We start from the raw sequence: 144,179 nt of genomic DNA, 5'->3' as shown, positions 1-144,179 counted from the left end.
GACCAGAAGGTCTTAATAGATATATTTCAGAACATTTCATCTTAAAGCCACAGAAAGCACGTTCTTCTCAAGTGCACATGGAACATTCCCCAAAATAGTTCACATACTGGGTCACAAATCAGCCCTCAAGTACAAAATGTTGGAGACCATGCCATGCATATAGTTTTAGGCCACAGCACTATGAAACGGGAAGGCAGCCACAAGAAAACATTTGGGAAGGCCATAAGTACATGAAGGTCAAAGAACACCCTACCAGAGAATGAATGGGTTAGCCAGGAGATTAAAGAAATTTTTTTTAAGAATACATGGAAGAAAATGAAAATGAAATCATGACACCCCAAAACCTTTGATATGGAGGGAAAGAAGTCTTAAGAAGGAAGTATATTGCAGTACAGGCCTACAGCAAGAAGCAAGAAAAGTCTCAAATACACAACTTAGTGTTACACCTAAAGAATCTGGAAAAAGAACAGCAAATAAAGCCTAAGTCCAGCAGGAGAAAAGAAATCATAAAGATGAGAGTAGAGGTCAATGATATAGAAATGAAAACAAAATACACACAATAGAATGGATTCACAAAGCTAAGAGCAGATTCTTCAAAAGAATTAATAAAAGTGAAAAATCCCTAGCCAGACACAGCAAAAAGAAAAGAGAGATGACTCAAAGAGATGAAGTCATGAATGTATACAGGAGGGATCACAACCAACACCAGAGAAATTCAAATAATTATAAGAGAATACTATGAAACATTACGTGCTGACCAGCTGGGCAATCTGGAAGAGATGGGCAAATTCCTAGAAACTTAAAATCTACCAAAATGGAAACACGATGAAACAGAAAAAAATAGAATGGACCCCTACGCAAAGAAATTGAATCAGTAATCAAAAATCTCCCAACAAGGGCTCCTGGGTGGCTCAGTGGGTTGAGCCACTGCCTTCAGCTCAGGTCATGATCTCAGGGTCCTGGGATCGAGTCCCGCATCGGGCTCTCTGCTCGGCAGGGAGCCTGCTTCCCTCTCTCCCTCTCTCTCTGCCTGCCTCTCTGTCTACTGTGCTCTCTCTCTGTCAAATAAATAAATAAAATCTTTAAAAAAAAAAAAATCTCCCAACAAACGAAAGTCCTGAAAAAGATGGCTATCCAGCGAAATTCTACCAGGCATTTAAAGACTTAAGCATTTCAAACTGCTCTAAACAATGGAAATGGAAGGAAACCTTCCAAAAGCCATTCTATGAAGCCAGCATTACCTTGATTCCCAAACCAGACAAAGACCCCATTAAAAAGCAAAATTATTAGGCCAATATCCCTGATGAACATGGGTGTAAAATTCTCAATAAAATAATAGTAAGTCAGTACACTGAAGAATTATTCACCATGATCAAGTGGGATTTATTCCTGGGCTGCAGAGGTGGTTTAATATTCTCAAATCAATGTGATACACAATATTAATAAAAGAAAGGAAAAGTACCATATGATCCCATCAACAGATGCAGAAAAAGAATGTGACAAATACAGCATCCTTTTCTGATAAAAGCCCTCAACAAAGTAGGAACAGATGGATACAGCTCAATGTCATAAAAGCCATATATGAAAGAACCACAGCTAATATCATCCTCAAGGTGGAAAACCTGAGAGGCTTTCCCTTACAGTCAAGAACAAGTCAAGGATACCCACTCTCACCACTGGTATTTAACACAGACTGGAAGTTTTATCCTCAGCAATCAGACATCAAAAAAGAAAAAAAATAGTATCCAAATTGACAAGAAAGAAATCAAATTTTCACTTCTTGGAGACGACATGATACTCTACGTAGAAATCCTGAAAGACTTACCCCCCAAAATTGCTAGAACTCATACATGAATTCTGCAAAGTCATAGGATATAAAATCGAGGTGCAGAAATCGGTTGCATTTCCATACACCAATGATGAAGCAGCAGAAAAAGAAATCAAGGAATTGATCCCATTTGCAATTGCACTAAAAACACTAAGATACCTAGGAATATATCTACTTAAAGAAGTAAAAGACACACACTCTGAAAACTAAAAGACTAAAACTAAAAAATGAAAGAAATTGAAGAGGACACAAAACAATGGAAGCACATTCCATGCTTATGGATTGGAGTAATAAATGTTGTTGCAATGTCTCTACTACCCAAAGCAATCTACACATTTAATACAATCCCCATCAAAGTAACACTCGCATGTTTCACAGAGCTAGAACAAACAATTCTAAATTTGTATGGAACCACAGAAGACCTTGAATAGCCAAAGCAATTCTGAAAACAAAACAAAACGAAAAAACAAACTAGAGGCATCACAATTCCAGACTTGGAGCTGTATTATAAAGCTGTGATCATCAAGACAGCAGGGTACTGGCACAAAAACAGACACAGAGATCAGTAGAACAGAATAGAGAACCCAGAAATGGACCCTATGAACTCTATGGTCAACTAATCTTCGACAAAGCAGGAAAGACTACCCAGCGCAAAAAGGACAATCTCTTCAGCAAATGGTGTTGGGAAAATTGGACAGCCACATGCAGAAGAATGAAACTGGGCCATTTCCTCACACCATGCATGAAAAGGGACCCAAATGGATGAAAGACCCTAAATGTGAGACAGTAATCCATCAAAATCCTTGAGGAGAACACAGGCAGCAATCTCTTTGACGTCAGCTGCAGCAATTTTTTGCTAGACACATCTCCAAAGGCAAGGGAAACCAAAGCAAAAGTGAATGATTGGGACTTCATCAGGATAAAAAGCTTTTGCACAGCAGAGGAAACAATTAACACAACTAAAAGGCAGTCTACGGAATGGAAGAATATACTTGCAAATGACTTATCATTATAGGGCAACTATCCAGAACCTATGAAAAACTTATCAAATTCAACACCTAGAAACCAAATAACCCAGTCAAGAAATGGGCAGAAGACATGAACACACATTTCTTGGACAGACATGTAATCCAAAGAAGACACAGAAATGGCTAACAGACATGTGAAAAAATAAATGCTCAACATCACTTGGCATCAGGGAAATACAAATCAAACCTACAATGAGATGCTACCACACAGCATTTAGAATGGCTAAAATCAACAACTCGGGAAACAACAGAGGTTGGTGAGGCTGCAGAGTAAGGGGAACTCTTTTACTATGTTGGTGGGAATGCAAACTGCTACAGCCACCCTAGAGAAGGCATGAAATTTCCCCTGAATTCTAAAAATAGAACTACAGTATGTTGTATGACCCAGAAACTGTACTACTAATATTTATTCAAAGGATACAAAAATACAGATTCGAAGAGATACATGCATGCCAACATGAATAGCCACATCATGAATAACAGCCAAACAATGGAGATCCCAAGTGTTCATCAAGTGATGAATGAATAAAGAATATTTGGGATATATATCATGCTACTAAATCGTATCAAAAAATGAAATCCTGCCCTATGAAACAACATGGATGGAGCTAAACTGTATTATGTGAAATGAAATAAGCTAGAGAAATACAAATATTTTATCAATGATTAATTCAATGTAAAAAGACTAAAAATCCCAATCAAGAAACATAGAATGTATAACAGAAGCAAGACCCATCTAAATGTCGCCTACCAGAGAATCCCTTCAGACCTAAAAATAAAAGCAGATGGGATAGCAGTAATGGGATATAAAAGCATTTATCATGCAAATGGAAGTGGAAAGAAAGTTGGAGTTGCAATACTTTTATGAGACAAAATGGACTGAATTCTGGGGAAGATGGCAGAGTAGCAGGACCCTAAAATCACCTCAGATACAACTAGATAACACTCAAACCAGAGTAAGTAACCCAGAAATGGACCTTAAGATTTTTCCAACAAAACTATACAATTAAATATAGAGAAACGGTCACATCAAAGATGGTAGGAAAGACAAGGACTTTGTAGAAATCCAAACCCCCTAGTTCTGACCACCAGAGGGTGGGAGCCACAGGCACAGAGAAGGGCCAGACACAGACTACTACACCTGGGAGCCTATAAAGGGTAGAGAAATCCTCAAAGCCTATGGCTTTGAAAATTGGATGGGATGAAATTTGTGAATGTAAGCAACCAGCAGACTTAAAGTTTGGAACTTTAAAAATCAGTAGGCTCCAGCTCTGAGAGAGCACAGAAGGTGAAAAGAAGCAGAGACCTGTCCTTAAAGAGAAAGCACAGCAAACACTCTGCAGAAGCTCGGAAGAAGCAGGCTGAAAGTTGCTTGGGGATTAAACAAAGGAGGCATAGTTACTGAACTCAGAGTTTGTTAAGGGACTTGGCCAGGAACATAGGAGCTGGCAGGTGCCATTTCCCTCCACTGCCCCTCTTTATAAACACACAATTACCTGCAAGACCCAGCACAATGCCAACAATCACTAACTTGCTTAAACCATGGCCCATCCCTACACCTACCAGAGCTGCTTCTGTCCAAGTGCTGTGACTATCCTCCCCCATAAGACCCTCACAATCCTTGACAACAATGGTGTCTCCCCACCACCTGCAGAACTTGCATGCATCTCGTCAAAACTGCACACCGACCCCCTTGTGCTGTGCAGAATGTCACCACCCAGATTCAGTCTCTGTGGTGGCTGTGCATCACCTTCAGAGGAGGACCAGCACCACCAAGTTAAAAGTATATGTTCTTCCCAGTATTTTCAAGAGCAAGAGAGATAACTGACCTTCCTAATTCAGAGAAATACACTCTGAGGGGCGCCTGGGTGGCTCAGTGGGTTAAAGCCTCTGCCTTCAGCTCAGGTCATGATCCCAGGGTCCTGGGATTGAGCCCCACATCAGGATCTCTGCTCTGCAGGGAGCCTGCTTCCTCCTCTCTCTTTCTCTGCCCCCTTGTGATCTCTGCCTGTCAAATAAATAAACAAAATTTTAGAAATACACTCTGAGAAGTAGGCACAATGAGGAGAGAGGAGGAATATGTCCTAAATGAAAGAAGAGGACAAAGCCACAGCAAGAGACCTAGGCAAAAGGAATATAAGAGACATGCCTGACAGAAAATTTAAGGCAACTATTGTAAAGATATCTACTGGGGAAATGAAAAGAGGGGAGGACATTGAGACTCTTAATAAAGAGATAGTAGAGAAATAACCACAGATGTGGAACACAATAAAAAAAATTATGAATACACTAGATAGAATAACTAATACGATGGAAGAAGCACAGGGACAAATTAATGAGCTGGAAAACAGGAATGGAAACTAATCAAGCTGAACAAATGAGAGAAAAAAGAAGTATGCGAAAATGAGAACTTAGGGAATTCAGCGACTCCCTCCGGTGCAATAACACCCACATTGTAGGGATCCCAGAAAGTGAAGAGGAAGAAAACAGGGCATAAAATCTATTTGAGCAAATAAGAGAACACTTACCTAATCTACAGAAGGAAACATATCCACATCCAGAAGGCATAGAGATCCCCTCCTACAAAATCAACCTAAGGAGGTCCATGTCAAGACACATAGTAATTGAAATGGTAAAAAGTATTGATAAGAAAAATCTTTTAAAGAAGCAAGAGAAAAGAAGACACTTAACATGCAAGGAAAAGCCCATAAGGCTATCAGCTGTGTCTTCAGCCGATACTGTGCAGACAGAAGAAAGTGGCATGATATATTCCAAGTGCCTCATGAGAAAAATATGCAGCAAAGAATAATTTATCCAGCAAGGCTATCATTAAGAAAAGAAGGAGAGAAAAATAGTTTCTGAATCACACAAACTAAAGGAGTTCATGACCACTAAGCTAACTCTACAAAAATACGAAAGGGGACACTTTGAGTGGGGGGAAAAAGAGATCATTAGTGAGAGTATGAAAATAATGAATCAAGGAAACAGTAAAAATAAGTATTCCCGTAAAAATCAGTCAAGGGATTCATAAAATAAAAGGGTGTAAAATGTGAAAACATATACCCTAATACATGAGGAGGGCTCAACAATGAGTTTGAGCTTAAGCAACATTCGACCTAACATAGACCGAAAATGCTATGTATAAACCAAAGTGACTAACACACATGCAAAAGATAAAGGGAAAGAAATCCAAGTACATCACTGAAGAAAACCAGCAAACTGTGAGAGAGAGCAAGGGAAGAAAGGATCAGAGAAAATCTATATGCTGAGTGAAATAAGTCAAGCAGAAAGAGTCAATTATCATATGGTTTCACTTATTTGTGGAGCATAACAAATAACATGGAGGACATGGGGAGATGGAGTGGAGAAGGGAGTTGAGGGAAATTGGAAGGGGAGGTGAACCATGAAAGACTATGGACTCTGAAAAACCACCTGAGGGTTTTGAAGGGGCGGGGGGTGGGAGGTTGGGAGAACAAGGTGGTGGGTATTAGGGAGGGCACAGATTGCATGGAGCACTAGGTGTGGTGCAAAAACAATGAATACTGTTATGCTGAAAAGAAATAAAAAATTTTTAAAAAGATACAAAAAAAACACAAAAATCTATGAAACAAGTAACAAAACATCAAAAAATACATATCTCATGATAATTAGTTTGAATGTAAGTGGACTAAATGCTCCAAGCAAAGACAAAGCTTGACAGAGTTTATATATATATTCATTTCAGACCTAAAGACACCTGCAGATGCAAATTAAGAGATGGAGAAACCATTAATCATGCAAATAATTGTCAAAAGAAGTCTGAGTAGCCATACATATATCAGACAAAATGGACTTTTCTAAAATTTAAATTTAACTAGCAAACATATGTTACATCATTAGTTTCAAAAGCAGTGTTCAATAATTCGTTGGTTGTGAATAACACCCAATGCTCATCACATCACGTGCCCTCCTTAATACCTATCACCAATACCAATTACCCCATCCCCCCACCCACCTCCCCTCCAGCAACCCTCAGTTTGTTTCCCATAGTTAGAGCCTCTCATGGGGGGAGGAGCAAGATGGCAGAGGAGAAGTAGAATCTAAATTTCATCTGGTCCAAAGAATTTAGCTAAATAGTTATCAAACCATTCTGAGTACCTACAAAGTCAACAGATCAAAGAGAAGGATAGCATCAGTTCTCTGAACAGAAGAGCTACAGCTTTCTGGAAGGTAGGCCATGCAGAGAAGTGAATCCAAGGTGATCTATGGAACAAGAGACCGCGGGGGGAGGGGCTGGTTCCCAGCAAGCGGTAGAGCAGTTTGGCAATTGTGGACATTGCTGCTATGAACATTGGGGTACATATGGCCCTCCTTTTCACTACATCTGTATCTTTGGGGTAAATACCCAGTAGTGCAATTACTGGGTCACACAGGTGGCTCTCTTTTTAATTTTTTGAGGAATCTCCACACTGTTTTCCAAAGTGGCTGCACCAACTTACATTCCTTCCAACAGAGTAAGAGGTTTCCCCTTTCTCCACATCCTCTCCAACATTTGTTGTTTCTTGCCTTCTTAATTTTGGCCAGTCTAAGTGGTGTAAGGTGGTATCTCAAAGTGGTTTTGACTTGGATTTCCCTGATGGCTAATGATGATGAACATTTTTTCATGTGTGTGTTAGCCATTTGTATGTCTTCATTGGACAAGCATCTGTTCATTTCTTCTGCCCAGGTTTTGACTTGATTATCTGATTTTTGGCAGTGCTGAGTTTGAGACATTATAGATCTTAGATATCAGCCCTTGGCCTATAGTGTCATTCGCAAATATCTTCTTCCATTCCATGGGTTGCCTCTTGGGTGGACTGTTTCCTTTGTTCTGCAGAAGCTTTTTATCTTGATGAAGTCCCCAAAGTTCATTTCTCTTTTGTTTCCCTTGCCTGTGGAGATGTGTCTTTAAAGATGTTGCTGTGGCCTATGTTGAAGAGGTTACTGTCTATGTTGTCCTCTAGGATTTTGATGGGCTCCTGTCTCACATTAAGGTCTTTCATCCATTTAGAGTTTATCTTTGTGTATGGTGTAGGAGAATGGTCGATTTTCATTCCTCCATATATAGCTGCCCAATTTTTCCAGCACCATTTGTTGAAGAGACTGTCTTTTTTCCACTCGATATTTTTTCCTGGTTGGTCAAAGATCATTTGACCGTAGAGTTGAGGGTCCATATCTGAGCTCTCTATTCTGTTTCATTGGTTTATGTGTCTGTTTTTGTGCAAGTATCATGCTGTGTTGTGATAGTTCTTGAAATCCAGCAACATGATGCCCCAGCCTTGTTTTCCTTTTTCAACATTTCCTTGGCAATTCGGGGTTCTTCTGGTTCCAGGCATATTTTAGGATGGTTTGTTCCAGCACTTTGAAAAATGCTGTTGTTATTTTAATTGGGGTGACATTGAAAGTAGAGATTGCTCTGGGCAGCCTAGACATTTTAACAATGTTTATTCTTCTGATCCATGAGCATGGAATATTTTTCCATCTTTTTGTGCTTTCTTCAGTTTCTTTCATGAGTGTTTATAGTTCCTAGATCCTTTACCCCTCTGGTTAGGTTTATTCAAAGGAATCATGGCTTTTGGTGCTATTGTAAATGGAATTGGTTTTCTAATTTCCCTTTCTACAGTTACATTGTTAGTGTATAAGAAAGCAACTGATTTTTGCATAGATTGTTGTATCCTGCCACATTACTGAATTGCTCTATGAGTTCTATTAATTTGGGGATCTTGGGTTTTCCACATAAAGTATCTTATGGGTTTTGGGGCTAAATCAAGCAGGAAAAGATAGTTAATAAAAATTAAAGCAGAGATCTAGAATCCAGAAAAATTTTAGAGCAAATCAGTGAAACTAGAACATGGTTCTTTGAGAGAATTAATAAGATCGATAAACCTCTAGCCAGATTTATCCAAAAGAATAGCTGTGTGATCACCAACACAGCACGGAACTGGCATAAAAACAGACACATAGATCAATGCAACAGAATAGATAGCCCAGATATGAACTCTCAACTTTATAGTCAACTAATATTTGACAAAGCTGGAAAAAATATTTAATGGAAAAAGACAGTGTCTTCAATAAATGGTGCTGGGAAAATTGGACAGCTGTACTCAGAAGAATGAAACCAGACCATTCCCTTACACCATACACAGAGATAAGCTCAAAATGGATAAAAGACCTCAATAAGACAGGAATCCATCAAAATCCTAGAGGAGAATGTAGGCAATAACCTCTTCAACATAGGCCACAGCAATTTCTTCTAAAACAAGTCTCCAAAGGAAAGGGAAACAAAAGCAAAAATGAAATTTGGGGACTTATCAAGATAAAAGTCTTCTGCACAGCAAATGAAACAGTCAACAAAACTAAGAGACATCCCACAGAATGGGAGAAAATATCTGCAAAGGACACTCTAGACAAATGCTGATATCCAAGATCTGTAAAAAACTTTTCAAACTCAGCATCCGAAAAACAAATCATCAAGTCAAAAAATGGGCAGAAGATGTGCACCTGAATGTCTATAGGAGCAATGTCCACAATAGCCAAACTATGTAAAGAGCCTATATGTCATATATATATATATATATATATATATATAGTATTCACATATATATATGAATACTATGCAGCCATCAAAAAATGAAATTTTGCCATTTGCAATGATGTGAATGGAACTAAAGAGTATTACGCTAACTGAAATAAGTCAGTCAGAGAAAGACAATTATCATATGATCTGTGTGATATTTGTGAAGCAGCATGGGGCATCATGGGGAGAAGGGAGGGAAAAATAAATCAAGATGGGACCGGGGAGGGAGACAAACCATAAGAGACTCTTAATCTCAGGAAACAAACAGGGTTGCTGGAGGGGAGGGGAGGGGAGGTGAGAGGGATAGGGTGGCTGGGTTATGGGCATTGGAGAGGGTATGTGCTATGGTAAGGGCTGTGAATTGTGTAAGATTGATGATTCACAGACCTGTACCCCTGAAATAAATAATGCATTATGTTAATTTTTAAAAGTTTAAAGAAATGGGTAGAAGACATGAAGAGATACTTCTCAAAAGAAGTCTACCAAACATTTAAAGAAGAAATCATACCTATTCTCCTGAAGCTGTTCTGAAAAATAGAAATGGAAGGACAACTTCCTAACTGGTTCAATGAGGCTAGCAATACTCTAATCCCAAAACCAAAGACCCTGTCAAAAAGAAAAATTACAGACCAATATCCCTGATGAACATAAATGCCAAAATAGTCACCAAGATCCTAGCCAATAGAATCCAACAGTACGTGAAAAGGGTTATTCACCATGACCAGGTGTGATTTATTCCTGGGATGCAAGAGTGTTTCATCATTTGCAAATCAGTCAATGTGATAGAACGCATTAATTAAAGAAAAGTCAAGAACCATATGATCCTCTCAATAGATACCTAGGAATAAATAAACCTAACCAAGGAGGTAAAGAATCTATACTCTAGCAACTATAGAACACTTATGAAAGAAATCAAAGAAGACACAAAAAGATGGGAAAATATTCCACGCTGGTGGATTGGAAGAATAAACACTGTGAAATGTTTATGTTGCCTAGAGCAATTTACACTTTCAACACAGTCCCTGTCAAAATACCATCAACATTTTTCACAGAGCAGGAACAAATAATTCTCAAATTTATATAGAACCAGAAAAGAACTCAAATCCACAGGGCATTGTTGAAAAAGAAAACCAAAGCTGGGGGCATCACAATGCCTGACTTCAAGCTATATTACTAAGCTGTGATCATCAAGACAACATAGTATGGGCACAAAAACAGACACATAGATCAATGGAACAGAAAAGAGACCCCAGAAATGGACCCTCAACTCTATGGTCAACTAATCTTTGACAGAGTGGGAAAAAAACACCCAATGGAAAAAAGACAGTCTCTTCAATAAATGGTGCTGGAAACATTGGACAGTCAAATGCAGAAGAATAAAACTTGACCATTCTCTTACACCATACACAGAGATAAACTCATAATGGATGAAAGACCTCAATGTGAGACAGAAATCCATCAAAATCCTAGAGAAGAACATAGGCAATGACCTCTTTGACATCAACCACAGTGATTCTTTCAAGACATGTCTCTAAAGGCAAGGGAAACAAAAGCAAAAATGAACTTTTGAGACTTCATCAAGATACAAAGCTTCTGCACAGCAAAGGAAGGGGTCAGCAAAACTAAGAGGCAACCCATGGAATGAGACAAGATATTTGCAAATGACATTACAGATAAAGGGCTGGTATCCAAGATCTATAAAGAATTCACTCAACACCCCAAAACAAATAATCCAGTCAAAAAATGGGCAGAAGACATGAATAAACACTTTTCCAAAGAAAGCATACAGATGGCTAACAGACACATCACTAGCCATCAGGGAAATTCAAATCAAAAACACAATGAGATACACTACCTTACTTTTGGCTAGTTGAACATAATAAAAATAAATAGAGGTTAAAAATTAATTTTGCTATATATTTTTTTTAGATTTTATTTATTTATTTGACAGAGAGATCACAAGTGGGCAGAGAGGCAGGCAGAGAGAGAGGAGGAAGCAGGCTCCCTGCTGAGCAGAGAGCCTGATGTGGGGCTTGATCCCAGGGCCCTGGGATCATGACCTGAGCTGAAGGCAGAGGCTTTAACCCACTGAGCCACCCAGGCGCCCCTGCTATATAATTTTTTTAAAGGAGAGTTATATCACCTTACACCAATTAGAATGCAAAAATTAACAAGACAGGTGACAAAATGTTTGGTGAGGATGTGGAAAAAGAGCACCCTCTTCTACTGTTGGTGGGAATGAAAGCTGGTACAGCCACTCTGGAAAACAGTATAGAGGCTTCCCAAGAAGTTAAAAATAGAGTTACCCTATGACGCAGCAATTGCACTACTAGGTATTTACCCCAAAGATACAGTTGTAGTGAAAAGAAGGGGCACATATGCCCCAGTGTTCACAGCAGCAACATCCCCTTTCAATCTGGAGATGTCTTTTTATTCAAAATGAGTCTCTTATAGACTGCATATGGATGGTTCTTGCTTTTTATCCAATCTGATACTCTGGGTCTTTTGATTGGAACATTCAGCCCCTTTACATTTGGAGTAACAATATGAATTTAGCGCTATTGTATTGCCTGTAAAGTCCCTGTTTCTGTAGATGTCTCTGTTTCTTTCTGGTGTATGTTACTCTTGGGATCTCTCTTCACTTACTGTATCCCCCTTAATATTTATGGCAGGGTTGGCTTAGTGGTCACATATTCTTTCAGGTTTTGTCTGTCCTGGAAGCTTTTTATCTCTCCTTCATTCTGAATGACAATCTTGCTGGATAGCGTATTCTTGGCTGCATGTTCTTCTCATTTAGTATCCTGAATATATTTCTCCAGCCCTTTCTGGGGTGCTGGGTTTCTGTGGATAGGTCTGATATTATTCTGACATTCCTCACTTGATATATAGGGAACCTCCTCTTCCCAGCTTCTCTCAGGATAATTTCTTGGCTCTAAGATTTGCAAGCTTCATTACTATATGTCCGGGGTGTTGATCTATTTTTATTGATTTGGGTAAGGGGTCTTCTCTGCCTCTTGAACATGAATATTTGTTTCCTCCCCCAGATTAGGGAAGTTCTCAGCCATGATTTGCTCTAATATACTTTCTAACCCTCTTTTTCTTTCCACCACCTCTTGGATCCCCATGATCTGACATTTGTTCTTTTCAATGTATCATTAAATACTCGAAACCTTTCTTCATGGGTTATTAGTTGTCTTTCTCTCTTTTCCTCAGCTTCCTTCCTTTCCATAAAACTGTCCTCTAAGTCACTAATTCTCTCTTCTGCTTCACTAACCCTTGCTGTTAGAGCATCTAATTTAGACTGCATCTCATACATAGCATTTTAAAGTTTGGCCCAATTAGATATCATTTCCACCCTTAAAGATTCTGTATTGTCATGTAGCTTTTTTCAAGCCTCGCTATTAACTTTTAACTGCTGTCCTGAATTCTATCTCTGACATCTTGCTTATATCCACATTATTAGCTCTGTGGCAGATAACATTGCCCCTGCTTCCTTTCTTTGTTGTGACTTCCTCCTTCTAGTCATTCTGTCCAAGGAATTATGGGTGAGCAAAGGGGCACCTGGGTGGCTCAGTGGGTTAAAACCTCTGCCTTCAGCTCAGGTCATGCTCCCAGGGTCCTGGGATCGAGCCCCACATCGGGCTCTCTGCTCAGCGGGGAGCCTGCTTCCTCCTCTCTCTCTGCCTGCTTCTCTGCCTATTTGTGATCTCCGTCTGTCAAATAAATAAATAAAATCTTTTAAAAATTTTTTTTAAATTAAAAAAAAACAGTAAAAAAGATTGGTGGGGGGAGAGAGACTAAAATCTCACAAGGTAGACAAAGCAGGGTGATCTACTTGTACCTGACTGAATTTAGGTATGGGTTTTAGAAGACATTATAAAGTAAATAAATATAAATATAAATATATATACTTTAAAATTATATATATACACACATATATATGTACATACATATATATGTGTGTATATACATATATATGTGTGTGTGTGTGTATATATATATATTTATAAAAAATATAAAGGGCACCTGGGTGGCTCAGTTAAGCAGTTGCCTTTGTCTCGGGTCATGATATCAGGGTCCAGGGATGGCTCCCTGCTCAGCAGGGTGTCTGCTTCTCCCTCTGCCTCTGCTGCTTGTACTCTCTCTCTCTCTCTCTCTGTGCCAAATAAATAAATAAAATCGTTTAAATAAATAAAAATAAAATAAATTTATATATATATAATAAAATTGAATGCAGTGGGAAAAAAAGGACGATGAGACATAAATCTATAAAATGTAGATGTGAAGAAAGGTTAAAAAGTGACTTAAAAACATGAATTTGTCAAATAAGAATCTCGTTGCAACAAGAGAAAGCTTAAGACAAAAAAGGAAATGTAAGATTTTCCACTGAAGGAAAATGAGTCATGAGGAAACACCTGGAGCCCAATAGAATTTTAGAGTCCTGGAGTTTTAGATTCCTGTGGGATCTCTAAGCTTGTCATTCACCTGTTCTTTCAGTCCAGTCTTGTTGGGGCGGAGCCTGCTGTTCTGCTTCTCAGGTTTCTTTGCCTGCCAAAGTTGCACCACCCTTTGTCATGGAGATGGGCTCAAGGTGAGCTTGTATGTGGCCTTTGCATGTCTTCAGAGGGTCAGGGCAAAATGGCCATGCCAGGATTTCTGGCCCAGAGCCACAAGATCACCATACCCCTTTTTCAATAAACCCTCCAGGTCAAACCGTCTCCACTTCTGTGTGCACTAAACCCGCAATTCACCCGCATGGCAGTTCTCCTGAGGGGAGTCTCCATAGCTTATGAGCGACACTTCACTTTGTGTCTTTGTGACTATGAGCAACTGTGGACTTGTGCATGCATCCTACTTTGTTGCTCCCGGGTCAAACTGGGTGCCATCCCACCATCTTTTCTGGGGCCACTCCCACCCCGAGAGCTGTTGCACAGTTGTGTGCACTGCTGTTTCATCTCTCGCAAGGGATGTTAAGTGGCCCAAACATTCTAGTCCTCTTCAGGGTTCTCAGGCAAAGTGCTGTCTCCCTACCAGCCCAGCTGGTGGTTTATGGCAACCAAAGCTGAGAGTCCTTTCTGGGCTCGCTGACTTTAACAAGTTTCCCTGCTCCACTGCTTAGGCTCTCTATAGGATTAGACATCCTATTCTTTCTGTGTTACTTGGGATCCTGAGTCCGTAATGACCCACCTAGAATTCTGCCCTTTTCATCCTCTGTGCCCCTTTCAGAAAGGGGTGTCTCTCACTGAAGCAGATTTCTAAAGGTTCCAACTTTGCAGTTCAGTGTTCTATGACTTTCCATAGCCAGCTAATGGTGGCTCCCTCCCCTCTCTGTTTATCTTTTGACATTTCCCCAGAGATTCATGATTCTGCACCTCCTATCTTGCAAAAAGCCCTCATTTTTCTGCTTGTAGAGTTCCAGATAAATTTTCCACATCAAGGCTGAATTCATCCATGTTCAGAAAGGTTTGATAGATACCCAGCTAAATTTGAGGGACCAGATAAAAGGAAATCCTCTATTCTGCCACCATCTTGCCTCCCCCCACAACCTATGTTTCTACCCTTATAGGTTAAGGACCTGTTGTTCCGAACTGCTCTCAGGATCTTCTGTTTTTCTCTGAAAGTTGCAAGCTTCACTAATATGTTGGGATGCTGATTTATTTTTATTAATTTTGAGAGAGGTTCATTGTGCATCTTGAACTCCTATTTCTTTTCCCAAATTAGGGAAGTTCTCAGCTATAATTTGTTCAAATAAACTTTCTATCCCCCCCCCTTTCCTGATCTTCTAGGATCCTTATTATTCTAATATTATTGCACTTCATGGTATTAGTGATTTCTTGAAGTGTCTCCTCATGATCCAGTAGTTGTTTTTCTTTCTCTCAACTTCCCTATTTTCCATCATTTTGCTTTCTGTATCACTGACTCTTTTGTCCTAGCAGATAGGGCCTCCAATTTGCTTACTACATCTAAGTAATGGGATTTTAATTTCAGCCTGATTAAATTTTAGTTCTTTCACTTCTACAGTAAGGGATTCTCTAGAGTCTTCTATGTTTTTTTTTCAAGTGCAACTAGTATCTTTATAATTGTTTTGAATTCTACTTCTAACATCTTACTTATATCCATATTGATTACATCCTTGGCAGAGAGTACTACCTCCAATTATTTCTTCTGTTGTGAATTTCTCCTTCTAGTCATTGTGTCCAGAAAAGAGAGAAAGAAAAAAGCAAAAAGGGATAATAGCAATAACAACAACAACAACAACAATTTCACAACATAATTCTGGTGCATGTTTTATACACTCTGCTACTGTGTTTCGGCTGCTCTTTCCCACTTGTCCTTAATCTACACATTTCCTCCTTGCTTGTATGGGGAATATTTGGGCCTTAAGTAGGTGTGCTTTGATTTGTGAAGTTAAGCCCAAAGCTGATGTTTTAAATCTTTCTTTAATCAGTAGACTTGGTAGATGTGAGGGCCTGTACGCTATTCTGAGGGAGAGCCCTGCTGGGCTCTTTCACAGCTGGCTTTTCCTTGTAAAGATGCTCCTGCTAGATTGGGGGGTGGGGTTTAGGGTAGGGGACTCTAGCCTCCACTGGAGGCACAGTGCTTTTCTCTGGAGTCAGACTGTGCTAGTGGGTGGGAGGAGGATGGGAAGGTGGAGGAGGTAGAATATGGCATCACCTTGCCCTCTTGTCCCTGGCAAGCTGCTGGCAGCTGCTGCTCAGAAGGCCCTCTTAGAAAAACAAACAGTCCCCTGAGATCCAGGCTCACATCAGTTCCCTACTCTAACCCCTCTGTGCCTAGGTTGTCACCACGCCCAGAGCCATAGATTTCCTGCATTTTATCTCTGGACAGTGATTGGGATTCAAAACTCCCAAGTTTTAAAGGGCCTGGTGAGGTGGGTGCTCACTCCTGTCCCCTGGCAGAGAGGTTTAGGGAGCCTTGGGGTATGCTCACCACTGTCCCATCCCCAAAAGACTATTGCACAGTGTGCACACAGAAGCTAGAGTTTATTGTAACACTCTGTGAAATGGAGCCAGGTTATCAGTCATCTGAACTAAACTCAGTCTCCTACTCTCCTTTGTCCCAGAAAAACTTTTGCAGAGGCTTGGTTATATTGTGGCAGACAGCAAAAAGAGGTTTCCAGGTTATCTGAAATATGTTCCAGTATCTATACTCTACTCATTTAAGCCCCAGAAATGCAGCTGCTCAGTGTGCATACAGAGGTTTAAGCCTACTGTGGCTCACAGGAAAAAACAGCAGCCACGTTATCTGCAATCTCCTCCCGTCTATACACTCTGCTCAGTTCAGCCCCAGAAAAGTGGCTGCTTGGCACAAGTACAGAGGTTTAAGCCCATTATAGCAGACAGCAAAAAGTTTAGGTGTTTTTGCCCTCTTTCCACCCCTCTGACACTGCTGCTGGGTTCCACTCAATGACTCCCCAGCTGACCTTTTGTCTTTAGAGAAGCTAAATACACTCTTCCAAATACCCTCCAGGAAGGGGAGTAATCTCACCCTGAGGGACCCAGGGGATCTCCTCACTGCAACCTGCTGGGTTCTTTCCAACTTTATCCCTCTTCCTGACTTTGCTTTGCGAGCCAGTCTCCTTCCCCTTCCTAGACACATAGCTTCCCAATCTCCTAATCCAGGGCTCTGAAACTCTCCTCTGCTAAATTCTTTTGCTCAAACTGTGCAGATTGATTCCTTACTCCTCTGATCCTCTTCCTAGTTGTTCAAAATAGTTGAATATTGATCTAGTTGTATTCAAAGAATGTGGCAAGTTCAGGGTCCCCCTAATACTCTGCCATGTTAACTTGTCCCCCATTTTGAGTTTTTTTGTATGTGTGTATGGTGTAAGAAAGTGGTCCGGTTTCATTTTTCTGCATATTGTTTAGTCTTTCAGTTTTATTTTTTTCAGGAATTTTCTTTTTTTTTCTTTTTTATTCCTTAACTTTTATTTTTACATATACATATTTTCTTAATTTTTAGTTTCCTTTCATTGTATTTTATTTTTGTATATATATTTCTTTCTTTCCTATTTTTGGATTTAGTTTCCTTTAACAAGCAGACCACAATAAACCCAGGATCTAGTTTTTTTGTTTTGTTTCTTCTTTGATTTTTTAATTTTCTTTTGTTTTTGTTTTCTTCTGGTTTGTTTTCTTTTTCTGTTTTTTGCTGTTATTATTCTCTTTGTTCTCTTCTTCTCTTTCTTCTGTTCTTTCCCGGACAGAATGAGGAAACAGAGAAATTCACACCAAAAGAAAGAACAGGAGCTAGTACTTACTGACAGTGATTTAATCAACATGGATATAACTAAGATATCTGAACTAGAATTTAATGATTATAAAGATACTAGTTGGACTTGAAAAAAGCATAGAAGACACTAAAGAATCCCTCATATAGAGATAAAAGAACTAAAATCTAAGCAGGCCAAAATTTAAGGCTATTACTGAGATGCAGTCCCAAATGGAGGCTCTAAAAGTGTGGATAAACAAGGTAGAAGAGAGTAATTGATACAGAAAATGATGGGAAATTTTTTAGAAAGCTGAAAAGAAGGGAGAATGACAGCTACTGGATCAGGAAGGGAAACTTTGAGAACTCAGTGATTCCATAAAGCAAAATAATATTCAAATAAGAGGGGTCCCAGAAGATGGGGGGACAGAAGGTTTATTTGAAAAAATTATAAAGATTTTTATTTATTTATTTATTTATTTGAGAGAGAGAGAGAGAACATGAGAGGAGAGAGGTCAGCGGGAGAAGCAGACTCCCTGCTGAGAGGGGAGCCTGATATGGGACTCGATCCCAGGACTCCAGAATCACGACCTGAGCCAAAGGCAGTCACCTAACCAACTGAGCTATCCAGGCGCCCCTATTTGAACAAATTATAGCTGAGAACATCCCTAATCTGGAAAGGAAGCAGGCATTCAAGTCCAGGAAGCAAGAGAACCCCCTTCAAAATCAATAAAAATCAGTCAACACCTCAACTTATAATAGTGAAACTTGCAAATATCAGAGACAAACAGAAAATCCTGAGAGGGGCTCAGGACCATAGGTCCTTAACCTACAAGGGTAGAAACATAAGCCTGGCAGCAAACCTGCCCACAGAGACCTGGAAGGCCAGAAAGGACTGGCATGATATATTCAACATGTTAAAAGGGAAATATATGTAGCCACGAATACTTTTTTCAGCAAGGCTGTCATTCAGAAAATAAGGAGAGATAGTCTCCAAGACAAACAAAAACAAAAGGAATTTGTGAACACTAAACCAGCCCTGCAAGAAATATTTAAGGGGATCCCTTGAACCAAGAGAGAGCCCAAAAGTAACAAAGAATGGAGAGAAGCTACAGGAACAGAGACTTTACAGGCAATAAAATGACACTAAGTTCATATCATTCAATAATTACTCTGAATGTAAATGGACTAAATGCTCAATTGAATGATACAGAGTATCAGAATGGATAAAAACAAAACAAGACCCATTGAAATGCTGCTTACAAGAGACTCACATGTGGAATTTAAGAAACAAATAGATAAACATAGGGGAAGGAAGGAAAAACAAAATAAGATGAAAATACAGAGGGAGGAATACCATAAGAGACACTGAACTCTAAGAAACAAACTAGGATTGCCGGAGGGTAGGTGGGTGGAGGAAAGAGGTAGTTGGGTGATGGGCATTAAGTAGGACACCTGATGTAATGTAATGTAATGAGCACTGGTGTTATATGCAAATGATGAATCACTAAATTCTACACTGATAACTAATAATACAGTATATGTTAACTAAATTAAATTTAAAAGAATTTTAAAAATACTGTTATGCTGAAAATAAAATAAATTTTTAAAAAAAGAATTTAAAAAATAAAATAATGTTTAAAACCACAATGGGATTTCTCCTCTCATCTATCAGAATGGCTAAAATTAACAACTTAGGAAGCAGCAGATGTTGGTGAGGGCAGAGAAATGGGAACCCTCTTACAGTGTTGGTGGGAACGGAAACTGGTATAGCCACTCCAGAAAATAGTGTAGACGTTCCTCAAAAAGTTAAAAGTAGAACTATCTTATGACACAGCAATTGCACTACAAGATATCTATCCAAAAGATATAAACATAGTGAATCGAAGAGGGCACATGCACCCCAATGTTTATAGCAGCAATGTCCACAATAGCCAAAATTTGGAAAGAGGCGAGATGTCCAACAACAGATGAATGGATAAAGAATATGTGGTGTAGATATACAACTGAATATTATTCAGCCATCAAAAAGAATGAAGTCTTGCTATTTGCAATGACATGGATGGACTAGAAGGTATTATGCTAAGCGAAGTAAGAGAAAGACAAATATCATTCAATTTCACTCATATGTGGAATTTAGAAACAAAACAGATGAATATAGGGGAAGAGAAGGAAAAAATAAGATAAAAACAGAAAGGGAGGCAAACCATACAAGACTCTTAACTATAGAGAATGGACAGGGTTGCTGCAGGGGAGGTGGGTGGGAAGATGGTGTAAATGGGTGATGGGAGGGCACTTGTTTTGATGAGCACTGGGTATAATATATAAGTGATGAGTCACTAAATTCTATTCCTGAAACTAATACTATACTATATGTTAACTAAATTGAGTTTCAATAAATCTAAGAAGAAAAAAGTTAAAATAAAAATAGCAAACTCTTGGGAAGCCTGGGTAGCTCAGTTGATTAAGCAACTGACTTGATTTCAGCTCAGGGCATGATCTCAGGGACCTGGGATTGAACCTCACATTGGACTCTGCATTCAGCAGGGAGTCTGCTTGAGGACTGTCTCTCTTGCTCTTCCTCTACCCCTCACCCCCGCCATTCTCAATTTCCACTCTCTAAAACTTGAAAAGTTGAACACTATATCAAAAACTAATGTACTTGGGATGCCTGGGTGGCTCAGTCAGTTAAGCGGCTGCCTTCAGCTCAGGTCTGATCCCAGGGTCCTGGGATCGAGTCCCACATTAGGCTCTTTGCTCAGCAGGGAGCCTGCTTCTCTCTCTGCCTCTGCCTGCCATTCTGCCTGCTTGTGCTCTCTCTAATAAATAAATAAAATCTTTAAAAAAAAAACTAATGTACTCTATGTTAGCTAATTGAACATAATTTTTTAAAAGTTGCATTCTACACACTCACACACCATAAAATGAAAATAAAATATTTATCAGTTAAAAAAAATAAAATGAAGCAAAAAAATCTTTATATAAAAAGGAAAACACAACAAGGACAAAGGACATCACAAGAAATCCACAGAAGAAAAATAAATGGTCAATAAACATGGTGAGAAGTTTAACTGCCTTAATCTATAAAGATCAAATTTAATCCAGATTCTCCAGAACGACAAAAGATAAAACTTGAAATCTGGTGTTACTAACCCTTTGTCAAATATCACTTGCAGGGATAGTATCCAAAATATATAAAGTTGTAAAACTCAATACTCAAAAAACAATCCAGTTTTAAAATGGGTGGAAGACATAAATAGACATTTTCCCAAAGAAGATATACAGATGGCTAACAGACACATGAAAAGATGATCAACATCACTCATCATCAGGGAAACACAAATGAAAATTACAATGAGGTATCACCTCACACTTGTCAGAATGCTAAAACTAACAACATAGGAAATAATATAGTTTGGCAAGGATGTAAGGAAATGGTGAGAATTCAAACTGGTGCAACCACCCTGGAAAGCAATGTGGAGGTTCCTTGAAAGTTTAAAAAAAAAAAAAAAAGTACCTTCAATCCAGCAATTGCACTACTAGGTATTTATGCAAAGGTTACAAAAAAAAAAATCAAAGGGATACATGCACCCCAATGTTATCAACAATATCCAAATTACAGAAAGAGTCCAAATGTCCATCAACTGATGAATGGATAAAGAAGTTTGGGTATTGTATATGGACCACATCTTCCTTATCCATTCATCCATTGAAGGGCATCTTGGTTCTTTCCACAGTTTGGTGACCGTGGCCATTGCTGCTATAAACATTGGGTTACAGGTGGCCCTTCTTTTCACTACATCTGTATCTTTGTGGTAAATACCCAGTAATGCAACTGCAGGGTCATAGGGAAGCTCTATTTTTAATTTCTTGAGGAATCTCCACACTGTTCTCCAAAGTGGCTGCACCAACTTGCATCCCACCAACAGTGTAAGAGGGTTCTCCTTTCTCCACATCCTCTCCAGCACATGTTGTTTCCTGTCTTGCTAATTTTGGACGAATGGATAAGGAAGATGTGGTCCATATACACTATGGAGTATTATGCCTCCATCAGAAAGGATGAATACCCAACTTTTGTAGCAACATGGACAGGACTGGAAGAGATTATGCTGAGTGAAATAAGTCAAGCAGAGAGAGCCAATTATCATATGGTTTCACTTATTTGTGGAGCATAACAAACAATATGGAGGACAAGGGTAGATGGAGAGGAGAAGGGAGTTGAGGGAAATTGGAAGGGGAGGTGAACCATGAGAGACTATGGACACTGAAAAACAACCTGAGGGTTTTGAAGGGGCGGGGAGTGGGAGGTTGGGGGAACCAGGTGGTGGGTATTGGGGAGGGCACGTATTGCATGGAGCACTGGGTGTGGTGCAAAAACAATGAATACTGTTACACTGAAAAGAAATTTAAAAAAAAAAGTTCGGGTATATATAAAGAAAAGATTTTTACTCAGCCATAAAAAAAGAATGAAATCTTGCCATTTGCAACAATGTGGAGGGAGCTACAGAGTATTAAGTAAAATAAGTCAAAGAAAGACAAATATCATATTATTTCACTCATGTGTGGAATTTAAGGGAAAAAAAATAAAACAGATGAACATATGGGAAAAAAGAGGGGCAAACCAGAAAGCAGACTCTTAACTATAAAGAAAAAACCAAGGGTTGTTGGAGGGGAAATGGGGGGGAAGGGGGAGTGGGTTAAATGGATGATTGGCATTAAGGGCGGAACTTGTAATGAGCACTGGGTGTTGAATATAAGTGATGAATCACTCGATCCTACACCTGAAACTAATACCACATTGTATGTTAACTGGAATGTCAATTAAAACTTGGGGGGGGATATCCAGGATCTATAAAGAACTCCTCAAACTCAACACACACAAACAGATAATCATGTCAAAAAATGGGCAGAATACATGAACAGACCCTTCTACAATGAAGACATACAAATGGCTAACAGACACATGAAAAAATGTTCATCATCACTAGCCAACAGGGAGATTCAAATCAAAACCACATTGAGATACCACCAGTTAGAAGGGCCAAAATTAACAAGATAGTAGACAACGTGTGTTGGAGAGGATGTAGACAAAGGGGAACCTTCTTACAATGTTGGTGGGAATGCAAGTCGGTACAGCCACTTTGGAAAACAGTGTGGAGATTCCTTAAGAAATCAAAAATAGAGCTTCCCTATGACCCTGCAATTGCATTACTGGGTATTTACCACAAAGATACAGATGTAGTGAAAAGAAAGGCCATCTGTACCCCAATGTTCATAGCAGCAATGGCCACAGTCGCCAAACTGTGGCAAGAACCAAGATGCCCTTCAACAGATGAATGGATAAGGAAGATGTGGTCCATATACACTATGGAGTATTATGCCTCCATCAGAAAGGATGAATACCCAACTTTTCTATCAACATGGACGGGACTGGAAGAGATTATGCTGGTATACTTATACAAATGTCATATGAAGACATACAGGGAAGAAGATCATGTGAAGACGGAGACAGAGAGTTGACATTAGCTACAGGTCCATGAATTAGCTACAGGTCAAAGCAGTCAAGGACTGCTGATAATCACCAGAAACTAAGAAAGAAGCCTGGAGCAGATTCTCCCTCAGAGACTCCAGAAGGAATCAACCTTGCCAACACCTTACTTTGAACTTCTGGTCTCCTTGAACCATGAGAGAGAAAAATTTGTTGTCTTAAGCCACCCATTTTGTGATAATTTGCTGTGGCAGTGCTAGGAAGCTAATTTACACCTGTTTAATAATGGTTAGCTCTACGGAAGAGATTCTATATATTTCTATATTGCTTGAATATTTTACAGTGAGAATTTGTTATTGCATGGCTATTTTGCCAATAAAAATAAATAACCCACATTTTATGTTGGAATTTTTGACTCTGTCATTTATCAAGTATGAAATCTTGAGTGTATCATTAAACATATGAATGTCTCAACTGTTTCTTTTGTAAAATGGGGATAGTAACATCTACCCTTCTCACCTTCCAGGGTAGTACTGGAGTCCCCATGGACCCTTTTTGTCTCATTGTCCACATACATTTCTCCTCCAAAATGGCTCTAGAGACTTTACCATTTACACTACCATCTCTGTCTCTAATTCATGTTGCCAGGCTCTAGCAGATTCATTTTACCAAAAACACCACTAAACACTCCTTTCCTTTTTGAAACCTTTCAATGTTTCCTCATTACCTATTAAATTGAATCCAAACTTCTTAGTAGTTCAAGACCTACTATATTCTGAGCATCACCTACCACCTAGGCTTATCAATCTCCACTGCTTCCTTGGTAGAGGGAAGCCAGGTTTGTGGATAATCTTTGAACCTTGAGCCTTGCCTTTTTCAGCCATGCCATTGTGTATGCTTACCCATGTACATGAACTATCCTCCATCCTAACCCCCTTTCCAGCTTCATGGATTCTCCCATGGCCCCACAATAGAAGTATTTCACTGTCCTTTAACTCCTGAAGCACAAACCCTCTGTATTTAATGTATATTAATCACCACCCCCCCCCCATTAAACTGCAAACTCCTTTTGAGAAAAAGAACTTTATTCACAGTGGTGCCTAGCACGCTATTTTAAGGAGAGTAGGTGATCAATATGTATTTGTCACATAAATGAATAGCAGTGACAAAACATTTGACTTTTATAGAATTGATATGTGTTCTAAAATAGTTTTAAATTATAAACAAAAATCATATTCTACTAGTACATACCAGTACTGTCACAGTAGCTGTAAAATACTGAAATACCTCCCTAACATTGCCTCTTGCCCCCTGAATGCCTCCCACCGCCATTGTCGGCCTGGTTTCTCTTCCCCTAGGAGCATCTGGACTCCCAAACTACCCTAACTAAAGAATTAATATCTTCCACAGCAAGGAGCACTCTCTTCCCCAGCCATATGGCCAACAGTCTAGAGGTGGAAGTATCTATTCTGACTGATCAAGTCCCCTGCAATACTGTTAAATTACCCCTAATTATAAACAATTTACACAATTTGAAAATGAGGCTTCTTCTCACTGCAAAATTTCATGGAAGAGTCAGCAGATCCAATAGAGAGGAAAATGAAATTCTGTCAGTCTCTGAAGTTTTAGGGTACATCCATTAGGACTCAATCTTCATGTAAACCAGAAGATAAGCGGTTTCTCTCCTAGAAGAAAAAAATGCAACAGCATAACAGAAATGAAACATTCATAGTTAATTGACACATTACTAATTCATGATAGGACAAGCATCAGAAAAGTTTCTGGTTGTTGAATCAAGTCTTCATCTATCCATCACCACAGAGGGGAAAAAATGGGTAACCTGGGAAAATAGCAACTTAGCTTCTATTAGTTGATATCTGTATCAGGGGTTGACAAACTACCAGGCCACAAGCCAGATCTAACCCTGTTTTTGCAAGTAAGTTTAACTAGAACACAGCCACATTCATTCATTCATGCATTGTCTGTGGCTGTTTTTGTGGTACAAGATCAGAGTTGAGTGGTTGCAACAGAGACTATATGGCTCACAAAGCCCAAAATGTTTACTATCTTGTCCTTTACAGAAACAGTTTGCCAAACCCTGATCTAAATAATGAGAGAATCACTGGCAACCAGAAAGGGATAAAGAATGGGCACCAAAAGGAGATGTTCAGAAGAAAGAAAAGACAAAGATAAAAAGTAGAAGATTGTGAGAGGATTTCAAACAAAAATTTCACCTTATTCATTATTTTTCAAGTGATAAGGTCCACTACTACAGCTGAAATCATTTCAAATACCACCTCTGGTATACAATGTCACCCCAAATCCAGAAACTCAATGGAAAAATTTACAAAGTCTCTCTGCTTTAACTTCATCTGGAGGCAGAGGAGTAGGGGACACTAATTTGATCCGGCCCTTGGAATTCAGCTAAAGAGCTATCAAATCATTCTTTTTTTAAAATTTAAATTCAATTAGCAAAGGTATGGTACATCATTGGTTTTTGATAAAATGTTCAGGGATTCATCAGTTCAGTATGACACCCAGTGCTCATCAAATCATTCTGAACACCTGTGAACTCAACTGGAGATCTAAGAAAAGAAGTGCTGCAATTCTACAAATAGAAAAGTCACCACTTTTTTGCAAGGTAGGAGGTGCAGAGAAGTGAATCTGAAGCAATATATGGGAAGATAAACCTCAGGGGAAGGGAGCCTCCATAAGCTGGCTACGAAAAAGTTAAATAAGCAACAGTGTGTAAAATAAGAATTTTTAGAAGTCTGTTCCACTGGGAGATGATGTCCCTGCTGAAAGGTGCTCAGGAGGCAAAGCCAGGCAAAATCCCAGGTCAGACGATATGGTCTCATGATCCCTAGGGTCACTAAAAGAACAGGGAGCCTGAGTGTGGCAGAGTTCCAAGCATTGCAGCAGGGAACCTGGCTTCAAACAGCAAGCCCAGGAGTGGTTCTTCTGCTTGGTGTTGCCATAAACCTTGAACCACTGCATGGCTGGGGGACCATTCTCGAAGCAGGAGCCCAGAAAAAGGCAGAACTGCAGCAAGACCCCCCCTCCCTGTCCTGGGAGGAGCAGCACAGGTGTGTACCACAGGAGTCTGTGAAGTTTGGAGACTCAAAAGGGGGGGGGTCACATGTCTGAGATAAAAATGCTGCATCACAGGCTAGGTGAGCACTGCAGACAGAAACCAGGGAGACACAAGTAATTGCTTTTCCCTGATGGTGCACTGGGGAGTGGGGAGTGCAAGCTTTCAGCTCCAAGGCTGGAGATCAGGCTGCCATAGTTTTCATTGTCATCCCCCCAATTGGCGCTGAAGCCTTCAGGGGAAAAAATCCCACATAGAGCAATCCAGAACTACTTATACTGAGCCTAGCCTCCTTTGCAAGGGGGCGCAATACCACTCAAGCAAAGACACATGAGAATCAGTGCAAAATGTCCCTCCCCCAGAATATCAGCAAGAACATCTGGCTAATACCAACTTTACTTATCATACAGAACTGCAAAACTCCAGTGCTAGGAGAAAACAGTATTTAGAATTCATGGGTTTTTCTCATGATTCTTTAGTTTTTCAGTTTTAAATTTTTTCCTTTTTACCTAATTTCTTATTTTATTAACTCTTTTTCTAGGTCTTTTTTAATTTATATTTTTACAGTTACATCATATATATTTATCATTTTTGATTGCTTTCATTGTATTCAATTTTATTTGTGTATACATATATTTTTTTCTTTCTTTACAATCTTGGGATCTAGTTTCTTCTGACAAACAGACCAAAATACACCCAGGATCTAGTTTATTATTCTGTTCTGTTCACCTTCTGTTTAATTTTATTGTTTCTTTTATTATTTTTATTTTTTATTTTATTTTTTCAGTGTTCCAAGATTCATTATTTATGTACCACACCCAGTGCTCCATGCAATATGTGCCCTCCTTAAGAGAACCCAGATATAGACTCACAACTCTATAGTCAAATAATCTTCAACAAAGCAGAAAAAAATAACCAGTAGAAAAAAAGACAGTCTCTTCAATAAATGGTGCTGGGAAAATCTATAAAGAACTCCTCAAACTCAACACTCAAAAAACAGACAATCACGTCAGAAAATGGGCAGCAGACATGAACAGACACTTCTCCAAAGAAGACATACACATGGTTAACACACACATGAAAAAATGTTTCCTTTTTCTTTTCTCTTTTTTGGTTTCTAATTTCTTCTGATTTGTTTAGTGTATATCTTTCTGGCATCACTGTTGCTATTTTTACCTTTTCTGGTCTCGAATTTCATCTATTCTTCTCTGGACATATGACAATGCAGAAGAACTCAACCAAAAAAAGAGAACAATAGACAGTACTCACTGCCAGGGATTTAATCAATGTGGATATAAGTAAGATGTCAGAACCAGAATCTGATAATAAAACAGAACTAGAATGATAATAAAGATACTATGGGTCTTGAAAAAAGCAAAGAAGACGTCAGAAAATCTCTTTCTGGAGAAACAGAAGAATTAAAATCTAATCAGATTGAAATTTTAAAAAGGTATTACTGAGATGCAATACAAAATGGAGGCTCTAACTGCTAGGATAAATGAGGCAGAAAAGAGAGTCAGTGATATAGAAGACAAAATTATGGAGAATAACAAAGCTGAAAAAGAGAGATAAACAACTATTAGATCACAAGGGAAGAATTCAAGAGATAAGTGACACCACAAGAAAAACAATATTACAATAATTGGGGTCCCAGAGGAAAAAGAGACAGAAAGGGGGCAGAAGGTTTACTTGAGCAAAATATAGAGGATGACTTCCCTAACTTGAAAGGAAACAGGCATTCAAGTCCAGGAGGCACAGAGAATTCCCCTCAAAAATCAATAAAAATAAGTCAACATCTTGATATATAATAATGAAGCTTGCAAATTTCAGAGACAAACAGAAAACACTGAATGCAGCTTAAGACAACAGATGCTTAATCTATAAGGGTAGAAACATAAGGCTGGCAGCAGATCTATCCACAGATCCAGCAGGCCAGAAAGGACTTGAATGATACATTCAACATGCTAAAGGGGGAAAATATGCAGCCAAGAATACTTTATCCAGCGAGTCATTCAGAGTGGAAGAAGTGATAAAGAGTTAGGACAAAAAAAAGAGCCAGGACAAACAGAAACCAAAAGAATCACTAAACCAGCCCTGCAAGAAACATTAAAGGGGATAATTTAAGCAAAGAGAGAGCCCAAAAGTAACATACACCAAAAAGGAAAGATAATCTAGAGAAACAGCAACTTTATAGGTAATACAATGGCACTAACTTCATATCTTTCAATAATTACTCCCAATGTAAATGGACTAAATGCTCCAATCAAAAGACAAAGGGAATCAGAAAGAAAAAAAACACAAGACCCATCAAAATGCTGTCTATAGAAGACAAATTTTAGACCCAAAAACACCTCCAGACTGAAAGTGAGGAAATAGAGGGGCACCAGGGTGGCTCAGTCATTAAGCATCTGCCTTTGGATTAGGTCATGATCCCAGGGTCCTGGGATCGAGCCCTACATCAGTCTCCCTGCTCAGTGGGAAGCCTGCTTCTCCCTCTCCCACTCCCCCAGTTTGTGTTCTTGTTCTCACTCTCTCTCTGTCAAATAAATAAATAAAAATCTTTTTTTTTTAAACTACCATCAGGGAAATTCAAATAAAAACTACACTGAGATACCACCTTACACCAGTTAGGTGTAAAATTAACAAGACAGGAAACAACAAATGTTGGAAAGGATGTAGAGAAAGGGGAACCCTCTTACACTGTTGGTGGGGATGCAAGTTGGTGCAGGCACTTTGGAAAACAGTGTGGAGATTCCTCAAAAAATTAAAAATACATCTGCCCTATGACCCAGCAATTGCACTACTGGGTATTTACCACAAAGATACAGATGTAGTGCCCAATGTTCATAGCAGCAATGGCCACAATTGCCAAACTGTGGAAAGAGCCAAGATGCCCTTCAATGGACAAATGGATAAAGAAGATGTGGCCCATAAATTCAATGGAATATTATGCCTCCATCAAAAAGGATGAATACCCAACTTTTGAATCAACATGGATGGGACTGGAGGAGATTATGTTGAGTGAAATAAGTCAAGCAGAGAAAGTCAATTATATGGTTTCACTTACTTGTGTAACATAAGAAATAACATGGGGGACATTAGGAGAAGGAAGGGAAAAGTGAATTGGGGGAAACTGGAGGGGGAGATGAACCAGGAAAGACTGTGGACTCTGAGAAACAAACTGAGGGTTTTAGAGGGGATGGGGTAAGGGGATGGATGAGCCTGGTGGTAGGTATTAGGAGGGTACGTATTGCATGGAGCACTGGGTGTGGTAAATTAAACAACAAATTTTGGAACACTGAAAAATTAAATAAATTATAAAAAATTTAAAAATTTAAATAAGTGAGGAAGTGGAGAGCCATTTATCATGCTAATGATATAATTAATATATTAATTATAAATATTTATGTAAATATTTATGCCCCAGCTTGGAGCAGCCAATTAATAACAAACATAAAGAAACACAATAATAACAATAATATGGGACTTTAACACCCCACTCACAGTGATGGGCATATCATCTAAGCAAAAGATCAACAAGAAAACAAGGGATTTGGATGACACACTGGAGCAGATGGATGTCACTGATATATAGAGAGCATTCCATCCTCAAGCAACAGAATACACATTCTGGAACATTCTCCAGAAGAGATCACATATTGGTTCACAAATCAGGTTTCAACCAGTACAAAAGACTGGGATTATTCCCTTCATATTTTCAGACCACAGTGCTTTAAAACTTGAACTCCAGAAAATTTGGAAGGAACACACGTACATGGAGGTTAAAAAGTATCCTACTAAAGATTATTAATGGGTCAATCAGAAAATTAAAGAAGAATTTTTAAAAATTCATGGAAACAAATGAAAATGAAAATACAACTGCTCAAATCTTTGGGATGTAGCAAAGACAGTCCTAGAGAAAATTACATAGCAATACAGACCTTTCTCAAGAAACAAGAAAAGTCTCACATATACAGGCTAAATGTACACCTAAAGAAGCTAGAGAAAGAACTGCAAAACAAAGCCTAAAACCAGCTGGAGAAGAGAAATAATAAAGATTAGAGCAGAAATCAATGATACAGAAATTTTTAAAAAAACAACAGTAAAACAGGTAAGTGAAATCAAGAACTGGTTCTTTAAAAGGATTAATAAGATTGACAAACCCATAGCCAGACTTATCAAAAGAGAGAGAGAGAGAATGAAAGAGAGAGGCCCCAAATTAATAAAATCATGAATGAAAGAGGAGAGATCACAACCAACACAAAATAAATACAATTTTAAGAATACAGAGCAATGATATGCCAACAAATTAGGCAATCTGGAAGAAAAGGATGCATTCCTAGAAACATGTAAATTACCAAAACTGAAACAGGAAGAAATAAAAAAACCTGATCGGACCCATAACGAGCAAGGAAACTAATGCAGTAATGAAAAAACTTCCCAAATAACAGAGTCCGGGGCTGGATGGCTTCCCAGGTGAATTCTACCAAACATTTAAAAAGAAGAAATCATTATTCTTCTGTTTCAAAAAATGGAAATGTAGGAAAACTTCCAAACTCACTATAAGAGGCCAGCATTACATTGATCCCCAAACCAAAGACCCCATCAAAAAGGGGAATTACAGACCAATATCCCTGATGAACCTGGATGCAAAAATTCTCACCAAGATACTAGCCAATAGGATCCAACAGTACATTCAAAGGATTATTCACCAGGACCAAGTGGGATTTATTCCTGGGCTGCAAGGGTGGTTCAGTATCTGCGAATCAGTCCATTGATACACCACATTAATAAAAGAAAGGACAAGAATGATATAATTCTCTCAATTGATGCAGAAAACGCATCAGACAAAATACAGTATCATTTCTGTATTAAAATTAAAGCTCTTCACAGTGTAGGGATAGAGAGAACAGACCTCAATATCATAAAAGCCATCTGTATGGCAATTCACAGACCTGTACCCCTGGGGCTAATAATACATTATATGTTTATTAAAATTTTTTAAATTATATAAAAAAAATAAAAGCCATCTGTAAAATACCCACATTGACCATCATCCTTAATGGGGAAAAACTGAGAGCTTTTCCCCCACAGTCAGGAATATGACAGGGATGTCCACTCTCACCACTGTTTTTCAACATAGTACTCAAAGTTCTAGCATCAGGAATCAGACAACAAAAAACAAATAAAAGGCATCCAAAACACCAAAGAAATCAAACTTTCACTCTTCACAGATGGCAGAATACTTTATGTGAAAATCCCCAAAGATTCCACCAAAAAACTGCTAGAACTAATATGGGAATTCAGCAAAGTGGCAGAATAAAAAAAAACAATGCACAAAAGTTCACTGCAATTTTGTACAGTAGTAATGAGGCAGCAGAGAGGGAAGCCAAGGAATCTATCCCATTTCCAACTGCACCAAAACCAGATAACATACCTAGGAATAAACCTAACCAAAGAGGTAAAGGATCTGTACTACAAAAACTATAGAACACTTATGAACGAAATTAAGGAAGAAACAAAGACATAGAAAAATCTTCTGTGCTCACAGACTGGAAAAACAAATACTGTTAAAATGTATATGCTACTCAGAGAAATCCATCCATTCAGTGCAAATCCTATCAAAATGCCACCAGCATTTCTCACAGAGTGGGAACAAATAATCCTAAAATGGGTATGGAACCAGAAAAGACCCTGACTAGCCAGAGGAATGTTGAACAAGAAAACCAAAACTGGTGGCATCACAGGCTGGATTTCAAGCTATCTTACAAAGCTGTAATCAAGACAATATTTTATTGGCACAAAAACAGACATATAGACCAATGGAACAGAATAGAGAACCTAGAAAAGGACCCTTATCTCTATGGTCAACCAATCTTTGACAAAGCAGGAACGAATACCCAATGGAAAAAAAAAAGTCTCTTCCATAAATGGTGCCAGGAACATTGGACAGTCACATGCAGAAGAATGAAACTGGACCATTCTCTTACATCATATGCAAAGATAAACTCAATGTGGGTGGAAGACCTAACGTGAGACAGGAATCCATCAAAATTCTAGAGAGGAACACAGACTGCAACATCTTTGACCTCGGCTGCAGTAACTTCTTGCAGACACGTCCCCAGAGGCAAAGAAAACAAAGGCAAAAATGAACTTCTGGGACTTCTTCAAGATAAAAAGCTTCTGCACAGCAAAGGAAACAGTCAACAAAACAAAGAGGCAACCCATGGAATGGGAGAAGATGTTTGCAAATGACATTACAGATAAAGGGCTAGTATCCAAGATCTGTAAAGAACTTCTCAAACTTAACACCAAAAAAACAAATAATCCAGTCAAAAAATATACAGAAGATATGAACAGACGTTTCTCCAAAGAAGACATACAAATGGCTAACGGACAAATGAAAAACGTTCAACATCACTAGCCATCAGGGAAATTCAAATCAAAACCACACTGAGATAACCATCTTACACCAGTTAGAATGGCAAAAATCAACAAGGCAGGAAACAACAAATATTGGCAAGGATGTGGAGAAGGGGAACTCTCTTACACTGTTGGTGGGAATGCAACCTAGTACAGTAACTCTGGAAAACAGTATGGAGGTCCCTCAAGATGTTAAAAATAGAGCTACCCTCCGACCCAGCAATTGAACTACTAGGTATTTACCCCAAAGATACAGACACCGTGAAAAGAAGGAGCATCTGCACCCCAGTGTTCATAGCAGCAATGTCCACAATATGCAGAAGGAGCTGTGATGCCCTTCAACAGATGAGTGGATAAAGAAGATGTGGTTCACCTCTTACAATATTGGTGGGAATGCAAGTTGGTGCAGCCACTTTAGAAAACAGTGTGGAGATTCCTTAAGAAATTAAATATAGAGCTACCATATGACCCTGCAATTACACTACTGGGTATTTACCACAAAGATACAGATGTAGTGAAAAGAAGGGCCATCTGTACCCCAGTGATCATAGCAGCAATGGCCAGTCACCAAACTGTGGAAAAAAACAAGATGCCCTTCCATGGACAAATGGATAAAGAAGATATGGTCCATATATACTATGGAGTATTATGCCTCCATCAGAAAGGATGAATACCCAACTTTTGTATCAACATAGATGGGACTGGAAGAGATTATGCTAAGTGAGATAAGTCAAGCAGAGAGAGTCAATTATCATATGGTTTCACTTACCTGTGGATCATAGAGAATAACATTAGACCTGTCCACAGAGACCTGGCAAGCCAGAAAGGGCTGGCAAGATATATTCAGGGCACTAAATGAGAAGAACATGCAGCCAAGAACACTTTATCCAGCAAGACTGACATTCAAAATGGATGGAGAGATAAAGAGTTTCCAAGACGGGCAAGGCTTAAAAGACTATGCAACCACCAAGCCGACACTGCAGGAAATATTAAGGGGGGTTCTATAAAAGAGGAAAAACCCTAAGAATAGCATTGAACAGAAATATAGAGACAATCGACAGTAAGAAAGACGTCAAAGATAACATGATGTCAATAAAAACGTATCTCTCAATAATCACTCTCAATGTGAATGGCCTAAATGCGCCCATAAAACGACACAGAGTTGCAGATTGGATAAAAGGCCAGACCCATCCATATGTTGTCTACAAGAGACCCATTTTGAACCTAAAGATACACCCAGACTGAAAGTGAAGGGATGGAGAAGCATCTTTCATGCCAATGGGCCTCAAAAGAAGGCCGGGGTAGCGATTCTCATATCAGATAAATTAGATTTTAAACTAAAGACTGTAGTCAGAGATACAGAAGGACACTACATAATTCTTAAAGGGACTATCCACCAAGATGATCTAACAATTGTAAATATCTACGCCCCCAATATGGGAGCAGCCAATTACATAAGAAAACTATTAATCAAGATAAAGAGTCATATTGATATGAATACATTAATAGTAGGAGATCTTAACACGCCTCTCTCAGAAATAGACAGATCATCGAAGCAGAAAATCAATAAAGAAATAAGAGCATTGAATGACACATTGGACCAGATGGACCTCATAGATATATACAGAACATTCCACCCTAAAACAACAGAATACTCATTCTTCTCAAGTGCACATGGAACCTTCTCCAGAATAGACCACATACTGGGTCACAAATCAGGGCTCAACTGATACCAAAAGACTGAGATTATTCCCTGCATATTCTCAGATCACAATGCTTTGAAACTGGAGCTCAATCACAAGGAAAAGTTCAGAAGGAACTCAAACACCTGGAAGCTAAAGACCACCTTGCTTAAGAATGCTTGGATCAACCAGGAGATCAAAGAAGAACTTAAACAATTTATGGAAACCAATGAGAATGAAGACACTTCACTCCAAAACCTATGGGATACAGCAAAGGTGGTCCTAAGGGGGAAATTCATAGCCATCCAAGCCTCCCTCAAAAACATTGAAAAATCCAGAATACACCAGCTGTCTCTAAACCTTAAAGAACTAGAGAATCAACAACAAATCAAACCAACTCCACACGTAAGAAGGGAAATAATCAAGATTAGAGCAGAGATCAATGAGGTAGAAACCAGAGATACAGTAGAACGTATCAATGAAACTAGAAGCTGGTTTTTTGAAAGAATCAATAAGATCGATAAACCATTGGCCACACTAATCCAAAAGAAAAGAGAGAAAGCCGAAATTAATAAAATTATGAATGAAAAGGGAGAGATCACAACTAACACAAAGGAAGTAGAAACAATCATCAGAAGTTATTATCAACAGTTATATGCCAATAAGCTAAGCAACCTAGATGAAATGGATGCATTCCTGGAAAACTATAAACTCCCAAAATTGAACCAGGAAGAAATTGACAACCTGAATAGACCGATATCTAGTAACGAGATTGAAGCAGTGATCAAAAACCTCCCAAAAAACAAGAGCCCAGGACCCGACGGATTCCCTGGGGAATTCTATCAAACTTTCAAAGAAGAAATAATACCTATTCTCCTGAAGCTGTTTCAAAAAATTGAAGCAGAAGGAAAACTTCCAGACTCTTTTTATGAAGCCAGCATTACCCTGATCCCCAAACCAGGCAAAGACCCTACCAAAAAAGGAGAATTTCAGACCAATATCACTGATGAATATGGATGCTAAGATTCTCAACAAGATCCTAGCAAACAGGATCCAACAGCACATTAAAAAGATTATCCACCATGACCAGGTGGGATTCATCCCTGGGTTACAAGGATGGTTCAACATTCACAAATCAATGTGATAGAACAAATCAATAAGAGAAGAGAGAAGAACCACATGATCCTCTCAATTGATGCAGAAAAAGCTTTTGACAAAATCCAGCATCCGTTCCTGATTAAAACGCTTCAAAGTATAGGGATAGAGGGAACATTCCTGAACTTCATCGAATCTATCTATGAAAAACCCACAGCAAATATCATCCTCAATGGGAAAAAGCTTGCAGCCTTCCCAATGAGAGAATAACATTAGGAGAAGGAAAGGAAAAGTGAATTGGGAGAAATGGGAGAGGGAGATGAACCATGAGAGACTGTGGACTCCGAGAAACAAAGGGTTTTGGAGGGGAGAGGAGTAGGAGGTTTGGAGAGCCTGGTGGTAGGTATTATGGAGGGCACATATTGCATGGAGCACTGGGTGTGGTGCATTAACAATGAATTCTGGAACACTGAAATTAAAAATAAATTAAAAAAAGAATATGTGGTTTATATATACCGTGGAATATTATTCAGCCATCAAAAAGGATGAATACCCACCATTTGTATTGACATGGATGCAACTGGAGGGGATTATGCTAAGTGAAATAAGTCAAGCAAAGAAAGTCAATTATATAATATATAAATAACATAAAATATCATATATATAATATATGAATATATATAACATAAAATATCATATATATTATATATGAATATATATAAATAAATTATATATTATAAAATATTAATATATAAATATATGGTTTGAGTCAGATGTGGAACATATGGACTAGCACTGAGGACCATAGGGAAAGGGAAGGAAAACTGAAGGGGGAGAGATCAGAGAGAGAGACAAACCATTAGAGACTCTGGACTCTGGGAAACAATCTGAGGGTTTCAGAGGGAAGAGGAGTAGGGTATGGGGCAGTTGGGTGATGGATATTAAGGAGGGCACATGTTGTGATGAGCAATGGGTGTTATACGCAACTAGTGAATCACTGAACACTACATCAAAAACTAATGAAGTACTATTTAGTGGTTAACTGAACATAATTTTTAAAAAGATGAAAAATAATAAAACCTTCATCCTGTGGCACCTGGGTGGCTCAGTCAGTTAACCGTCTGCCTTCAGCTCAGGTCATGATCCCAGTGTCCTGGGATCAAGCCCTGCATCAGGCTCCCTGCTCAGTAGAGGGTCTGCTTCTCCCTCTGCCAGCTACTCCCCATGCTTGTGCTCTCTCACTCAAATAAATTTTAAAAATCTTTAAAAAAAAAAAAAACTTAATCCAGCTTTTTTTCTCTAGCTTCCCCTCTGTAGTCATTGATTTTTAAAAATACATTTGTAGCTATTTATTAAATGCAAGCACTATATTGGCCAAAGAAAAAGAGAAGAATGATCCTTAATCCCAAACAGTTCATGGTCTAATATAAAATAAAGTTATACATGCAAACAGTTACAAACAGGGTGGTCCTTGTTATAAAGGACATATGCTAAAAGTGCAGGGCAAGCATATGAGAAAACCCTACAAATCCAGCATCAATCAGTGAATGTTTTACAGAGTAGGAAAAGCCATGAGCAGAGATATTAAAGCATAAGTGGGTATTTGCCCAATAATAAATTAGGAGAGGGCAAAACAGACCAGGAACTGCAAGTGCAAGCCATTGGAGGATATGATGCTGGCGAGCTAGTTGTACTTTAGTATTATTGGCATCTAAATTGTGAAAAATGCATGGTATGGTGAGATGTAATGAGAGATGAGGCTGAACAGTCACTGGGGAGTTATCCAAATACAAGTAGAAGCTAAATCCATAAGTTTCATACAGTAAAAGAACCCTGTGTAAACTCATTTGGTTTCCATCACTCAAACACTTCTCTTACCAGCGGTAGTTATGATTTCCATAAGTACACTGGATGTCTTCCCAGGATACCTAGAAGTACATAAATAGATGAAGTGAAGCATCCAGCTAGCATATGTTAAGCACCCAGAGAGTACGGGGTGCTACAATGTATCCTTCCTCACTCATCCAGACAAACCCACCCCTAAGTACCTCTCAAGGCCTGGATCGTTCAGTGATAGGACACCATGTTTACGAAGGCACTTTTAGTACTCTGTTCCCTCTATTTAAACTTGATTGTGCTTGGTTCTAACTTACATATATCTAATTCTTCTTACTTTGCTTAAGTCTCCCACAAAGCACGAAGACACCAAAAACCTAGACACTGAGCTAAGTGAACTCTCAGAGGGCTACACACCGAATGGGTACTTCATGCAGAAAAGGACTTTAAGCAGAATCAGACCTATAAGTAGAACAAACCGATGGTTGCCAGAGGGGAGGCAGGGATGGGCAAGAGAGGTAAAGGGGAGTGGAAGATACAGGCTTCCAGTTATGGAATGAGTAAGTCACATGAATAAAAGGGACAGTATAGGGCGCCTGTGTTTCTCAGTCAGTTAAGCATTTGACTCTTGATTTCAGCTCATGTCATATTCTCAGGGTCGTGAGTTCAAGCCCCACATAAGGGGTCTGTGCAGAGCCTGCTTGGGATTCTCTCCCTATGCCCCACCCACTTGCTCTCTCTTCCTCTCTCTTTCTCTTCCTCTCTTTTTTCTTAAAAAGAAAAAGGTACAGCATAAGAAATATAGTCAGTGAAACTGTGATAGCATTGTACAGTGACAGATGGTAGCCACAGTTGCAGTGAGCACAGCATAGTGTACAAACTTGTTGAATCACCATATTGTATATCTGGAACTAAGGTAACATTGTGTCACCTGTACTTGAATTTTAAAAAGCTTTTTATAAAGAAAAGGACTGTTTAAAGGCCCTACACAAAGAGAGAACTGGCCCACAATGTGTGTTGAACTGGAGGACCCATCTAGTCCTGTCAAAATTTATTACAGGTGGCTAATTCAGGACAAGAGGAAATTTTGGACAATGTTCTTACCCAAGAAACATTGGAATCGTTGAAGCAGAACCATTTTCCATCCACAGAATTCTGGATATAGGCACAGTAATGACCAAAGTCAGCTGCCCCCACGTGGGCAATCACAGCAAAGAGCTCATACTGTCTTCCAAGCTGGAAGGACATAAGGTACAAAATTATTCACCCATCATGCCTCCTTTTCTAACTGTAGTCTAGAATAAAGAAACATTATTTCATCACATTCCAAGCACTAGTACTTCAAGGGGGCTAGAAAATAGTCTTTGAACTAAAAAATCTCACAATTAATTAAGCCACAATTATAATGCTGTGAACCAAAAAAGGAGAAGAAATAATCATCTGAGAAAAGTTCCCCAGAGAAGACATGCTTGAATTGATCTTGAAGGATAAACAAGACTAGCAGACAAGTTCTAAGTAGGGGGTATACTCAAATAGGCCCCAAAATTCCAAAGACTTGGCAGCACAGCATAACAGAGCATGTTGAGGAAATGGGAGGCATGGAGGGTGCTGGGAAGCAGGATATGTGGTTACAAAGGTCAAGTCAAGAATTAGAACTTTAGGGGCACCTAGGTGGCTCAGTTGGTTAAGTGTCTGTCTTTGGTTTGCGTCATGATCTAGGGGTCCTGGAATCGAGCCCTGTGTCAGGCTCCCTGCTCAGTGGGAAGCCTGCTTCTCTCTCTGCCCCTCTCCCTGCTCGTGCTTTCTCTATCTCGCTCATGTAAATAAATAAAATCTTTTTTTTTAAAGAATTAGAACTTTTTTTTTATACTTTCGAGTTTTTATTTAAATTCCGGTTAGTCACACAGAAAGGATATGGTGAAGGAACAGTAAATAAAGCCTAAGCCAAGCAGGAGAAGAGAAATAATATAGAGCAGAAATCAGTGAAATAGAAACTAGAAGAGCAGAACAGATCAATGAAACTAGAAGCTGATTCTATGAAAGAATTAAGAAAATTGATAAATGTCAGGCCAGACTTAATCTAAAGAAAAGAGAAAGGACACAAATTAATAAAATCATGAATGAAAGGTGAGAAATAATGACCAATACCAAGGAAATAGAGAAAATTATTAGACTTATTATCAGCAGTTATATGCCAACAAACTAGGCAATCTGGAAGGAATGGATGCATTCCTGGAAACTTTTAAACTACCAAGACTGAAACAGGAAGAAATAGACAATCTAAACAGGCCAATAACCAGTAAGAAAATTGAAATAGTAATCAAAAACCTCCCCAAAAGTTAGAGTCCAGAGCCAAATGGATTCCCAGGGGAATTCTACCAAACATTTAAAGAAGAAATTATACCTATTCTAGTGAAGCTGTTCCAAAAAAATAGAAATGGGAGGAAAACTTCCAAACTTCCTCTATGAGGCCTGTATTACCCTGATCCCAAAAACAGACAAAGACCCCATCAAAAAAGAATTATAGACCAATATCCCTGATGAATATGGATGCAAAAATACTCAAGATCTAGCCAATAGGATCCAACAGCACATGAAAAGGATTATTCACCATGATCTGGTGGGATTTATTCCTGGGATGCAAGGGTGGTTCAACATTCACAAATCAATCAATGTGATAGATCATATTAACAAAAGAAGAGACAAAGAGACATATTATCCTCTCGACTGATGCAGAAAATGCATCTCACAAAATACAGCATCTTTTCCCGATGAAACCTCTTAAAAATACAGGGATAGAGGGAACATACCTCAACATCATAAAGCCATCTATGAAAAGCCCACTGCACACATCATTCTCAATGGGGAAAAACCTGAGACCTTTTCCCTTAAGGTCAGAAACACAACAGGGAGGGCCACTGTCACCACTTTTGTTCAACACAGTACTAGAAGTCCTAGCCTCAGCAATCAGACAATAAAAAGAAATAAAAGGCACTCAAATTGGCAAAGAAGTCAAACTCTCTCTCTTCACAGATGACACGATACTTTTTGTGGAAAATCCAAAAGACTCCACCCCTAAATTACTAGAACTAATATAGCAATTGAGCAATGTGGCAGTATACAAACTTATTGCACAGAAATCAATTGCATTTATATACACTAACAAAGTTAATGAACAAAAGAGGAATTAGGGAATTGATTCCATTTAAAATAGCAACCAAAACCATAAGATACCTGGGAATAAATCTAACCAAAGAGGTAAAGGATCTAAATTCTAGAAACTACAGAATACTTATGAAGAAATTGAGGAAGACACAAAAAGTTGGAAAAACAGTCCATGCTCATGGATTAGAAAAATAAACATTGTGAAAAGGTCTGTGCTACCTAGAGCAATCTACATTTCAGGGTATTTCCTATTAAAATACCACTGACATTTTTCACAGAGCAGGAACAAATAATCCTCAAATATGTATGGAACCAGAAAAAAGACACTGAATACCCAGAGGAATGTTGAAAAAGAAAGCCAAAGCTGGTGGCATCACGATGACCGACTTCAAGCTGTCTTACAAAGCTGATATACAAGACAGCATGGTATGGGCACAAAAACAAATACACAGATCAATGGCACAGAATAGAGATCCCAGAAATGGACCTACATTTCTATAGTCAACTAATCTTCAACAAAGCAGGAAAGAATATCCAATGGAAAAAAGACAGTCTCTTCCATAAAAGGTGCTGGGAACATTGGACAGTCACATGCAGAAGAATGAAACTGGACCATTCTCTTACACCATATGCAAAGATGAACTCAAGGTGGAAGGAAGACCTAATTTGAAACAGGAATCCATTAAAATCCTAGAGGAGAACACAGGCAGCAACCTCTTTGACCTTGGCTGCAGCCAACTTCTCCTGCAATTTCTTGCAGACACATCCCCAGAGGCAAGGAAAACAAAGGCAAAAATTAACTTTGGGGACTTCATCAAGATAAAAAGCTTCTGCACGGTAAAGGAAACAGTCAACAAAACTAAGAGGCAATCCAGGAATGAGAGAAGATATTTGAAAATGACATAAATATTTGCAAATAACATAAAGGGCTGGTATCCAAGATCTATAAAGAATTTCTCAAACTCAACACCCAAAAAACAAATAATCCAATCAAAAATAGACAGAAGACATGAACATAACGCTTCTCCAAAGAAGGCATACAAATGGCTAACAGAAACATGAAAAAGTGTTCAACATCACTAGCCATCAGGGAAATACAAATCTAAACTACACTGAGATATCACTTTACACCAGATAGAATGGCAAAAATCAACAAGACAGGAAAAAAGTGTGGGCAAGGATGTGGAGAAAGGGGGACCCTTTTACACTGTTGATGAGAATGCATGCTTAGTACAGCCACTCTGGAAAACAGTATAGAGATTCCTCAAGATGTTAAAAATAGAACTACCCTATGACCCAGCAATTGAACTACTAGGTATTTACCCCAAAGATACAGACATAGTGAAAAGAAGGGGCACATGCACCCCAATGTTCATAGCAGCAATGTCCACAACAGCCAAACTGTGAAAGGAGCTGAGATGCCCTTCAACAGATGAATGGATAAAGATGATGTGTTTCATATATACAATGGAATATTACTCAGCCATTAGAAAGGATGAATACCCCCTATTTGCATCGACATGGATGGAGCTGGAGGGGATTATGTTAAGTGAAATAAGTCAAGCAGAAAAAGAAAATTATCTTATGCTTTCATTCATAAGTGGAACATAAGGAATAGCATGGAGAACCACAGGGGAAGAAAGGGGAAACTGAATGGGAAGAAATCAGAGAGGGAGACAAACCATGAAAGACTCTGGACGCCAGGAACCAAACTGAGATTACAGAAGGGAAGGGCTTGGGGATTGTGTAACCCAGTGATGGGTATTAAGGAGGGAACATATTGCATGGGTCTTGTATGTAAACAATGAATCTTGGAACACTACATCAAAAACTAATTACATACAGTATGGTGGCTAACATAACATAATAAAAATGATAATAAAAAATTTAAAATTTAAAAAAAGGGAAAAAACCACCGTGAGTTTTGACACTGGGAAAAATTAATTTTTTTCAAAAATAATTGGTTCTGAAGTGCCTGGATGGCTCAGTTGGTTGAATGCCTGACTACTGATTTTGGCTCAGGTTATGATCTCAGGGTCTTGAAAGAGTCCCCACGTCCTGCTCTGTGCTCAGCAGGGAGTCTGCTTGAGATTCTCTCTCTTCTTCTTCCCTTCCCTCTGCTCATGCTCTCTCTCTCTCTCTCTTCCTCCCTCAAATAAATAAATAAATAAAATTTTAAAAAGCAAACAAATCTAAATATTGGCTGGGCATCAATGATATTATGAAATTATGAGATGCACTGTTGGTGGGAGTGAAAACTGTTACAGCCACTGTGGAAAACAGTATGGAGATTCCCCCAAAAAGTTAAAAATGGAGCTATTCTACAATCCAAAAGTCACATTACTGGGTATTCACCCAAAAAAATACAAAACACTAATTCAAAGGGGTATATGCCCCCTGATGATTATAGCAATATTATTTACAATAGCCAAGATATAGAAACAGCTCAAGTATCCATCAATTGATGAATGGATAAAGATGTGATATACACACACATACACACACAATGGAATATTATTAAGCCATTAAAAGAATGAAATTTTGCCATTTGCAACAATATGGATAGAGCAAGAGAGTATAATGCTAAGTGAAATAAGTCAGTCAGAGAATGACAAATACCACATGATTTTACTCATATGAAACAAACTGAGGGTTTTAGAGAGGAGGGTGGGTGAGCCTGGTGGTGGGTATTAAGGAGGGCACATGTTGCACGGAGCCCTGGGCGTAGTACATAAACAATGAATTCTGGAACACTAAAAAATAAAAATAAAATAAAATAATAAAAATTATTTCACTCATATGTGGAATTTAAGAAACAAAACAAATGAACAAAGAAAAAAATAGGAGAAAGACAAACCAAGAAATAAACTCTTAACCGTGGAGAACAAACATATGGTTTGGGTAGGTTGGTACGTGGGTAGGTGGGAAACGGTAGAAAGAGGTGATGAGGATTAAGAATACCCTTATCAAAAAAAAATTTTTAAAGAGTACACTTGGGGCTCCTGGGTGGCTCAGTTGGTTAAGTGACTGCCTTCAGCTTGGGTTATGATCCCAAGGTCCTGGGATCGAGTCCCACGTTGGGCTCCCTGTTCAGTGGGAGTCCACTTCTCCCTCTCCCGCTCCCCTGCTTGTGCTCTCTCTCTCTGTCAAATAAATAAATAAAACCTTTAAAAAAAGAGTACACTTATCACCATGAGCACTGAGTAATGTATAGAATTGTTAAATCACTATATATCATACACCTGGATTTTATATATTATATATAATATATATATATTGTGTAATTATATGTATAATATATAATATAATACTGTACAGTAACTATACTGGAATTAAAATTTAAAATGATAAAGAAGAAATTATGAGATAGAATTGGTTACATCTAGAGAAAGAGAGCTTAGTCTTTAGAAAGACATAATGAAATACTTCAAATGAAAGGGCAGAGTCTGGGACTTGCTTCAGAATAATCCAGTAGGGGGTTGGAAAAAGAAGAGGGTGAGGATGTTGGTAAAGCTAGATTGGTCATGGGTTTTGATAATGTTTAAACTGCTTGGTGGACATGGGAATTCACTGTATAATTCTTTGCTATTTTGGTATATATTCAAGATTTTCAATCACAATGTCTTTTTAAGTGGAAAAAATTTGTATTTAAATTCAGTTAGCTGGGGCACCTGGGTGGCTCACTCATTAAGCACTTGCCTTCAGCTCAGGTCATAGTCCCAGGTCCTGGGATTGAGCCCCTCATTGGGCTGCCTGCTCAGCGGGAAGCCTGCTTCTCCCTCTCACACTCTGCCTGCTTATGTTCCCTCTCTTTTTGTGTCTCTCTCTGTCAGATAAATGGACAAAATCTTTTTAAATTAATTAATTAATTCAATTACCCAAGGTGTAATACATCATTAAGTTTTGATAGAACGTTTGATGATTCATTAGTTGAAAATTTTAAGATGTTATTTCATCTGTTTTCTTATTAAATGCCACATACAAGTGAAATCATAAGGCATTGTCTTTCCCTGACTTATTTTGCTTAGCATAATACTCTCTAGTTCCTTCCAGATGACCATAGGGGAAAGGAAAGAAAAATAAAGTAAGATGAAAATAGGGAGCCAACCATAAGAGACACTTAATTCCAGGAAACAAATGGAGGGTTGCTGGAGGGGAGGTGGGTTGAAGGGGTAATTAGGTGGTGGGCATTAAGAAGGGCACTTGATGTAATGCACACTGGGTGTTATTTGCAACTTACCAATTACTAAATTCTACCCCTGAAACTAATAATACAGTATATGTAAAATACATTGTATTTAAATAATTTTTTGGAAAGATATTTCATTATGATATACTTCATAGTATACAAATAGAAATAAGGGGGCGCCTGGGTGGCTCAGTGGGTAAAAGCCTCTGCCTTCAGCTCAGGTCGTGGTCCCAGGGTCCTGGGATCGAGCCCCGCATCTGGCTCTCTGCTCAGCGGGGGGCCTGCTTCCTCCTCTCTCTGTCTGCCTCTCTGCCTAATGATGATCACTGTCAAATAAATAAATAAAATCTTAAAAAAAACACACAAATAGATATAAGGAAAACTCAAAGAACAGAAAATGAGAATCTTATGAAACATATGCACTAAATAGGTAAAGAAACCAGGTTATATAGGAGCTATTATATTATTAGGCCTCAGTTTTTATTTTTTATTTTTTAAATTTAAATTTCTCATTGTGTTCAGTTAGCCAGTATATAATACATCATTAGTTTCTGGTATAGTGAAATTTTTTAAATTTAAATTGATAGATATATCTCTCTCTCTTCCTTATCCATTCATCTGTCAATGGAATCTCGGCTCTTTCCCTAGTTTGGCTATTGTGGACATTGTTGCTATAAACATTGGGGTGCAAATGCCCTTTCAGATCACGATGTTTGTGTTCTTTGGGTAAATACCTAATAGTGCAATTGCTGGGCCGTAGGGTGGCTCTGTTTTTAACTTTTTGGAGAACCTCCATACTGTTTTCCAGAGTGCCTACACCAGCTTGCATTCCCACCAACCCTTCCTCCACATCCTCACTAACATCTGTTGTTTCCAACTTGTTCATTTTAGCCATTCTGACTGGTGTGAGCTGGTATCTCATTGAGGTTTTGATTTGTATTTCCCTGATGCTGAGTGATGTGGAACATTTTTTTCACGTGTCCGTTATAGGCCTCATTTTTAAGATACCATGTTTCTACAGCATGAATAAATAGTAAAGAGCATGAAAAAAACAATCCATATAAGTCATTTTTAAGATACCATGCTTCTATAGCATGAATAGTAAAGAGCATGAAAAAAACAGTCCATATATATACAATATATGTATATATAATTCTATATTGCTACATGTATATGTTGCTACATGTATATGTACATTGCTACATGTATATGTAGCAATATAGAACTTACTAAATGTAACATTTCAAACCTAAAAAAAGATATTTATGTTATATTTTTTCTCAGAATTTCCCAGTAAGTTATTAGCTCAGGAAAGCTGAGTTCAACTTTACTCTGATTAAATTTGGCCCAACAAACTGGATCTTTTGTTACTATCCTCAAAGTAGGTATAAGCTGTTTTAAAAAGAAAGGTTGGTATTATGTTTAGAACCCAAGATCTTGTGTTTACTTATGTATATATGTATTATATACTTCATTTAAGCAGAAGGCCCTGAATTATGGGTTCCTCCCCTTCCTTAGTGCTGTGAGGGATATGAACAAAGTCCAATACTTAGAAATAATCGGGGGGGGGGGGTGGAGATGAACCATGAAAGACTGTGGATTCTGGGAAACAAACTGAGGGTTTTTGAGGGGGTGGGTGAGCCTGGTGGTGGGTATTAAGGAGGACACGTATTGCATGGAGCACTGGATGTGATGCATAAACAATGAATCTTGGAACAATGAAAAAATAAAATACAGTTTAAAAAAAAGAAATAATGTTTCAAGTCTTTTTTATTTAAATTCAATTAATTAACATACATTATTAATTTCAGAGGTAGAGTTCAGTCATTCATCAGTTGTATATAACACCTAGTGCTCATTACATCACATGCCCTCTTTAATGCCCATCACCCTGTCACCTCATCCCCTCACCACCTCCCACCCTCCACGAACCCTCAGTTTATTTCCTGTGGTTAAGAGTCTTTTATGGTTTGTTTCCCTCTGATTATGTCTTGTTTTATTTTTCCCTCCCTTCCCCTATGTTCATCTGTTTTGTTTCTTAACTCCATTGTCTTTCTCTGACTTATTTCACTTAGTATAATACCCTCTAGTTCCATCCATATTGTTGCAAATGGTAAGATTTCCTATTTTTTTAATGGCTGAGTAATACAGCATTGTATATATGTACCACATCTTCTTTATCCACTCATCTGGCACCAGCACCCCACTGCTTATAGCAGAAATGTCCACAATAGCCAAACTAGGGAAAGAACTTGGATGTCCATTGATAGAAGTATTTTGAATCTTATAAGAAAAGCAACCACATACAGCAAATGTTGGTGATAGTAGTATGGTAATAACAAGCCATCATTTTTAAATTTAAGAACACACAGGTTTCCATCATTAAAATACTGTTTTAAAAAAATAAATGTTTCTTGAACATATGAATGTGTTTCTATGAATCACACCAAGCAGCTGCTGGTAAGTTTTCCTCCCTTTGTGTGCCCCAAGCATGTCCAACATAGGCTTTGATTTATGAGATGCTATAATGGCAAAGATGAGATGACCAAAAGTGCTATGTCTGTTGAGTGCGTGACTTTAAGCATCTTAGGGGAAGAGAGGCAAAATCAAGCAGACAAGGGGTCTGAAGAGATGGAGGATGGAAGGGAATTAAGGAGCTTCTCACCTGTTCCTCAGCATTACAGAGGTCTTCTTCAATCACAAGGACCTGACTTAAATCCAAGGTCTGGGGGAAATAGAGTGAGTGGCAAATCTTTTCTGTCTGAGAATTCCTGATGGAGAACCGCAAGAGGTGGATTGTCAAGGTCTGGGGCAAATGGGTCAGCTTCAAGACCTGAAAAAGCAAAATTACTATGGAGATGAAGTCCTAAGGCACTTGAAATGGGTAGATTTAGAGAAATACCAGGGCCGATGGTGTGTTTTTCTTCTCCAAAATGGATCAGAATGATATAATACAGAATTAAGGGCTCCCATCTGCTGAATCTGTTGAGCTCTTCACAGAAATCATGAGCAGCCATAGGGCTCTGCACAAGAACCAGGAACCACAGGAACTAGAGTCTGCTCTAAAGAGCTAGTCTAACTCTGCATGGAAAACTGCCTGCTGCTCTTGGACCTTCTCTTATCTTTTTTTTTTAAGATTTTATTTATTTATTTTGTCAGAGAGAGTGAGTGCGCACAAGCAGGGGGAGCAGCAGGCAAAGAGAGATCTGAGCAGGGGGCATGGCAGGCAAGGGAGAAGATTCCCCTATGAGCAGGAAGCCCAAAGCAGGACTCAATCCCAGGACCCTGGGATCATGACCAGAGCTGAAGGCAGATGCTTAACCAACTGAGCCACCCAGGCATCCCTTCTCTTATCTTTTAAAAGGCTCTGTCCCTCTCAGTAATGGGCCTCTGAAAATTGGGATCCCCAGATCCCAGATACTAGCCAGAATATAGATTCCCTCCCTCAACCAACACATGGTACCCTCTATGAAGTTTCTATCAGGAAATCCATTAAAGGCAACCCCAAACTATGGTAGTATCTGGTTTCAGAGAGTGAGTACCTGTTTCCCACAAGTCTTTTTCCCACATTTCTCACAGAAACATTTGCTTTTGCCTGATAATTCCCTGGGTTGGAAGAAACATCGAAGGGCATCCTCCTGTATCAGAAGATCAAAGAAAAATCGGAGTTAGTATTTACCACCCTACAGATGGGATAAAGTTTTTCTTCTGGTTCTCTCCGTGTCCTCCCCCCTGGCCCAGTGTGGTGCATGTGGCAGGATCTCCAAAAGGACCTAGTGACTGGATTGAAAAATAGGAGGGAGCACTTGATAAGGTAGCAGGGTGAGGAAAGAAAGTAAAAGGAAACAAAATTTTTCTCACCAAATCAAAGGAGAAACAGAACTGTGCAAAGGAAATAGAAATTACTTTTTAAAGGGCAATGGTGGATTAAAGAAGTAAGGGCACACGGGCAGCACCAGGTTTATGGGAACAGAAAATTCACCAAAAGAAATCCTTTACCAGTGTTTTCAGGGGTTTTGAGTCCATATCAAAAAGAGGAAGGGGGAGGGCCAACATGCTACTGTTTCTGCTCCTCTCCACAGTACATTCAAGGCAAACCAAGGACTCCTTCACCCGGATTGTATACAGGGCCTGCAGCCTCTCTACCTGTAAGAGAGAGAAGGTGAAAGGAAAGAAGGGTACAAAGTCATAAACAAAACAAGTCAAGTCAATTTCCAGAAATTGTAGCCATCAGACAGAAGCTCCAAAAATGGTAGTCATTGATGCTCTTTGCTCTTCAAAAAGGCGCAAAATAATAACAGTAATAATTTTATGGAATTGTGATAAGCATCATACGTGGACTTCTCTTTTAATCCTCTCTATACATTATATTGATTGCTAGATGAGCGAAATGAGCAGCATCTTAAACTTCTGAGTTCTCTGGTTCTAGGATCTCACCAGGTCCACATCTGTGATTTGGTCCTTAATTAGGTTCCAGACTGTGAGGTAGAGTTGAGCAGCATCATGCTGGACAAACACTGGACAAAGAGAAAAGTAACAGCCCAATCAGTGAGGTCACCAAGGGACAATTCTCATGCATGCCCTTGTGCCCTAGCTACCTACATGTACATGAACATTCACCATTTTGTCCTCTCCCAGCCCTCAACATCACCACCAACCCCCACTTTAGTTAGGCACTAAAAATGAAAAATAAGCTTGTTTATTTTTTTTAGAAACTCAGTAAATATTCTTTTTTTTTATTTTTTTTAAGATTTTTTATTTTTTTTATTTATTTGACAGACAGAGATCACAATTAGGCAGAGAGGCAGGCAGAGAGAGAGAGAGGAGGAAGCAGGCTCTCTGCTGAGCAGAGAGCCCAATGTAGGGCTCGATTCCAGGACCCTGAGATCATGACCTGAGCTGAAGGCAGAGGCTTTAACCCACTGAGCCACCCAGGTGTCCCCTAATTACTCTTCTTTTTTTTTTTTTAATTTTTTATTTCTTTTCAGCGTAACAGTATTCATTGTTTTTTCACCACACCCAGTGCTCCATGCAATCTGTGCCCTCCCTAATACCCACCACCTGGTTCCCCCAACCTCCCACCCCCCTGTCCCTTCAAAACCCTCAGGTTGTTTTTCAGAGTCCATAGTCTCTCATGGTTCACCTCCCCTTCCAATTTCTCTCAACTCCCTTCTCCTCTCCATCTACCCTTGTCCTCCATATTATTTGTTATGCTCCACAAATAAGTGAAACCATATGATACTCGACTCTATTTTTTATTTTTTAAATTTCTTTTCAGTGTACCAGAATTCATTGGTTATGCACCACACCCAGTGCTCCATGCAATACATGCCCTCCATAATAACCACCACTAGGCTCACTGAACCTCCCACCCCCCACCCCTCCAAAACCCTCAGATTGTTTTTCAGAGTCCATAGTCTCTCATGGTTCGTCTCCCCCTCCAATTTCCCCCAACTCCTTTCTCTCCTCTCCGTCTCCCTATATCCTCCATGTTATTTCTTATGCTCCACAAATAAGTGAAACCATGTGATAATTGACTCTCTCTGCTTGACTTATTTCACTCAGCATAATCTCTTCCAGTCCCGTCCATGTTGATACAAAGGTTGGGTATTCACAACTCCTCTTAAAATTCAAAATCCAGTCCGACTGCATCACAGAAGTTTCCTTTTCTCTGACCACCCATCCACGCCTACTAGCCTCTACCAGGGGACCCAGCCAGATAAAACCAATATTTCATAGTGGATTCTCTCCAATTTCCAAGCCAAGCCAACACCTTATTTGGACTCTAATGACCATTCTTTTCTCTGTACTTCTATTTAATTTCTTTTTCATTCCCCATAAATTGAGCAGTTTCCAAATACTCATATCTGATCCAGGTCTTCCCCAAAGGTACCTGAGAGGACAAGAAAGGAAAGAACTGTCTCAGTGTTAGATGATGCTGGCTAAGAGGAAACAGGAATTAAACAGTAGATTTTCCATATGTTATGTAAGAAGCCTAAAAGACAGATATAAATGAATTTCTATTGTTTAAAAGAAACCTAGGAATACAAAGAACATGAAAAACACACTGAGGACTATTTTACAAAAGAATATATGTCTGCCAACATGCAAAGACACTGCAAGAAAAGGTAGTTATTGTAAATGTATTAAATATTCATATCAGCTATCTCAACACCTTTTTATTTCCTTCATTATACTTATCACAGTTTGTACTTAACATTTTTTATTTCATTTTGTTTTGTTTGACTTTTGTTTTGGCCTGTCTCTTCTCAAGATTATAAGCTCCATGGAAGCGAAGACCCTATCAGTCTTATTCCCTTATCTGCAACACTAGCACAATACCTGGCACATAATAGGTGAACACTATCTATGAGCTGAATTAATTAATTAATCCATATTTTCAGGTAATAACCCCAAAACCTAAAGACAAACAGAGTGGAACTAGGGTTGAACTATGCTGTATCCAGGGAATTCTTTACAGAAGACTGCCTGCCATGAAGCCAACACTGGACATAAAGATAGATTTCCTTGTAATGTGAAGACATTTTGCCTCTTCTGATCATACCAGAGCCAAGAGTCCTGATTTGTCTAAAAAATACAGGGATATCTGTCCAACCCATAATTTAGTTAACACCTGCTATGTAAAAGGCATTGCACATGCTAGAGAAAGTTACTATCCCCAAGAAACCTATATTCTAGTGGAGGACAAGTACCCATAAAGTTATAATTTTAAGAATAAGAAAAATTCCCTAAGGTAATCAAACTGCTATGAAAATTGATATAAAAGTGAGAATACAACTGGAATGATGGAGTGAGGAGCTCTATAAATCTAATCCTCCATAAAAGCAATGAAAATCCTGGCAAAAAAAATTATAAAAATCATTTTTTCAGAACTCTAAATATTACCCAAAGGTTTAAAAAATCTTAGGAATATTTATTCAACAAACACAGCAGAACCTACATAAGAACAGGATTTCAGACTTTTCAACCTGACCTATTCCCATTTCCTTCTTCCCAGCTCTGTAGTAGCTTTGAAAACAAGAAAACCTGCAATCTCAGAGGCTGTGAAAACCAGAAGGTTGCAACCAAGAAAGAGAGTGAGACGGAAGTTCCTCAGAAAGTTCCATACTGAAAGCATTTTTATTATTTGACTTGTCTTGCAGCTTTATGGAAAAGCACCCTATGATGGAGGTTGTTATTATTTGACCTGAATCAGAGCTTAAAATCCTATCCCCAGGATATTTGTCAAAAGAAATCAATGATAGTTAATACTGTGATTACCTAAGCCTGTAATAACAGATGGGGCAAAAAAGAGACCAGCTGAAACTTCAAAGATGGGTCTGAGTACCAAGATGTCCATAGTGGACTTCTAAAATCTCTGACATATTCTTGGTGATCTGGAAGGCCATTTGTAGGCCTTTAAAGAAATCCCTGACCAATCATTAGGTGGCATTAAACTAACCAAACAGAATCTTTAATGCCCCCACACAATAGGAAACAGCCTTTACAGAATTAGTCCAGGAGAGTCATTAAACAAATAGCAACAACAAAACAACAGCAACAACCTCATCGTCAGAGTTTCTGATTTCCACTGTTGCCACATTATATTATCTAAAATGTTTAGTTTTTAACAAAAAAATTACAAGACATACAATGAAACAGAAAAGCATGGTCCACATAAAAGGAAAAAAGGCATTTTCGTTTTTAACAAAAAATTACAAGACATACAATGAAACAGAAAAGTGTGGTACACGTACACACAAATAGCAATCAGTAGAAACCATCACTGAGAAGATCCAGATGTTAGTCTCACTAGACTTTAATTTTTTTAATATTTTATTTATTTATTTACAGAGAGAGAGAGACAGTGAGAGAGGGAACACAGGGGGAGTGGGAAAGGGAGAATCTGGCTCCCCACTGAGCAGGGAGCCTGATGCAGGGCTCTATCCGAGGACCCTGAGATCATGACCTGAGCCCAAAGCAGATGCTTAATGACTGAACCACCCAGGCACTTTAGTCTCACTAGAATGTAGATTAGTTATAATTTGTTCAAAGAACTAAATGAAACAATATCAAAATAACTAAAGTATGAAAGCAATGTCTCACCAAATACAGAATACCAATAAAGAAAAAATTATTTTAAAAATCCAAATAGAAATTCTTGAACTAAAAAATACAGTAACAGAAATGAAGAGTTTTCAAGAGGTGGTCAATAGCAGATTAGAGCTGGCAGAAAAAAAGAATTATCAAACTTGAAAACAGGTAAATGAAGTCATACAGTCTGAGGAATAAAAAGAAAAATGAATGAGGATAAATGTACAGAGCACCCAATGGGCTCAATGATGAATTCTACCAAACATTTATGGAATAAATTATACCAGCTCTCAAAAAAACTCTTCACAAGATAGAAACAGAGGAATTTTTTCTATAAGGTCACCATTCTCCTAATACAACAACCAGACAAAGACATTACAAGAAAGAATACTACAGGTCAATATCTCTCATGAACAAAGATACAAAAATCCACAAGAAAATATTAGCAAATAGAATCCAACAAAATATAAAAATTATATACAACAACCAAGTGAGATTTACCCCAGGTATGCAAGACTAGCTCAACATCTGAAAACTAATTAATATAATCTATCACATCAATATACTAAAAACAAAATTTAAATGATTTTATTAATAGATGCCAAAAAAGCATCTGACAAAATCCAACGTTCATTCATGATAAAAACTCTCAGCCAACTAGAAACTGAGAGGAACTTCCTAAATTTGATAGGGACATCTTCAAAAAACCTACAGCCAACATCACACTTAATGGTGAGAAATTTTTCTGCTAAGATCAGGAAAAAGACAATAGTGTCCCTTATCACCACTCCTTTCAATGTGGAATTGGAAGTCCTAGCTAATGCAGTAAGACAATGAGAGGAAATAAAAGGTATACTGATTGGAAAGAAAAATTAAGAATGTCCTTATTTGCAGGTGACATGATCATCTATGTAGAAAATTCAGAAGAATCAACAAAAAACTCGTGGAACTAAGAGTTGGATACAACTGGAACTAACTTGGATACAAGTTAAATATATAAAGGTAAGGATACAAGGTAAATATATATATCAACAATGAACTGGGGATTTTTTCCTTTTTTTATTATTATGTTCAACTAGCCAACATATAGAACATCATTAGTTTTTTATTAAGGGGAATTTTAAATTAAAAGCATAATATTGTTTACATTAGAAACCATGAAAATGAAATGCCTAGGTATAAATCTAACCAAATATGTACAAGATCTATATGAGAAAAACTATAAACTCTGATGACAGAAATCAGAAGAATTACATAAATGGAGAGATATCCCATGTTCGTGGAAAGGAGGATTCAATATTGTCAAGGTGCCAATTCTTACATCTTGATCTTTAGACTCATTGTAATTTCAGTCAAGATCCCAGCGATTTATTCTGTGGATATTGACAAAGTGATTCTAAAGTCTATTTGGAGATGCAAAGACCCAGAATATCCATATGCAAACAAATGAATCTATACACAGAACTTAAATCCCTTAAGAAAACAAACTCAAAATATGTAATAAACTTAAATGTAAAATGCAAAACTATAGAGGTCCTAAATATAATACAAGAGAAAATCTAGAAGAACTTGTGTTTGGTGATTACTTTTTAATGCAACTCCAATGTACAAGCAACAAAAGGGAGAAGTGGTATACTGATCTCATTAAAAATAAACATTTCTGCTCTGTGAAAGATACTATCAAGAGCATGAGAGGACAAGCCACAGACTGAGAGAAAATATTTCCAAAAGGCGTATCTTACAAAGGACTGTTACCCAAAATACACAATTCTTCAAAGTCGACAATAAGACCAAAAAAAACCTAAATAAAAAATGGATAAGGAACATGAATAGACATCTCATGAAAGACGATATACAAATGGCAAATAAGCACATGAAGTAGTGCATGGCATATGTCAAGGAGAATTAAAAGAAGGCAGGTGATATAATGAACACTGGGTATTATAGTGAATTAATGAATCATTGAATATTATATCAAACCAAATGATGTACTATACTTGGCTAATTGAATTTAAATAAAAAAATAATAAAAAAGAGAAATTGCAAATTAAAATAATGAGATACCTCTACAAACCTATCAGAATGGCCAAAATTTAAAACACCAACATGGTACTAGAAGTCCTTGCCTTGTTTTTCAGACAACAGAAAGAAATAAAAAGCATTCAAATTGGCAAAGAAGAACTAAAGCATATTCATCAGGGATACTGGTCTGAGAATCTCCTTTTCGATGGGGTCTTTGCCTGGGTGGGGATTGGGTAATGCTGGCTTCATAGAAAGAGTCTGGCAGTTTTCCTTCATGAAAAAAATGTTCAACACCATTAGCCATCAGGGAAATTCAAATCAAAACCACACTGAGATACCACCTTACACCAGTTAGAATAGCTGAAATTAACAAGACAAGAAACAACAAGTGCTAGAGAGGATGTGGAGAAAGGGAAACCCTCTTACACTGTTGGTGGGAATGCAAGTTGGTGCAGCCACTTTGGAAAACAGTGTGGAGATTCCTTAAGAAATTAAAAATAGAGCTACCGTACGACCCAGCAATTACACTACTTGGTATTTACCCCAAAGATACAGATGTAGTGAAAAGAAGGGCCATCTGTACCCCAATGTTCATAGCAGCAATGGCCACAATCGCCAAACTGTGGAAAGAGCCAAGATGCCCTTCAACAGATGAGTGGATAAAGAAGATATGGTCCATATATACAAAGGAATATTACGCCTCCATCAGAAAGGATGAATACCCAACTTTTGTGTCAACATGTATGGGACTGGAAGAGATTATGCTGAGTGAAATAAGTCAAGCAGAGAAAGTCAATTATCATATGGTTTCACTTACTTGTGGAGCATAGAGAATAACATGGAGGACATTAGGAGAAGGAAAGGAAAAGTGAACTGGGAGAAATGGAAGGGGGAGACGAACCATGAGAGCACTGTGGATACTGAGAAACAAACTGAGGGTTTTGGAAGGGAGGGGGTGGGGGGATGGGTAAGCCGGGTGGTGGATATTAAAGGAGGCACGTATTGCATGGAGCACTGGGTGTGGGGTATAAACAATGAATCTTGGAACACTGAAAAAGTAAAATAAAATTTTTTAAAAAGTGACAAAATCATAAAATACCTAAGAACAACAACAACAAAAAAAGAAATAAAATGGAGGAGTATAGAGGGAGGGAGGGGAAAATATAACAAGATTAAGTCAGAAAGGGAGATATACCATAAGAGAGTCTTAACTAGAGGAAACACCTGAGGGTTGTTGGAAGAGAAGGGGTGGAAATGTGCAATATAATGAGCATTGGATGTTATACACAACTGATGAGTCTGCTTTTGAAACTAATAATACACTATATGTTAATTAATTGAATGCAAATAAAATTTTTAAAAACAAAGAAATAGTGGCTGAGACTTCCCAAATCTAGGGAGAGATTTAGACATCAAAGTTCATGAAGCTCTTAGGTCCCCAGACACATTCAACTCAAACAGATATTCTCCAAGACACATCAATAGCAAAACTTTTAAAAATCAGTGACAAGCAACTAATGAATCATTGAACACTACGTCAAAAATTAATGATGTACTGGGGTAACTGGGTGGCTGAGTTGGTTAAAGCCTCTGCCTTCGGCTTAGGTCATGATCCCAGGGTCCTGGGATCGAGCCCCGCATTGGGCTCCCAGCTCCGTGGGGAGTCTGCTTCTCCCTCTGACCTTCTCCCCTCTCATGCTGTCTCTCTCTCAAAAATAAATAAAATCTTTTTAAAAAATTAATGATGTACTTACTATATGTTGGCTAATTGAACTTAATAAAAAATCAATGACAAGGATTAAAATCATTATGAGAAAAGGACCTTATCACTTACAAGGGAAGCTCCCATAAGGCTATCATTGGAATTTTTAGCACAAACCTTACATGTCAAGAGACAGTGGAATGACATATTCAAAGTGATAAAAGGAAAACACTGCCAGTCTAGAAAACTTTACTTTAGAAATGAGAGAGAGATAAAGACTTTCCCAAACAAATGCTGAGGGAGTTCATCACCACTACACTTGCCTTACAAGAAATTGCTAAAGGGAGCTCAGTGTAACCCAAAGAAAGGACCCTAACTGTAAAAAGGAAAATGACTGAATCAGTCATTTTGAAACTTCTTACAAAGAAAAGCATAGGTCCAGAATTGGCTTAATTCTACCAAACACCTAAAGAACGAATACCTATCCCTTCACAAATGCTTCCAAAACAAGGAAGAGTAGGGAACAGCAGCTGACTCATTCACTGAGGCACTCCCCCTCCTTCCCCTTCCTAACTTCTTCCCCCTCCCTCTCTTTCAGAGCTGAGAAGGCTATCTTACTTGGAATATTGTACTTCTGGAGACAGTAGGCAAGCTCCATAGGTTGCACTGCTTTCTGCCGGCTGTCCTGCATCTTCTCCAGTAGTAAGAGCAACTGGAAGGGGACACTTCTCCTCTGCTCTTCTGTTCCCCTTGGTATTGTTATCCTGCCAAATAAGAACATCCATGAACCTCCTTATCCCCACAGTTCCCAATGCTAGATGCATACTGGAATCACTTGGGGGAACGTCCAAAACTCTCCATGTCCAGGCCACTTGGAAGACTAACTAAATCAGAACTTTTTTTAGTCAGAATTTCTGATGGTGGGGCCCAGTTATCAGAATTTTTGTTTCCCAGATGATTTAAATATATAAACAAGGTTGAGAGGCACCAAATTAGCTAACTGGCTATGGAGAGTATCTTTTCAAGGGAGGGATAAGACAACTCTTGCCTTACCCCTCTCCCCTCTCTGCCCGATAATCACACTTAAATGAAGGGCAGATGAAGAGAGTCCTGCGTCCACATCAAGGTGGCAATACAGCAAAATGTCCAGGCTGAAGTACTCCAAAGTGAAAAGGTAAATACCCATTTAGGTCCTGGCAATAAAGGACATGAAGGAATGTCAGGTTTTTTTTTTAAATAACTTATTTAATTATAGGCATCTCTCATTGCCCAAGCCAATAGAAGGAGGAACACAACTAGTCCCAGGAACACAACTAGATAACTATCAAGTAGACCTGAAGACAGAACAAACTCCACAACTAAAGGGAAAGAAGAGGCCACATCAAAGAACGTAGAAAGTGCAGAGATGTGGTTTAGGGGAGAAAAAGACTGCAGGTGCTGCAGAGGGAAGGGAGCCATGGTCATGGAGAAGGGGGAGAAAGAGAGGAGTACACAGGAGAACACACAAGGAGAACATTTCCCCAAAGCCATTGGTTTAGAAAATGATAGGTGTAAAATTTCATGAGTTCTTGCAATCAGCATCTGGAACCACAGCCAGAGATCATAGGGCCAGAGTCAAGATCAGAAGGCTTGACTGGGACAGAACCTAGAGGTCACTGTGCTGTTCATGGAGAGAAGGCAGAAAACAACCTGGGGGGCAGACAGCATGGAAACAGGGATTTAAAGCATGCCTGGGGCACACCGTGGGGAGATTATTTGCTCCTCTCAGAGCACATCCCTGAGAGGAAGCATGTACAGGGACATCACTCAGGAAAAAAAGAGCCAGGTGGCACCATTTCCCTCTCCCACCCTTCAGCATGAACACAGAGCCACCTGTGGGAAGCAGGTGTACCAACACTGGCTGCCTAACTTACCTACACCAAGACCCATACCTCTGAGCTCCAGTAAAACAACCCTTCTCAGTCATGCTTCCCTAAGTCCCAGTGTGGTGGACCCCTCCCCCAGAAGACCAGCACAAACCGCTGCCCATAGCACACCTCCCAACCAGAGAGTCCTGCAGGACCTCATTTGTGGAGGAGGTGGTGACAGGTATCGTTTCACAAGCAAACCAGGGCACACCAAGTTAAAACTCACCACCTAGTTAAAATTCAGGCCAGAGATAAAATACTGATCACAGCAGGCAAGGAGAGCTTCTTTATTTTTTTTTTATTTTCAGCATAACAGTATTCATTGTTTTTTCACCACACCCAGTGCTCCATGCAATCTGTGCCCTCCCTAATACCCACCACCTGGTTCCCCCAACCTCCCACCCCCTGCCCCTTCAAAACCCTCAGGTTGTTTTTCAGAGTCTGTAGTCTCTCATGGTTCACCTCCCCTTCCAATTTCCCTCAACTCCCTTCTCCTCTCCATCTACCCTTGTCCTCCATATTATTTGTTATGCTCCACAAATAAGTGAAACCATATGATACTTGACTCTCTCTGTTTGACTTATTTCACTCAGCATAATCTCTTCCAGTCCTGTCCATGTTGCTACAAAAGTTGGGTATTCGTCCTTTCTGATGGAGGCATAATACTCCATAGTGTATATGGACCACATCCTCCTTATCCATTCATCCGTTGAAGGGCATCTTGGTTCTTTCCATAGTTTGGCGACCGTGGCCATTGCTGCTATAAACATTGGGGTACAGATGGCCCTTCTTTTCACTACATCTGTATCTTTGGGGTAAATACCCAGTAGTGCAATTGCAGGGTCATAGGGAAGCTCTAATTTAATTTCCTGAGGAATCTCCACACTGTAAGGAGAGCTTCTTTAAATGACTGGCCTGAAGGATAGGGCAACCAAAGCAACAACAGAGCACATGCAGCACACACAGGAGACACTCCCTGAAACAGCAGGCCCTGGACATTATAGGACCTCTCTTTATTAGGTCATTACTTTCAGGAAGAGGAGACACAACTGACTTTTCTAACACAGAGAAGCAGGCGGAGACTTAGACACAACAGGAAGACACAGGAATTTATCCCAAATGAAAGAACAAGGTAAGGCCATAGCTAGAGATCTGAATGAAACAGATATAAGTAACATGCCTGAGGGAAAACTTAAAGCAATGATCATAAGGATACTCATTGGACTTGAGAAAAGAATGAAAGACATCAGTGAGACCCTTATCACAGAGATAAAAGAGTTAAAGAAAAGAACAGAGATGAAGAGTGCAATAAATGAAATTAGAAACCTGCCGATGCAATGAACAGCAGACTGAAAGAACCAGAGGAATGAATTAATGACTTAGAAAACAAAGTAATAGAAAGCAAGGAAGCTGAACAAAAGAAAGGAAAAAGAATTATGTAACATGAGAATAGACTTACAGAACTCAGGAACTGAGTTATTAAGTGTAATAACATTTGTTTTATAGGAGTCCCAGAAGAAGAGGGAGAACAGGGGACAGAAAATTTATTTAAGAATAAAATAGCTGAGGGGCGCCTGGGTGGCTCAGTGGGTTAAGGCCACTGCCTTCGGCTCAGGTCATGATCCCAGTGCCCTGGGATCAAGCCCCGCATCGGGCTCTCTGCTCAGCAGGGAGCCTGCTTCCTCACTTCTCTCTCTGCCTGCCTTTCTGCCTACTTGTGGTCTCTGTCTGTCAAATAAATACATAAAATCTTTAAAAAAAAAAAGAATAAAATAGCTGAAAGAGTTTCTAGGACAAACAAAAACTAAAAGAATTTGTGAACATTAAACCAGCCCTACAAGAATTATCAAAGGGTATCCCTTAAGTGAACAGAGAGCCCAAAAGTAACAAAAACCAGAAAGGAACAGAGACAATCGACATGAACAGCAACTGTACAGGTAATACAATGGCACTACTTCATATCTTTCAATAATTACTCTGAATATAAATGGACTAAATGCACCAATCAAAATACAGGGTATCAGGAAGGATAAAAACACAAGACCCATCGATAAGCTGCTTACAAGACACTCACTTTAGGCCCAAAGACACCTCCAGATTGAAAGTGAAGGAGTGGAGAACAATCTATCATGCCAATGGACATCTAAACAAAGCTGGAGTAGCCATCCTTGTATCAGATAAACTATATTTTAAATGAAAGACTGTAATAAGAGATGAAGAAAGACAGTCTATCATAATAAAATATCAACCTCAATGGAGAAAACCTGAGAGCTTTTCCCCTAAGGTCATGAACAGGACAGAGACAGAACACTCTCACCACCGCTGTTCAACATAGTACCAGAAGTCCTAGCCTCAGCAATAAGGCAACAAAAAGAAATAAAAGGCATCCAAATAGGAAAAGAAGTCAAACACTCACACTTCACAGATGACATGATACTCTATGTGGAAAACCCAAAAGACTCCAACAAAACACTGCTAGAATGGATACGGGAACTCAGCAAAGTGGCAAGATATAAAATCAATGCACAAAAATCAGTTGCATTTCTATACACTAACAAGGAGGCAGAAGAAAGAGGAATGAAGGAATCAATCACCTTTACAATTGCACCAAAAACCATAAGATACCAAGGAATAAGCCTAACCAAAGAGATGTGCATATGTGTATGATATAATGGAATATTATTTTGCCATAAAAAAGAATGAATTCTTGCCATTTGCAACAACACAGATAGAGGAAACAATAATATGCTAAACGAATATAAGTCAGTCAGAGAAAGACAAATACCATATGATTGCACTAATTTATGGAATTTAAAAAACAAAAAAAATGAGCATGGGGTAAAAAGAAAGAGAGGGGTCAACTAAGAAACAGACTCTTAACTACAGAGAACAAAACGCTGGTTACTAGAAAGGAGGTGGGTAGGGGGATGGGTGAAATATATGACGTGGATTAAGGAGGGCACTTGTGATGGGCACCAAGTGATGTAGGGAAGTGTTGAATCACTATATTGTACCCATGAAACTGATATTACATGGTGTGTTAACTAATTGGCATTTAAATTAAAAACTTTAAAAAATAATCTAGTGGCAAGAAAAAAACTTAATAAAAATAATTTAATCAATTAAGTAAATAAACATTTTTAAAAAGAATGTGCAATGAAGTATGTACATGTATAAATATATATACACACATATATACACTGTGTGTGTGTGTGTGTGTTCTGTTTGAGAGAAATCAATGGAGAGACGCATGGGCCTACTTGTCGATTTATTCCTTCTCTGATATTTCTGATATTGATCTAGCCCCAACACTGTTTTAACCAAATCAGTGGCTGTCAATCCTGGCTGTAGTTTCAAATCACCTGGGGAGTCTTTAAAAGTACCAGTGCCCATATGTGGAATTTAATAAACAAAATAGGGGCATCACATTGCCTGATTTCAAGCTTTATTACAAAGCTGTGATCACCAAGACAGCATGGTACTGGCACAAAACAGATACAGAGACCAATGGAATAGAGTAGAGAGTCTAGATATGGACCTGAAACTCTATGGTCAAATAATCTTTGACAAAGCAGGAAAAAATATCTAGTGGGGGAAAAAAAAGAGAGTCTCTTCAATAAATGGTGCTGGGAAAATTGGACAGCTACGTATAGAAGAATGAAAATCGACCATTCTCTTACACCTTACACAATAATGAAATCGAAATGGATAAAAGACCTCAACATGAGGCAGGATTCTGTCAAAATCCTAGAGGAGAACATAGGCAGTAACCTCTTTGACATCGGACACAGCAACTTTTTTCAAGACACGTCTCCAAAGGCAAAAGAAACAAAAGCGAAAATGAACTTTTGGGACTTAAACAAGATAAAAAGCTTCTGCACAGCAAAGGAAACAGTCAACAAAACAAAGAAGCAACCAATGGAATGGGAGAAGATACTCACAAATGACACTAAAGACAAAGGGCTGATATCCAAGATCTATAAAGAAATTCTCAAACTCAACACCCTAAAAACAGATAAACACATCAAAAAATGGGCAGAAGACATGAACAGACACTTCTCTAAAGAATATATACAAATGGCTAACAGACACATGAAAAAATGTACATCATCATTAGCCATCAGGGAGACTCAAATCAAAACCACATTGAGATACCACCTTACACCAGTTAGAATGGCCAAATTAACAAGACAAGAAACAAGTGTTGGCAAAGATGTGGAGAAAGGGGAACCCTCTTACAGTATTGGTGTGAATGCAAGTTGGTGTAGCCACTATGGAAAACAGTCTGGAGATTCTTTAAGAAAGTAAAAATAGAACTACCCTATGACCCTGCAATTGCACTACTGGGTATTTACCCCAAGATACATATGCAGTGAAAAGAAGGGCCATATGGGGGCACCTGGGTGGCTCAGTGGGTTAAAGCCTCTGCCTTCGGCTCAGGTCATGATCTCAGGGTCCTGGGATCGAGCCCCAAATCGGGCTCTCTGCTCAGCAGGGAGCCTGCTTCCCTTCCTCTCTCTCTGCCTGCCTTTCTGCCTACTTGTGGTCTCTGTCTGTCAAATAAATAAATAAAATCTTTAAAAAAAAAAAAGAAGGGCCATATGTACCCCAATGTTCATAGCAGCAATGGCCACAATCACCAAACTGTAGAAAGAGCCAAGATGCCCTTCAATAGATGAATGGATGAAGATGTGGTTCATATATACAATGTAATATTACACCTCCATCAGAAACAATGAATATTCAACTTTTGTATCAACATGGATGGGACTGGAGGAGATTATGCTGAGTGAAATAAGTCAAGCAGAGAAATCAATTATCACATGGTTTCATGTACTTGTAGAACATAAGGAATAACATGGACAACATTAGGAGAAGAATAGGAAGAGTGAATTGGGGGAAACCGGAGGGGGAGACGAACCAGAAGAGACTGTGGACCCTGGGAAACAAACTGAGGGTTTTGGAAGGGAGGTGGGTAGCAGGATGGGTGAGTCTTCTGGTGGGTTTTAAGGAGGGCAGATATTTCATGAAGCACTGGGTGTGGTGCATAAACAATGAATCTTGGAACACTGAAAAAATAAAATGTAAAAAACAATAATAGGGGCACCTGGGTGGCTCAGTGGGTTAAGCCTCTGCCTTCGGCTCAGGTCATGAGCTCAGGGTCCTGGGATCGAGTCCCACATACGGTTCCCTGCTGAACAGGGAGCCTGCTTCCCCCTCTCCTGCTGCTGCTCCCCTTGCTTGTGCTCTCTCTCCTTCTTTCATTCTCTGTCAAATCAATAAATTCTTTAAAAAAAAAACAATAATAATGGCTAAAGACACATGAAAAAATGTTCATCATCATTAGCCATCAGGGAGATTCAAATCAAAACCACATCGAGATACCACCTTACACCAGTTAGAATGACCAAAATTAACAAGACAGTAAACAACATGTGTTGGAGAGGATGTGGAGAAAGGGGAACCCTCTCACACTGTTGGTGGGAATGCAAGTTGGTGCAGCCACTTTGGAAACCAGTGTGGAGATTCCTTAAGAAATTAAAAATAGAGCTTCCCTATGACCCTGCAAATTGCACTACTGGGTATTTACCCCAAAGATACAGATGTAGTGAAAAGAAGGGCCATCTGTACCCCAATGTTTATAGCAGCAATGGCCACGGTCGCCAAACTATGGAAAGAACCAAGATGCCCTTCAACGGATGAATGGATAAGGAGGATGTGGTCCATATACACTATGGAGTATTATGCCTCCATCAGAAAGGACGAATACCCAACTTTTGTAGCAACATGGACAGGACTGGAAGAGATTATGCTGAGTGAAATAAGTCAAACAGAGAGAGTCAAGTATCATATGGTTTCACTTATTTGTGGAGCATAACAAATAATATAGAGGACAAGGGTAGATGGAGAGGAGAAGGGAGTTGAGGGAAATTGGAAGGGGAGGTGAACCATGAGAGACTACAGACTCTGAAAAACAACCTGAGGGTTTTGAAGGGGCAGGGGGTGGGAGGTTGGGGGAACCAGGTGGTGGGTATTAGGGAGGGCACAGATTGCATGGAGCACTGGGTGTGGTGAAAAAACAATGAATACTGTTACGCTGAAAATAAATTAAAAAAATAATAAGTAAAAAATAAAAAATAAACATGGACGAGACTAGAAGAGATTATGCTGAGTGATATAAGTCAAGCAGATAAAGTCAATTATCATATGGTTTCACTTATTTGTTAAACATAAGGAATAACATGGAGGACATGGGAAGATGGCGAGAAGGGAGTTGGGGGAAATTGGAGGGGGAGATGAACCATGAGAGAACTGTGGACTCTGAGGGTTTTGGAGGGGAGGAGGGTGGGAGATTGCATGAGCCTGGTGGTGGGTATTGTTGAGGGCACATATTGCATGGAGCACTGGGTGTAGTGCATAAACAATGAATTCTGGAACACTGAAAAGAAATTTAAAAAATAATAAGAGTAATTTAAATAAAAAAACAATAATAATAAAAAATAAAAATAAATTAAAAAAATAAAAGAAGCAAAACAGGTGAACATAGGGGGAGGGAAGGAAAAATAAAATAAGACAAAATTGGAGAGGGAGACAAACCATAAGAGACTCTTAACTATAGGAAACAAACAGGGTTGTTGGAGGTGAGGTGGGTGGGGGGATGGGGTAACTGGGTGATGGGCATTAAAGGGGGCACTTGATGAAGTGAGCACTAGGTGTTATATGCAACTGATGAACCACGAAATTTTACCTCTGAAACTAGTAATACACTATATGTTAATTAAATGGATTTTAAATTTAAAAACAAAACAAAAAATTAATTAATTAAAGTAAAAAATAAAAGTATCAGTACCTGAACCCCACCCTAGACCAAACGAAACCAAATATCTGGTGGTGGAAATAGGTATTCATATTTCTTTTTAAACTTCTTAGGTGGTTACAGAGTGTAGACTAGATTGTTTAGAACAAGATCTTTTCTCTGGCAACTATTCAAAGAAGATTTTTTTAAAGTATAAGTCACTGTGAAAAATTGAACATATGAAAATGTAGAATAATATACATGTTAGTCTTACCTCTTCAATATCTTGGTGAAGCCCACATTCATAATTAATACCTGAATCAGGGAGTTAAGACAGCAGGTCTGGCCAATGTTGTGTAAACCAACCAGGCCTATACGGGAAAGAGAAAAAAACATACTGAGGACAAGGGCAAGCTAAGGGACTTAACAAAAATCAGATGGTTTTCTAAGATCTACTAATGTCATGAAATCCTTCAAAATACTCTCAGAGGTACAAACACTTCACAAAAGAGCTTGCAAACAAACTGGAGAGGAAAGATAAAGCATGCGATTCTGAAAAGCAAAATAGCAATAAAACTTTTTTAAAGAAAGTCAAAGTGCCACCTGCGGTGCCTTATTTGGATGTCTGTGGAGCCTTGGAAGCTTGACTACCTTATGTTCTCCTACAAACGGACCTGGAGAGCTTGTTTGGAGGTTCTAGAAGGGGAGCACAGTGACTTGTATACCCTTGACAGAAGAACAGCCCTTCTGTATTGGGGAAAGTTGTCCTCTTTGGACTGAGCATGCAGTTTCAGGAGGGATGCATGTGGAGTGGTGAGGGAGGAAGGGGACACCCGCCTTGACAGCCAGATCAGCCAAATCAACCCTGGCAATCAATGAGGTGACAGATGTCACAGTCAGATCACCCTCACATCCAGCAGTAAAACTTTTAATAATTCATTACGAAAAAAGAGTTGTCACAAGAAACAGTATTATAATTAACTTTCTCTGCTTGACTTATTTCACGCAGCATAATCTTCTCCAGTCCCGTCCATGTTGATAGAAAAGTTGGGCATTCATCCTTTCTGACGGCTGAGTAATATTCCATTGTATATATGGACCACATCTTTATTCATTTGTCTGTTGAAAGGCATCTTAGCTCTTTCCACAGTTTGGTGATTGTGGCCATTGCTACTATAAACATAGGGTACATATGGCCCTTCTTTTCACTGCATCTGTATCTTTGGGGTAAATACCCCATAGTGCAATTGCAGGGTCATAAGGTAGTTCTATTTTTAATTTTTGAGGAATCTCCACACTGTTTTCCAAAGTGGCTACACCAACTTGCATTCCCACCAACAGTGTGGGACATAAGGAATTACATGGACGACATTAGGAGAAGGAAGGGAAAAGTGAATTGGGGGAAATGGGAGGGGGAGACGAACCACGAGAGACTGAGGACTCTGAGAAACAAACTGAGTGTTTTAGAGGGGAGGAGGTGGGGGGATGGGTGAGCCAGGTTGTGGGTATTAAGGAGTTCACGTATTGCATGGAGCACTGGGTGTGGTGCATAAACAATGAATCTTGGAACACTGAAAAAATAAAATAAAATTTAAAAGAAGAAACAGTATTATGCAATGTTAAATGAGTAGTACAAGCAATTGTTATAAGAGCAAAGACAAAGAAAGAAACATTACAGAAAGCATAACTGGGAGCATTTTGAGTTCTTCCCACTCAAGTTGTTCCCTACAGAGTTGAGTCAGAATGGGCATCTATGGAGTTCATAGATAAAAGTAATTTCCTAGCTAATCTATTTCAGACTCCAGTGGAAAGGCTGAAAGAGATCAGGGAGGAAAAAAGCTCTGGGGGAAATTCACTAATCTAAGCTCACTTCCAGAGGCCAGATGCCAAAAGAAACTTATGAAGATGTGAGAAAACCAAAAGACAACATTCTCTGATGTACTAGGAACCAACCTCTCTTTTCCCAACTCAACTTGGACACAGCTAACCGCACAAGGTGAGTAATTTAAGAGGGAGGGAATACCACTAATCTCAGAATTCCTGAGGAAGTAGTTTTGAGTGTGTGATTAAGATGAAAAAAATCCAGGGACAGCAAGTAATCACAGATTTTGGCTCCTGAATCAGCAGAAAGAAGCACCTTGCCTCTAGATATCCTAGTACACAGGTGTAACAGTAAAGGCAAGAACTAATGCTGGCTGCTGTTATATGCCAAGCTATAACTCAAAGCACTTTCCACAGAGTATCTCACTTACCCCTCCCAACAACCCTATGTGCTCAGTACTATGATTATTCCCATTTTACAGATGCAGAAATTGAGGCATAAGAAATCAGGAGTCTTTAACCACAAAGATCTACTACTTCAGAGTATAGTGGGTGAGCAAAGCATTTCTATGCAATCGAAAAGAGAAAAATGTGAGGAATCTAATGACCATGGGGAGAGTCCCAGGCACTGAGGCGCTCCTTTAGCTGCTCCTCCTTCCTCTTCATGTTGTTCTCTTCCTTCTTCTCAATGGGTTCTGCTGAGAAATGCTGAGACTTGGCCAAGATGTACTGGCAAATTTCCTCAGGGACTCCAGCACCTGACTCATTAGCGATCACTCCAAAATCCCCAGGCCACTGGCTGCCCAGCCTGTCTTCAGGACTGCACACTTCCACGAAGAGCTTACATAAGTCAGCTTTGGTGGGAGTTCTGTGAAAACACACCACAAGTAGGTAAGGATAAGGGAAGAGGGAAAGCATATTCACTTGATCAGTTCTAATTCCAAAGAGACAAGTCGGATGTGGATGGAACTCTAGTGTATTATGCTAAGTGAAATAAGTCAGAGAAGGACAAATACCGTATGATCTCACTCATATGTGGAATTTAAGAAAGAAAGTAGATTAACATATGGGAAGGGGGAAAAGAGAAAAAGGAGAGAGGAAAACAAGCCATAAGTGACTCTTAAGGTAAGAGGGTTGATAGAGGGAGGTTTGGGGGAGATGGGCTAGATGGGTGATGGGTGTTAAAGAAGGCACTTATCTGCAACGACATGGATGGAACTAGAGGGTATTATGATAACTAAAATAAGTCAATCAGAGAAAGACAAATACCATATGTTTTCACTTATATGTGGAATTTAAGAAACAAAACAGATGAACATAAGGGAAGGAAAAATAAAATAAGATAGAAACAGAGAGAGAGGGGTGCCTGGGTGGCTCAGTCGGTTGGGCGTCTGCCTTCAGCTCAGGTCATGATCCCAGGGTCCTGAGATCAGACCCCACATCTGGCTTCCTGCTCAGCAAGGAGCCTGCTTCTTCCTCTCCCTCTGCAGCTCCCCGATTGTTCTCTCTCTCTGCCAAATAACTAAATAAAATCTTAAATTTAAAAAAAAAAAACAGAGAGAGAGGCAAACCTTAAGAAACTCTTAGCTATAGGAAAAAAACAAGGTTGCTGGAGGGGAGGTGGGTGGGGTGATGGGGTAACTGGGTGATGGACATTAAGAAGGGCACTTGATGTAATGAGCACTGGGTGTTATACGCAGTATAATCACCACATTCTACCCCTGAACTAATAATACACTATATGTTAGCTAAATGGAATTTAAATTAAAATTTTAGAAAGGGAGGGAGGGAGGGAGAGAGGAAAAAAGGGCTGACTTATGATGAGCACTGGGTTATATGTAAGTGAAGAATCACTGAATTCTACTCCAAAAACCAGTACTGCACTGTCTGGTTTTTTTGAAACAGAGTGAGAGAGATCACAAGAGTGGGGTGAGGGGTAGAAGGAGAAGCACAAGGAGGGAGCCTGATGTGGGGCTCAATGCCAGGACTCTGGGATCATGACCTGAGCTGAAGGCAGACACTTAACCAACTGAGTCACTGAGATGCCCCTACTGCACTGTATGTTAACTAACAAAATTTAAAAAAAAAAAAAACAGACAAGTCTTGGAAAGAAATGTTTGACTTATAAAGTTAAAGTTAAAGGGCTTGAAATGACAACTAGGCTAGACACTCCTTACCTTTGTCTCACATGTTTCCATTTTCTTCCTCTTCAGAACAGACTGCCATATAACTCTTTCCCACAGGTTCTCTACTCTGGCAAATAGCACAACATGCACCAAGGGGATCCAGATCAGAAACCTGGGTGTCTCCTTTCTCCTCACTCCCTGGCCCAAACAATCACTGAGGACTGTCAACTCCACCACCTAAAGGCTGCTCACAAGCACTCTCCTTGCTATCCGTACACTTGACTTCCTGGGAAGCCTGTCCTGACTCCTCACATGAAGCCTACATGTTTTCTGTGTGTCCATACACCTTGTACTCAGAGCTAATCAAATAATTGGTTCACTATAGTCTATTGTGGGGAATAGCTATCTCTCCACTTGTACTGGACAGTGATGCACCACTCACACTCTTTCTGCAGGACCAACATGATTTCTTAGGCTGAGAGGAACACAGCTTGACAGCTCCCCATTCAGTCTCTGTCCAGTAATCTACCCTTGAAAAGAAGTTTACCCCTATACAATGACTGGACAATAGCAGGTATAAAATCTTACCGCCTTGTCTCAAGATGAAATAGCTTTGAAGGGTCAGCCAGCCCCAGAGTTCCCCTTAAGATCAGCTGAGGCCTCTGCTGCAACTATTTGGCAGCCCTTCCCTCTGTCTGTCCCTGCTTTGCTCACATCTCCCAGATGTTGTTCCCAAGGGTACTCCCCAGTAATCTCCTGCATACCCATCTCAGAGTTTCAGCATCTGACCTGAGACCCTAAACTGTGAGCATCTGGAAGGCAGGGAGTGTGTATCTTCACACACTTTGCACTTCCTTTACACTTTGCACAGAGTTTTGTGGGCATTCAGTAAATAACCACTGAATGAATGAATGAAGGAATGAACACATGAAAGAATAAGGACTTGTATGGAACAAAGAAATGTTTTCAAATACTTAAAAGGCTATCATGTGGAAGTGATATAATTAGACTTACTTAGATTTCTTGTCTTTGGGGCATGAGGATGGAGGAGGTCAAACTACCTAAAATGTGAAAATACTAAGAAATAGATTTAATTTCAAAATAAAGAAAGTCAACTCCAGCAGCAGTAATTTGTCAGTAAGCAGAAGCTGGGCTAGCCCTTGAAAGAGAGCGTGCAGACAGGAATTGAAGGGTGCGTGGAGGGTGAGATCTCTTGTTTGCCTTCCAAACCCGAAGCCTGTGATTGTTTCTAGTTATTCATTTTAATTCAAGTGGAAGCATTCAAATATGTCCCACTGCATTATGTATTCTGGAGAATTACCTTGGCAGCTGGAAAGAGAAATCACTGCTGTTCCTAGAGAAAACAGTTCTCTTGTACATATACAAATGCCCACCAAGGAAAGAAATATATGTATTTTTTAAGATTTTCATCATAATTTTTAAGGTTGTTTTTCTCAAATAATGCTAACTTATGAAGAATATTTGTAAAATGTAGAAATACAAAATGAAGAAAACATTAATCACTCATTGTCCCAGGACCTAAGGATAACCACTACTTGGTATGTAACAATCTTTTTTCCTATAAATAAATAAATAAACAAACAAACATTTATGTGTGTGTGTGTGTGTGTGTGTGTGTGTGTGTGTGTTTTGAGAGAGAGAGAGCGGGAGAGGAATAGGAGGGGAGGGAGAGGGAATCCCCAAGCAGGCTCCACAGTTAATGCCAAGTTCCATTCAGGACTCGATCTCACGATCCTGAGATCATGACCTGAGCCAAAATCAAGAACCAAATACTTAACCAACTGAGCCACCCAGATGTCCTCTTTCCTAAATATTTTTGACATGGCTGATATTTTACTGTTTTTCTCATTTCACATTATAACATAACTTTTCCCAAGCTCTTTATAAATACCTTTTGATGACTGATGTAGCAAAAAAAATTGTGGAATATTCTGGTTATTTTTCAATTTTTTTTTAAAGATTTTACTCATCTACTTGACAGACAGAGATCACAAGTAGGCAGAGAGGCAGGCAGAGAGAGAGGAGGAAGCAGGCTCACTGATGAGCGGAGAGCCCAATGCGGGGCTCGATCCCAGGACCCTGGGATCATGACCTGAGCCGAAGGCAGAGGTTTTAACCCACTGAGCCACCCAGGCTCCCCCAATTTTTTACAATTATAACAAATACACTATAGTGAACATTTTTAAGCATAAAACTTTTCTCTACCTATTTGATGTCCCTCGTGCAAACTAAAGGTCCATGGACACAACAAAACTTAGCTATAAATGAGGTCATATTAACCACATAAAGCAAATCCCCCTACTCTTTTACTTTCTCCTGACAACACAGATTTCAGCCACTTGTAAATGCTCCCAAGCATATTTTAGACTCTCAGGAGGAGACTCTTAAGTGTTTTGGAACAAGGTGACAATTATTGTACCCTGCCACTACCACTCCAGAGTATCCTCGGAGTACCGCAAGGCAATGCAAGGTAAAACAATTAATGAATTAAGGTTCCCTCCTCTTTCAAAGTAGGGGCTTGATGTGGAAGTGGGATACGTGCCCAGCTCCTCCAACTGCCTTGTGCCCTTCGATTTCACTGAACTCCTTCTGAAAGGGCTTATACTTCCGCCTACAGCAGCTCTCTGTCCAGGGTTCTGTGCCCAGGTCTGTTCCCAGGTCTAACCTGGGAAGCATAAATTATATTGTCTTCTCTATGTCTCCCTTCTCTCCACTCAGGGGCACTTATGAAAGGTTTCCTCAGTTGTTTCCCTGACTCCATGCCAGTAACTCTGCAGCCCTCCAATTTATTTGACCATTAGAAACAACCAGATGTGAAAAAAAAAAAAGAAAGAAAGAAAGAAAAGAAACAACCAGATGTTAAATCAAGCTTTAAAACAGATTCTTAGAAATGTAATTACAATGGGGTAATTGGGTGATGGGCATTAAGGAGGTCACAGGATGTGATGAGCACTGGGTGTTATACACAACTGATGGATTATTGAACACTACATCTGAAACAAATGATGTACGACATGTTGGCTAATTTAATTTAAATTTAAGAAAAGAAATGTAATTACAAGGTCAAAGTGTACAAAGTTTAAGGTTCTTTTTTTAAAGATTTTATTTATTTATTTGTCAGAGAGAGTGAGCACAGGCAGACAGAGTGGCAGGCAGAGGCAGAGGGAGAAGCAGGCTCCCTGCTGAACAAGGAGCCCGATGTGGGACTCCATCCCAGGGTGCTGGGATCATGACCTGAGCCGAAGGCAGCTGCTTAACCAACTGAGCCACCCAGGCGTCCCCAAAGTTTAAGGTTCTTAATATTGTTGCTAAATGCCTTGTACCAGTTTATACAATGACCAATGCAGTGTGAAAAAACCATCAGGACTCAGTGGTTAAATGTAATAACCTAAGTTCACTGATATTTACAAGGACAGGTTTTCATGGGGAAAAAAGTGAGTCTGGAATTGAGCTTATTTGGTTTTGTTATGTTTTGTTTTTAGGAATTGGGTTTTTTTTTTTATTAAATTTTTTATTTCTTTTCAGCGTAACAGTATTCATTGTTTTTTCACCACACCCAGTGCTCCATGCAATCTGTGCCCTCCCTAATACCCACCACCTGGTTCCCCCAACCTCCCACCCCCCGCCCCTTCAAAACCCTCAGGTTGTTTTTCAGAGTCCATAGTCTCTCATGGTTCACCTCCCCTTCCAATTTCCCTCAACTCCCTTCTCCTCTCCATCTACCCTTGTCCTCTATATTATTTGTTATGCTCCACCAATAAGTGAAACCATATGATACTTGACTCTCTCTGTTTGACTTATTTCACTCAGCATAATCTCTTCCAGTCCTGTCCATGTTGCTACAAAAGTTGGGTATTCGTCCTTTCTGATGGAGGCATAATACTCCATAGTGTATATGGACCACATCTTCCTCATCCATTCATCCATTGAAGGGCATCTTGGTTCTTTCCACACTTTGGCGACCGTGGCCATTGCTGCTATAAACATTGGGGTACAGATGGCCCTTCTTTTCACTACATCTGTATCTTTGGGGTAAATACCCAGTGGTGCAATTGCAGGGTTATAGGGAAGCTCTATTTTTAATTTCCTGAGGAATCTCCACACTGTTCTCCAAAGTGGCTGCACCAGTTTGCATTCCCACCAACAGTGTAAGAGGGTTCCCCTTTCTCCACATCCTCTCCAACACACGTTGTTTCCTGTCTTGCTAATTTTGGCCATTCTAACTGGTGTAAGGTGGTATCTCGATGTGGTTTTGATTTGAATCTCCCTGATGGCTAGTGCTGATGAACATTTTTTCATGTGTCTGGTAGCCATTTGTATGTCTTCATTGGAGAAGTGTCTGTTCATATCTTCTGCCCATTTTTTTTAATTAAATTTTTTATTTCTTTTCAGCGTAACAGTATTCATTGTTTTTTTCACCACACCCAGTGCTCCATGCAATCTGTGCCCTCCCTAATACCCACCACCTGGTTCCCCCAACCTCCCACCCCCCGCCCCTTCAAAACCCTCAGGTTGTTTTTCAGAGTCCATAGTCTCTCATGGTTCACCTCCCCTTCCAATTTCCCTCAACTCCCTTCTCCTCTCCATCTACCCTTGTCCTCTATATTATTTGTTATGCTCCACCAATAAGTGAAACCATATGATACTTGACTCTCTCTGTTTGACTTATTTCACTCAGCATAATCTCTTCCAGTCCTGTCCATGTTGCTACAAAAGTTGGGTATTCGTCCTTTCTGATGGAGGCATAATACTCCATAGTGTATATGGACCACATCTTCCTCATCCATTCATCCATTGAAGGGCATCTTGGTTCTTTCCACACTTTGGCGACCGTGGCCATTGCTGCTATAAACATTGGGGTACAGATGGCCCTTCTTTTCACTACATCTGTATCTTTGGGGTAAATACCCAGTGGTGCAATTGCAGGGTTATAGGGAAGCTCTATTTTTAATTTCCTGAGGAATCTCCACACTGTTCTCCAAAGTGGCTGCACCAGTTTGCATTCCCACCAACAGTGTAAGAGGGTTCCCCTTTCTCCACATCCTCTCCAACACACGTTGTTTCCTGTCTTGCTAATTTTGGCCATTCTAACTGGTGTAAGGTGGTATCTCAATGTGGTTTTGATTTGAATCTCCCTGATGGCTAGTGCTGATGAACATTTTTTCATGTGTCTGGTAGCCATTTGTATGTCTTCATTGGAGAAGTGTCTGTTCATATCTTCTGCCCATTTTTTTTAATTAAATTTTTTATTTCTTTTCAGCGTAACAGTATTCATTGTTTTTTTCACCACACCCAGTGCTCCATGCAATCTGTGCCCTCCCTAATACCCACCACCTGGTTCCCCCAACCTCCCACCCCCCACCCCTTCAAAACCCTCAGGTTGTTTTTCAGAGTCCATAGTCTCTCATGGTTCACCTCCCCTTCCAATTTCCCTCAACTCCCTTCTCCTCTCCATCTACCCTTGTCCTCTATATTATTTGTTATGCTCCACCAATAAGTGAAACCATATGATACTTGACTTTCTCTGTTTGACTTATTTCACTCAGCATAATCTCTTCCAGTCCTGTCCATGTTGCTACAAAAGTTGGGTATTCGTCCTTTCTGATGGAGGCATAATACTCCATAGTGTATATGGACCACATCTTCCTTATCCATTCATCCGTTGAAGGGCATCTTGGTTCTTTCCACAGTTTGGCGACCGTTAAAGAAGAAAGGGTATGGTTTGAAATAAGGGGCACCTTGAGGCAAGGCAAGTGATATGAAAAGATCAGTGGTTGGGGGAGGAAAATGTGGGGAAAAGTGTACAAAGGATTATATAAGCAGATTTGCATAGGTGAGTCCAACCTAGGACTAGAATAAAATGTAAAAGTTCCAAAATTGTAATTTTTATAAAAAGTAACTAGTCACCAGTAGTCAGGTAAATGCAAATCAAGACCACAGTGAGATACCATTTTATACTATTCAGTTGGGAACAATTAAGAATTCTGACTGAATCAAGTTCTGGAGTGGATGTAAATAAATAGGATCATTTATACACTATCAGGAGAGGGGTGTAAAATGGTGCAATCACTTGGGAAAACATTTTGGCATCATCTTGTAAAGTTAAACATTCACTGGGTGTTATACTGAACTGAGGAATCACTGAGCATTATATAAAAAACCAATGGTATACTGTAACTTGGCTAATCGAATTTAAATTTTAAAAAAGTTAAACATTCACTTAACTTCAACCCAAAAATTCCAAGAGAAATTCTTACTTCTCCCTGGAGACATATATAAGAATGCTCTTGGCAGTACTATTTATGATAGCAAAGACATGGAAAAAATGCAAGCACTCAACCCAATAGACAGAAGAATGGGTACATAAGCTGTAATAAATTTATACAATGAAATAATATTCATCAGTTGCATTTGAAGGAACTATAGCACATGTCATAGTATGGGGACTCTTAGAAACATAATGTTGAGTCAAAATATATTCAGGCTCAGGGAAAATGGAATATTATGTTGTTTAGGCATCAGTATATATGTGTGTAATAAAACTTTTTAAATAAATAATGAAACCACAAGGATCAAGTGATAACTGACCTCTGGTGGGGAGGCAGAGGGATGAAACAAGAGAAGACTGTGTTATTGTGTTATTGCTAGCAACAGTCTAGTTTGGGGATGAAGAGGTTTCCTAAGGGCTTTGTTATTAATTAATTAAGTAATTAATTGGGACTTGGGGTCAAGGCTAATGGTCTGAGGAAGACATGGTCTAACATATGCCAGAAAGAATCATTCACTCTGCAGAGATCTCATGCCACAGCTCAAGCAGTTAATGCAGAACTAACATGAACGACAAATCTGAATTTATGACAAGTCACTTTGTCTATTTTCCCCAACAACACTCAGTTTTAACTGACTATGATGAGGAGTCCTTAAAGAGAGACGCACTGGGGTGCCTGGGTGGCTCGGTTGGTTAAATGTCTGTCTTCAGCTCAGGTTATGATACCAGTCCCACACTGGGCTCCTTGCTCAGCAGGAAGCCTGCTTCTCCTTCTGCCCATTCTGCCTGCCACTCTGCCTACTTGTGCTCTGTTAAAAAAATAAATAAAATCTTTTTAAAAAATTATTTAAGGAGGGCACATAATGGATGCAGCACTGGGTGTGGTGCATAAACAATGAATCTTGGAACACTGAAAAAAGAAGATAAAATTTAAAAAATGATTTATAGGAATTTAAAAATAAATAAATAAATTCTTAAGGATTATTTTCTTCAATATTATGAATGCTGGTATACCAATTTTATAAAGCATAGAAGTGATACATTCTTAACTTTATTAGTTGAAATTACTTTTTTTTTGAAATTACTTTTTAATTTAATAAATAGCTGTAAGGGACGCCTGGGTGGCTCAGTTGGTTGGGCGGCTGCCTTCAGCTTGAGTCATGATCCCAGCGTCCTGGGATGGAGTCCCACATCGGGCTCCTTGCTCGGCAGGGAGCCTGATTCTCTCTCTGTCTCTGCCTGCCACTCTGTCTGCCTGTGCTCACTCTCTCTCTCTCTTTCTGACAAATAATAAATAAAATCTTTAAAATAAAAAATAATAAAAATAAAAAAATAAATAGCTGTAAGCCCCCAAAAGATAACTCATACACAGGGCGCCTGGGTGGCTCAGTGGGTTAAAGCCTCTGCCTTCAGCCCAGGTCATGATCCAGCATCCTGGGACCGAGTCTCACATCGGGCTCTCTGCTCAGCAGGGAGCCTGCTTCCCCCTCTCTCTGCCTGCCTCTCTGCCTACTTGTAATCTCTGTCTATCAAATAAATTAAATAAATTAAAAAATTTTAAATTTTAAAAAAAGATACCTCATACACTATTTAGCAAATTTATTCTCTTTATGTATTAATTTTTAATTTCTTTTTTTAAGATTTTAAAATAACAGTTTTATACATAAGAGTATGGCCCAAACTATCCATTATTGCAACATTTAACTTATGCACTAAAAATTATGCTCTTATATTTCAACATAAAAGTATATGAGATTTTCTACCCTCAATCATGTGTGTAGTATTTGCCACTGCATATATTCAGATATTAACAGCTAATCCATGTGACCTCCCTTTTGTCACACTGATTATACATCGTAACCAATGCGATCACTTGATCATGCACAAGTCCGGGGACACCAGAAATGCTACTTAAGTGGTGTTTTATTAATTGGACTTTCAGACACTGAGGCCAGAATTGAAGCCAAGGAGTAGATGTTGGCTGAATAATGACACTGAAGCCACACTTTCAGGCTTTTCTACTTCATCTGAAAAATTTAAGTCTTCATATAATGGTTAGAATTCCTCTGGATACAGTGCCACTTTCATTGAATGTCCTGGCCATAGGTACGAGTGACTGATACTTCCATGTTTTAGGTTTTTCATATTATGTCTTTTATTTTATGTTGCTTAATATGTGCTCATTTTTATTTACTTGGTACACTGCTTGGTAGTCTTTTTTCAACTCATTTCTACCTGGATATTCTTTACATATTCCACAGCGGGGACAGTGCCTACATACCCAAACTTGGTTTGGCTTTTTAATTTTTTCCATTAGAAGACACTACAATAAGAGATCTGTGACAGCACATCTCCATGTATATACATATTGACTGACTGATTTGACAGAGGGGGAGGAAGAGAGCACGCACGCACAAGCAGGAAGAGCTGTAGGAAGAGGGAGAGGGAGAAGCAGGCTCCAAGCTGAGCAGAGAGACTGACGTGGGACTCGATCCCAGGACCCTGGAATCATGACCTGAGCCAAAGGCAGATGCTTAACTGACTGAGCCACCCAGGCACCTCCATTTTTTTTATTTTTGATACACCTTTCCATTTCATATCAGAATCAGCTACATCTTTCCAATGGTACTGTTGCATTTTAATACTTATTATTAAGAACTGTATTTAAATTTTAATTATCTATTCCCAATGCCACGGTCTTTCAAGAAAAAGATCCTATCTATACATTCTTCACATCTTGTGAAGATGAATTAAAAGCAGAATGTCAACTTTACAACCTAAAATTATCATGAGGTGAAAAATCCCAAATACATATACTAAAAAGTCAATAATAAATCATCCCTCGATCCAAGTATGATAAAGAATATTTTAAAATCTGAAAAAAGAAGAAAAGTTTAAAGACTACCGGGGTACCCATAACAGAGTTTGTTCTCACTAGTCAAACTTCAAAAATCACATACTACACAAACTGAATCAAGTACACAGCACTTTTAGTGTTTAGTCTACTTATGAAAGCTAAAATCTGTTATCCAAATGATTGCTTTAGATTATCACTCAATTTGATAGTTGGAAATGAAACTTTTAAGAATTGTCCAAACTTTGAATCTTAGGAACAACATTGTTCTGGAAAATATTCTGCTAAAAATAATTTTCCTGAATTATATTCTGTTGGCCACACACAAAAAAATTGATATTTTAAATGTGCCATTTCTATATCATGTACATCAGGTATCTATTTGAACAGGTAGAAACAACCAGAGTCTTTAAAATTTAAGAGCATGGTGGATATTGAATTCAGCCAGGATTATCTCCTTGCATTATCTGATTGAAGAAATATTTATGGACTGAAAAACCAGTTTTTAAAATGTCAATACCATCAACAATGGAACAAACAAGGTGGAGGCTATGAGTTGTTTAGGAATCACGAACATACAGTCAGGGCCCACTTCATGAGTATACAAACTGTGTATAGTTCCAGAGACCTATGCTCAGGAGATCCCAGGCTTGGTTTAATGCTTGCCTTGTTATAGACTTGAAATTCTTAATAATTTTTAACAAGGAGCTCCACATTTTTACTTTACCATAGGACTGGCAAGTTATGTAGCCTGTCCTGCATATAGTGATTTGCTCATATTGTTCAGTATATATTCATAAGGTAATTATAGCACAGAAAAATGTAACAGAAATTTTGGACAAAGGAGAAAGACAGCAGTTCTTCATCAGTCAAACACACACTACTTGATACGAAAGAGATCTTGGAATTGTCCTGTCGGGTACTCACATGAGATGTTCAAGCACTATGGAATGATAGACATTATGTGCTTAGAAGGCTACTCTAACCACACAAAAAAAGCCTAATGCTATAGTTTACAGAACTTAATGCCTTCAGTTTTGTTCACTGAAACCTACTGGAATAATCAAACTAAAAGTCCTCTTGAGAATCCAAATATTTCTCATTGATACCTGCTGCAAGATATTCCCATCCTTCTATTCCAATGAAGATACTGAAATTGGTGTGCATTTAAGTAAAGATGAGGGTCAGATGGCAGAACTGTAACCAAATAAAACTCAGCCTTTTAGTGTTCTGTCAAAATGTGCCAAAATGTAGGCGGATGCCATCATAACTATAAAAACACAGCCTCATGTAAAAGTTTTTCTGAATGTATAGTATTTTCAATATGTTTTCTCAACTAATGGATACTAAAATAACAATTATTATTTTGAGGGGGGTAGGTCCTGATTTTTTGTTTTGTTAAAATATTGGGAACACCTGGTCTTATATCTTGCTACTTAGAAAAGCAGGTCTCTACAGGAGTCCATTAAAAACCTAGAGGAGAACACAGGCAGCAACCTCTTTGACCTCGGCCACAGCAACTTCTTACTAGACACATCTCCAAAAGCAAGGTAAATAAAGGCAAAAATGAAGTCTTGGGACTTCATCAAGATAAAAAGCTTTTACACAGTGAAGGAAACAACAAAACTAAAAGGCAACCTACAGAATGGGAGAAGATATTTGCAAATGGCAAATTGGATAAATCGTTAGTATCCAAAATCTATAAAGAACTTATTGAACTCAACACCCCAAAAACAAATAATTCCGTCAAGTAATGGCCAGAAGACATGAACAGTCATTTCTCCAAAGAAGACATACAAATGGCCAACAGACACATGAAACAATGCTCCACATCACTCAGCAACAGGGAAATACAAATCAAAACCTCAATGAGATACCACCTCACATTTGTCAGAATGGCTAAAATGAACAAGTCAGGAAATGACAGATATTGGTGAGGATACAGAGAAAGGGAACCTCCTTACACTTTGGTGGGAATGCAAGCTGGTATAGTCACTCCAGAAAATAATGTGGAGGTTCCTTAAAAAGTTAAAAATAGAGCTACCCTCACTACGACCCATCAATTACACTGCTAGGTTTTTATACAAAGGATACAAACATAGTGATTCAAAAGAGGATATACACCCTAATATTTATAGCATCAATGTCCACAATAGCCAAACAATGGAAAGAGCCCAGATGACCATCAACAGATGAATGGATAAAAAAAGTGGTGTAGAGAACAGTGTGGAGATTCCTCAGGAAATTAAAAATAGAGCTTCCCTATGGCCCTGCAATTGCACTACTGGGTATTTACCCCAAAGATACAGATGTAGTGAAAAGAAGGGCCATCTGTACCCCAATGTTTATAGCAGCAATGGCCACGGTCGCCAAACTGTGGAAAGAACCAAGATGCCCTTCAACGGATGAATGGATAAGGAAGATGTGGTCCATATACACTATGGAGTATTATGCCTCCATCAGAAAGGACGAATACCCAACTTTTGTAGCAACATGGACAGGACTGGAAGAGATTATGCTGAGTGAAATAAGTCAAACAGAGAGAGTCAAGTATCATATGGTTTCACTTATTTGTGGAGCATAACAAATAATATGGAGGACAAGGGTAGATGGAGAGGAGAAGGGAGTTGAGGGAAGTTGGAAGGGGAGGTGAACCATGAGAGACTATGGACTCTGAAAAACAACCTGAGGGTTTTGAAGGGGCGGGGGGCGGGAGGTTGGGGGAACCAGGTGGTAGGTATTAGGGAGGGCACAGATTGCATGGAGCACTGGGTGTGGTGAAAAAACAATGAATACTGTTACGCTGAAAATAAATAAAAAATTTAATTAAAAAAAAGTGGTGTATATCTACAATGGAATACTACTCACCCATCAAAAAATGAATACTTACACTTACATCGACATGGATAGAATTAGAGGGTATTACACCAAGCAAAATAAATCAGCCAGAGAAAGAGAAACACCATATGATTTCCCTAATATGTGGAATTTAAGAAACAGAACAGATGAACACAGGGGAAGGGAAGGAAAAATAAAATAAGATAAAAACAGAGAGGAAGGCAAACCATAAGAGACTGTTAACTCCAGGACACAAACTGAGGGTTGCTGGAGAGGGGGGAAGATGGGGTGATTGGGTGATAAGCATAAAGGAGGGCACTTGATGTAATGAGCACCAGGTATTATATGCAACTGATGAATCACTATATTCTACTCCAAAACTAATAATATATTATATGTTAACTAAATGGAATTTAAATTAAAAATTAAAAAAAGAAAAGCAGGTCTCTGGACCAGCAGCATCAGCATCACCTGGAAGTCTATTTAAAAAATAGAATATTAGGCTGCACAGCAGACCTACTAAATTGAATCTGCATGTTGACAAGATTCCTGGCTCTCTATATATGCAATAAAGTTTGAGAAGATGTTTTAGACAACAGGTACTAAAGAAGCTTAGGATGTCAAGGGTTGACCAGTGACATGCAGGTTTCTTTTTTTTTTTTTAATTAGTCACCATACAGTACACCATTAGTTTTTTTCCTTATTATTATTTTTTATTATGTTATGTTAGTTACCATATAGTACGTGGTTAGTTTTTGATGTAGTGTTCCATGATTCATTGTTTACATTTAACACCCAGTGCTCCATGCGATACATGTCCTCCTTAATACCCATCACTGGACCAAGGCAAGAAACAACAAATGTTGGAGGGGATGTGGAGAAAGGGGAACCCTCTTACACTGTTGGTGGGAATGTAAGTTGGTGCAGATACTTTGGAAAACAGGGTGGAGGTTCCTCAAAAAATTAAAAATAGACATCATTAATTTTTGATGTAGTATTCCATGATTCATTGTTTGCATATAATACCCAGTGCTCCATGAAACATACAGATTTCAACACAAGACAAAAATCTTTAATTAGTTTCATGAAGAATCTTCTGTATTAGTTTCCCTAAAAGTGCATGATTTCCTGGTTGTTTCATTTGCATTTAAGGAAGTCATTAATGAAAACCTCATGTTGCTTATTTATGGAGATATGGAAGACAGAACACTCTTGGTCCAGGTCTAGCAGCCCCAAACAACTTTCCTAACTTACCCACTGCACAAGCATTCCACACTCTGCCACTGGGAGTACAAGCTGCTAAAGCCAGCCATGACACAAATTTGGCAACATTTTCCACAACCTCAACAATGACCATAGTGAATATCTGTCATTTCTGTCAGGCCACTGCCCCTTCTTTTGGCAGCAGAATCACCTCTTCCTTTTAAAAACTAATGAATTGTTGGACACTACATCAAAAACCAATGATGTACTCTATGTTGGCTAATTGAACATAACTTTAAAAAAAGCCTGTTTCCATTCTCATACTCTGATACTATTCCAGGATTCTGAGACCATGACCTGAGCTGAAGGCAGATGCTTAACTGGCAGAGCCACCCAGGTGCCCCTCCTCTGCTGTTTTTAAAATTAGTTTGAAAAGGCTTTCTGTCCTTGTAGCTGAAAGAGTACCAGTTAATATTGGTTAAGAAAATAATCAATGGGTGAAATAAGTGATGGGGATTTAAGGAGTGCACTTGTCATGATGAGCACTGGATGATGCATGGAATTGTTGAATCACTATATTGTACAACTGAAATTAATATAAAACACTGTATGTTATCTATACTGGACTTAAAATAAAAACTTAATAAATAAAAATAATCAAAGTACATATAAAGATCTATGTAAGAGATTCATTTTCATGGCCTATTTTCTTTATGTGTTTTACAAATAAAATGCAATACTGATGAGAAAAAGTGAAGCATTTAGGAAAATGGGGTGCAATAATTCCATTAATATTTTGTCTATCCTTTTAAATATCTTTTTGTTCCTCATTAATTAACACTAGATGATTTTTCAAAGAGAGATTTTTGTTGTTATTGTCAACTGCCAAAAAGTAAAAGGACGGTTTCAAATTCAAGAGCTGAAGCATTATTTACAATGGCCAAAAAAGAAAAAAAAGGAAATGCAAAAATAAAAGTTAAGTAAATTACAACACTCATAAAATGAAATACTATGGTGACATTACAATCATTTTAGACTAAGAAAGATGGGGAAGTGACTATAACACCTCATTGAATAAAAAAAGAAATTATTTAAAAATCATATGGTATGAACCTAATTTTTTTTAAAGATTTTATTTATTTATTTGACAGAGAGAGACAGCAAGAGAGGGAACACAAGCAGGGGGAGGAGATAGAGAAGCATACTCCCCTTTGAGCAGGGGCTTGATCCCAGGACCCTAGGATCATTACCTGAGCCCAAGGCAGACGCTTAACGACTGAGCCATCCAGGCCCCCCAAACCTAATTTTTTAAAATGTAAATAAACTACAGAGAGAGAGAGGAAAGACTGGGATGAAATATACCAAAAATGTCATTATATAGAGATTTCATTGGTGGGATTACAAATCAACTTTTTCATTTTTTTATTATTTCTCTTAATTTCCAAATTTCTTGTAATTAATTAATATGCAATTTTTAAATAAGCAATAATTCATTTAGGGGATAGATTTACCATTTCTCAAGGGAACCTTTGTTGGCAATACTGTTCCTATTTCAAGATCCAAAAAATTAACAAATTAGGGATGAGAAGAACTGTTAGAATTTCTTTTTTTTTTTTTTAGAATTTCTTTTTCTTATTTCTTTTACAAAATGTGAAGCAAAGGTGAAAATCAGAAGTTGGGAAAAACCTAAATATAAAGGTGGCATATATTAATAAATCATGTTAAATGACTCAGATAATAATCTCTTTTACTTAGTATTTATTTTCAGTAGTCATAAACAGTCTTAATAAATAGTCTCGTAATAAATTAAATAAATAAATAAAAACAATCTCATAATCTTAGGAGGCCCAGCCTGAAGGATTAAAACTAAGAGAGAAATGATGGCAGTTAGAAATTCCATGAGCAAGAAATAAGATTCTAAGACCACACTGAGAGAAATCTGATGAAACAGAATAGAAAAGGACCAGCCTGTGTTTTCCAGAGACATTGTTCTATACTTTGTCAAGACCTCAAAACTGGGATGTTTGGGTGGCTCAGTCCATTGAGCATCTGCCTTCAGCTCAGGTCATGATCTCAGGGTCCTGGTATTGAGTCCCACATGGGGCTCCTCCTCAGTGGGGGGCCAGCTCCTCCCTCTGCCTGCAGCTCCCCCTTCTTGCACTCTCATGCTCTCTCTCTCTCTCTGTCTGGCAAATAAATAAATAAGTCTTAAAAAAAAAAAAAAAAAACCTCAAAACTCTTTATGGGCAGGCTGGCACACCAGGTTCCAAGAGGAAAATCTTCAGAGCTGAGAGGGGAAATAAGTAGGTGTGGCTACAAAAGGAAGGAAAATGAAACCTAGAGATCTAAGAAGGATGAAGAAAGGCGGAGCTGGCAGAGAATATGCTGTTGAGCTAAGTTGGTGGTGATAAGCACATACCAGAGAAAAAAGGATGGTTTTATTCCAATGAAGCTGAATTTTCAAACTCAAGCCCTGACTCAAAAAACTGACTCCAACAGAGGATTTTTAGGGCAGTGAAATTATTCCATATGATACTATAATGGTGGATACACGTCATTATATATTTGTTGAAACTCATACAATGCACAACACCAAGAGTGAACCCTATTGTAAAGCATGAACTTTTGATGATAATCATGTGTCACTGTTGGCTCATCAGTTGCAGCAAATGTACCACTTTGGTGTCAGATGATGATAATGGTTAAGATGAGAGTCAGGAGAGGGATAAGGTATACGGGAACTCTGTACATCCCACCCAAATTTGCTGTGGACCTAAAAACTGCTCTGGAAAATAGTTTATTATTTGTTAAATGCTTATTGGTTCCAAAGAACTAAACTAACCTAACCCCCAACCTTCCCCAAATTTTTACTCTTAAAATAACTAGAAGACGTGAATGATAGAAGCAGGTCTAAGTCCACCATCATTGTAGCCACAGAATCAATCAGAGACTTCCAAGAAACAGCAAAAAATGCGATGCAGGAAACCTGGCTGGTCTGTGTCTTTAACTGGGCTCTTCAACCACAACTAGACTCTCTCTCCATAAGGAAAACTGACTATCTTGAAATGCCCTAAGAGGAACAAAATTAACATGCCTAGAACATGATACAAACCACGTCACAGTCTCCCAAATCCAACCCATCATGGCAATAACAAATTTAGACCTCATCCTTAATCATTTGTTGTATGTTTCTTAAGTAATGGTAATATGCTGTGTCCACGAATTAGAACCATACCAGATGAAACCCCAGATAAGAGGGAATGAATCTTGGAACTATTCTCTCTAAAAGAATCAGCCCACATGGAAGGCATTAGGACTTACCTTCTTTGAGGCTGTGTACAGGTTAAATATTTCCCCTTTGCAAGCCCATCTTTGTGTAAAAGTGCCAAAAGCACATGTTGTAATGAGCACTGGGTGTTATCGCAATGGAAGAATCCTTGAACACTACATCAAAAGCTAATGACGTGCTATATGTTGGCTAATCAAACATAATAATAAAAAATAAAAAAGTTTAAAAGTTTAAAATAAAAGTGGTCCATATACACTATGGAGTATTATGCCTCCATCAGAAAGGATGAATACCCAACTTTTGTAGCAACATGGATGGGACTGGAAGAGATTATGCTGAGTGAAATAAGTCAAGCAGAGAGAGCCAATTATCATATGGTTTCACTTATTTGTGGAGCATAACAAATAACATGGAGGACATGGGGAGACGGAGAGGAGAAGGGAGTTGAAAGAAATTGGAAGGGGAGGTGAACCATGAGAGACTATGGACTCTGAAAAACAACCTGAGGGTTTTGAAGGGGCAGGGGGTGGGAGGTTGGGGGAACCAGGTGGTGGGTATTGGGAAGGGCACGTATTGCATGGAGCATTGGGTGTGGTGCAAAAACAATGAATACTGTTATGCTGAAAATAAATAAATAAATAAATAAAAGTGCCAAAAGCATAGCACATTTTTAATAGTGAAAAAGGAAAAACAAAACAGAAAGTGTTGTGTTTTTTTTAGTTCTTGATAGTGCTCCATAAATCAAGATAGCACTATATACATACATTACTCTCCTACCCATTTTGTTCCTATAAACTAAGATATCTAGATAGCCTAGATATCTAGATTTAAACACCCTCCCCTGACCTCCCTCTGCCACTACATAACACTATAAAGGAAAGTTTCCAAGTGTTTTAAAGCATTTGCCTTCTTTAAAGGGCGCCTGGGTGACTCAGTTGTTTAAGTGTTTGACTCCTGATTTTGGCTCAGGCTGTGACTTCAGGGTCCTGAGATTGAGCCCAGGGTGAGACTCTGTGCGGAGCATGGAGCCTGCTTAAGATTTTCTCTCTCTCTCTCTTTTTCTCTTCCAGTGCCCCTCTCCCTCCTCAAAAAATAAAAATAATAAAATAAAATATAAATAATTTGCCTGTTTTCTGGAACAATTTCAAAGAATAACTATCTCAAAGCTATAAAATAATGCAACAAAAGCCACTGTTTTAATTTTCAAACACTTTGAACCCAGATTTTCAAAAGTCATAGAATGAAGTTTTATGTTTAAACATCTAAATTTAGCTTTCTTCCAGGAAAAAAAGGCGAGGAGGTTGGAGGGGGATTAAGACTAAAATACTCCTTATTTGCACAATTTGACAAAATCTTCCAAATTTCTCAGTATAGATGCCCACTGACCCAGCAAATCCACTTCTACGAATTTTTCACAAACATATTTGTATATTCGCATGAATGTGTACATAAATGTGTACTTCTGCATCATCTATACCAGTAAAAACTAGAAACAGCATAAATGCTTATGAATTGTTTAAATAAACGATGCACCCATCATACTATGCACCAATTTTTTTTTAAAATGAGGTTGACCTAGCTATACATCTTGGGAAAAGGCAAATTACAAAACAATATTAATAACTTGTATGGATGAAAATTTCTGGTAAAGTATACAGAAAAATGATACAGAGTTGTAGAGTAAGAGAAATTGCTGTTTCTACTTTACTCACCTGTCTGCATTTTTTCCAATTTTTTTACAAGGTTACACCACTTTTGGAATTTCTTTTTAAATTAAACACAAAACGCAAGAAGTCCAAATAAATATATCAGCTTGTAAAAAAAATTCATTGGTCCAATATATGTATGTAATAACTACAGACTATTATTATAATTTGCAAAAATCCAAATAAATCCCTTGATTGCCCTGGTGGCATCTGAGTAAAGCCCTGTTGGATGTCGTCCCTGGAAAGAAAGCTTTGAAAATGAACACCAAACTTGCCTGGACTTCCAGGGAAGCGTCAAACCTCCATCGCGAAGATGGATGCTCGGGAAACAGAAAAAGCTTCTGTAGCCTTGCTGGCAGCCGGGTTGGCGGAGAATGCACATGCACAGCAGAGCTGGGCCTCCTCGTCCAGTCATCTAGCCTAGAGTTTAGATCGCTGCACGCCCCTCCAGGGTTCGGTCAGACCCCGCCCACCAGCGGCCGCCCAGCTTTCGTTTCCCACTGAATGGAAAGTGAAACTCAGCCGCAGTCGGCTGTGCCCAGCGCCCCCGCGTGGGGAGCAAGAGCGATGCACTGCCCACACCCGGCCGCTGGGAGACCCAGCGATCCCCGGGGTTTCGCTTTTCAACAGGTATGCTGTGCTTCCGGGGCTTGCACTTTGCCTGCGAGGCCAAGCATACATGGGCCTTTTTATCTGGCATTTTATGGTCATTGAGAGGGCACTTAATGTGAGGAGCACTGGGTATTACAGAAACAACACGACCTATGAAACTAATGTATTTGTTGTACAAATAGCTTTTCTCTAAAAGTTAGCTGGCTAATTGAAAAAATTAGCCAACTAACTAAACTAAAAATTAGTTGGCTAATTGAATTTAAGTTTTAAAAAAAGGATGTGTCTTACAGTCATTTGGTGTTTCACAGTATACATTACATTTTGCCTTTCTTAATATAATTTCTGAAATTGTGTATCTTAAAATCGATGGCTTGTCAATTCAGTGAATTGTGGCACATGGGTATAATGTCCTTCATTATTCCTTGATTCTGCTGCTGTTCCGCGGAGCCAGCAGAGGACAGCCATGGTGAATGGTGAAGTACAGAGGAGGGAGGAAGTAAACTGTTTATTGCTCAGAACTTACAATGAGAAGATCTAACAAGAGGGTGTTCTTTGAAAGCATTGGCTGACATTTCTCAAAACCAGGCAAGAAAGAGTTTAAATTGAAACTGGCTGATAGTTGCCTCAAAAGAAAGTTGGGGGGGGGGTGGCGCCTGGGTGGCTCAGTCCCTAAAGCGTCTGCCTTTGGCTGGAGTCCTGATCCTGGGGTTCTGGGATCAAGCCCTGTTCAGCGGGGACCCTGCTTCTCCCTCTCACTGTGCACCTCCCCCGCTTGTGCTCTCGCTCACTCTTTCTCAAATAAATGAAATACTTAAAAAGGAGAAGAAGAAGGGAAGGAAGAAAAAGAGAGAAGGAAGAAAGAGAAAGAAGAAAGAGAAGGAGAGAAGGAAGGAAAGAAAGAGAGAAGGAAGGAGAGAGAGAAAAAGAAAGAAAGAGAAGAAAGAAAGAGAGAAGGAGGGAAAGAGAGAAAGAAAGTTTGTGCCCTAAGAAGCATTTTCTATAACTTGCACGGTTTCACTGAAAATTGCAGGTGGATTTCCTTCTCTTTTTCCTTTTTGATTCCAAGTGCAAGACATGAAGCCACACCTAACTACCTCACTTGAAAACTCCCTAAATTTGGTCACAGAGAAAAACCCTTGGCTGACTTTATGTGATTATCGAGTTCTCCTTCGCTGTGGAAAGCTACTTTTAGAGAAAAGCTATTTGTACAAGATGAAGAAAAATTTATAGAACCTGATGCTAATTTTCATTCTAGGAAAAGGACAGGCTAAGGGAAGTGGTGTTTTAAGAAAAAGAAAAAAAATCAATGGCTAATAAAGTACATATTAGTACTTCTTTACATAGTTCATTTCTCCATAAACACTTCTGGTTTCATGTGACTTGTTTGCTCATTCTCCTCCACAACTCTTTCCCTTGTCTGTTTTCTTCTGCATTTTATCAAGACATGCTTTTTGTATTTTAAAACTTATTTTATTTTGCATGGTTCCAAAAATAAATTATAAATTTGATTTTCAGGTGTGTAGATTAAATCTCTGTCATAGAACTCCTTTGGGTAAACACGATCTGTTAAGGAGTGAGTGGAGATAAACTGAAGCAGTCAAACAGAACTCTTAAATTTTAATTTCCTGGCATGAATTTCAGGGTAGAACTAAAACAGATTATGATTTGGCATCTATTACCTTTCCTAAATTATTCTCTCTTCTCTGGCAATTTATTGCCTTTTTTTAATTAAATATTTTATTTTTTGGAAAGTAATTTTAAACATACAGAGAAGTTACAAAAATATAACAATGATCCCATATACTCTTTACTTATTATTAACATTGTGGCACAGTTGCTTTATTACTTTTTTCTCTTGTGTACACACATGCACACACACACACCCTATATGTATATATTTTAAATCAGTGTTCTTTTGTTTGCTGAACTATTTGAAAGGAAATTGCATATCAAGACTCACCACCCATAATAATCTAATGTATCTCCTAAGACCAAAGAAATTTTCTTACATTAAGTGAGAGCAATTGTCAAAATCAGAAAATTTAATATTGATAAAATACAATTTTCCAACACATATAGTAAATATTTAAATGTGGCCAATTATCCCAATTTGTCCTTTATATTAACTCTTTTTTTTACCAACACAAAATCCAAGCTATAATATTATTCATTTGGGGTTTTTTTTTGAAGATTTTATTTATTTATTTGACAGAGATCGCAAGTAGGCAGAGAGGCAGGCCAAGAGAGAGGAGGAAGCAGACTCCCCACTGAACAGGGAGCCCAACGTGGGGCTCGATCCCAGGACCCTGAGACCATGACCTGAGCTGAAAGACAGAGGCTTTAACCCACTGAGCCACCCAGGCACCCCTCATTTGGGTTTTTATTATTAAATGTTTTATTTTGAGAAAATTGTGGAGTCACATGTGGCTATAACAAATACAACAGAGAAATTCCAGTTTCTACAACCTTTAAAACAATAGCACATATCACAACCGAGATATCGATACCAATGCAGTCATTGTCAATACAGAACATTTCCATCACCACAAGAATCCCTCATGTTGCACTATTATACCCACACCTACTTCCTTCCAGCACTGCCCCCTCCTCATCTGACATTACTCATCTGTTCTCCTTTTCAATAATTTGTCATTTCAAAAATTTTATGTATTTGGAATCAAACAACATGTAAACCTTTGTAAACACAAATATAATTCTCTTGAGATTTATCCAGATTATTGAGTATATCATTAGTTTGCTCCTTTTTATTACTCGGTAGGATTACATGACACCACAGTTTAACAATTCATACATTGAAGAATATCTGGATAATTTCCAGTTTTCTTTTTTATAGGATTCAGAGGTAGAATTCAGTGATTCATCAGTTGTATACAATACCCAGTGTTCATTACTTCACGTGTGCTCCTTAATGTCCATCACCGAGTTATCCCATCCCCCTATGCACTTCCCCTCCAAAAACTCTCAGTTTGTTCCCTAGAGTTAAGAATCCTGTTCATGTGAATATCATTCTCAATGGGAAAAAACTGAGAGCCATCCCAATGAGATCAGAAACATGATAAGGATGCCCACTCTCACCATGCTGTGCAACATAGTACTAGAATTTCTAGCAACAGCAATCAGACAACAAAAAGAAATAAAAGGTATTCAAAGTGGCAGTGAAGAAGTCAAACTCTCTCTTCACAGATGACATGATACTTTATATGTAAAACCCAAAATACTCCACTTCCAAACTACTAGAACTCATATAACAATTCAGTAATGTGGCAGAATACAAATCAAAACACAGAAATCAGTTGCTTTCTTATACACTAACAATAAAAAAATTGAAAGGGAAATTAGAGAATCTATTCCATTTACTATAACACCAAGAACCATAAGATACCTTGGAATAAGTCTATGAACACTCATGAAAGAAGTTGAAGAAGACACAAGAAGATGGAAAAGCATTCCATGCTCACGGACCAGAAGAATAAACATTGTTAAAACATCCATACTGCCCAGAGCAATCTAAACTTTCAATGCCATCTCGATCAAATTTCCACCGGCATTTTTCAAAGTACTGGAACAAACAATCCTAAAATTTGAATGGAACCAGAAAAGACCCCAGATCGCTAAGGAAATGTTGAAAAAGAATAACAAAGCTGGGGACATCAAGTTGCCTGACTTCAAGCTTTATTACAAAGCTATGATCACCAAGACAACATGGTACTGACACAAAAAACAGATACATAGACCAGTGGAACAGAGTAGAGAGTCCAGATATGGACCCGCAAGTCTATGGTCAAATAATCTTCGACAAACCAGGAAAAAATATGCAGTGGAAAAAAAGTCCCTTCAATAAATGGTGCTGGGAATGGGAGGAGTCAAGATGGTGGAGAAGTAGCAGGCTGAGACTACATCAGGTAGCAGGAGATCAGCTAGATAGCTTATCAAACCATTGCAAACACCTACAAATCCAACAGGAGATTGAAGAGAAGAAGAACAGCAATTCTAGAAACAGAAAATTGACCACTTTCTGAAAGGTAGGACTGGCGGAGAAGTGAACCCAAAGCGACGGGAGGATAGACTGCGGGGGGAGGGACTGGCTCCCAGCAAGCGGCGGAGCAACGAAGCACTAAAGCAGGACTTTTAAAAGTCTGCTCCTCTGAGGGACACTGCTCCAGAGGCTAAACCGGGGTGAAGCCCACGTGGGGCCAGCATGGCCCTAGGTGGTCCCACAGGGTCACAGAAGGATCGGGGGTGTCTGAGGGTCACAGAGCTTGCAGGTATTAGACAGGGGAAGCCGGCTACAGAGACGGAGCCAAGGAGTGAGCTCGCAGCTCGGGGTTACCTTGAACAGGTCGCAGGCTGGGTGAGCTCGGAGCGTGGCCAGAGGCCAGGGAGATGGGAGTGATTGGGCTCTTTTCTCTGAGGGCGCACTGAGGAGTGGAGCCCCGAGCTCTCAGCTCCTCCAGGCTGGAGACTGGGAGGCCACCACTTTCATTCCTGTCCTCCAGAACTCTACGGAAAGCGCTCAGGGAACAAAAGCTCCTGAAAGCAAACCCGAGCAGATTACTTAGCCCGTCCCCTGGTAAGGGCGGTGCAATTCCGCCTCGGGCAAAGACACTTGAGAATCACTACAACAGGCCCCTCCCCCAGAAGATCAACAAGAAATCCAGCCAAGACCAAGTTCACCTACCAAGGACAGCAGCAGAATTCCAGAGGAAGAGAAAGCAAAGCAAGGAACTCATGGCTTTCTCCCCATGATTCTTAAGTCTTGTGGTTAATTTAAATTTTTTTTTAATTTTATTTTTTTCTTCTGCTAAATTTTTTTAACTTCTACCCTTTTCTTTTTTAACTTTTTTAAACTAGTTTATCTAATATATATATATATATATCTTTTTTATATGTTTTCTGTATTTGCTTTCTTTTTTACTTTTTTTTTTCTGAACTTCTTTTTATCCCCTTTCTCTCCCTCACAATTTGGGGTCTCTTCTGATTTGGTTAAAGTGCATTTTCCTGGGGTCCTTGCCACCCTTTCAGTATTTTATTTGCTCCTTCATATACTCTTATCTGGACAAAATGACAAGGCGGAAAAACTCACCACAAAAAAAAGAACAAGAGGCAGTACCGAAGGCTAGGGACCTAATCAATACAGACATTGATAATGTGTCAGATCTAGAGTTCAGAATGATGATTCTCAAGGTTGTAGCCGAGCTCAAAAAAGGCATGGAAGATATTAGAGAAACCCTCTCTGGAGAGATAAAAGCCCTTTCTGGAGAAATAAAAGAACTAAAATCTAACCAACTTGAAATCAAAAAAGCTATTAATGAGATGCAATAAAAAATGGAGGCTCTTACTGCTAGGATAAATGAGGCAGGAGAAAGAACTAGTGATACAGAAGACCAAATGACAGAGAATAAAGAAGCTGAGCAAAAGAGGGACAAACACCTACTGGACCATGAGGGGAGAATTCGAGAGGTAAGTGACACCATAAGAGGAAACAACATTAGAATAATTGGGATTCCAGAAAAAGAAGAAAGAGAGAGGGGAGCAGAAGGTATATTGGAGAGAATTATTGGAGAGAATTTCCCTAATATGGCAAAGGGAACAACCATCAAAATCCAGGAGGTGCAGAGAACCCCCCTCAAAATCAACAAGAATAGGTCCACACCCCATCACCTAATAGTAAAATTTATAAGTCTTAGCGACAAAGAGAAAATCCTGAAAGCAGCCCGGGAAAAGAAGTCTGTAACATACAATGGTAAAAATATTAGATTGGTAACGGACTTATCCACAGAGACCTGGCAGGCCAGAAAGAACTGGCATGGTATATTCAGAGCATTAAATGAGAAAAACATGCAGCCAATAATACTATATCCAACTAGGCTATCTTTGAAAATAGAAGGAGAGATAAAAAGCTTCCAGGACAAACAACAACTGAAATAATTTGCAAACACCAAACCAGCTGTACAGGAAATATTGAAAGGGGTCCTCTAAGCAAAGAGAGACTCTAAAAGTAGTAGATCAGAAAGGAACAGAGACAATATACAGTAACAGTCACCTTACAGGCAATACATTGGCACTAAATTCATATCTCTCAACAGTTACCCTGAATGTTAATGGGCTAAATGCCCCAATTAAAAGGCACAGGGTGTCAGAATGGATAAAAAAACAAAACCCATCAATGTGTTGCCTACAAGAAACTCATTTTGGACCCGAAGACACCTCCAGATTTAAAGTGAGGGGGTGGAAAACAATTGACCATGCTAATGGACATCAGAAGAAAGCTGGGGTGGCAATCCTTATATCAGATCAATTAGATTTTAAGCCAAAGACTATAATAAGAGATGAGGAAGGACACTATATCATACTCAAAGGGTCTGTCCAACAAGAAGACCTAACAACTTTAAATATCTATGCCCCTAACGTGGGAGCAGCCAACTATATAAACCAATTAATAACAAAATCAAAGAAACATATCAACAATAATATAATAATAGTAGGGGACTTTAACACTCCCCTCACTGAAATGGACAGATCATCTAAGCAAAAGATCAACAAGGAAATAAAGGCCTTAAATGACACACTGGACCAGATGGACATCACAGATACATTCAGAACATTTCATCCCAAAGCAACAGAATACACATTCTTCTCTAGTGCACATGGAACATACTCCAGAATAGATCACATCCTGGGTCATAAATCAGGTCTCAACCAGTATCAAAAGATTGGGATCATTCCCTGCATATTTTCAGACCACAATGCTCTGAAGCTAGAACTCAATCACAAGAGGAAATTTGGAAATAACTCCAATACATGGAGACTAAACAGCATCTTTCTAAAGAATGAATGGGTCAACCAGGAAATTAAAGAAGAGTTGAAAAAATTCATGGAAACAAATGATAATGAAAACACAACGGTTCAAAATCCGTGGGACACAGCAAAGGCAGTCTGGAGAGGAAATATATAGTGGTGCAAGCCTTTCTCAAGAAACAAGAAAGGTCTCAACTACACAACCTAACCCTACACCTAAAGGAGCTGGAGAAAGAACAAGAAAGAAAGCCTAAACCCAGCAGGAGAAGAGAAATCATAAAGATCAGAGCAGAAATCAATGAAATAGAAACAAAAAAAACAATAGAACAAATCAACGAAACTAGGAGCTGGTTCTTTGAAAGAATTAATAAAATTGATAAATCCCTGGCCAGACTTATCAAAAAGAAAAGAGAAAGGACCCAAATAAATAAAATCATGAATGAAAGAGGAGAGATCACAACTAACACCAAAGAAATACAAAGAATTATAAGAACATACTATGAGCAACTCTATGAAAACAAATTTGACAATCTGGAAGAAATTGATGCATTCCTAGAGACATATAAACTACCACAACTGAACCAGGAAGAAATAGAAAGCCTGAACAGACCCATAACCAGTAAGGAGATTGAAACAGTCATCAAAAATCTCCAAACAAAAAAAAGCCCAGGGCCAGACGGCTTCCCAGGAGAATTCTACCAAACATTTAAAGAAGAACTAATTCCTATTCTCCTGAAACTGTTCCAAAAAATAGAAATGGAAAGAAAACTTCCAAACTCATTTTATGAGGCCAGCACCACCTTGATCCCAAAACCAGACAAGGATCCCATCAAAAAAGAGAATTACAGATGCAAAAATTCTCACCAAAATACTAGCCAATAGGATTCAACAGCACATTAAAAGGATTATTCACCACGACCAACTGGGATTTATTCCCAGGCTGCAAGGTTGGTTCAACATCCACAAATCAATCAATGTGATACAACACATTAATAAAAGAAAGAACAAGAACCATATGATACTCTCAATAGATGCTGAAAAAGCATTTGACAAAGTACAGCATCCCTTCCTGATCAAAACTCTTCAAAGTGTAGGGATAGAGGGCACATACCTCAATATTATCAAAACCATCTATGAAAAACCCACCGCAAATATCATTCTCATTGGAGAAAAACTGAAAGCTTTTCTGCTAAGGTCAGGAACATGGCAGGGATGTCCACTATCACCACTGCTATTCAACATAGTACTAGAAGTCCTAGCCTCAGCAATCAGATAACAAAAAGAAATTAAAGGCATCCAAATCGGCAAAGAAGAAGTCAAACTATCACTCTTTGCAGATGATATGATACTATATGTGGAAAACCCAAAAGACTCCACTCCAAAACTGCTAGAACTTGTACAGGAATTTAGTAAAGTGTCAGGATATAAAATCAATGCACAGAAATCAGTTGCATTTTTCTACACCAACAACAAGACAGAAGAAAGAGAAATTAAGGAGTCATTCCCATTTACAATTGCACCCAAAACTATAAGATACCTAGGAATAAACCTAACCAAAGAGGCTAAGAACCTATGCTCAGAAAACTATAAAGTACTCATGAAAGAAATTGAGGAAGACACAAAGAAATGGAAAAATGTTCCATGCTCATGGATTGGAAGAACAAATATTGTGAATATGTCTATGCTACCTAAAGCAATCTACACATTTAATGCAATCCCTATCAAAATCCCACCCATTTTTTTCAAAGAAATGGAACAAATAATCCTAAAATTTATATGAAACCAGAAAAGACCTCGAATAGCCAAAGGAATATTGAAAAAGAAAGCCAAATTTGGTGGCATCACAATTCCGGACTTCAAGCTCTATTACAAAGCTGTCATCATCAAGACAGCATGGTACTGGCACAAAAACAGACACATAGATCAATGGAACAGAATAGAGAGCCCAGAAATAGACCCTCAACTCTATGGTCAACTAATCTTCAACAAAGCAGGAAAGAATGTCCAATGGAAAAAAGACAGCCTCTTCAATAAATGGTGTTGGGAAAATTGGACGGCCACATACAGAAAAATGAAATTGGACCATTTCCTTACACCACACACGAAAATAGACTCAAAATGGATGAAGGACCTCAATGTGAGAAAGGAATCCATCAAAATCCTTGAGGAGAACACAGGCAACAACCTCTTCAACCTCAGCCACAGCAATGTCTTCCTAGGAACATCGTCAAAGGCAAGGGAAGCAAGGGCAAAAATGAACTATTGGGATTTCATCAAGATCAAAAGCTTTTGCACAGCAGAGGAAACAGTTAACAAAACCAAAAGACAACTGACGGAATGGGAGTAGATATTTGCAAACAACATATCAGATAAAGGGCTAGTGTCCAAAATCTATAAAGAACTTAGCAAACTCAACACCCAAAGAACAAATAATCCAATCAAGAAATGGGCAGAAGACATGAACAGACATTTCTGCAAAGAAGACATCCAGATGGCCAACAGACACATGAAAAAGTGCTCCACATCGCTCGGCATCAGGGAAATACAAATCAAAACCACAATGAGATATCACCTCACACCAGTCAGAATGGCTAAAATTAACAAGTCAGGAAATGACAGATGCTGGCGAGGATTCGGAGAAAGGGGAACCCTCCTACACTGTTGGTGGGAATGCAAGCTGGTGCAACCACTCTGGAAAACAGCATGGAGGTTCCTCAAAAAGTTGAAAATAGAACTACCCTATGACCCAGCAATTGCACTACTGGGTATTTACCCTAAGGATACAAACGTAGTGATCCGAAGGGGCACGTGCACCCGAATGTTTATAGCAGCAATGTCTACAATAGCGAAACTATGGAAAGAACCTAGATGTCCATCAACAGATCAATGGATAAAGAAGAGGTGGTATATATACACAATGGAATAGTATGCAGCCATCAAAAGAAATGAAATCTTGCCATTTGTGACGACATGGATGGAACTAGAGGGTATCATGCTTAGTGAAATAAGTCAGTCAGAGAAAGACAACTATCATATGATCTCCCTGATATGAGGAAGTGGAGATGCAACATGGGGGGTTAGGGGGGTAGGAGAAGAATAAATGAAATAAGATGGGATCGGGAGAAAGACAGACTCTAAGTGACTCTGAATCTCACAAAACAAACTGAGGGTTGCTGGAGGAAGGGGGGTTGGGAGAGGGGGTGATGTTATGGACATTGGGGAGGGTATGTGCTATGGTGAGTGCTGTAAATCTGGCGATTCACAGACCTGTACCCCTGGGGATAAAAATACATTATATGTTTATAAAAAAACTAAAAAATTAAAAAATAATAATAAATGGTGCTGGGAAAATTGGACAGCTATGTATAGACGATTGAAACTTGACCATTCTCTTACACTATACACAAAGATAAACTCAAAATGGTTGAAAGACCTCAACATGAGGCAGGAATCTATCAAATTCCTAGAGGAGAACATAGGCAGTAACCTCTTCGACATCAGTCACAGCTTCTTTCAAGAACTTCTTTCAAGTCACATCTTTAAAGGCAAGGGAAATAAAAGCAAAAATGAAATTTTGGAACTTCATCAAGATAAAAAGCTTCTGCACAGCAAAGGGAACAATCAACAAAACAAAGAGGCAACCCACGGAATGGGAGAAGATATTCACAAATGACGCTACAGACAAAGGGCTGATATCCAAGATATATAAAGAAATTCTCAAACTCAACACCCAAAAAACAGATAATAATGTCAAAAAATGGGCTGAAGACATTAACAGACACTTCTCCAAAAGAAGACATACAAATGGCTAACAGACACATGAAAAAATGTTCATCATTAGCCATCAGGGAAACTCAAACCAAAACCACATTGAGATACCACCTTACACCAGTTAGAATGGCCAAAATTAACAAAACAAGAAACAACAAGTGTTGGAGAGAATGTAGAGAAAGAGGAACCCTCTTACAGTATTGGTGGGAATGCAAGCTGGTGCAGCCACTTTGGAAAACAGTGTGGAGATTCCTCAAAAAATTGAAAATAGTGCTACCCTATGACCCTGCAATTGCACTACTGGGTATTTACCCCAAGATACAGATGGAGTGAAAAGAAGGGTCATATGTACCCCAATGTTCATAGCAGCAATGGCCACAATTGCCAAACCATGGAAAGAGCTAAGATGGCCTTCAGCAGACGAATGGATAAAGAAGATATGGTCCATGTGTACAATGAAATATTATGCCTCCATCAGAAAGGAGGAATACCCAATTTTTGTAACATGGATGGGACTGGAAGAGATTATGCTGAGTGAAACAAGTCAGACAAAGAAATCCATTTATCATATGGTTTCACTTACTTGTGGAACATAAGGAATAACACGGAGGACATTAGGAGAATGAAAGGAAAAGTGAATTGTTGGAAATCGGAGGGGGAGATGAAGCATGAGAGACTATGGATTCTGAGAAACAAACTGAGGCGTTTAGAGGGGAGGGGAGTGGGGGGATAGGTGAGCCTGGTAGTGGATATTAAGGAGGGCACATATTGCATGGAGCACTGGGTGTGGTGTATAAATGATGAATCTTGGAACACTGAAAAAAAATAAAATTAAATTAAGATGTTAAAAAAAAAAAAAAAGAGTCCTGTTCATGACCTTAGGGAAAAAGCTCTCAGTTTTTCCCCATTGAGACTGATATTCACTGTGGATTTTTCTTATATCACCTTTATGGTATTGTGGTATGTTCCCTCTATCCCTGCACTACAGAGAGTTTTTATCAAGAACAGATGCTGTACTCTGTCAAATGCTTTTTCTGCGACTATTTGAGAGGATCATATGGTTCTTGTTCTTTCTTTTATTAATGTGGTGTATCACATTGATTGATTTGTGGATATTGAACCACCCTTGCAGCCTAGGAATGAATCCCACTTGGTCCTTTGATAATAATAATAATAATCCTTTGAATGTACTCTTGGATCCTATTAACTAGTGTCTTGGTGAGAATTTTTGCATCCATGTTCTTCAGGGATATTGGTCTGTAATTCTCCTTTTTGGTGGGGTGTTTGTCTGGTTTGGGAATAAGGGTAATGCTGGCCTCATACAATGAGTTTGAAAGTTTTCCTTCCATTTCTTTTTTTTTTTTTTTTTTGAAACAGCTTCAGAAAAATGGGTATTAATTCTTCTTCAAATGTTTAGTAGAATTCCACTGGGAGGTCATCCAACCCTAGACTCTTTTGGGGGAGATTTATTATTACTGTATCAATTTCCTTGCTGGTTATGGGTCTGTTCAGGTTTTCTATTTCTTCCTGATTCAGTTTTGGTAGTTGATATGTTTCTAGGAATGCATCCATTTCATCCAGATTGCTTAATTTGTTGCCATATAGTTGCTTATGATATTCTCTTATAGTTGTATTTCTTTGATGTTGATTGTGATCTCTCCCGTTTCATTCATGATTTTATTAATTGGGGGTCTCTCTCTTTTCTTTTTGATAAGTCTGGCTAGGGGCTTATTGATCTTATTAATTCTTTCGAAGAACCAGCTCCTAGTCTCATTGATCTGTTCTACCAGGTTTCTATTATTTTTATGTCATTGATTCCTGCTCTCATCTTTATTCATTCTCTTCTCCTGCTGGATTTAGGCTTATTTGCTATTCGTTTTCTAGCTCCTTTAAGTGTGAGGTGAGGTTGTGTATGAAGTTTCTCTTGTTTCTTGAGGAAGACTTGTATTGCTATATACTTCCCTCCTAGGACCACCTTTGCTCTATCCCAAAGGTTCTGAACTATCATGTTTTCATTTTCATTTGCTTCCATGCATTTTTTTAAATTCTTCTTTAATTTCCTGGTTGACCCATTCATTCTTTAGTAGGATGTTCTTTAATCTTCATGTATTTGTGGTCCTTCCAAAAGTTTTCTTCTGGTTGACTTCAAGTTTTAAAGCACTGGTGAGTTTATGCATCTCCTCATTTTGTCCAGCAAAAAAAAAAAAAAAAAAATAGAAGAAAGAAAGAGAAAAGACAACAATAACAACCACAATAACAGAAAAATAACAAAACAAACCAGAAAAAAAGAAAAACAAAACAAAATAAGAAAAAATCAAACAAGAAACAAAGCAGAACAAAAATCTAGAACAAAGCAGAACAGAAAACTAGATCCTGGGTGTGTTTGGTCTGCTTATTAAAAGAAAACTAGATCTCAAAATAGGAAAGAAAGAAAAACTTATATATATATATATAATATATATATATAATGAAGGGAAACAAATATATATAGATAGATAGATAGATAGATAGATAGATAAATTTTAAAAATAAAGAATTTACAAAATAAGAAAATAGCTAAAAAATAATACTGAAAGACTAAATAATTTTTTAAAAACATGAATGCTGTACACTGTTTTGCCCAAGAGCTGAAGCTTTACAGTTCTCTCTAATTGGTAAACTTGGTGCTAAGCAGTTGTTCCTGGGGGAACAACTTGTTCCCTTGTGCTGTTTCCCATGTATGCTTGCCTGGGTGGAAATGGGTGTCCTTTGCCAAGGGTCTCGCTCAGTGTAAGCAGCTCCAGATTGCACTATGTGGCACTGTTTTGCTCCCTTAAGGCTTTCAGCACCAATGGGTGGAATGAAAATGGCAGCACATCTAGCCCTGGAGCTGAAAGTTTGCACTCACACACCCTCCCCCAACTTTTCAGTGAGCCTTCACAGAAAAGCAGTCAGTCACTCTTGTCTTCCTGCTTTCCATCCTAACTCTGTGTTCACCAGCCTGTGGCTGTTTTTATCTCAGACACATGACTGTGTTTCAAGATTCCAAATTTTCTGGAGTCCTGCTGCATGGACCCACACTATTCCTCCCAGGGAAATAACGGGTGTTTCACCCTGCTTCCCCTATTTGCAGGGTCCCTCCCAGAGAGCAGTTACCTAACCATGCAGTCATGGCAACACTGAGCAGCAAACCAGCACCTAGACTTATCGTCTTCAGCCCGTTTCCCTGCTCCAATGCTTGGGAATTCTGCTGCACTCAGGCACCCCATTTCTTTTTTATGACCCCAGGGATCCTGAGACCATGTTTTCCCACTTAGGATTCTGCCCCACCTCACTACCTGAGCACCTTTAAACCAGTGACATCCCCAACTGTAGGAGACTTCTAAAAGTTCCAATTTTGTGCTCTGCTGCTTTTAATCTTTCCAGTAGCCTGCTTAAGAGCTCCCTCCCCTCCATGGTTTATTTTCCAATATATCAACCTGGATTCATGTCTTCTACCTTGCAAAAAGTGATCACTTTTCTATTTGTAGAACTGAAGTAATTATTTTCTCAGTTCACCCATTGATTTCACAGGTGATAAGTGTGATTTGATAACTATCTAACTGAATTCCAGGTACCGGATGAACTTAGGGTTCCCTATTACTCTGCCATCTTTCTTCCTCCCTGAATCTATAGGTTTATGTCTTTGCCATATGTGGGCAGTTTCAGCCATCTGATCTTTAAATATATTTTGGCCTCACATTTTCTGCTCTTTTTTGGAACTTGATGATGTCTGGACAAATGTTAAATCTTTTGTACAGTACCACAGGTCATTGAGACTCTGTTAAATTTTTTAGTCTGTTTTCTCTCTGCTATTAATATGGTAATTTCTAGTGCTCAATCTATAAAGCCAACATCACCCTGATCCCAAAACCGAAGACCTCATCAAAAAGGAGAATTACAGACCAATATCCCTGAACAACATGGATGCCAAAATATTCAACATGATCCTCACCAATAGGATCAAAGGATTATTCACCACGACCTGGTGGGATTTATTCCTGGGATGCAAGGATGATTCAGCATTTGCAAATCGATCAACATGATAGATCACATTAACAAAAGAAGAGACAAGAACCATATGATTCTCTCAACTGAAAAAGCATCCTCAATGCTTTTTCAATGCAGAAAAAGCATTTCACAAATACAACATCCTGATTAAAACTCTTTAAAATACAGGGATAGAGGGAACACACCTCAACATCATAAAGCCATCTATGAAAAGCCCACTGCATATATCATTCTCAATGGAGAAAACCTGGAACCTTTTCCCTTAAGGTCAGGAACATGACAGGAATGCCTATTCTCACCACAATTGTTCAACATAGTACTAGAATTCCTAGTCTCAGCAATCAGACAACAAAAAGAAATAAAAGGCACTCAAATTGGCAAAGAAGAAATCAAACTCTCTCTCTTCACAGATGATATGATACTTTATGTGGAAAACCCAAAGACTCCACTCCCGAATTACTAGAGTTCATGCAGCAAATCAGCAATGTGGCAGGATACAAAACTAATGCACAGAAATCAGTTGCATTTCTATACACTAACAGTATGACTGAAGAAAGAGAAATTAAGGAATCATTTCCATTTATAATAGCACCAAAAACCACAAGATACCTAGGAATAAACCTAACCAAAGAGGTAAAAGATCTATATTCTAGAAACTACAGAACACTTAGGAAAGAAAATGAGGAAGAAACAAAGACATGGAAAAACATTCCATGCTCATGGATTGGAAAAATAATCATTGTGAAAATGTCTATGCTGCCCAGAGCAATCTACACTTTCAATGCAATCCCTACCAAAATACCGTCAACATTTTTCACAGAGCTGGAACAAACAATCCTCTAATTGTATGGAACCAGAAAAGACCCTGAATCACCAGGGAAAGGTTGAAAAAGAAAACCAAAACTGGGGACATTATGATGCCTGACTTCAAGCTATCTTACAAAGCTGTAATCATCAAAACAGTGTGGTAGTGGCACAAAAACAGACACATAGATCAATGGAACAGAATAGAGAACCCAGAAATGGGCCCTCATATCTATGGTCAACTAAACTTCGATAAAGCAGGAAAGAATATCCAATGGAAAAAAGACAGTCTCTTTAATAAATGGTGCTGGGAACCTTGGTTAGCCATATGCAGAAGAATGAAACTGGATTCACCATATGCTTACACCATACACAAAGATAAACACAAAACGGATGAAAGACCTCAATGTGAGACAGGAATCCATCAAAATGCTAGAGAAGAACATGAGCAGTAACCTCTTTAACATCGGCCACAGCAACTTCTTTCAAGACATGTCTTTAAAGGCAAGGGAAACAAAAGCAAAAATGAACTATTGGTACTTTAAGATAAAAAGCTCTGCACAGCAAAGGAAACAGTCAACAAAACAAAGAAGCAACCCAGGGAATAGTAGAAGATATTTGCATTACAGATAAAGGCTGGTATCCAAGATCTATAAAGAACTCCTCAAACTCTACACCCAAAAAACAATTCAATCAAGAAATGGGCAGAAGACATTAACAGACAATTCTCCAAAGGAGACATACAAATGGCTAACAGACACATGAAAAGGGTTCAATGTCACTAGCCATCAGGGAAATACAAATCAAAACCACAATGAGATACCACCTTATAACAATTAGAATGGCAAAAATTAACAAGACAGGAAACAAGTGTTGGCAAGGATGTAGAGAAAGGGGACCGCTCTTACACTGTTGGTGGGAATGCAAGCTGGTACAGCCACTGTGGAAAAGAGTATGGCGTTTCCTCTAGATGTTAAACATAGAGCTACCCTATGACTCAGCAACTGCACTACTAGGTATTTACCCCAAAGATACAGACATAGTGAAAAGAAGGGGCACATGCACCCTAATGTTCATACAGCAATATCCACAGTACCCAAACTGTGGAAGGATTCATGATCTCCTTCAACAGATGAATGGATAAAGAAGATGTGTTTCATACATACAATGGAATATTATTAAGCCATCAGGATGAATACCTACCATTTGCATCAACGTGGATGGAACTGGAGGGGATTATGTTAAGTGAAACAAGTCAAGTAGAGAAAGACAATTATCATATGGTTTTATTCATATGTGGAACATAAGGAATAGTGCAAAGGACCACAGGGGAAGGGAGAAGAAACTGAATGCAAAGAAATCAGAGAGGGAGAAAAACCATAAGAGATTCTGGACTCTGGAAACCAAGCTGAAGGTTACAGAAGGGAGAGGATGGAGGGATGGTGTAACCAAGTGGTGGGTATTAAGGAGGGCACATGTTGTGATGAGCACATATGGGAGCTAACAACATAATAATAGATAAATAAACAAATAAATTCTTAATGCATTAAAAAATAAGTAAATAAGTTTAATTTAAATAAAATTTTAATTGTGGGTCATAAGTAAAACAGTGCTAAAAAAGAAATTATAGGGGCACCTGGGTGGCTCAGTTGGTTAAGGATCAGCTTTCTGCTCAGATCATGATCCCAGGATCCTGGGATCAGGCCCCACATTGGGCTCCCTGCTCAGTGAGGAGCCTGCTTCTCCCTCTTTCTGGTGCTCCCCCTGCTTGTGCTTTTTCTTGCTCTCTCTCCCACTCTCTGTCAAATAAATGAATAAGATCTTTAAAAAGGAAAGAAAGAAATTCATAGGACTAAATGTTTCTGTTAGAGAAGAAGAGTCTCTAATTAGTAATATAAGTTCTCACTGTAAGAAACTAGGAAGAAAGAGCAATATAAACCCTAAGCAAAAAGAAGGAAGAAATATAGGATATTCCAATGAAATTGAAAAGTACACAATGTTGAAAAATCAGAGAAATAGAAAATTTATTCTTTGAAAGATAAATAAAATTAACAAACCTCTAGCAAGACTGACAAAGAAAGAAGAGAGAATCATTGAATTCTACCTCTGAAACTAATAATACATTATATGTTATTTAATTGAATTTAAATAAAATAAGATTTAAAAAAAGAAAAAAGAGAGAAGATACAAATTGCCAATATCAGGAATTTAAAAGAAGATGCTACTACAGACCCTGCAGATATAAAAGCGTAAAAAGAGACTACTACAAACAGCTGTACATACATAAATTTGACAACCTATTTGAACTGAACGATTCTTTGAAAAGCATAAACTACCACACCTCACCAATATGAGATACTTTGAATAACTCAGTAAGTTTTAAAGAAATTGAACTTTTAATTTTTACATCTCCAAAAAAGAAATCTCCAGGCCCAGTTGGTTTCCCTGTAATAGTACCCTGATACAAAAATAAGACAAAGACAGTGCAAAAAGGAAAAGAAAACTGCAGACCAATATCCTGTATGGATACTGATGTGAAAATTCTTCACAAAATGTTAGCAAATAGAATTCAGCAATATATAAAAAGAATTATACACCGTGACCAGATAGGGTTTTATTCCAAGGATACAAAGATAGCTCAATATTCAAAAATCAATGTAATCCACCATGTTAGCAGGCTAAAGAAGAAAATCACGTGATCAAAATCAACTGATACAGAAAAGGTGTTTAACAAAATTCAACTCCTGTTTATTATTTAAAACTCTTAAAGAACTAGAAATAAAGGTAAACTTATATACTATATAACTCCATCTGTATAACATTTTCAAGGTAATAAAACTATGGAGATGGGAAACAAATTAGTGATTGCCAGTGTTTAAGGGTTAGGGGGTGGGGGATGAGTAGGAATAAAGGGGGTAGCAGGAGAGAGATCTTTGTGGTGATAGAACAGTTCCTTATCCTGACTGGAGTGGTAATTACACAAATCTACACATGTGATAAAATGGCACAGAGATATGCTCACAAATGGTGTCAATGTCAATTTCCTGAATTTGATATTATGTAAAATATAATTGTTGGAGGAAACTGAGTAAACCTCTCTGTACCATTTTTGCAACTTCCTGTAAATCCCTATCTCTCAATAAAGTCTTTTTAAGAAAAAGCAATAAGCAAAAAAATGGGCATTTTTATTGGATTACATTAAATTTGTAAATGAACTTAAGGAGAATAATATGTTTATTTTGTTGATAGTTACCATCCAATAATAAGGAATGTCTTTAAATTTGCTCAAGCCTATTTTTATATCTTTGAGTCTGAAATTTTCTCATAAAGGCTGCTAAACATTATGTTAAATTGTTATTTCTAAGTATTTCTCTTTTTATTTCTGTTGTCAATGAAGGTTTCTTTTTCCACTAACCAATTATCGTATTTGTGAAATCAAGACTATTAATTAATACCCTGATACCATACTGACATATGTTGTTTAAGTTGGTCTTATAGAATAGGGTTGTCCAAGTGTATCACCATATCATCAACAAATAGAAATAGTTTCATTTCTTCATTTGCAACTATTATTCTATTTTCCCTTATCTGAATACATTAGCTAATACTTCTAGTACAATTTAAATAGTAGTGGAGGTCCTAAGCATCCAGCATCCCTGCCTAGTCCTTGAACTTAGTAAAATGCCTCTAATTTTTTCCCATTAAGATGCAGGCTTTAAGGCTGATGGAACTCCTAATATTGAACTATGGTTGAATTCCTGGAATAAATCCCACTTGGTTGTGCTGTATTTTTCAATGCACAAATTCTGTTTGATAATAATTTGCTAATGATTTTTGCACTGACATTTATAAGGAAGACAATTTTATGTTTTTATTCCTCCCCTCCCACTGCAAAATAATGGAACCTGCTTAGACAGTCTATCTGCTGGGGGTGCCTGGGTGGGGCAGTCAGTTAAGCATCTGACTCTTGGTTTTGGCTCAGGTTGTGATCTCAGGATTGTGAGATCGAGCCCCACATCAGGCTCCATGTTCATCATGGAGTCTGCTGGAGATTCTCTCTCCTTCTCCCTCTGCTCCTCCCGCTTATGCTCACTTTCTATAAAATAAATAAATAAATCTTTAAAAAAAAAAAAGTCTATGTTCTGTCTCATTGATCAAGAGCCAAACAAATAGCCTTACATTTTAGACTTTAGTTTCTAAATCCAAAATGCAATATATAAAAAGTCATATAAGGAGTTCCATTCTGCACATTCATGAAAAGATGTAGGTAAGTCAAGTCTCACCTTTACTCTTGGGGGTTATGTTACATAAGAGAAGGAAGGATAACCTAAGCACTACAAAATCTAATTAGTATCAGTATTGATATCCATTCTTACTGGCCCACTTACTCTCTCACTTTCATAATCCCTAAAATGCCCAGCATTATAAGTTTGTCACAAGACCTAAAAAAAAAAAAAAAAAACTAGTTTTTTAATGTAGACAGTTTAGACTCACAACATAAGTTTTCAATCCCTTAGTAGATTTGCATTGTAATAGAAAAGTTGAGTCCACTGAGATTGACTCAGTGGCCCTTAACAACTCAGAATAGTGGGGCCAGCGGCAATTTTGTTTTAGAGAAAAGTTAAATGCTCTCTGAAAACAATCCTCTAACAGTGATTAGCATTACTTCTTACCTAACCTTCCTTTTCTTGGAGCATTTTATTCTATTTTTCTCAGGGCTTCCAAGGAATATACAATAAAAATTAGGGAAAATCAATAATTAACAAAATTTACATTTAAAACACAGGGACCTACTATGGTCCCAACTCTGGGTATTTTACCAATAGTAGCTTCATCAGAACAGTTTTTTGATTTTCCTAAAATCCTACCAGAGCTGCCAACTTCAGGGAAAAGATGCATTAACTCATCCTCTCTTTCGTAAATGTTATAGACTTTTATTTCTCCTCCATCCATCATTCTATGAAGCAGCAGTTGAAACCTGGGCACAGATACCAAGGCATAGAAACAGTATAGGGTGGACAAAAGAGAATAGAATTCGTAGTCCCTGCTCTCTGAGCTCTTCTTACTTTGTGCAATATATCAACTCTGTAAACCCCAGTTTCTTCATCTATAAAATGAGCAGATTATCCATTTGAGATTGTTGGAAGGATTAGAGAAATGTATGTACATATATAAAGTATATTATATCCTGCTTTAAACCCTCCAAATTTTTGTTTCACTTAGAGAAAAATCTGAACTCCTTACCATGGTCTATAGACTAAATACACTCTGGCCCCAGCTTGGTTCTCGGATCTCATCTCCATCTCACACTAAGCTTGTTCCCACATCTGTGTTTTGCTCTATGTCCAGCATTCTCTAACTCCAGAACTTCAAATGATGCTCTCTTCTGTTGCTCAGGTCTCCATGTAGCCTTTTTTGACCACCCAGGTTAAAGGAGCACTCCCCCAGAAACTTATTCCCTCATCATGTTTTTTTTTTTTTTTAACTTTATATCAGTTAACACTACCTGAATTATCTCATTCATTTATTTGTGTTTTTACAAGGGCAGGAAATGTGTCTGTCTTCTCACTCTCTAAAACTGCCACTCCCTTCCTGGAATCTTCCAATGCTCAGATCCTTCCACAGCCAGTAGGCTGCATTTTGGGGTGGGCCCAGACTAATACAGCATTTAAAATCCTGATTAGGCCTCTTCACAACATGTAACCTGCTTCACCCTAACCTAGAGACAGTGACTCTCATTTTTTTTTAGTGACACAAAGCTACTTTTACCCAAGGGAGGGTCTGAACAGCTCAGCCTCGATTTTCACCCAGGCACTGGTGTCAGATGCCTCTTCCAATGGAAAACAGAAATTAGGCTGGGCTTAGGAGTGTAGTCTATTATTCTTGGAATAGTTAAATGTGCTTTGAGTGGAGAAGCATAAATAAAGAGACACAGCCAAGGGGAAAGTGTTATATTTAAAACTCCTCGCCTTCATTTTCTTCTTCAAATGAATCAGTCCCCACTTCTTCATAATCCTTCTCCAGAGCAGCCAGGTCCTCCCTGGCCTCAGAAAATTCTCCTTCTTCCATTCCCTCTCCAACATACCAGTGCACAAAGGCCCGTTTGGCGTACATGAGGTCAAACTTGTGGTCCAGGCGGGCCCAGGCCTCCGCAATTGCAGTTGTGTTGCTCAGCATGCAAACAGCCCGCTGGACTTTGGCCAGGTCCCCTCCTGGCACCACAGTGGGTGGCTGATAGTTGATGCCCACCTGAGGAACAGAGAAAGAAGAGGAGCAGTCAAATGCAATGCAGAACAGCCAAAAGATAACTCAAGATGGGGTTATATCTTGGTAACATGGTGTGGTAGCAAGAAAGAGCCATGGGTTGGGAATGGGAGCAGGCCTGAATGTGAAAAGGAGGAACCAAAGGTTTGGAGAAATGGACAGGTAGAAAGAGGTGAGTGTTAAAGAGAAGTTAAAAGTGAGCAGAACTGGGTGCAAGCAAATTCAAGAGAAGGGCTATAAAATCTAAAGACTGTAAAAGACTAGATGGAATTTAAATTGAAACTTGGAGACAAAATAAAAATGCAAAAGAAAAGGAGGAGAACAGGGATGACTGGGTCCCTCAGGGAGTTAAGCATCTTCTTTTGGCTCAGGGTCCTAGGATCAAGTCCCACATCAGGATCCTTGCTCAACAGGGAGTCTGCTTCTCCCTCTGCCTTCCACTCCCCTGCTTGTGAGCTCGCACTCTCTCTCTGCACCTCCCCCCAGCAAATAAATAAATAAAATATTTTTTAAAAAAGAAAAGAAAAGGAGGAGTACAGGGCTGGAAATAGGTAGAAATGTTAGTGGGGGAGATCCAAGTAGACAAATGAGAGTAGTGAGTGAGATTATTATTAAGGGGTGGGGGGGGTGTACAATACATGTTTATCTTTAAAAGGAAATAGATCCCCTTTAGAGGCAAATTAATTTTTAGACTTGAAGTTTACTCTTTTCCACAAGGTCATGTAAAGTTTCTCTTAGTTATACTGTCAACAAATTTAGGGAAAATTCTCTGCCAAAGGCAAAGGTCTGTTTAAAAGATCAGGGAGGTGGGTAGGGGGATGGGGTAACTGGGTGATGGGAGTTAAAGAGGGTACGTGATATGATGATTACTGAGTGTTATGTTCAACTAATGAATCATTGAACATTATATCAAAGATTAACGATGTACTATACCTGGGCTAATTGAATTTAAATTTTTAAAAAATCATGGAGATAATCCAGAGCAATAAATTTTAAAATCCAAAAGTTCCTGGAGATGGTATTAATGTTAATGCAGCCCCACATCTGAGGGGAGTGAGGCTGGTTAGAAGAAAAGCAAGGACTTCCATCAAAGAAAGTTAATTAAAACTTGCCTGGAGAAGCCAAATTCCCAAGATCTGATAGCATGGCAGGGTCCTATAAGCTAAGCCTAGCCCAATCTGATGTTAGGGGCACTATCTGAGAAATCTCCCTCCTCCCTATACACATATCCCAAATCCAAGCTAATCCCAGAAACAAAACTGTAGGAAACTGGAAGAAGTTGAAAGTAACAAACCATGATAATATTTTTTTTTAATAAGGAAGATTTTTTTTTAAGATTTTACTCATTTATCTGACAGACAGAGATCACAAGTAGGCAGAGAGGCAGGCAGAGAGAGAGGAGGAAGCAGGCTCCCTGCCGAGCAGAGAGCCCGATGCGGGGCTCGATCCCAGAACCCTGGGATCATGACCTGAGCCGAAGGCAGAGGCTTTAACCTACTGAGCCACTCAGGCGCCCCAAACCATGATAATATTTAAGGGACACTGAGAACCAAAATACTATCCAAAAAATAGCTCTCCTACCCAGGTCATCATGCCTTAACTGTCAGCCTCTTAATTTCATAGCTTTAAAATGCATGTCCTCAGGGTGCCTGGGTGGCTCAGTGGGTTAAAGCCTCTGCTTTCAGCTCAGGTCATGGTCTCAGGGTCCTGGGATCAAGCCCTGTATCAGGCTCCCTGCTTCGCAGGAAGTCTGCTTCCTCCTCTCTCTCTCTCTGCCTGCCTCTCTGCCTACTTGTGATCTCTCTTTCTGTCAAAAAATAAGTAAAATCTTTTTTAAAAAATAAATAAAATAAAATGCATGTCCTCTTGAGATGTAAGTGGGAGTTGCAGCAGGCTATATAGTCAAGGTGGGTAGCCCATTAAATGAATTCACATCATCTATTACTCCTTTTAGACAAAAGTAGCATCTTGTTGGTAGAGGTGATGCTGATACAGGGGCAAAGGACCAAAAATGAGAAGGGAAAGGACAATGAATATAACTTTGCTGTATCACAAATTTTGCTAGATCTGACCCTGACCAGCAAAAAACTTTGTACCTGGAGCTAACTGTCTTCTCTCGAAGAGTAATTATCCCTTCAAGTGCGTCAAATAGGAACAAATACCCTTGGGGAGGATATGAGAGGATGAAGTTTAACAAACATGAGCTTTTCTGAAAATCACCTAAAGATGCTAGCCCTACCTATCTTTCTGGATATAATGCCCAAACTTCAGCTTAAAATAAAAGAGAAAAAATGAGGGGCATCTCCTTTTTGTAAATTCCCCACCACCCTCATATCTCATTTTTTCTTTTTTCCTATTTTTTTCCTACTAGCTTGTTTTGTTGTTTGTTTCCATTTTAAACATTTAAAAAGAACTCCATATTTTGGAAAATCTCCTCAGTTTTCACAAGAATGGCCAAAACTGATTAAAAACTGGTGTAGTCTAGGGGGGAAAGACTGTGTGTATAGCTAGGAGTACAGCAGTGAGGAAAAATGCTACAAAAGGAGATGAGCTCGGTCAAAGCCTAATATACAAATAGGTCAGTCAAGAGACTGGTACATGATGCCTTGTTTTTGTAAGTCCCATCAGGGAAAAACGGGCATGCTCATCTCTGTATATCTAGCAACTGGTATAACCATCCCTGGTGCTGAGTGAACCTCTGAACTATTAAAGGCATGGCTGGGGGTTACTAACTAACGTAAATGATGGTAGCTATTTTGATAGTGGAATCTGATTAAAGACAGTGGGACCACAGGACAAAGTGATCAAGCAGTTCATAAGCACAGAGCCAGCTGCATGCCTTACCAGTGCAACTCAAAGGAGTAACTTCTGACACTCAGTATTCACTAGTTCTGAGATCCATGGGTTTTCCCAGGATGTTGTATCTACCCACTAACCCTCAGAGTTTGGCATTTTCCAGATTGCAGACACCTGATCTACAATAGGTTTCCCCAGCTTCTGCTTATTCCTGGTTAATGGAAAATGTCAGGGCTTCACAAAATAAGTGACTCACTATCCTATAATCACCATAAATATCCTCACTCTAAGTTAATTAAGGCTTACAGGATGAATATTTAATTTTTCAAAAATAAATTGGGAGAGGAACACATATTTTGTTAAAGGAGGGAATTTTATCTCTCTGGTAACTTGAATAACTTGGTTAACTCCATTCTCTGATCTATTGTCAGATTACAGGTACCTTCACTCATTCATCCTGTTCATCCCACTTGCCTGCATGGGTTCCTTCTAGCCTGTTCACTCCTCCTTATTAGAAAAAAGCCCTTTTCTTCCTGACCTTTGAGATGCTTGCAGATGTTAGGGTATGAGCAGCAGGTGGCTTCTCCCTACTGCAGTATTGCCCCTCCGAGTATCATAATTGTCCTCCTCCCCCTTCTTGCAATAATCTTCCCAAATTTTTTCTTACCTAAAATGAATGAACTAATGAAATTATGGTTATATTTGTCTTAAGCCCTCTCCCCATATCATCCCATGAAGCCTGAAGCTCCCATGGAATTGTATATCTAAGACCCTGGAATTTACTCATCTTCCTCCCTTCTCCCTGGTAATCTCCTCCTGCTTCTCTAATTGTCTATCTTCTCCCTAAGTCATCAGCTCTCACCTTAAAGCCTGTGGGACACCAATCTACAAACTGAATGGTTCTCTTGGTCTTGATGGCAGCAATAGCAACATTCACATCCTTAGGTACCACGTCCCCCCGGTAGAGCATGCAGCAGGCCATGTACTTCCCATGTCTTGGGTCACACTTCACCATCTGGCTGTTAGGCTCAAAGCAGGAGCTGGTTATCTCAGCCACAGAGAGTTGTTCATGATAGGCTTTCTCAGCAGATATAATGGGTGCATAAGTGACCAGTGGGAAGTGGATGCGGGGGTAGGGCACCAGGTTGGTCTGGAACTCAGTGAGGTCCACATTAAGGGCCCCATCAAAGCGGAGAGAGGCAGTGATGGAGGACACAATCTGGCTGATGAGGCGGTTGAGGTTGGTATAGGTGGGGCGCTCGATGTCTAAGTTCCTGCGGCAGATGTCGTAGATGGCTTCATTGTCCACCATAAAAGCACAATCTGAATGTTCCAGTGTGGTGTGGGTGGTCAGAATGGAGTTGTAGGGCTCCACCACTGCAGTAGAGACCTGAGGAGCTGGGTAGATAGCAAACTCTAGCTTGGACTTCTTGCCATAATCTAGGGAGAGCCGTTCCATCAGCAGAGAAGTGAAGCCAGAGCCAGTGCCCCCTCCAAAACTGTGGAAGATCAGAAAGCCCTGCAAGCCAGAGCAGGCATCTGTCTGGGGAGAGTAGAACATGAGAAGAAATGATGAAGACAAGTTTATGAGAATACCCTCATGTGAACAAAGGCAGGCAATCCTATCTGCCCCCACTCTATCCCTCAACATTTTTATGTCAGTAAAATCAAAACAGCCTTGAAGAAGTAAGATAAAAGGAGTTGGATTGATCTTGAGAGGACTAGCTAAAATATATAGGGTGGCAAACTGCACAGGTACATGCCACTAGGTATATGGAAGACTCCAGCCCAGTGGCTTGGTTGAATAGAGTTTCAGAACCACAGTGGTTAATAGCTTTACCCTTTGAGAACCCCAACTCCTTGCCCATTTTCCCTGCCCTTGTCATTGGTTTTGTGGGAGCTGCTGACTATACATCTCAGCCCCGCCTTGAAAGGCAGCTCAGTGTACAAATTTCAGAGATATAAATGGAGTCAGAGAACCTGAGTTTTAGTACCAATTTTGTCATTTCCCAGTTGTAAAAACTTGAGCGAGTTATGGAACCTCTCCAGATCACTGTTTCTTCCTGACTAAAGTAGGGCAATTAAAAAAAAAAAAACTCATCTCACAAGGTTATTGTGATTATCAAATGAGATTGCATGATATGCTGAGCAAAGACTTGATACGTAGTAAGTACTCAATGTTAGCTTTTATGAGAACTAAGAGAATTCAGACAGTCACAAATTTTCCCACTGGGTATGATCTATGATACTGGTTCTGAACTTTTGGGGCCCACAGAGAGCTTTGAGACAGATAACCCCTGTGAGCCCTCCACTAAACAGAAAAAGTGAAGATATGCAAAAATTTGGCACCCTTAGCTCCCAAGAACCCCTGATTAAGTCCAACCATTTCCATTGTAAAGATAAGAAAATGAAAGCTCAAGGTGATAAAGTGGCCCACCATACAACTCAGTGCTTTCTAGCCAAAACAACCTGATTTAAATCCCAACTCTGCCACTTTCTAGTTGTTTGATCCAGCTAAATTATTGAGCCACACTGGCCCTCAATTTCTTCATCTGTAAAGTACAGGTAAATTACTTCCTATGTATCATTATTAAGGGAATTAAGTGAAGGAATGTATCTAATTGTTATTTGTAATGGCTTTTGTAAGTGCTCAAAAGTATCAACAATCTCTTCCTCTCCTCTTCCAAGTTAAATTCTGTGTTAACCTATGCTTCCAACAAGCAAAGAGCTAGCCTTCTTTATACATGGAATTTCCTCCAGATACTACCGTATAGTACTGATAAGAATTAGTAGGGCATTGGCTTGTAGTGTAGTTCACGATGTCCAGGTGGAGGAAGGGGCATCATCCCTGTGAATGCTTCTTACAGAACATAAGCAAAAATTCCCAAATCTTAGGAGCTCTATTCTGTAGCCAGGGGCCACATGCTTCCACTAATTCTGTCACTTTTAGCCTGACTCATCAATTCCCTACCCTTGTTCATACTTACCAGCTTCCGTATGCGGTCCAGCACCAGGTCGATGCTCTCCTTGCCCACTGTGTAGTGGCCCCGGGCATAGTTGTTAGCTGCATCCTCCTTCCCTGTGATCAACTGCTCTGGATGGAAGAGCTGACGGTAGGTTCCCGCCCGAACTTCATCTACCAAGAGACAGAAACCATTAGGTCTTACCACATTGTTTATAGAGGAGATGCATCCCTCATTAGATATCATATAATACTTTTCTGGGTCTCCATTTCCTCTACCTTTAAAACTCCACTGAGGTAAAACCAGACAACCCTATAATAAATCTGCAAAAGGTTGAGAGAATTCCAGGGTAACATAGGCACTAATAGAAACAGAAGCCTGTGACTCAGGCAAAGAGAAGCTTTTCTGCTCTGCTGGCAGGAACTTCTAAAAGCATTAGGTTCACAAAGTTCACCAAACACCAAAGCTGATTGCCCCTTCTTCTTTCTACCTTGGCCCCTTAAGTCTTCCTTTTTATTTTTTCTTTCATGCTGCAAGGTTACCCAAAACTTTAACCCAATTTCATTTGCACTAAAATGTTCTAGGGATACAGAGAAAGGTTCCAGGGGATCTGCTCTCCCAGGAATTGTCCCACCCCTAAGCTAATATATGTCAGGCACTAGAGATATTTTAGAATGACTTTGAAGCAGAGCTATGCTCCAAGTCCTAGAAGGGTCCACACAAAGTAGATATATGGCAGACCAAGATGTATCAAGCCCCAATTACATGTCCTCTTTTCTTCAGAGTTCCTCTATGTCCCCACCCAGGGAAATCACTCATTTGCATAGTGCCTGGGAGGGTAATCAGCACATTTTGTATTTGTACAAAGTATCCAAGGCTTGTGTACCTGTAGTCTGTTGCCCCTAGAAATTAGTGTTTAGGCATTACAGACATTAGCCCAGATATCTCTGTGAAACTTACCCATCCCTTGCTTGGTGAACCAGCGCTGAAGCTGAGGAAATCCTGATGTTAAGCTGAGGATTGACCCAGGAATCATACGCAAAGGAAATGATGAAGGGGTGGTGGGGAGGAATACTCAAGGGAAAGATGAAGCACCAAGAACCCTGTTCCAACACAAGTCTGTTTTCTAGGATCCAGAGGAGCTTCCTTCTAGAACTGCAGCAACCTCTGGCTTTAAGAGAATGTGTCTGCTATTATTTCATTTTGTGTAAAATACTTCCAGGTTATACCAGACCCATGAGAAAAGACTGCAATTATTATAGAATCAGAAACCTATACTTTGGAGAATTGACTATTTGGAGACCTCTCATAATTCCTAAAATTATTTTTATTTTTCTACTCTTAGCACATAGTTAAGACTCTCTCAATTTGGATCTTTCTCAACAGGTTTAAGGGGTTTAAGTACAGGGTATTTTGTTCTGCATAGGTTACAGCTGTAATGGGGGAGCAGAGACCTGTGGTATCTATTGTGAGACTCCACCAGACTGTGGAGATTTCAAGAAATTGACAGAAGTAAGTGTGGGGTGGGGTGGGGAGGTTCTAGCTGAGCCACCCCACCTTCCAGTTAGATATTCTGCTTCCTTAGCTATCATGGACCAAAGGCTCTGCAGCTTCATGTTGTTTTCTGTAGAAAGGATCCTAGCCCATACTCACCTACTACAGTAGGCTCCAGATCTACCATGACAGCCCGAGGCACATGTTTCCCATTGCCAGTTTCACTGAAAAAGGTGGTGAATGAGTCATCGTCGTTGACCTTGCTGGCCTGGACACCAAAGGTGCCATCTGCCTGGATGCCATGTTCCAGACAGAAGAGCTCCCAGCAGGCATTGCCAATCTGAACTCCTGCTTGACCCACGTGGACTGATATGCACTCCCGCTGTGAGAAGAGTGCAGAATCAAGGTCAGAGAGTCCCAGGCCTTGGTTATGCCCTTGTGCTTTATCCTGCACACCTGAGGACTTTTCTCTCCCTAGCATTCAACTCACAGGATATCCATCCCTCCAACCATGCCATATAATACCAGGTGGGACCTGAGGTGTCAGGTGTCTAACCCTAACCCCCTCAGTCTGGACTGAGACTTGGCTCTGAGGAAGAATCGGTTTTATGGCTTGCTCCAAAGTTTGTTTCCCAGGTTAATCCTTTGTGCCAAGAAAAGGAAAAAGAGGGCAGCTATACTGATAAAACAAGGGGCTAATTCCAAACCATGAAATTCCTGTGCTGATGAAGGAGGTCAAAGGATGAACCAATGATAGCAGCAGAAACTGACCATAAATTCCCTAGCATACACAGTGGCAGCATTCATATTCATGCCTAAGCCCTGACCTTCCTAGACAACAGCCCCTCTTTCTCTCTCCCTCTCTCTCTCCCTCCATTCATCTCCCTCCCTCTCCCTCTCTTTCTCATGCACACACACACACACACTCACTCACTCATTCACAGAGTCTCAGAATATCATAGAGCAGATAAACACTCATGGAAGGAAAATATTTTGTAACTAGGTATCATGAGTGTCTTTAGTGTTCTGGCTACAAATGTAGGAAGAAGAAAAGACTGTTACATCAGCAAAGGAGAGTTGAGAATGCATGATTTGTTGGGAATCTAAATTAGGTTCCTCACTGAAGCTGGAAAATTTCTTTGTAGCCACCGTAATTTGCTCCCTTGTCTATGTCAGGCCACATATTAAAGCTGACCTTTAGAGGGCCCTTACCTCTTTGTTACTCTGGTATGAAGCCACAATTACCTGATTGATCATAATACTAATAGTTGAGGATGAGAATGGGTGGGTGTGTGGCTGTGTGTGTGGCAGAAAGAAAAAGAGAGAGAGAGAGAGAATATGAATGTCTGTGTATTAATAGAAGCTGGGGTTTCACCAGAAATCATGATCACATCACCTCCCGCCAATGAGGAAGCAGTGGCCAACACAAAGTGGCTCTGTGCCTGTGAGGACTGCTAGAGTCCAGATGGGAAGCATGTGCTTCATCCATGGGTTTCTATTCTTATCCATGACCCTACCTGGCATTTTCCAGCTAGGTAACCCAAGCCAGGAGCAAAGCCTCCAGAAAATTTGGCTGGGCATTGAAACACATGGAGTCAGAGGGAACTTGTAGGTTCTCTGGGCAAGGGAACAGGGCAGCTGCCCCAAATAACACCTCAAAGAGCCAGAGGTGCCAGGACCCATTACCCCCTAATTCAATTTTAGAAATGAGTACCTATCTTACACCTGCCCTTGCCTTAGGGCGCATAGAGCACGTGTGTTCACAGCAGCCAGTATGAAACATAGCCCTATCTGGGAATACAACCCAGCTACATTTCCATGAGTCTGGTGGCCAGAGAAAGGTTCCACTCACAAAGTTGTCCACACCCCAGGGTTTAAATCTCGCCTTCTCAATTTACTTGCTGTGCTGTGTGACCTTGGCTGTTAACTCAGCCTCAAAGTTAACTAACTTTGCCTCATCTGAAAATAGTAAGTTAGGGGCACCTGGGTGGCTCAGTCGGTTAAATGGCTGCCTTGGCTCAGGTCATGATAATCAGGATCCTGGGATCAAGCTCCAGGGTCCTGGGATTGAGCCCCTTGCTCAACAGAGAGCCTGCTTCTCCCCTGCCTGCCATTCCCCCTTCTGTGCTTGCTCTCTGTCTCTCTCTCTCCCTCACCCTCTCTGTGTCAAATAAATAAAATCTTTAAAAAAAATTTTTTTAATGAAAATAATAATTTAGCCATGATTATGTTGTTTTTGCCTTTACCATTATTATTTTCATTATGATAATACCTTGTAGCTTTATTCTCCATCCAGAAGAAACCCAGGTGGAAAGTTAGAGACACACACACATATACACCCCTCAGGAAGAGCTATTTTCCTTGTTAAACTAATTTAGAGTAACTGGAAGTATAAAAGAATCTCAGAAATAACTGATATGTTCATAGATGCTTCCAAAACCCAAGAGTGGCTACACCAATCAAGAGAAAAGGAAGATCCCTTAATACCATTCCCCACTAACAGGAACCAGAGCTCCTGGGAGAAACGAAGAGTTCGAGGTCTGGGGCAAGGAACGTACAAGATGAGCCTGGAACGTTTTATGGTGCCTGAAAGCACAGAAGCTAACACAGATTGGGATGACGTCAAAAGATCTCAGAAACCAACTTGAAGAAACTTCCACTGCCAAAAATGAGACAGTATGAGCACCAAAATGAAGAATAATGGTACTTGATTGGAACAAGATGTATATAAAAATCCACAACTCCTTAGTGTTATCAAGAAAAGAAAACAAATAACTCATTTGTCCCCAAATAGCACGGTTTATGAGGGAAAGCTCTTTTTTTTAACTGAAGAATATCAGCTAATAAATGGACAAGGAATGATATATTAAGAAATGTTGCCATATTACAATCCCTAATCGCGTAACTGATTTGGACAAGGATGCCAACACCATTAACTGAAAGGTTGATGGGAAAAGAATGGATATTCACATAGCATTAAAGCATCACTGTTATTTACAGGTTACAAGGGGGAAAAGTAACCACAACAGTTGTTAGCCAAACACGGGGATCAATCTTAACAGTACTGATAGTGAGAGAACCAGACATTAAGAACATCCTGATGTGATGCAACATGACAACATCACCCCTGAGGAATTCTTATACATAGCCTCGGGATGGCTGAGTGGCTCAGTTGGTTAAGCAACTCTTGATTTTGACTGAAGTCATGATCTCAGGGTTGTGAGATCGAGCCCCACCTTGTGCTCTGCACTGGGCTTGTAGCCTGCCTAAGATTCTCTCTCTCTCTCTCCTTCTGCCCCTCCCACCCCACTCAGTCTTGCTCTTGTGTTCACTCTCTAAAACAAACAAACAAACAAACAAACAAAACTCAGCCTTAATCTACTAAACATTTTTTTTTGGTGCAAAATTGTGGTTTATTAAAGCACAGGAAAAGAACCTATGGGCAGAAAGAGCCGCTGCACTATTAAACACTTAAAATTTAGTTTTCAAATGGTAGAAAACACCAGGATCAGAGTGATAAGTGACATCATGAGAAAACAATAAAATAAATCCAGAAGGTGAAATATTCTACAGGACAGTTGATACAATCTTTTTAGTTCATGAAAAATAAAGATGATAGGAGAGATTGTTCCATATCAAAAGAAACAAGAAACACAAGTCCACATGTAGTATGTGCACTTTGCCTGAATTCTGATTTGAACAAATCAAAAATTATCTGGGAGACAAACAGAGAAATTGATTAATTTTGTTAAGGATGATAATGAAAGTATATTTAGGTATAACAATGTCCTTAATTTTTAGAGTCACTTTTTTTTTATTATGTTCAGTTAGCCAACATAGAGTACATCATTAGTTTTTGAGGGTCACTTCCAAAGCATTTGGGGCAAAATGCCATGACGTCTGTATTTTACTTTAAAATACTTCAACAGGGGTGCCTGGGTGGCTCAGTGGGTTAAAGCCTCTGTCTTCAGCTCAGGCCATGATCTCAGGGTCCTGGGATCGAGCCCCGAATTGGGCTCTCTGCTCAGCGGGGAGCCTGCTTCCCCTCTCTCTCTCTGCCTGCCTCTCTGCCTGCTTGTGATCTCTGTCAAATAAATAAATAAAATCTTTTTAAAAAAATACTTCAACAAACACAGCAGATAAAATAAAAATGGAGAAAAATAATAATTATTATTATTATTAAATCTAGATCATATATGTATGGTGGCATTATGGTTCTATTCCAGAGATTAAAATTTTTTCACACTCAAAAGAAAGAAACTACAGGAAGAATGGGAGTAAAGATTCCATTCACCATAATTATCTTATCCTGCAGGGCCCAGGCTCTTCCTGTCCTACTTCACTTAGTCATTATTCAACTAATAATATTAAGAACTAATTTGTCAGGGGCGCCTGGGTGGCTCAGTGGGTTAAAGCCTCTGCCTTCAGCTCAGGTCATGATCCCGGGGTTCTGGGATCGAGCCCCACATCGGGCTCTCTGCTCAGTGGGGAGCCTGCTTCCTCCTCTCTCTCTGCCTGCCTCTCTGCCTGCTTGCGATCCCTGTCTGTCAAATAAATAAATAAAATCTTTAAAAAAAAAAAAAAGAACTAATTTGTCAGTGCACGGAGCTAGCCTTCTCCAACCACTGCCTGATCACCATCCCCATCTCCCTCCCTGGAAGTTCTACATAGATAAACACAGAGCAGACCCAGAGCTGATGGCCTTGTGAGGTCACCCCTCATGCTGAAGAGAGGTCATCTATCTGGCATAACCAGGGATGCTATGTCAACTGTAAATGTTTAGGACACTAGAACTATACTGGCCTCGTAGGTCACCAAATATAATTCCCTCCCCATTTTACAGATGAAAAATCTGAGGCTGAGAAAGGTAAAGGGACAGATTCAAGATTTCACAGCTCTGCAGCAAGAGCCCAGACTGGAACCCAGGTCTTCCGACCTCAGCCTGAGTTCTTTCCCTTACACCACACAACCTCTAGCCTCACTTGCACTCTGAACTTCCAGGGCCCTGGGGTGTGCCCACATCTACATCCACACAAGCCTGATAGTGTATATAGCAAGGCCAAGCTTCTATAGCAAAACTCCAAACAGAAAAAAGCTCAGTGCAGAAAGAAACTGAGAATGGCTTATGGTGGCAGCCTCTTTGAAAATGGGTCATCCTTCTCTGATAGAACCAAGAATCTTTTTTCAGGGCTGATGTGTACAAGGACAGGGAGGGGGCCAAAGTATAGAAGAAGCTGACCCAGCAGAGGATATTTAAGTCCTAAATTTGCTCCAAACTCAGATTTCAGATTTCCCTATCTAGCCAATCAGCGCTCATGTTTTCTCTCACGGTATTTCTCTCTCTCAGTTCCATTTTGAATCTGGGCTTGTAGAGCTCAGACCACTTCTGTGCTCCAGGGATGCTGTGAGGTGAAAGGGGTCCCCTATGAGCTGCTGGACCTCTCTGCCCAGCAATCCAGAGGGTGAAGATGAGGGAGATGGACAGACCTAATACAGGAGTTTCCTTTCCTCAAGAAAAGTATGACATATACTTACACAGACCTAGTGCTGGTATAACTACAAAAGTTACCCACTGTTTATTCCTACGACAAATATTTATTGTGTTATTATGTGTAAGAAGGTATGGAAAGGTACTAGGCTAACTCCTACTCCTCCTATTCATTAAATTCACTTCATACAGGAAGTCTGGGAAACCACAAACCAGCACAGGTTCCCTACTATATGTTCCCAAGATCCACTTCTTCTCTAACATTGTATTTATCACACCCTATTATAGCTGCTTGTTCAATTTTCTGACTTCCTAGCAGAGAGAAAAAGATCTGTGAGGGCAAGGAACCCCTGCTTACTCAGTACATCCCCGGTATCAAGCACAGTGCTTGAATGTAGTGGGTGCTTAACAAATATAGGGATGATTAGAATGAAATCTCTGCACTGAGGGGTCTTATAATCTATTTAACAAAAGAGTAGGCAGTGCTGAAGAGACAATGGGAGTTCAAAGGAGAAAAAAACAACTCTGGCTTGGTTTCCTGGAACAGGAATATTTGCAGCGACCTTGACAAGTTTTAAAAACATGCCAAAATGATCATTTTAGTTGAGCTTAGGAGCAATGTTAACAAGAGGCAGGAAAATTTAGGACAAGTCCCACAAATCATGCAGTTTGCCTGATGTGTAGGCTCTTGAAAAACAGAACAGATGAGACATCTGTGCCACCTACCTTCATCTTCCATGGGGAGGGGAACCTATGTTTTGCAGAATATCAAAAAAGAATTTCTAAAACTTTACAGCCCTATTATAATTCCACTATAAGAAACCTTTTCTTACATCAATCTTATATTATTTCTATTTTAATATTAGTCATCCCTTTTATTTTGTTCTCAGATGACTAAGATCAGCTAATTAAGACCCTCTGTGGAAGGAGATTTGTAGCTTCAAAAATCATTTTGAAGTATCATAAAACAATAAAACTGGCATATTATCTAGGAAAGGAATTGACACAGACCAGCGGTATATGACACATGAAAACCTGAGACCAGTCCACATCTCTTGAGCACGAATGTGGTCAAATGCCACACAGCTGCTTTCAGAAGCATATTACATCAAATTATGTCTAGTTGTCAGGCTGGGCTAATAAATCACCTATATTTTAGGATCTAGGTCAAAGATGTGGTCTACTAATAAAAAGTAGATCCACAGTGTTATGGAGGAATAACTAAAGTAAGAAGAATTGTGACTCATAAAAGATTCCTTGAATTATCTCTGCTCAAAGCCCTTCAAGTACAGCATATTTAGAATCACTCAGAACAAAGAATAGATAGCAAGCCAGAAAAAGCAAGAAAAAAAACTTGACCTAAATTAACATCAGTGAGTGAAAGTAGTTCAAGAGAGGGGTCTTGGATTATAGGCACTGCATTTAGGGCAGCAATAGCGATGACATTAAGACCACCTTTAGGAATGGCAGGAATGTTAAGTATATAGACTATATATATATAGTATATATATAAGAGACCCATTGGTGTCCGAAGGCCCTTAGGCTTTAGCTGACATTGGGGACAAGTGTGAGAGACAGCTAAGGAGTTTTAATCTGGTACATAGCACCCATTTCATTTTCCCATTCTCTCATTATCTGGGAGAAATTCTAACAGGAAGACACAGACAGTGGAAATGTCAACCACAAAGGCCACAGATAGCATTACTGGTCCCTTGGCAGCCAAAGGGAAAAGGAGCAGTTGGTCCTCTTTCTCCCCCAAGGAAGAAGCAGTTGGGTCCACCCACCCAATATCACCAGTCCTGAATTCACCAGCTATTTTCCCCTCAGAAGTTATTTTTAACTTTTCATCTTCCTCTCAAGGTCACTCAGGAGCCCCCCACCCCCCGAAAGGACACTCAGCAACAGCAATAGCCCTCTAGCTCTGCATGGGCCTGACTTGAGCCTGAAGCTTCCTATGAAAACTCCTCCTCATTTAGCCAGCACCTTTGCCCTAGCCACTGCAGAGGGAAGTTCTGTTCATCAGGGCTCCTCTGTTGCTCAGAGCCATGGACCCCCAACAACGTCTGGGGGGAATCTGTGCTTAGTAATGGGAAGGGCAGAGGCAGCGGTGACTCTAGAAGTGGTCTGAGGTCAGAAAATAAGTATGGACCCTGCAGAGCTCAGCCATGCCTGCCTACATGGGGGCAGTTTGCAGAAGACTGCAGACACAGAAGCAGTGTCCATTTCACCCCCCAAACACTCTCCCCTCTACTTTTTTTCTTGAGGAAACAAGCTCTTTGTTGCCTATCCCCATCTGAATCGGTGCTCCCTTGTTCAGAAGAAATGCAGTTAAGGAGACTGTGCTGCAGATATCCTCACCTCACCATAAACCCAGACACTTTCTCTGTACCCTGGTATCGTTGACACAGGCTTGGCTTGGGGCACCTGGCCAGGAGTCTCCATACCACTTTCCCCAAAGGTGTCCTAGCCTCAGTTCCCAGAACTGCTTACTGGGAGGCCACTGGGAGCAGATGAGAATGCTCAGTTATAGGATTAGTTATACATTTCTTACTCAAAACCTACAGAAATGCTTAATCTAATTCTTCTTAACACAGAAGTAGCCTTCTCCCTCCAACCCTCACAAGAGAAGGGAATCCTGGAGGGTGGCTGCCTGAGACAATCTAATCTGTTAAAGGAAGCAAAGTCCTTTCTGCAAGGGTGGAATTCTTTGGGTCTTCATTTATTAGTTGGGTCATTCTAGCCTTCCATGAATGAGTAAAGAGATTTTTAAAAAGAGGTTCTATGAGTAGGAAGTGGCCAATAAAAAATGTTTTCCAAAAAAAAAAAAATGTTTTCCCATTAAGACAATGCTGCCCATGTAATTAAATATTTCAAACACAACCTGCTATGCAAAATTCAGTTTCAAAATAAATAAAAGAAAGAAAATAAATAAATAAAAGATAATCTCTTCTCAAAATATTCAACCATAGGTTTTCAGTTAAATAGCCACATTTAAAATAAGGTTTTACTGTTTAAAATTTTTATTTACTAGATATTTTCAGAAACTTTCCTATTGAATACATGGTCAATAAATTATAATCCTTGGCTCCCTTGTAAGTCTCCTTTAAGGCTCTATTCTGAGAGTCGCTACAGCATTCAGGTCAAAGTTAAAACATGCAAGAGAAAGCACTTTGAAAATTACAAAGCACTACATACTAGATAGTATAAATATTAAATACCAAATTTTGAGTATGCCTAGGATTTCCTTCAGAATAATAGGAAGTGAGGGAAAGGGGAATAAATGACGCAAGATTTGTCATAAGTAAATAATTGTCGAAATTGGATGAGGCATACACTGGGGTTCATTATACCATTTTCTCCCTTTTTGTATATGTTTGAAATTCTCCACAATAAGAAGTTTAAAATAGTAAAGCTAGGTGGAGCTGTGGAAATTGTAACCATAACCCCTCTTCATTTTGTAGATGAGAAAACCCGTCTAATGAGGTTAATCGAACTTCTTGAAGCTAGCTGCAGAGCCAGGAGTCAAAATTCTTCTCTGGGCTTCTTCTATGGCCTCACATGAGGGGCCTCAGACAGGAGTCATTCCTTTGGCCACTATCACCTATATCCCCCAAGTTCTTAAAGCTCCCAGTGCTCCAGAGAGAGAGGCTGCTGCACAGACCCCTAGCTAGAAACAGAGCTGGAGCCAGAACGAGAGGCCCTGGGCACTTTCCAAAAAAGAGCAGAGGCTGGGTGAGGAGGGTTTTCTAGCCTGCCCTGCTTGATTGCTGACACCTAGAGCAAGAGTGCCCAGAGAACATGACCCTGGTTTGCTTATTCTGTCCCCCTCCTCCACCCAACTCTCCCAATCCACCCCTTCTCTACCAAAATACCAGGGCTCTGAGCAAGGAGATTCTGGGTTTTCGGGCGTTCAGGGAAATAGATTGGGAACGATTTTACCCACTGCCGGGGAAGAAGGGGGAGGGTCACAGAAAGGATTCTAGAGAGCCTGGAGAGGCCCCCTCCAGCCAAGTGGGATCTGCGTCTGCAAGAGGAGATAGATTTCAGGGAGGGAGGAAGGAGCCACCGCTGAGCCCTTAACCATGACAGTAAACAAAAAGAGAAGTCCTGAGGTCCCCTTGCCTTCTGAGGGAGACTTCTGTGCGCCAAAGTCCTTCTGATTTCGACCGCTGGAAAAACTGGGGAATTGGCGTGGGTGCCAGGTGTCTGGGTGGCTGAGAGCATTCAAGTTTTAAATGCCCCCCACCCAAGCCCAAACGAATATTCAGAGACAGAAAGGAAAATGACCTCAAGCGAGGGGAGACTGTGATGCCCTAAGTCCTCTGTCACATTCTGGGGCTCTGTCTCATTTGATTGGATTTGGGGACCTAACTGCACCCACTCCCCCAGCCGCCGGAGCCCACCTCAGCCATCTGGAATCCCTGGACTGTCTCCTACTTAACCCACTCTAGTCCCTGAGCTGCCCGTCTGAGGATTCCTCAGAATCTCACCTCGTCCGCGCCCGCTTCTCGTATCCTCCCTCTCCTCACCTGCGTGCGCAAATCTCCCCTAGGTCCCTGTGCGGGGCGATTCGCCTCAGATCTCTACTTTATGTATATTATAAAGGGTACGGGCACGGGTGTCCTCCGCCCAAGGGCAGGGACCTCCTCGACCCTGAACTGAAACCCCAAGAGACTTCAAGCTCTGCAGATCCAAAGTGATGGATCTGTTAGCCCCCTCGCAGATATGGTTCTCGGCTTGGTGCCAGCCGCGCGCCCCAGATCCCTGGCCCCCAGCCCCGGGACCTGGAAAGTCTCACCATGGCGGCTGCTCTCCTCGCCGGCTCGCCTCCCAGCTGGGCCTGCCCACCCCAACTGCTCTAGATACAGCCGCCTCCGCTGTTGTGACACACTGGGCGGGAGGGGGCTGGGGAGAGACATGCTGGGCCAGCAGCTGCCCTGCTGCATCACAGTGCCCAGGGAGGGGAGGGACCGGGGTAGGTCACAATTGCTCCTCCCCGTCCACTCCCGGCTCAAATCCCTAGGCAGCCGCGATGGCCCGGCCCCGCCCCGCCCCTGGGTCCACCCTCGGCAACTTCGGTCGCTGCTCCTGCTGGGAATTGCGCGGTTAGGTTCCCAGCGATTCCGTGGCTCCGTGGAGGAGGCAGTCCTATTACCAAGGCGCACTCATAGTCTGTATGATCGGCCATTGGCTGGAAAGCTGCTTAGAAAAGAAATGTAAAAGGTCTGCTAGACAAAATGTTCGTCACTGCCCAAACTTTCATTCTCTTCCTGCCACCAAACACTAGCCACCTGATTGGGGTTTACTTGACGGCAGTCATCCTAAACCCAGGAGAGTGCGGGTCTCACTGCTAGGAGGAGTAGGCTTCCAGGCTCAGCTCTGCTTCTTACCTGTCTGTGCTTGAGCAAGTTGCTGAGTCTCTGGTCTAGTAACCTCTTTCTACTTCCATCAAAGACTATGTGGTTACTGGAGAATTACCTGAGATAACATGTATAAAACCATAAAACTCCAGGTACACAGCAGGTGCTCAATACTTAAGCTGTTTCTGTTTCCACTGTTCTATCGGTATACATCACTCTTCCACCATTATTTTCAAATCTCTTTCTTGATCCATTTATCATCACTCCCTCTTCCTACTTTCAAGCCCAGAATGTACTAAGTGATATCAGAGATCTGGCTTCCTCTTTGCCCAATAATAGGGCCTCCTCTTGGGGGCCACAGGATCTTGAAGGGCAAGGGATTTCCCCTACTAGTTGGAGATGGCTGGGAGCAACTGGGTCTGGCCTTGGTATGAGCCCTTCTCTTTACACTTCAGATTTTGAAAACATTATTAAACCTACATCCACTTTCCCCAGCAGAGGCCAATCAATCTCTGCTGAAATATGAAACCCAGTCTCACATCCCACTTTTCTCAGGCACCCGACCACAACCAAGTCACTCCTGGCAAATTCATGGCTTTTCTGCAATACACTACTACACAGAGCTGCTTTGACCAAAGTACTAATACATATAGTATACCCACTGATATATACAGTACTTATTAGATTATGAGTTGAATTTTTGTCTGTATTATAATGTAAGATCCTAAAAACTAAGAATCATGATTAAGCTAACTCCCAAGCATGTAATGGTAAATGCTCAATAAAGGATAACGACTATGTATTTCTTTCTCTTCCAAATCCCATAGTGTATTCCATTACTTCTTCCATTACATTTAGAACTTTCCACTTAGAATTCTAGATGTATGTGGGTGTGCATGTGTTTAAACATTCCTACAAAATTGGAACACCTTAAAGGCAAGGATTGTGTTGTTCTCCCCATCAAAAGTAGCTAGTTGACCTTAGATATTTGCTCAAAGGATACAAAATTACAGATACAAAGGGGTACATGCACCTCCATGTTTATAACATTATCAACAATAGCCAAACTATGGAGAGAGCCCAAATGTCTAACAACTGAAGAATAAAGAAAATGTGGTATATACATACAATGGAATATTACTCAATAATCTAAAAGAATGAAATCTTGCCATTTACAATGACATAGATGGAGCAAGAGTGTATTATGCTGAAATAAGTCAGTCAGAGAAAGACAAATACCATATGATCTCATTCATATGTGGAATTTAAGAAACAAAACAGATGAACATATGGAAGGGGGGGAGAAAAAAGGGAGAGAAGGAAACAAACCATAGAGACACTTAACAACAGAGAATAAACTGAGGGTTGATGGAGGGAGGCGGGTGGGGGATGGGCTAGACAAGTAATATGTATTAAAGAAGAAACTTGCTATGATGAGCACTGGTGTTGTATGTAAGTGACGAATCACTGAATTCTATTCCAGAAACCAACATTGTACTATATGTTCACTAATTAAAACTTACATTAAAAAAGACCTGCTCTGTGGCCATAGGATTGACAACAGACCCAATATGAGTGGCCATTCATGTATCTGGCACACAGAGGAGTGAGAGCCCCATAAAGTTACAGAGATAATAGCAAAGTCAAGACTGAGAACAGCTGGGTTTGGATTCCTGGAAAGTCTGGGACAGAGGCCAAGACAGAATCCAGGGGGCAAAGTTGAGTGGTTAATGGATCAATAAGCCCACGGTGAGCTGCCCCAGGGTCAGTGTCCATGAGCCAGGCACGGACACAGCAGAGGCTGGAGTGGGAGAGAGCCGTCTGGGAGACCCGGATCTCTGAAAGCTCATGAGCACTTACACTTTCAATCAATTTCACTGATATTTATTGAGTACCTACAATGTGTCAGATACTGTCTAGGTTGAGGGATATAGCAATAAATGCATCAGACAAAAAAAAAAAAGTAGCTAGTAGAGTGCATCCAAGATGCTCAATAAACATTGTTGAATAAAATGATTTTTGGGTTCTCTTTGTGAACCAGCAAATAGATTGTGAACAGGTTCTTAAGTCTCAAGATAAAAATGATAATGACAATACTAGTGATTATGATGATGCCCTTTGAACTTTGTCATCCTTCCCTTTATGGGGTTTGGGCTGGAGGGAGCCATGACTACCCCATAAATGCTGGATTGTGCCCCCCCATTCCTATATTGAAGCCCTAATCCCCACTGTGACTATTTGGAGACAGGGCCATTAGGGAGGTAATTAAGGTTAAGTGAAGTCGCTAAGAGTGGGGCCTTAATACAATAGGTCTAGTGTCCTTATAGGAAGATGAAGTGACACCAGCAGTGCATGTGCACAGAGGAAGGCCACATGGGGACATGAAAAGGAGGCTGTACATAAGTCAGAAAGAGAGCTCTCACCAGAAACTGCCCTGCTGATTGTTAGTCTTGGATTTCCAGCCTCCAGAGCTGTGAGGAAATTCATTTCTGTTGTTTAAGCTACCCAGTATGTGATATTTTGTTATGGCAGCTGGAGCAGACGACTGTGGCCATAGAGTCTTTGGGTTTAAAAAAAAAAAAAAAAAAAAAAGCTTGTTTCCCTTTAGTTTTTAAGTCCTCTGTCTTAAAATTATTTGACTTGTGGCAACCCAGATCTCACTGATAATTCCCCATCCCACTTTTATTCTATACCTTTATCCCTGAGTAGAAATTTGGAAAGGAATAAGGACATTTTTTTCAGTCCCTGTGATGATTATTATGTGTCAACTTTACTGGGTCATAGGATTCCCAGATATTTGGTCAGAAAATTAGTATGGGTGTGTCTGCAAGGGTATTTCTGAATGAGATTAACATGTGAATCAGTAGACTGAGCAAAGCAGACTACCTTTGATAATGTGGTAGGTTTCACCCAATCAGTTGAAGACTTGAATAGAACAGAAAGCTAAGTAAGAGAGACCAGCTGCCTACCTGACTGCCGCGCCAGGACATTAGTCTCTTGCCCTTTGACTAGAACTATACCATCAGCTCTCCTGGGTCTCCAGCTTGCTGAGAGCAGATAGTGGGACCTGTCAGCTCCCATAATCATGTAAGCCAATTCCTTAAGTAAATACTTCTCTCTTTCTCTCTCTCACCCTCTTTCTCTCCCTCTCAATAAAAATGATAACAATAATACTAGTGATTATATTTGTATTTATGAGAAAACAAGTTTCTATTCAGTATAGCTTAGGCCTTGTGAAGAAATTACTCCACATCCCAGTTACTAAGTATGAATGTATTTCTTTCATGAAGTTTTGGGCTGTGAAGTCACATTCTCAAATATAATCATTATTGTGAGAGCCTAAAAAGTTGAGCCACATCCATTTGAGTAAGAGGTAAGGTAATTTCTATCAGTTACCCAAGAGAAGAGTTAGTCTTCATGATAGTTACATACTTATTATTTATATAATATTTATTTACACTTATGTCTATAATATTTGCTGACACTGAGCACTTTCTATGTGCCAAACACTATGCTAAGGGCTTATCTCTTTTATTCCTTATCACACAAACCTCTGAAATTAAAAATTTTATTATACCATTTTACAGATGAAGAATCTGACTTAGAAATGTTAATGTCAATTGTGGGGTGCCTGGGTGGCTCAGTCAGTAAAGCATCAGACTTTTAGTTTCAGCTCAGGTCATGATCTCAGGGCCGTGGGATTGAGCCCCGTGTCAGGCTCCACACTCACTGGGAGTCTGCTTGAGATTCTCTCTCTCTCAGATACCCTCAGATAAATAAATAAATCTTAAATGAAAGGTCCCCCAATAATGGGTCCGTGATTAAAGGAGCAAGACTGATACAAAGCGAAGGTCAAGCAAAGCTCTATTTCACGCCAAGCATCGAAAATCAAACCGACCGTTCGGGCCACGCCTCTTACAGAGAGGGTGACCCCTCCCTGCCTTACAGACTAACTTTTATAGAGCAAGGGCCATGTGGTTGGGCCTGGCCACACACAGGTGGCCAATGAGATTGTAACACACAGAGGAAGCTGCACAGTCATGCTAGGTCACACAAGGGTGGCCAATTGAATTACAATTCACCCCATAGTAGCTACTTGAACTAGCCTATCACCTTAGTCAGAATTGACACTCAAAAGGCGGGGCCCACACTCCTTGGTAGCTAGGGAGACAGTATGAGCGCTTTACTGATTGGATGTCTCCACCTGACCCGACTCATCCCCGCAATTCGGGCTGTTATCTCCACCTGACCTGACCCACCCTTGTATTTGGGCTTTGTTACCTGGGACTGGTTTCCCTGGACTTACTTTTAAGTAAGTTCCCTGGGGTGGCAGGGTCAGTTTAAGTTTTACTGCATAAAGAACAAAATGGCTGTTCAACCGAGGTTGGGGCCACTCTGGCTAAATAGGCCCTTACATTAAAAAGAAAGAAAGAAGAAAGAAAGAAAGAAAGAAAGAAAGAAAGAAAGAAAGAACGAACGAACTATGTTAACTCTGTTAAGAGGTAGAGCTGCGGGGCGCCTGGGGGGCTCAGTGGGTTAAAACCTCTGCCTTTGGCTCAGGTCATGATCCCAGGGTCCTGGGATCAAGCCCCACATCCGGCTCTCTGCTCAGCGGGGAGCCTGCTTCCCCCTCTCTCTCTGCTTGCCTCTCTGCCTACTTGTGATCTCTGTCTGTCAAATAAATAAATAAAATCTTTAAAAAAAAAAAAGAGGTAGAGCTGGGATTGGTACTCAGGGAGTCTGGTACCAAAAGCTAAGCTCAAATGCTCTGTCATTACCTATAAACTGGAACTGGAAGGGCAAAATTCAGGTAGAGAGGACTTCTCATTCTCTTATCTTAGACTTTGAAAGTCCACATACCTAGGCTGTGGCTCCCAGGGGTGTGTATTAAAGATGGAGTTCCCATGTGAAGGGAGACTGGTAAGCCAGAGGAAGAGATACAAAAACCGATCTGTTAATTTCCAGGCACCTACACTGCTGTTTTAAGGGCCTATTCAGCCAGAGCGGCCCCACCCGAGTTGAACAGCCATTTTGTTGTTTATGCAGTAAAACTTAAATTGACCCTGGCCGCCCCCCGCCCCGCCCCGGAGAACTTTCTTAAAAGCAAGTCCAGGGAAACCAGTCCCAGGTAACAAAGCCCAAATACAAGGGTGGGTCAGGTCAGGTGGAGACATCCAATCAGTAAAGCGCGCTCATACTGTCTCCCTCGCTACCAAGGAGTGTGGGCCCCGCCTTTTGGGTGTCAATTCTGACTAAGGTGATAGGCTAGTTCAAGTAGCTACTATGGGGTGAATTGTAATTCAATTGGCCACCCGTGTGTGACCTAGCATGACTGTGCAGCTTCCTCTGTGTGTTACAATCTCATTGGCCACCTGTGTGTGGCCAGGCCCAACCACATGGCCCTTGCTCTATAAAAGTTAGTCTGTAAGGCAGGGAGGGGTCACCCTCTCTGTAAGAGGCGTGGCCCGAACGGTCGGTTTGATTCTCTATGCTTGGCGTGAAATAAATCTTTGCTTGACCTTCGCTCTGTATCAGTCTTGCTTCTTTGACCATGGACCCAACACTGTGAGACTACAAATTCCAGACAGCAGATTAGATTTTATAATCAGATTATCTAGATTCAGGTACTCACCATACTTACTTAACTCTGGTTATCCTCTAGCTTTAAGTACACTCACATATACACATTAATGGTCCAAGCTGTTTCTCTTATGCTGCCTGGTACTAAGAGAAGGATGGGAATCTTTGGCCACAGTAGTCACAGATGAAGTGGTTCCCTTTGAGGTCTGCTGCTGTAGCCACCAGCATCAAGAGACCACCAAGGAGAAGGTGAGTCTCAGAATTAACTTGGAGTCACACAATCCAGTTTACCTTCTCCTGGGCAAATCTCCTTTCAAAAGCAACCTTACAGTGTCTGGGTTGTTTTAAGCTGGGGAAGACAGCATTTTCCTATTGGCCCTGATTCTTCCCCTGCTCACACTCCTCCCAAAAGGTTGATGCCAGAAATGGTACCTTTCAGTGCATCATCTCCATAACTTTAGCTTTTAATCCCTGTTAAACTCACCTCCCCGGGAGTGGGCAGCCCTTTAGACCAAAATCAGTCAGCCACATAGAATTCAGCAGAAAGATCAGGCAGTGAGAATGTGAGGCAGTGTGCACTTAGGATTGGGGGTCAAAGACAAGACTAGCAAATGGCAGAGAACACTGAGGTTGGGGAACTGAGAAAAAACTCATTTCCCTCACAAGTTAGCTCAAGCTGATTAGAGGCCAATGCAGAAGCCCTTACCCTCATTGCATCTAAGGTTCTGTTACAGATCAGGTAACCACTTTCTTCAGCTGCCAGCCCCTAAAAGAGCATCAACAGATATGTGTTGGATAAAGTGGCACCATAGGAACGATAAGGCAGTTAAGTCATTACCTTCTTTTTTCTGAGGCTTTGGTATTCTGTGTATAGTTAACTCTTTACTTCTTAGGTATTTGCCTCCTGTTGGACACTGAAGCAATTCATTGAAGTATCCTTTTTTTTTTTTTCTGTCCAGTTCTTTCACTATTGCTGAGTATTGCAAGGTGAGCCAATCTCTCTAGACCACACCCTGGCAGTATGCTAAATGAACTGGAAACCTGTTCTCACCAATGCTGTTATAAATTGACAATGGAAAATTATCCCAAGAAAATAATATACAAAGAAAATAACAGTACTGTTTCATGACTTTTCATATGCATCCACTTAGGGCTGCTATTCATATTAGCAAAAATCAAAAAAAGTGGAAATGGCCAACATATTAATAGGAAGGAATATGGGGCACCCGCATGGTTCAGTTGGTTAAATGTCTGCCTTCAGCTCAGGTCATGTTACCAGAGTCCTGGGACGGAGTCCCGCATTGGGCTCCCTGCTCAGCAGGCGTCTGCTTCTCCCACTCCCTCTGTGCTTGTGCGAGTGCTCTCTCTCTCTCAAGTTAATAAATAAAATCTTTTTTAAAAAAATAGGAAAGAATACTATATGACTACTAATGTACAGCAGTGGGTTGAATTGTGGTCCCCAAAAGACATGTCCACTCAAAACCTCACACTGTTATTTGGGATATCAGTCTGTTTAGATGCAATTAAGATGTATCAAGATGCGATCGGGATTAGGGTGGGTCCTAAATTCAGTGACAAGTTCCATTATAAGCATCAGAAAAGAAGATAGAAACACAGCAGGCCAAAGGAAGATGGAGGTAGAGATGGGAGTTTTGCTGCCCCAAAGCTGAGTTCACAGGTGTTCAGAATGATTTGAGAGCTAGCTAGTTGAATCCCAGAGACCAGACAAAACCAACGTCCCCTACTCGAGTCTCCACCATTTTCCTCTCTCTCCATGTGAGGAGCCACTCAGATCTGAAAAAGGCAAGGAAGGATTCTCCCATACAGCTTTCAAAGAGAGATGCCTTGATTTTGGACTCCTGGTCTCCAGAGCTGTGACAGAATAAATTTCCGTTGTTTAAGCTACCCAGTTTGTCATATTCTGTGACAGCCACCCTAGGAAACAAACACATATAGAAAGGAAGTAGATAATGCTAGAAACTGAGTAGATGATAATATTAAATGAAAAAGCTGCAGAACTCCAAGTAGTCGACATATGCTTATGATAAACAAATATGAATGTGTATCACAGAGAAGATTTAGGCTACTTAATTTTCATGGGTATTTTTTAGTCAAGTTGTTTGAATAAGTAGAAAGGTTTTTTTTAAGATTTTATTTATTTATTTGACAAAGAGAAAGAGAGATCACAAGCAGGCAGAGAAGCCGGCAGAGGGGGAGGGGGAAAAACAGTATATTTTTAAGATTTTATTTATTTATTTGACAGAAAGAGATACCACAAGTAGGCAGAGAGGCAGGCAGAGAGAGAGGGGGAAGCAGGCTTCCTGCAAAGCAGGAAGGATGTGGGGCTCGATCCCAGGACTCTGAGACCATGACCTGAGCCGAAGGCAGAGGCTTAACCCACTGAGCCACCCAGGTGCCCCTTAGAAAGTATTTGATGTGTTAAAAATATAATAAGTAACATGGACTGTTAAAACAACACAAAATAAAGTCCATTCCATGTAGCAGAAGAGCCAGGTTAGGACCCAAACTATTTTTCACGTCAGTGAAAATTTGATTTTTTGGCTTTCGACCCTAGCAATATTGCCTCATGAATCCATTTTTAAAACTCAAGTATCCACCAAAACCTTACCCACCTGTACCTGTTTCCCTGTCATGGATTCTTGTTTATAAAGATAAAGTAGATTTTATCCCCTATTGGTCCAGAAATCCCCAGCCTTTGTCTTTAGCCAAACAAAATATTTTCTCACAAAAGGAACCCTTGTGCACTGTTGGTGGGAATGTAAACTGGTGCAGCCACTATGGAAAACAATACAGGGGTTCCTCAAAAAATTAAAAACAGAATTATCATGTGATCCAGTAATTCCACTACTGGGTATTTGCCCAAACAAGTAAAAATACTAATTTGAAAAAGATATATGTACCCCATGTTTATTGCAGCATCATTTATAATAGCCAAGATATGAAAACAATCCAAGTAGCCATCTTAGATGAATGATGAAAGAAGATGGGGTATACATACATCATACATACATATGCAATGGAATATTACTCAGCCATAAAAAATGAGATCTTGGGGCACTTGGGTGGCTCAGTGGGTTAAGCCTCTGCCTTAGGCTCAGGTCATGGTCTCAGGGTCCTGGGATCGAGCCCTACATCAGGCTGTCTGCTCAGCAGGGAGCCTGCTTCCTCCTCTCTCTCTGCCTGCCTCTCTGCCTACTTGTGATCTCTGTCTGTCAAATAAATAAATAAAATCTTAAAAAAAAATGAGATCTTGCCATTTGTGACAGCATGGATGGACTTAGAGTGATTTTATTTATATGTGGAATCTAAAAAACAAAAGAAATGAATAACAAAAAGCAGAAACAGACCCATAAATACAGAGGACAAACTGATGGTTGCCAGAGGGAAGGGGAGTGAGGGGAGGGGCAAAATAGATGAAGGGGAGTGGGAGATACAGGTTTTCAGTTATGGAATAAGTCATGGGAATAAAAAGTACAGCACAACAAATACAGTCAATGGTATTGAATAGCATTGTGTGGTGACAGATGGTAACTAAATTTGTGATGAACACAGCATAATCATAGCATAAGCTGTCAAATCACTATGTTGTATACCTGAAACTAATAGAAGATTGTGTGTCAACTACACTTCAATTAAAAATAAGTAGAGGGGCGCCTGGGTGGCTCAGTGGGTTAAAGCCTCTGCCTTTGGCTCAGGTCATGATTCCAGGATCCTGGGATCGAGCCCCGCATAGGGCTCTCTGCTCAGCAGGCAGCCTGCTTCCTCCTCTCTCTCTGCCTGCCTCTCTGCTACTTGTGATCTCTGTCAAGTAAATAAATTTTTTAAAATCTTTAAAAATAAATAAATAAATTAAAAATATGTATATCTATAGTACCAGTTTGAAAAATATTCTCTCACAAACCCTTATTACCTCCTCACTCACCAGTCCCCACCCTCCTAAGTAAAGGTAAGGCAGAGAGCATATTATTTTTTTTACCTATTACCTGATTAAATAGTTCAGAGAAATTGTTAATTTGTACTTCCCTATGTAACTATACACAGTTCTCTAGTGGATCATTTAACTCTCACTTAATTCAACAAAATGGGGATATATAAAAAGTCAGCCTCTATTTAACCTTTGTATTTTATGCATCTATTTCAAGTTATTTTCTTTTTTCTTTTTTTTTTAAGATTTTATTTATTTATTTGAGAGGGAGAGAAAGAGAGAGCAAGAACAGAAGCACAAGAGCAAGGGGAGGGAGAAGCAGACTCTCCGCTGAGCAGGGAGCCCAACACAGGACTCAATACCAGGACGCCAGGATCATAATCCAAGCCCAAGGCAGATGCTTACCCGACTGAGCCACCCAGGTGCCCCTATTTCAAAATTTTTCAACCTATTTTAATAAAAAGACTTAACCATCGGGGCACCTGGGTGGCTCGTTTGGTTGGGCGACTGCCTTCAGCTCGGGTCATGATCCTAGAGTCCTGGGATCGAGTCCCACATCGGGCTCCCTGCTCCATGGGGAGCTCCATGCTTCTCCCTCTGACCTTCTCCTCTCTCATGCTCTCTTTCAAATAAATGAATAAAATCTTTAAAAAAAAAAAAGACTTAACCATCCTATTTTGTAATATTAAATATTATGTAGTATTTTCTTTTTTTTTTTTAAGATTTTATTTATTTATTTGAGAGAGAAAGAGCAAGCACAAGCAGGGGGAGGGGCAGAGAGAGAGGGAGAAGCAGACTTCCCATTGAGCAGGGAGCCCGATGCGGGGCTCGATTCCAGGACCCTGAGATCATGACCTGAGCCGAAGACAGAGGCTTTAACCCACTGAGCCACCCAGGCGCCCCTATGTGGTGTTTTCAATACTCTACCCCATCTATATCACTGAATATTTTTCAAGGTTTTTGTAGACTTTTGCTCACTTGACACAGGATATTATAAGGCAGGTAATTTTTATCACCATCTTTGAAGTGAAAAAATTGTGACCAAGATTAAGTGATTTTTGCAGTTATAGAGCAAGTTAGTATCAGAGCCAGAACCAAAACCAGCCTCCACCTACTTCCAAAAGTTCACATTATAGTAACATATTTTCCTTTATCTCCCTCAAAATCATACTAATTCTTTGAAAAAATTAAAAAGGAATAAAACAGTGTATGTAACATACTACAACTGTGTTTTTAGAAAAAGAAAAAATAGGATCTATATCCATTTTTTTAATGTGTGTGCAAAGAAACTCTAGAAGAAATTAAAAAACAAATAGCAGTGGCTAGTAGTTGGGAGAGGAAGGAACTTGCTGGATAATGGACAGGAATGGAAGGTTCTTCACACTAGGCCTCTTCATACTTTTTTAAAAATTATATTTGATTGTGCTACATATTCAGAAAAATAAATACGTTCTTAAATAAATATATAAAAAAGGCTTGGCACTTCCTTAAGTAGTTACAGTCTCCTGCAAAGCCCTGTTCCTGAGCTGAGAACTAGGAATTGGGGAAGGCTACGTGTTTCGCAGTCTGACGATGACAAATGATCTAAAACTATGAGTAAATGGATGATCTAACATTACTGACTCTCCCCTCCCACATCTCACACTTAATTAATGTCAATGGTGAGAATAACTAGCACCTGCTCACTATATGCTATGAACTTTTTACATGTTGGCACCATTTAATCTTCATAACAAACCTATGAAGTAAATACAATTTTTATCCTCATTTTGCAGATGAAGAAAGTAAGGCACAGGAAAGATAGTTCACCCAGGGTGAAAGTTGGAAAACCAAGATATGAACTAAGGTATTAGGGTCCCAGGGCCCACACTCTCAAACACCATCCCACATTGCCTCTCACTTATACAGCAAAGTCATCCCCTTGGGTTTAAGCCTGATTTCTTTAAAAAAAAAAGAAGAAGAAGAAGAAAAGAAAAGCTTTGCAAAATTTCTGTGTTTCTTGGAAAGAGTAATGGGGCATACCTTTTAACCATTGTCCTTAGTGCCTCTGAGACAGCTAACTGTCACCTAGGAGACCATGAAATCCACAAACAGGACAGAACAGTAATGATTACTAAGAGGGAAGGGGGTAGGATCTTCAGAATGTTCCAGAGCAGTAGGTACCTGCTGGGAGGAGGCTGCCATCCACAGTCAAGAGACCAAATGCTCAGGGAGATCTGTAGTGGGTAGAGTGACTGTTTTAGGGTAACAAGCCAATTTTAGCAGCATTCCAGCTTGACAATGGATTAGGAAGGGTGAGCAAAACTCTCTGACACTTTGAAAGGGATCAAAGACACAGAATAGCTTTCTTTCAGAGAAAGTAGCCCATTCCTTGGGATCCAGCTCAGTCTATTGGTAACCAAGTGCCTGGCTTATCCATCTAAGTCATCTGATAGAACCACAAGCTTGTATTTATATCTGCACTGAAGGACACCTGCCAGACTGTCTCTGTCATTACTGGTACACCTGAGAAGGAATACCTCGTCCTCTTTCCCTCTGCAGTGAGCTGAGCAATGATACTGTAAAACAGGTGCCAAAGCCCTGTGTCCTTTCTTCTCTTTCTAACTCCACCTCCACCCTTCAACCCTGATGCTTGCCTTTCTGCTCACCCTCTTTACTGCTCCTATTTCTTCCTTCCTCTAATTCTCAAGACCAAATCTAAGTTTATTCAAAAAAATCTTTATTACATGGCCTATTACCTGCATGGCCTCATTCTATTTGTTATAGAGGATATAAGAACATGAACTCTGGTGTCAGTCTGCCTAGGTTCAGATTCCAGCTTTACCACTTATTAGCTATGGGACAACTGGGCAAGTTACTTAACCTCCCTGTATCTGTTTATTATCTATCTAAAACAGAGATAATACCTGCCTCACTGGCTTATTAGAAGGTTGAATTAGCTAATGTAAGTGTTTAGAATGGTGCCTGGCACATAGAAGTGTCTTGCGAATGCTGGCTATTATTATTAGAAGATGTGGTCCCTGCCTCATACAAAAGGCTTGTTAGAGAGACAAGATATGGCCTTCTAAAATAGTAAAAGAACAGGGGTGCCTGGATGGCTCAGTGGGTTAAGCCTCTGCCTTCAGCTCAGGTCATGATCCCAGGGTCCTGGGATCGAGTCCCCTATCGGGCTCTCTGCTTAGCAAAGAGCCTGCTTCCCCTTCTCTCTCTGACTGCCTCTCTGCCTACTTGTGATCTCTCTCTGTCAAATAAATAAATAAAATCTTTAAAAATAAAATAAAATAGTTAAAGAACAAAACAATGAGTTTTGGGAATACTCAGGTCATAATCCCAGGGTCTTAGGATCAAGCCCCACATCCAGCTCCCTGCTCATTGAGGAGTATGCTTCTCCCTCTCCCTCTGCTCCTCCCCCAGCTGGTGCTCTCTCTCTCAAATAAATAAAATCTTTTTAAAAAAACAATAAATTGTTTTAAAAAATAAAATGCAGTGACTTTTTTTCTATACTGACATACTTCTACAAAAATTCTTTTGTTTTTCAACCAAATCTCCAAATCTTGTTCGTGTCAGTCCCTACCTCAGAGAGTATAATAGGGACAAGGGGATGTTAAAAGTTTCAAAGAAATAGGAGCTTGGAAATTGTGTTAAATATGAGCTTAGGTCAGTATTAAAATTAGAAGTAGATAATAAAATCCCACCCTACCTATTGTGATCTGGCTGTGTTGGTGAAAGCGGGCCTTAGTGGACATTTCACTGTTCCATTATACCCGAAGCTATTTAGCCACCACACAACAATTGGGGAGCACGGCATCTTCTCCCTCAGCCTGACCTTTCCTAGATCATTTCTACTCTCTTTAGTAGAAGGCACCCAGCTGAGCCAGTTAATCCCAGTTTCAGACAAACCATTCTGTCTGAAAATTTACATTTTTTTCACAGCTTTTGAAGCACCTGGGCTACCAAGAAGGTTAGATGCTTAAAAAAAAAAAAAAAAAAAAAAAAAAACTGAAGGGCGCCTAGGTGGCTCAGGTGGTTAAGCACCTGCCTTTGGCTCAGGAAATGGTCTCAGGATCCTAGGATGGAATCCTACATTGGGCTCCTGGCTCAGCAGGGAGCCTGCTTCTCCCTCTGTCTGCTCCTCCTTGTCCTTGCTCTCTCTCTCTCTGACAAATAAATAAAATATTTTTTAAAAAAGAACTGAAAGAAAATCAATCAGCATTAACAGTGGTTATCTCTGAGTAGTGGGATCCTGAGCCCCATATTTCCTTCTATGCAATTATTAATATTTTCCAAAATACATATGCATTTCTTTAACACAAGAAAAATAGTGATTGTTTTACCAGGAGGCCTGGAGGCCTAGAGGCCAGCAAACAATATCTGGATCCCTACTTTATCATTGGAGGAATGGCACAGAGAGGGATTTCATAGGCTGTTTATGGAATTGTGCACATTGCCTTTAACCTCACTTCCTACCAGTCCATAAAACTGATGTTTCCAGAGGGAAGGAAGCAAAAGGGCCCTACTTTCTTCTAGTGAACACTTCACATATTAAATTCCAAAAGGGTGCTATGGCAAGGAGGTTGCCTCAGCCAGAGAGTAAAATTAACAGAATTACAACAGGCCTCCCCTGTGCATGCCAGAGATCGAACTCCATTGGCCCTGGGACACCTCCATGCACAAAGTGAAAGAGGTCAAGGTAATGAATAGGTGCCTATTTGCAACTTATGTCAAGCCTTTCTCTTTCTGTCATTTCCTCTGGCTCTTTCCAGCAGATGGCAGAGGCTGCTTCAGTGCCAGTCCAGATTCAGAAAAACTGAATGTCCACAGTGAGCAAGGGCCTGGTCTTATCCGTCCACCATGGCTGTGGTAATTACCAGACAGGCTGGACAGACTGTTCCATGTTTGCTAGGAAGTGACCGTAAAGAGGTAGGACCAATACCTATTAATCTCAAAGTTAGAGTTGCTGTGTTTCTCGGCTTAGGAGAGGGTGGAGAGGTTTCAATATCCTAAAAAGGGAAAGTGTGGGGGTTTTTTCTACACTGCGATCCTATCACACGATGGAATGCCGAATACCTAGTAAGAATGAGGCAGCTCTACATGAGCTGATGAGGAACAATCATCCAAGATTAATTAAATGACTGTGGTAGACTCTGGGCAGGAAACTGAAAGTGGAAAAAAAAAGATAATTCTTTTCCATGAATATCCTTAGGTAACTTTTGAATTCTGTACCATATATATAAAACTGCCGTATGATTTTTAAATCATCTACATGCCCACATGGCCTACATACATGCAAGAGTGCAGATCCCCTGCATGAAGCTATAACATACCTCCTTAGTCCCTTAATGCCACTTTCTAGAATCAGAACAACTATGTCCTTGACCGGCCCATCCACTTTCACCCCTGTAATTGCCCACAATAGCTTAATTTCATCTCTCCACCTCACCCCAACCTCCCTAGCCTCCTATCTGACCACAAAATGCCATTACCTATTGCTACTCTCCTTAGCATCCCTAAATTTTAAAATATCTGTTCTATGTTGTATTCTCTCAGAACCCAGTAAAACTAATCCACTAATTCCACCTAAAGTTACCCCTCCTGGACATACTTGCATATTAACAGTGAATTTAAGCTAGAGAGTGACTGATTTTAGGGCAAGTGAAGCAGAATCATAGCACAGTGAAAGGAATACCAGATTTGAGGGTCCAGGGACCTTTATCTTATTCAGGCTATGAGACTCAGGGCAAATAACTTCACCTCTCTCGGTCTCAATTTCCTTAACTTAAAAAAAACGGGGGGGGGGGGGGAGATGGGGTGTATAAGAGATGATCTTCCCAGATCTAACATTCTACAAAATCCCACCGTACAATGCTGATTGCCATCACCTCTGAACTTGATGTATACTGTGTGTGTTCAACAGCATTGCCTGAAAGAAATAAAATGTGAGTCATATATATATATATATATATATATATATATATAATTTTAAGCATTCTAGCAACCCCACAAAAAAGTAGAAAGAAACAGCTGAAATTAATTTTAATAGATTTTATTTAACCCAACATACCCAAAATATTATCATTTCAACATGCAATCAATATAAAAATTATTGAGTTTCCATTTTTATAGTCCTAAATCTTCAAAATCCAGTGAGTATATTACATTTACAGAACATCTCAATTTGTACCAGCCACATTTCAAGTGCTCAAAAGCCACCTGTGGCTAATGGCTACCATGTTGGACAGCACAGGTCTAAGTCTAACAAGGAAGCCCTCCCTTCATTTCTGACCTTATTAAGGTCAGACGTGAAGACTGATGTGAATACATTCTTAGAAAAGATCAAAGTTATCAGAGCAGTTCCAGTTCTGAGTTCCTTGACTGACTAGGAAGGTAGCTGGGGCTGGTTGCCAGACAATATTGCAGAGTTCAAGATGAACATCACACAGAGAACCTAGAGGCCTAAAAGCTGAATATGGAAGAACTTCAAGGGACAGACAGAAAAAGGAGTTGGGTATAGTCAGGTCTTTTTACTCAGACTTTTCACAATACAAAATACACCAAAATCACATGGACCTTTTGTCCTGACAGCTATAGCAGTTCATTAATTTAAACACCTCTGATAGCTTCATATTTCCTAGGTGCTTGGCTAGGCCCAGAAGTCCCTGTGAAATAATAACTAACAGATGAGGACACTGAGGCTGAGAAAGGATAGGTCACTTTCCAATAGTCACATACCTCGTAAGTGGTAGAGCAGGGATGCAAACTGATTCTTAAACACTGCAACAAGCCACATTCCCCAGCATCAAAGAGCTCACAGTTACTGGAGGTAACAAAGGACTTTGCAATTATAAGGCTATGGGGTCACTAACATAAAAAGGTGGAAGCAGACATCAGGAGAGGATTCCCAAAGGTAACCCTTGAGTAAGTCTGAAAATTTGAGGAGCTAACCAGGCAAAAAGTGGGAGC

The 144,179-nt window shown here is 39.7% G+C and overlaps 3 protein-coding genes across 6 annotated transcripts in view; all 3 read right to left on the bottom strand.

Annotated features, from left to right (window-relative positions):
* Positions 1–24,236: 24,236 nt before the first annotated feature.
* USP18 (ubiquitin specific peptidase 18) lies at positions 24,237–87,764 on the bottom strand. 2 transcript variants are annotated; one of them, XM_080812448.1, is made up of 11 exons: positions 87,569–87,764; positions 67,597–67,856; positions 65,442–65,538; positions 57,083–57,228; positions 49,084–49,163; positions 48,646–48,792; positions 48,189–48,284; positions 47,312–47,479; positions 38,397–38,528; positions 37,335–37,384; positions 24,237–24,850 (listed from the first exon to the last, which is right to left on the bottom strand). In XM_080812448.1, exons 1-11 carry the CDS (start codon positions 87,706–87,708, stop codon positions 24,805–24,807), a joined length of 1,362 nt encoding a protein of 453 aa, XP_080668574.1. In that variant the 5' UTR covers positions 87,709–87,764; the 3' UTR covers positions 24,237–24,804. The 2 variants fall into 2 exon arrangements, with proteins under 2 accessions (XP_080668574.1, XP_080668575.1); XM_080812449.1 differs by lacking the exon at positions 47,312–47,479 and having other exon boundaries at positions 87,569–87,715.
* A 21,500-nt stretch (positions 87,765–109,264) lies between these two features.
* On the bottom strand, positions 109,265–127,285 carry TUBA8 (tubulin alpha 8). 2 transcript variants are annotated; one of them, XM_080810066.1, is made up of 5 exons: positions 127,132–127,285; positions 117,005–117,227; positions 115,376–115,524; positions 113,251–113,931; positions 109,265–109,577 (listed from the first exon to the last, which is right to left on the bottom strand). In XM_080810066.1, the coding sequence occupies exons 1-5, from the start codon at positions 127,132–127,134 to the stop codon at positions 109,284–109,286; spliced, it is 1,350 nt and encodes a 449-aa protein (XP_080666192.1). In that variant the 5' UTR covers positions 127,135–127,285; the 3' UTR covers positions 109,265–109,283. The 2 variants fall into 2 exon arrangements, with proteins under 2 accessions (XP_080666192.1, XP_080666193.1); XM_080810067.1 differs by having other exon boundaries at positions 117,005–117,069; positions 127,132–127,211.
* A 15,969-nt stretch (positions 127,286–143,254) lies between these two features.
* PEX26 (peroxisomal biogenesis factor 26) overlaps positions 143,255–144,179 on the bottom strand; it is a 9,958-nt gene continuing 9,033 nt past the window's right edge. For both annotated transcript variants that reach the window (XM_080810069.1, XM_080810068.1), the window contains exon 6: positions 143,255–144,179. This exon is cut by the window's right edge and continues 1,962 nt beyond it. The gene's annotated coding sequence lies outside the window, so the exon portion shown is untranslated.

The sequence above is a fragment of the Martes martes genome, assembly GCF_963455335.1.
Source record: "Martes martes genome assembly, chromosome: 8".
Lineage (NCBI taxonomy): Eukaryota > Metazoa > Chordata > Mammalia > Carnivora > Mustelidae > Martes > Martes martes.
Note: the sequence above shows the minus strand (reverse complement) of the source record. Positions and strands in the feature narration are given on the sequence as shown.

Coding starts and splice junctions, on each gene's coding strand:
- USP18 (XM_080812448.1), bottom strand. CDS start 87,708: ATGACTGGACGAGGAGGCCCAGCTCTGCTGTGCATGTGCATTCTCCGC. Junction 37,385..38,396: donor ACGATTCCAATGTTTCTTGG/GTAAGAACATTG, acceptor ATGTACTTCTAG/GTATCCTGGGAAGACATCCA. Junction 24,851..37,334: donor GGAAATCATAACTACCGCTG/GTAAGAGAAGTG, acceptor TTTTTCTTCTAG/GAGAGAAACCGCTTATCTTC.
- TUBA8 (XM_080810066.1), bottom strand. Junction 115,525..117,004: donor TCTGGAGCCTACTGTAGTAG/GTGAGTATGGGC, acceptor GTCTCTTGGTAG/ATGAAGTTCGGGCGGGAACC. Junction 109,578..113,250: donor GGTGTCCCACAGGCTTTAAG/GTGAGAGCTGAT, acceptor TCTGTTCCTCAG/GTGGGCATCAACTATCAGCC.